Genomic DNA, 144,179 nt, shown 5'->3' on the forward strand with positions numbered 1-144,179 from the left:
TACTTTGTCACAATAATAATTTGCATGAGTTATGTTACGGGTCTCATTACCATCCCCCCTAGACTGTCGGGCCAAAAGGGATTCGTAACACTCAGCGATCACTGCCTCATTGCCTGCATCCGTAATGGGCCTGTGATCAAACGACCACCCCTCATCACTGTCAAACGCTCCCTAAAACACTTCTGCGAACAGGCCTTTCTAATCAACCTGGCCGGGGTATCCTGGACTGACATTGACCTCATCCCGTCAGTAGGGGATGCCTGGTTATTCTATAAAAGTGCCTTCCTCACCATCTTCAATAAGCATGCTCCATTCAAAAAATGTTGAACTAGGAATAGATATAGTCCTTGGTTCACGCCAGACCTGTCTGCCTTTGACCAGCACAAATATACACAGGCAGTTAGGAAAGCTAAGGCTAGCTTTTTCAAACAGAAATTTGCATCCTGTAGCACAAACTCCAAAAGTTCTGGGACACTGTAAAGTCCATGGAGAATAAGAGCACCTCCTCCCAGCTGCCCACTGCTCTGAGGCTAGGAAACACTGTTACCACCGATAAATCCAATATAATTGAGAATTTCAAGAAGCATTTCTCTATGGCTGGCCATGCTTTCCACCTGGCTACCCCTGCACGGCACCCTCCACAGCAACCCGCCCAAGCCCCCACCATTTCTCCTTCACCCAAATCTAGATAGCTGATGTTCTGAAAGAGCTGCAAAATCTGAACCCCTACAAATCAGCCGGGCTAGACAATCTGGACCCTCTCTTTCTAAAATTATCTGCCAAAAATGTTGCAACCCCTATTACTAGCCTGTTCAACCTCTCTTTCATATCGTCTGAGATTCCCAAAGATTGGAAAGCTACCGCGGTCATCCCCCTCTTCAAAAGGGGTGACACTCTAGACCCAAACTGCTATACCCGACCTATATCTATCCTACCCTATCTTTCTAAGGTCTTTGAAAGCCAAGTTAGGAAACAGATTACCGACCATTTCGAATCCCACCGTACCTTCTCCGCTATGTAATCTGGTTTCAGAGCTGTTCATGGGTGCACCTCAGCCACGCTCAAGCCGTCACCGGACATTACTGTGCAGCCGTATTCATCAACCTGGCTAAGGTTTTTGACTCTGTCAATCACTACATTCTTATTGGCAGACTCGACAGCCTTGGTTTCTCAAATGATTGCCTCACCTGGTTTACCAACTACTTCTCTGAAAGAGTTCAGTGTGTCGAAACGGAGGGCCTGTTGTTTGGACCTCTGGCAGTCTCTATGGGGGTGCCACAGGGTTCAATTCTCGGGCCGACTCTTTTCTCTGTATACATCAATGATGTCGCTCTTGCTGCTGGTGATTCTCTGATCCACCTCTACGCAGACGACACCATTCTGTATACTTCTGGCCCCTCTTTGGACACTGTTTTAACTAACCTCCAGACGAGCTTCAATGCCATACAACTCTCCATCCGTTGCCTCCAACTGCATGCTATTCAATCGGTCACTGCCCGCACCTGCCCGCCCGTCCAGCATCACTACTCTGGACGGCTCTGACTTAAAGTACGTGGACAACTACAAATACCTAAGTGTCTGGTTAGACTGTAAACTCTCCTTCCAGACTCACATTAAGCATCTCCAATCCTAAATGAAATCTAGAATCGGCTTCCTGTATCGCAACAAAACATCCTTCCCTCATGCTGCCAAACATACCCTCGAAAACTGACCATCCTACCGATCCTCGACTTCGGCGATGTCATCTATAAAATAGCCTCCAACACTCTACTCAACAAATTGGATGTAGTCTATCACAGTGCCATCCATTTAGCAACCAAAGCCCCATATACTACCCACCACTGCGACTTGCACGCTCTCGTTGGCTGGCCCTCGCTTCATACTCATCGCCAAACCCACTGGCTCCAGGTCATCTACAAGTCTCTGCTAGGTAAAGCATTTACATTACATTTACATTACATTTAAGTCATTTAGCAGACGCTCTTATCCAGAGCGACTTACAAATTGGTGCTTTCACCTTATGACATCCAGTGGAACAGCCACTTTACAATAGTGCATCTAGGTCTTTTAAGGGGGGGGAGAAGGATTACTTTATCCTATCCTAGGTATTCCTTAAAGAGGTGGGGTTTCAGGTGTCTCCGGAAGGTGGTGATTGACTCCGCTGTCCTGGCGTCGTGAGGGAGTTTGTTCCACCATTGGGGGCCAGAGCAGCGAACAGTTTTGACTGGGCTGAGCGGGAACTGTACTTCCTCAGTGGTAGGGAGGCGAGCAGGCCAGAGGTGGATGAACGCAGTGCCCTTGTTTGGGTGTAGGGCCTGATCAGAGCCTGGAGGTAGTGAGGTGCCGTTCCCCTCACAGCTCCGTAGGCAAGCACCATGGTCTTGTAGCGGATGCGAGCTTCAACTGGAAGCCAGTGGAGAGAGCAGAGGAGCGGGGTGACGTGAGAGAACTTGGGAAGGTTGAACACCAGACGGGCTGCGGCGTTCTGGATGAGTTGTAGGGGTTTAATGGCACAGGCAGGGAGCCCAGCCAACAGCGAGTTGCAGTAATCCAGACGGGAGATGACAAGTGCCTGGATTAGGACCTGCGCCGCTTCCTGTGTGAGGCAGGGTCATACTCTGCGGATGTTGTAGAGCATGAACCTACAGGAACGGGCCACCGCCTTGATGTTATTTGAGAACGACAGGGTGTTGTCCAGGATCACGCCAAGGTTCTTAGCGCTCTGGGACGAGGACACAATGGAGTTGTCAACCGTGATGGCGAGATCATGGAACGGGCAGTCCTTCCCCGGGAGGAAGAGCAGCTCCGTCTTGCCGAGGTTCAGCTTGAGGTGATGATCCGTCATCCACACTGATATGTCTGCCAGACATGCAGAGATGCGATTCGCCACCTGGTCGTCAGAAGGGGGAAAGGAGAAGATTAATTGTGTGTCGTCTGCATAGCAATGATAGGAGAGACCATGTGAGGTTATGACAGAGCCAAGTGACTTGGTGTATAGCGAGAATAGGAGAGGGCCTAGAACAGAGCCCTGGGGGACACCAGTGGTGAGAGCACGTGGTGAGGAGACGGATTCTCGCCACGCCACCTGGTAGGAGCGACCTGTCAGGTAGGACGCAATCCAAGCGTGGGCCGCGCCGGAGATGCCCAACTCGGAGAGGGTGGAGAGGAGGATCTGATGGTTCACAGTATCGAAGGCAGCCAATAGGTCTAGAAGGATGAGAGCAGAGGAGAGAGAGTTAGCTTTAGCAGTGCGGAGCGCCTCCGTGATACAGAGAAGAGCAGTCTCAGTTGAATGACTAGTCTTGAAACCTGACTGATTTGGATCAAGAAGGTCATTCTGAGAGAGATAGCGGGAGAGCTGGCCAAGGACGGCACGTTCAAGAGTTTTGGAGAGAAAAGAAAGAAGGGATACTGGTCTGTAGTTGTTGACATCGGAGGGATCGAGTGTAGGTTTTTTCAGAAGGGGTGCAACTCTCGCTCTCTTGAAGACGGGAGGGACGTAGCCAGCGGTCAGGGATGAGTTGATGAGCGAGGTGAGGTAAGGGAGAAGGTCACCGGAGATGGTCTGGAGAAGAGAGGAGGGGATAGGGTCAAGCGGGCAGGTTGTTGGGCGGCCGGCCGTCACAAGACGCGAGATGTCATCTGGAGAGAGAGGGGAGAAAGAGGTCAGAGCACAGGGTAGGGCAGTGTGAGCAGAACCAGCGGTGTCGTTTGACTTAGCAAACGAGGATCGGATGTCGTCGACCTTCTTTTCAAAATGGTTGACGAAGTCATCTGCAGAGAGGGAGGAGGGGGGGGGGGAGGAGGATTCAAGAGGGAGGAGAAGGTGGCAAAGAGCTTCCTAGGGTTAGAGGCAGATGCTTGGAATTTAGAGTGGTAGAAAGTGGCTTTAGCAGCAGAGACAGAGGAGGAAAATGTAGAGAGGAGGGAGTGAAAGGATGCCAGGTCTGCAGGGAGGCGAGTTTTCCTCCATTTCCGCTCGGCTGCCCGGAGCCCTGTTCTGTGAGCTCGCAATGAGTCGTCGAGCCACGGAGCGGGAGGGGAGGACCGAGCCGGCCTGGAGGATAGGGGACATAGAGAGTCAAAGGATGCAGAAAGGGAGGAGAGGAGGGTTGAGGAGGCAGAATCAGGAGATAGGTTGGAGAAGGTTTGAGCAGAGGGAAGAGATGATAGGATGGAAGAGGAGAGAGTAGCGGGGGAGAGAGAGCGAAGGTTGGGACGGCGCGATACCATCCGAGTAGGGGCAGTGTGGGAAGTGTTGGATGAGAGCGAGAGGGAAAAGGATACAAGGTAGTGGTCGGAGACTTGGGGGGAGTTGCAATGAGGTTAGTGGAGGAACAGCATCTAGTAAAGATGAGGTCGAGCGTATTGCCTGCCTTGTGAGTAGGGGGGGAAGGTGAGAGGGTGAGGTCAAAAGAGGAGAGGAGTGGAAAGAAGGAGGCAGAGAGGAATGAGTCAAAGGTAGACGTGGGGAGGTTAAAGTCGCCCAGAACTGTGAGAGGTGAGCCGTCTTCAGGAAAGGAGCTTATCAAGGCATCAAGCTCATTGATGAACTCTCCGAGGGAACCTGGAGGGCGATAAATGATAAGGATGTTAAGCTTGAAAGGGCTGGTAACTGTGACAGCATGGAATTCAAAGGAGGCGATAGACAGATGGGTAAGGGGAGAAAGAGAGAATGACCACTTGGGAGAGATGAGGATCCCGGTGCCACCACCCCGCTGACCAGAAGCTCTCGGGGTGTGCGAGAGCACGTGGGCGGACGAAGAGAGAGCAGTAGGAGTAGCGGTGTTGTCTGTGGTGATCCATGTTTCCGTCAGAGCCAAGAAGTCGAGGGACTGGAGGGAGACATAGGCTGAGATGAACTCTGCCTTGTTGGCCGCAGATCGGCAGTTCCAGAGGCTACCGGAGACCTGGAACTCCACGTGGGTCGTGCGCGCTGGGACCACCAGATTAGGGTGGCTGCGGCCATGCGGTGTGGAGCGTTTGTATGGTCTGTGCAGAGAGGAGAGAACAGGGATAGACAGACACATAGTTGACAGGCTAGAGAAGAGGCTACGCTAATGCAGAGGAGATTGGAATGACAAGTGGACTACACGTCTCGAATGTTCAGAAAGTTAAGCTTACGTAGCAAGAATCTAATTGACTAAAATGATTAAAATGATAGAGTACTGCTGGGGTAGGCTAGCTGCGTTGTTGACACTACCCTAATCAAGTCGTACCGTTGAGTGTGAAGTTTCTACAATGCTGCTTATCGGGAGCTAGCTGGCTAGCTAGCAGTGTTGGTTACGTTACGTTGCGTTAGGAGAACGACAATAGCTGGCTAGCTAACCTAGAAAATCGCTCTAGACTACACAATTATCTTTGAAACAAAGACGGCTATGTAGCTAGCTATGTAGCTAGCTACGATCAAACAAATCACACCGTTGGGACTGTAATGAAATGAAGTGAAAAAGTGATACTACCTGTGGAGCGACGCGGAATGCGACCGGAATGCGAAAGTTCTATTCAGTAGACGTTGGCTGGCTATTGGCTAGCTAGGAGTGTCTCCTACGTTAAGGACGACAAAATAGCTGGCTAGCTAACCTCGGTGAATTAAGATAATCACTCTAAGACTACACACTCTAAACTACACAATTATCTTGGATACGAAGACAGCAAAGACAACTATGTAGCTATCTAATACTACACTAATCAAGTCGTTCGGTTGATTGTGATAGTTACTACAGTGCTACGGTAGCCGGTGAACGTATGCTAGCTGGCTAGCTGCTAGGCAGATAGGAGGGCGACGAAATACGATAATAACGCAATTATCACTCTAAGACTCCACACTCTAAGCTACACAATTATATTGGATACGAAGACAGCAAAGACAACTATGTAGCTAGCTATGTAGCTAGCTAACACTACACTAATCAAGTCGTTCAGTTGAGTGTGATAGTTACTACAGTGCTACGGTAGCCGGTGAACGTATGCTAGCTGGCTAGCTGCTAGGCAGATAGGAGGGCGACGAAATACGATAATAACGCAATTATCACTCTAAGACTCCACACTCTAAGCTACACAATTATCTTGGATACGAAGACAGCAAAGACAACTATGTGGCTAGCTATGTAGCTAGCTAACACTACACTAATCAAGACGTTCAGTTGAGTGTGATAGTACTACAGTGCTACGGTAGACGGTGAACGTGTTGGACAGATAGGAGACGACGAAATACGATAATTACGCAATTATCTTTGATACAACGACGACTATGTAGCTAGCTAAGAGGAAATTGCTAAGATTAGACAAATCAGACCGTTGTACTATAATGAAATGTAATGAAATGTAATGAAAAAGTTATACAACCTGCAGACCGAAGCGCGGATGCGACCAGATCGCTCCAAAGCCCCGCCTTATCTCAGCTCACTGGTCACCATAGCAGCACCCAACCGTAGCACTCGCTCCAGCAGGTATATCTCACTGGTCACCCCCAAAGCCAATTCTTCCTTTAACCGCCTCTCCTTCCAGTTCTTTGCTGCCAATGACTGGAACGAACTTCAAAAATCACTGAAGCTGGAGACTCATATCTCCCTCACTAACTTTAAGCACCAGCTGTCAGAGCAGCTCACAGATCACTGCACCTGTACATAGCCCATCTGTAAATAGCCCATCTACAGTGGGCAAAAAAGTATTTAGTCAGCCACCAATTGTGCATGTTCTCCTGCTTAAAAAGATGAGAGAGGCCTGTAATTTTCATCATAGGTACACTTCAACTATGACAGACAAAATTAGAAAAAAATCCAGAAAATCACATTGTAGGATTTTTAATGAATTTATTTGCAAATTATGGTGGAAAATAAGTATTTGGTCAATAACAAAAGTTTTATCTCAATACTTTGTTATATACCCTTTGTTGAGCCACCAGCTGTATGTTATTCATGTCGTCGTGTCTCATTTGTAGGACATACATGATCGCAGTTTGTCTATTTTATTATCCAATGATTGTACGTTGGCTAATAGGACCAATGGTAAAGGCAGATTACCCACTCGTCGTCGGATCCTTACAAGGCTCCCCGACATATGTCCCCGATTTCTCCATCTCTTTCTCCTGCGAATGACGGGGATGATGGCCTTGTTGGGTGTCTGAAGTAAAAAATCTTCTTCCAGTACGAGGTGAGTAATCGCTGTCCTGACGGTGGCAGAAACATTATGTACAAAATAAGTTGCAAATAATGCGAAAAACACACACAATAGCACAATTGTTTCGGGGACCGTAAAACGGCAGCCATCTCCTCTGGCGCCATTATATGTCTCAGACCAAAGGACAGATTTCCACTGGTCTATTGTCCACTGCTCGTGTTTCTTAGCCCAAGCAAGTCTCTTCTTTTTGGTATCCTTTAGTCGTGATTTCTTCGCAGCAATTCGACCATGTCTGATTCACATAGTCTCCTCTGAACAGTTGATGTTGAGATGTGTCTGTTGCTTGAACTCTTATCCTCTGCAGCAGAGGTAACTCTGGGTCTTCCTTTCCGGTGGCGGTACTCATGAGAGTCAATTTCATCACAATTCTTGATGGTTTTTGCGACTTGAAATGTTCCACAATGACTGACCTTCATGTCTTTAATTAATGATGCACTGTCATTACTCTTTGCTTATTTGAGCTGTTCCTGCCATAATTATGGACTATCTTCTGTATACCACCCATACCTTGTCACAACACAACTGATTGGCTCAAATGCATTTAAGAAGGAAAGGAATTCCACAAATGAACTTGTAACAAGGCACACCTGTTAAATGTGACTACATCATGAAGTTGGTTGAGAGAATGCCAAGAGTGTGCAAAGCTGTCATCAAGGCAAAGCGTGGCTACACTGAAGAATCTCAAATATGAAATGTATTTTCAATTGTTTAACACTTTTTTGTTACTACATGATTCCATATGTGTTATTTCATAGTTTTGATGTATTCACTATTATTCTACAATGCAGAAAATAGTAAATAAAATGGAGGAAAAAATGAGTAGGTGTCCAAACTTTTGACCGGTGCTGTACATGGGAGCACACTGACCATGTGTCTACATTCATGTAAGTGAAAGTAACCTGAACAATAACAAGGTTCTTATACTTTGAATGTTTTGTTTAGAAACTATAAAGAACGCAGTAGTAATTAACATGGTAACGGGGGAACAGATCTTTGCATTACAATACAGTGCCCAAGCACTGTAGGTACACGGAAACTATGGTGAATCTATTAATGGGTTCTACCATGTTCCAACCTTGTCGTTGCCGTCTTATGCCCTGTTGCTTCCTGTTACTTTGGAGTCGTGACCCTGTTATTTCAGCTAAAGTGCTAACCATAAATCTACCCTCTTAATATTGACATTTTCTTTGAAGTGCATAAAATGTGCATATTAAACACGCCACTATGATATGGGAACTCACATTGTTAGTCAAAAGAGCGTTGAGCATTTGACAAGTCTATTTTTGGTGCATTTGACACAAAATTGTTTTTTTATTAGTCCATTACTTAATAGACCTGAAACATGGCATCTAAATGTTGGCTTTTTCTGTTCTTTATGGCGCGTATGCTGAAGCACTGCTGACCCCTCCAGGAGAGGCCCAGGGGTGAGCAGAAGCGCCTCCCAGCTGTGAGCCCTCAGGCTGGGCAGCTGAGGGAATGACAAGCCCCCTGCTCATGGAGCTGACTCCCTTTCCCATTCCTCTTGCTCAGCTTTCACTCCAAAAAACATGAGTAAAGGTAGTATCTGTGAGAGGTGAGCTAACTATACATGTGATTGTCTGTGTGTTTGTCTTTGTGGGTGTGCATTAGATGGAGGCAGCATTAGCAATGAAGCAAGCATGAATATAGATTGATTGAATGCAGCAGGTTGACTTGGATGTTTGCCTTTCACCCACTATAGGGGGTGTAAGACTGAGTACACACATAACTCATGATTAGAAGAGAGGAAATGTTCTGTTTTATATTACATTAGCCCTATTTCACTTGAGGAAATACAGTGCATTCGGAAAGTATTCAGCCTCCGTGACTTTTTCCACATTTTGTTTCAGTACAGCCTTTTTCTAAAATTGATTGAATAATTTTTCCCTCATCAATCTACACACAAAGACCCATAAAGACAAAGCAAAAACTGTTTAAAAAAAAACATTTTTGCAAATTCATTCACCCAAAAAAATGCAAATACCACATTTACAGACCCTTTACTCAGAACTTTGTTGAAGCACATTTAACAGCAATTACAGCCTTGAGTCTTCTTGGGTATGACGCTACAAGCTTGGCACATCTGTATTTGGGGAGTTTCTCCCATTCTTCTCTGCAGATGCTTTCAAGCTCTGTCAGGTTGGATGGGGAGCATCGCTGCACAGTTATTTTCAGGTCTCTACAGGGATGTTCGATCGGGCTCAAGTCCGGGCTCTGGCTGGGCCACTCAAGGATAGAGGTTTGTCCCAAAACCACTCCTGCGTTGTCTTGGCTGTGTGCTTAGGGTCATTGTCCTGTTGGAAGGAGAACATTCCCTCCAGTCTGAAATCCGGAGCGCTCTGGAGCAGGTTTTCTCTGTACTTTGCGCCGTTCATCTTTCCCTCGATCTTGATTAGTCTCCCAGTCCCTGCCACTGAAAAACATCCCCACAACATGATGCTGCCACCACCATGCTTCACTGTAGGGATGGTACCAGGTTTCCTCCAAAAGTGAGGCTTGGCATTCAGGCCTAAGAGTTCAATATTGGTTTCATCAGACCAGAGAGTCTTGTTTCGAATATGTTCTGAGTCCTCTAGGTGCCTTTTGTCAAACTCCAAGCGGGCTGTCATGTGCCTTTTACTAAGGAGGGTCTTCCGTCTGGCCACTCTACCATAAAGGCCATGATTGGTTGGGTGCTGCAGAAATGGTTGTTCTCCCATCTCCACAGAGGAACTCTGGAGCTCTTTCAGAGTGACCGTCAGGTTCTTGATTACCTCCCTGACCAAGTCCCTTCTCCCCAGATTGCTCAGTTTAGGAAGAGTCTTGGTGGTTCCAAACTTCTTCAATTTAAGAAAGATGTCCACTGTGTTCTTGGAGCCCTTCAATGCTGCAGAAATATGTTGGTACCTTTCCCCAGATCTGTGACTCGACACAATCCTGTCTCGTGGCTCTACGGACAATTCCTTCGACCTCGTTACTTTTTGTTCTGACATGCACTGTCAACTGTGGGACCTTATATAGACAGGTGTGTGTCTATTTGGCTAAGGTGTATGTGAACTTCTGACTTCAACTGTATAATCCAACTGAAATGGTTTCTTACCAATGTGGAGGTACACTCTTAGCCACTCCACTCTCACTCATCAAAGTCAACTTATCTCACAAGAAGCAAACGGAAGACTCTAAGTTCAGTCTTTATTTTTTGGATTGCCCAACAATGTTTGACATTATGTATTTTTATGCACAGACAAAACAGATGACTAGAAAGTACCCAGGCAATTTATTTCCATTCTTCGCTCATCCAATCTGTAATTAGCTGATAAGGGGGATTTTGGCACAAACATGGAAGGTTCCATTGAATTTCCCATGTTGGAATCTAAATTAAACATGCCTTGCTATGAACAGCACATTGGAAATGTATGAGTTTGTTGCCTTAATTTTAATAATCTTCAATGGCAGATTATGTTAATGTGTGTTTTTACTGGAGGGCATTGTGACTAATACTTGTGCAGGGGAATTGAGAAATGATAGGACACCAACTGATGCACAAATTGAGAGGGCATGCCCAGATTTCCATTAAAACCACACCATAGCTCTGTCAGTTGGTGCTTTTAGTTCATGGGTGAGAGGGCCACATTTCACATATTTGTCCACTTTGGGGTGGCAAAGTCTATTTTCATGTCTGTGGTGTATATTTTGGTATGATAACCACATATCGGAGGTAGCTAAATGTGGTTATCACTGTCATTAAGGTTATGAACCCTATGTGGTTAGTTGGGCCAACAGGATTGAGGATATGAAATGTAATGTTGTATTAGGGCTTCTTCTTTGTGGAGAAGAAGGACAAAACCCTGCACGTGTGTATCGACTACCAGGGCCTGAATGAAATCACGGATAAAAACCGTTACCCGCTTCCACTCATCGCCTCGGCTTTCGAACAGCTCCAGGGGGCTACCATCGGAAAACTGCATTTAATACAGCTAGCGGGCACTATGAATACCTGGTGATAACATTTGGACTGACCAACTGTGTTGCTGTGTTCCAGGCCCTGGTTAACAATGTTCTTTGTGACATGTTGAACCGGTTCATGTTCATCTACCTTGATGACATCCTCATTGTTTTCCTCACTGCGCAAGAACATCCTCCAGCGTCTTCTAGAGAACCAGCTGTTCGTCAAAGCAGAGAAATGTGAAATCCATCGCTCCACCATCTCCTTCCTTGGATACATCATAGCTGCAAGCAACATAAAGATGGATCCTGGAAAGGTGAGAGCGGTGGTGGATTGGCCACAACCCACCTCCAGAGTGCAGCTGCAGCGCTTCCTGGGATTTGCCGATTTCTACCGCAGGTTCATCCGGGGTTACAGCATCCTGCCTTCTCCCCTTTCACCTCTCCCAAGGTCCCATTCACGTGGTCTCCACGTGGTCCGGATCTGTTTCACCTATCTTGTGATTGTCTCCACCCCCCTCCAGGTGTCACCCATTTTCATAAAGTAGTGAGTTACAGTAATCTAGTTGGGAAGAGATACACTAATTAATGAGGGTTTTAGAGCCAGGTCGGGAGAGGGAGGACCTGACTGGAGAGGTGGAAGAATGAAGGTTTGACAGTGGTGGTTGAAAGAGAGGGTGGAATCCAGAATGACACCAAGTTGCATGCGTGGTGGGAGGGAGAGACAATGGTATCTTCGATGTTGAGGGTGAGTTTGAGTGTGGATTTGTTGACTTGTCTGCAGAAAGAAATGAACAGAGATGAGATGCAATACATACAATGTACATGTAAAAACACAGGTATTAAAACAAAGATTTCTGAAAATCAACCTGCAATAGAGCATGCTGGGAAATATGATGATAGATGTGGTTTTGAGCAAACATGAATTTGTAATTTTACTCAACAAGCTTGTTCAAATTCAGCTCACTTCGAGCAGAGTTTGCTGAGTAAACAAACTTGAACACATTAGCTCAAATTCTTGTCCTTTTGAAGTCCACTCATAATAACGTTGATTAAGCAATTGTGTGTGTGTGTATATATATATATATATGTGTATATGTTTGTGTGTGTCTGTGTGAGTAAGATGGAGAATGACAGCAAGAGATGGTGAGAGCATTAGTACATGGGACTCAACACACACACACAAACACTGTCCTACAATCTTTGAGCGCAGTCTGCATATTAAATGGCACTTCCATTGAGAAAATAAGCCTTTACATGGGGAAATATGATTAGCCAATATGAATACAGATAGGCCAAATTAAGATGATTTACGCCACAACTTGACATGTTGAAGATGGAGGACAGAAGATATTCTATCCTGCTGCATTAATATCATATTGATATAAGCATGACATTTTCCAGTCTTTGATTGCTCTTTTACTGACTGCAGAGATTCACATGATGTCCCTAATGCCTGATCCCCTGTATCTGCCACATGTGCTGATGTACTATATATGGAATTAGCCTGTACATCAGAAGGCATCATGTACACACCAGCTCCAACTCATGGAGTCTCTCTCTGCAGTTGATTCCAGTCATTTCCAGCAGAAGCCTTATTTAAATATAGCCTGACGAATCACACAAAATTCTTCCGGTGCTCTGTCGTTCGCTACATACTTTAGTCTGAGACTGCCAACATTGAAGTTGTTTGTGGTGAAGGTGTTCTACAAAACAAAGTCACCAATGATTGGATCTTCTCTAACCAATCAGAGTGTCAAAGCCAATGACAGATTTTCAAAATGGCGCTTTATCCACGTGTGTTCTGCCTCTGGCCCAACCCATTGCTTTCTGGACCAGTCAGACGGCCCGAATTCCCCGCATTCGGTAAAGGGTTGGGGAGGTACTTAGATCCAGACTCAATGCAGATAAGAAACTAACGTCCGTGGGCGTGGCGTAGTGTTTGGCCTTAGCAGGGAATCTGGGTATCCAGGGAAATTTAAATGAGCCGTGCAACAATACACTTTCCAGCTGCAACATCAAGAGTGGCATATTGTGGATCTTCTAAAATAGCTTCCCAAAAGACAGGAAAAGCATTTGCACAGAGAAATAAAGCCTATGCACCTACGCCGCTGCTTTTGCTTTGAAAATTCCACTGCTAAGAGTGATCAATATTTCAGTTAACTAGAAAAAATCCAGAGAGGGGAAACTTTTGCACACAAGAATCAGCAACAAAGAGGTCCATGAAAAAAAGTTTCCTATAAGAATCATTACAATAAGGTGTTATACAGTGCATTCAGAAAGAATTCAGACCTCTTGACTTTTCCCCCATTTTATTACTTTACAGCCTTATTCTAAAATGGATTAAATATTTTAAAAATCCATCATCAATCTACACACAATACCTCATAATGACAAGGCGAAAAAACAGAAATACCTTGTTTACAGTGGCTTGTGAATGTATTCACCCCCTTGGAATTTTTCCTATTTTGTTGCCTTACAACCTGGAATTAAAATAGATTTTTTGTGGGTTTGCATCATTTGATTTACACAACATGCCTACCACTTTGAAGATGCAAAATATTTTTTACTGTGAAACAAACAAGAAATAAGACAAAAAAAACGAAAAACTTGAGCGTGCATAACTATTCACCCTGGGTTTTGACTAGGCCATTCCAAGACATTTAAATGTTTCCTCATAAACCACTCAAGTGTTGTTGTGTAGGATCAGTGTCCTGCTGGAAGGTGAACCTCTGTCCCAGTCTCAAATCTCTGGAAGACTGAAATTTCCCTGTATTTAGCGCCATCCATCATTCCTTCATTCCGTCCCTACCGATGAAAAACATCCCCACAGCATGATGCTGCAATCACCATGCATCACTGTGGGGATGGTGTTCTCGAGATGATGAGAGGTGTTGGATTTGCGCCAGACATAGCGTTTTCCTTGATGGCCAAAAAGCTCAATCTGACCAGAGTACCTTCTTCCATATGTTTGGGGAGTCTTCCACATGCTTTTTGGCGAACACATTAAGCAATGGCTTTTTTTCTGGACAATCTTCTGTAAAGTGTACGGCTTAAGTGGTCCTATGGACAAATTCTCCAATCTCAGCTGTGGAGCTTTGCAGCTCCTTCAAGGTTAACTTTGGTCTCTTTGTTGCCTCTCTGATGAATGCCCTCCTTGCCTGGTCTGTGAGTTTTGGTTGGCTGCCCTCTCTTGGCAGGTTTGCTGTGGTGCCATATTCTTTCCATGTTAAAATAATGGATTTAATGGTGCTCCATGGGATGTTCAAAGTTTCTGATATTTTTATATAACCCAACCCTGACTTGTACTTCTCCACAACTTTGTCCCTGACTTGTTTGGAGAGCTCCTTGGTCTTCATCGTGCCGCTTGCTTGGTGGTGCCCCTTGCTTAGTGGTGATGCAGACTCTGGGGCCTTTCAGAATAGGTGTATCTACACTGAGATCATGTGACAGATCATGTGACACTTAGATTGCACACAGGTGGACTTTATTTAACTAATTTTGTGAACTCCGAAGATAATTGTTTGCACCAGATCTTATTTAGGGGCTTCATAACAAAGGGGGTGAATACATATGCACGCACCACTTTCTTGTTTTTTAAAAATGTTTTAAAATAAGTACTTTTTTTTTTTACATTTCACTTCACCAATTTGGACTATTTTGTGTATGTCCATTACATGAAATCCAAATAAATATCATTTTAAATTTCAGGTTGTAATGCAGCAAAATGTGAAAAACGCCAAAGGGGATGAATACTTTTGCAAGGCACTATAGGCCCTCAAAGAATTATGATATATGTAACATATTGTCATAAATAATTTAATTTGAATGATAACATTCACTTAGACACTCACTTGGTGAAGACTACAGGACTGAATACAACAACCATGAATCTGTCGCTAACAAATACAGTCATGGGTGGTAACTACAATTAACTACAAACTTGAAAGGCAAGGCACTGGGAAATATACAAATAAGGGAAAAATCAATTCTCAAGTTGAAATGTATGGTCACTCAAACTAAAATTCAATGCTGAGTGAACTTACAATTCCGCTTCAGACTGTATGTTAGTTCAGCTACAGTATATGCCTAAATGTTGAGCAAACTCACAAACCAATTGCAGCTGGTTGCTTTACAATTGTATGTTGAATTATTTATTTATTTATTACTGTGCACACACACACACACACACACACAAAATTGAAATGTACTTTTACCTGGAACCCCCCTGAAGATCTTGGTTCAAAGGGATGAGTTCAGTGGGTCATTGTCACAGAACAGGGCCGAAATGAGTCACACAATCATGCTACTGAGAGAACGTGGTGCTATCTCTCCTGCACAGCATCTCATGCTCAACGGCAAGGATAGACGCATCGGGATAAACAACAACAAGGAGACAGACAGAAACACATGACATGAGGTTCAGACAGAAAAAATGGATTTTGGTCAAAGTTTCCAAAAGCCACGACTGGCAAGAGAAGGACCAATGAATAATGGCTTTATTTACCTCATGTTAATCACATTCTATTTCACCTTGAGTTAAAAACAGTGGGAGCAGATCAATCAAAAATATCTTTAAGTGAGGACTTCTCATTGTCAGCTTTCGGTATATGTCTGTAACAGAAGTGCAGATGCTACTTACAGTATTCAGACACAAACACAGATGAGACACACTCACAAATACACAAGCAGAACACCTCTGTTGTTGAAAAATCAAAAGCGTGTGTAGTTCACTTGTGGAATTTTGAGGATGAATTGAGGACGAATATTTTAGTCTGTCAGCGGATTAGGGCCATACCTTTCCACTCTGCCTGTTAAGTCATACAGAGTCACAGGCATCCTGCATGGCTGCAACAAGATTATGGCTTTGGGAGGGAGAAATCATGCTTGTATGAAATTATCCGAAGACAAAAAATCCCAGGATACCCCAATATCTAACAGGTACTGTACACATATACACTGAACAACAATATCAACGCAACATGTTAAATGTTGGTCCCATGTTTCCTGAGCTGAAGTAAAAGATCCCAGATATTTTCCATATTCCCAAAAAGCTTATTCCTCACACATTTGTTGACATTCCTGTTAGTGAGCATTTCTCCTTTGGAAAGATAATACATCCATCTGATAGGTGGGGCATATCAATAATCTGATTAAACAGCATGAACCTTACACAGGTGCAGCTTATGCTGGGGACAATAAAAAAAATACCACTCTAAAATGTGTAGTTTTGTCACACAATACAATGCCACAGATGTCTCAAGTTTTGAGGGAGCGTGCAATTGGCATGCTGACTGCAGGAATGTGCACCAGAGCTCTGGTCTGGTGCCATAAGCCGCCTCCAACATCATTTTAGAGAATTTGGCAGTGTAACCAAGCCAGCCCAAGACCTCCATATCTGGATTGTTTAACCTGCAGGATCATCTGAGACCAGCCACTTGGACAGCTGATGAAACTGTGGGTTTTGCACAGCTGAATCATTTCTGCACAAACAGTCAGAAACCGTCTCAGGGAAGCTCATCTGCGTGCTCATCGTCCTCACCATGGTATTGACCTTACTGCAGTTCGGTGTTGTATCTGGCTTCAGTAGGCAAATGCTCACCTTTGATGGCCACTGGCACGCTGGAGAAGTGTGGTCTTCAGGGATGAATCCCGGTTTCATCTGTTCCCGGGCAGGTGGCAGACCGTGTGTATGGTGTCATGTGAGCGAGCGGTTTGCTGATGAAAACGTTGTGAACAGAATGCGGTGGGGTTATGATATGGGCAAGTATAAGCTATGGACAAAGAACACAATTGCATTTTTTTATGGCAATTTGAATGTACAAAGATACCTTGACGAAATCCTGAGGTCTGTGCATTATCATGTTTCAGCTAATGCACAGCCCCATGTCGCAAGGATCTGTACCTAATTCCTGGAAGCTGAAAATGTCAGTTCTTTCTTGGCCTGCATACTCACCATTCATGTCACCTATTGAGCGTGTTTGGAATGCTCTGGATTGACATATACGACAGCGTATTTCAGTTCCTGCCAATATCAACATTCCACAGGCCAAAATCAACAGCCTGATCAACTTTATGCGAAGGAGATGTGTTGCACTGCATGAGGCAAATGGTGGTCACACCAGATACTGACTAGGTTTCCCCTATCTTTTTTTTAAAGGTATCTGTGACCAACAGATGTGTATCTGTATTCCCAGTCATGTGAAATCCATAGATTTGGGCCTAATTAATTCATTTCAATTAACTGATTTCCTTATATGAACTGTAAAATCTTTTAAATTGTTTCATGTTGCGTTTATATTTTTGTTCAGTGTATATACACATCAGGACATAGTGAATTCCTACACATTGTAAATATGAAAATAGAATACAGTATTTCAGAATGTGACCCACCGCTTGCAGGTCAGTATCAGACTGGAAAGAATTTACATTCGCGATCTCCCCTATCTGCAAGCATGACCAATGGCATAACACCTTATTGACATCTGACTTGAACCAACCAATTAGAATATATAAACGTCAAATACATATTTATGCAGTGTCAAGTGGAAACATAACCAACCCTGTTACACTGGCAGGGAGAGATTTTAATGTCAAATATTTATATTTTATAAATGTTTATAAAATATTTTTTTTGGGGGGGGGGGACTAAGCCAAAAGCAACCCTGAAAGTACGTTGTAGAACTTATGTAACCACATGAATGTGATGAAACAGGTCACAAACAGGCAGGAGAGTTAGGGAAGCTGCTGATGCTTCGTGAGCACACTGATTGACCGTGGTCTCCTCTAATGGGCTGGAGCACCACTGTGAGCAGCCAGGGTTCCATGTTTATTTACGTCACCTACTGGAGTAATCAATGTTTTCCTGTTAGAGATTATAAGAAAATGTGTATCCTGAAAGCTCTGCAGTGATGACCTACACAGTGTTTTAATGAGCAGCGTACCATAATCCCTGCAGTAGTGAAACTCATTAACTGGTGTAATAAAACAGATCAACCTTTGTATACTCTTTAGTGCATGATGTACATTATTATACATTATGTATTTATCTGGATCTAGATTCAAAGAATAGTAATGACCTGTTCAGGTTTCAGGGGGAGCAACCCAATTTGAGTGTCATAAGATCTTAATAAGTAACCACATACATCAGTTCCAGTATTCCGAAAAATGTTTTGTCAGATACTGTATTTGAGTGGTGAGCAAGAGGAAAATCAGAACCACCCCCGGGTTAGGACTGGGGGTCATTTATTTTGGTTGGGGTATGATCCAAAATGATATGAGCCCTAGGTTAGAGCTGGGGTGATCATGGATGTGCAGGAATCCTAATACTGATGACAACCATGGCAGGGTGATTGAAGGAGAAGGAACTCAGGGAGAACAGGAGAACAGGTCCAACTCCAGTGCCTTTGTCATATTGGATGTCTTCTCCCCTTCTCTCTGAGGTCTTCCTTGGCTGACCGCCCCTCTACACAGACTGCACCTCTGTCTGCCATATGTAGAGGCAAGCTAAGTTAGCTCAACAGACTGATTCTTGGCAGCGAAAGGAAGTTTGCGTTCCAGATTTGTGTAAACATTGCAATTAGTTACCTTCTGAGTTCCACTCCACTGAACAAGTGACTACAGGCAAATTTTCTAAGCAGATGAAAGTGTCAGATATGCATTTCCACCCTCTTATTTGGAGCATGTTTTATGATGTGTTTTGATTGAGGAGTCCAGGAGCAGATGTGGAGGAGGCTATTTTATTTAGGTTATATGTGTTTTCAATCACTTTTCACTCTGTTCATTATCCATATGAGTTGACCCAATGACACAATGTAAAAATTCTTACAGTAATAAGCTAAATCTGACAATACGTATTCCAATCATGCTCATAAAAGACAGTATTTTGTGACAACATGAAAAGTGAATGCACATTGAATTATCAATATTCAATAAAGAGCACAAATAATGTTTATAACAGCAGAGCCTCCACCTTTATTAAATAATTCCTTCCCAAAATATTAATGCTGTGCCATGAACAATTAGATTGGATGGCTGGCACAGAGCATCGTTTAAATATTAATTGAAGGATGTATTTTAATGTTTGATGGTGCTTAAGTGAGACAAAGTGTGCAGGACACCCTTGCTGACAGTACGCACTGCACTGACTACACTTCCTGCTCTGCTCTCTCCACAAGAAACTCCAATATACAGGTATAGTAAGTGAGTAAAGTAAAGTGAGTAAGTAAGTAAGCTTTACTTAGTAAAGTTAGTCATTTCAAGCCAGAACAGCCCAATATATAGATATAGCCAAACATTATAGTTATATAATCATATAACATCATATTTAAAAGTTAACATGATGATGGTAATGATGATACATTTAACATTTTTAAATGATGGTGTATTGGGCATGCTCCCTGTTTAAGGACAAATGTAACAATATATTATGTTATGAAAATGTATTATGTTATGTGGTTTCATGCATAACACTGTAAACACTTGGGTTTATGGAACCTGAAAAAGTATGTTTTGTTTTTATGTTTAAATATACATGTGAATATGGTGTAATCCAACTCTTTACAGTACAGTTTTCTCTTGTAAGAGAAACTCTAAGAAATTATATTCACCAGTTTGCAGTTCTAAAATGTCTAAATACAGTAGTTTCGAGCTATAAACGTCCATGTTTCAGTTTCTTCAGCACTTTGTAACAATTTGCCTGCAAGTTGATATGAGTCACATTTCTATTTCCCCATAACTTTCTTGTTGATTTGTATTTTCTGCTGCAAGCTCAGCTTTCTAGCTTCCCCAATATAACAACATAAAAAAAACATGGATAAAGCATTGACTTCATCTCCAACTTTCAGCAGGAAACCTCCAACACGTTAATTGTCATATTACAAATTATTAATCACATTATCTGATGAGTTATTCATCAGCTTGCAACCACAGCAGAAACCTGGAATGGAACACTGTGAGTGATGTAAGGTTGACTTTAGGTGTGTTCGCTTCTCTGCTTTCCCTCCGCCTCCTATTACAGGTATCTGACAGATGGGTGGGAAACGGCAGGCGAATAAGCAAAACAAAGTTGTTATCCTCAAATGACTGTATCTAGTCATGGCCTACTTTGTAAACTATTTTGCTCTATCTTTTGTTTTGCTTTTGTACACTCCGTTTTTATACACTGTTTTTGATTTATTTATTGAGTATGCAGTTTTGTAACTGATATTAATCAGTTAAATATATCTGGAAGATTGTTATTTTATCTGGCTTCTATAAGGAACAACACTGTTACTGTTCTGTGCTGGCACTTGAATGAATCATCCGCAAAAAGGCCCTTTAGTTAGATGAGTGATTTACTGATGGAGCAGGAGAAAACAAGAAAATGAGTGTTGCAGAGGATTGTCTGAGAATATCCAACTGTTCTGAACCACTCCTCTCTCTACTTTCAGGTTCCCCCTCTTTCCATGCCACAACTTAGCTGGAACCCCTACTAACCATTCCCTAGCTACATATTTTAGCCTCACTTTATTCTCAGCAAAATGGCTGATGGGGGAGGAACATCAGAGTCAGTACTACAGCTATGGGTTATAATAGACAAAGGAAGCACTTAAAAAGCTACCATTACAGAGGCTGTACTAAATATTCCTATTGGGTGTCTGGTAACACACAAACACACCACATACAAACACACTCAAAAAAGTTTTCCATCTCAAATCAATTCAAATCAAATTGTATTTGTCACATACACGTGTTTAGCAGATGTTATTGTGGGTGTAGAGAAATGCTTATGTTTCTAGCTCTAACAGTGTAGTAATATCTAACAGTAATATCTAACAAGTTCACAACAATACACACAAATATAAAGTAAAGGAAGGGAATTAAGCGTATATAAATATTTGGTCCAGCAATGTCAAAGTGTAAGATACAGCAGAATAGGTTAGAATACAGTATATACATACAGTGGGGCAAAAAAGTATTTAGTCAGCCACCAATTGTGCAAGTTCTCCCACTTAAAAAGATGAGAGAGGCCTGTAATTTTCATCATAGGTACACTTCAACTATAACAGACAAAATGAGAAAAAAAAATCCAGAAAATCACATTGTAGGATTTTTAATATAGTCAATGAACAGCATTCCTACATAGGTATTCCTAGATGGGGTAGGGCAGTGTGCAGTGTGATGGCGATTGCATTGTCTGTGGATCAATTGGGGCGGTAAGCAAATTTAATTGGGTCTAGGGTGTCAGGTAAGGTAGATGTGATATGACTAGTGTCTCAAATTACTTCATGATGACAGAAGTGAGTGCTATGGGGTGATAGTCATTTAGTTCAGTTACCTTTGCTTTCTTGGGTACAGGAACAATGGTGGACATGTTGAAGCATGTGGGGACAGTAGATTGGGATAGGAAGAAATTGAACATGTCTGTAAACACTCCAGCCAGCGCATGCTCTGAGGACGCGGCTAGGGATGCCATCTGCTCCTGTTCTTCTGTGATCCATCACTTAAAACAGCATCTATAGAATTACAGTCATTTATTTTTTTGACAGCCGATATCTTAATTCCAGCATAAAACTACTGACTTCATTACCGTATTAATTAGGTTTCCATGATGTGTGATGAGCTCTGGGGTGCCTCAGTTCTGGCTGCCAGATTCTCTTAGTGCCATATGTTGCCTGTTGTCAAGCATCTCAGAGACAATAGAAAGCTGAAAGAACCCTCTCAAAAAAGTTTTACTATGTGCTGCCTGTTGTGTTTGCAAAGCTGCACGTTCTCGTTTCATTGTATGGGCTTCATTAGCAAGTCCTCACAGCAGGTGTCTGTCACGTCTTTATCTCATTTTTATCCTTCTCCGCCTCCTCTATCTCTACGCGTGTCAGTTTTTCTGTTTCACAAAGCCCAGGGTGCACAATGTTTATGCTCCAGCGCTGCACAGTCTATTTGTGGTGCTATAAAGTTGAAAGTCATTACAACTCCTCCCCAGAAGCAATAAAATGGCTTCAAAGAGTTCCACAGTTGTCATGACAACCAAAATAAAATCAATTATATATGATTTAAGGAGATAAGGCTGATTAGACGGAATTTCAAAGTAGCCCATGGAGTCACCCACATCTTAGTTTAGAACTCCTCCCCCAAAAATGTTTTACCTGCAAATCAGCAGACTTTTACTTAATCAGGTTCCCTTGAACAATGAATCAGTCTTCCTTCTCATGGGCATAGAATCAAAATATAGATTAACAAAGAGGCCAATAGTGGTTTTCCTGGCATGTCGGTTTGAGCTTAAAGTTTGTCTGTGCATGGCACTTTATTTAACTAGGCAAGTTAGTAAAAAAAAATCTAATTTACAATGACGGCCTACCCTGGACAAACCCTAATGACACTGGGCCAATTGCGCACTGCCCTATGGGACTCCCAATCACAGGCGGTTGTGATACAGCCTGGAATCAAACGAGGGTCTGTGGCGACGCCTCTAGCACTGAGATGCAGTGCCTTAGACCGCAGCGCCACTCTGGAGCCCCGGAAAACATGACATCTATTGAGTAACTTTAATTACTTAGTGTTCACATTACTGCAATATAATTACTGACTCATATTGCCATCACAATCACTTTCATTGTATGAGGCCTTAACTTTTAATAGCAACTTGAACATTTGCAGTTCCTACAGGAATATTCAAGAAAAAAATTCAGAACGTGTTTCACCTGAGAACCTGAGGTCCCCACTCATAGACTGACTCAGTCAAAATTCTCTCATTGTCACTTAGGCAGCCTGCTTTCCCACTATGGGTTGTGGGTAATTGTTTTCCGTTTCAGTGTTTGCACCATACCGGACTGTTTCGGTTTTCATTTATTCTCTTGTTCTTTTGTATTTAGTGTTCAGTTAATTCAAGGAAATATGAACACGTACTACGCTGCTCTTTGGTCTAATCCTTCTTCCTCAGACGAACATCGTTACACTCATGAGGTGACTTGCTGTGCTCATCCACTTCCTCTCTGCCATGACGGTGACAAAGCCATCCCAGTCTTCTTCAATCAGCGGAGTAATTTGACATCTCTACACTTCATGCTAAGGACACTATCTTCCCCTCTGGCTCTCCAGTAATAACATTTGAGACACAGAGGATGGAGGTCAGAATGTTCTGAGAAGTGTTAGTAGTTCAAGGGAAATGAGAGAAATGAGCTCTCGACAGATCCTCTCTCACGTTGGGCCCCTAAAGGTCTCCGATGAGGGGTAGCATTTGCAGTGTCTTTGATGGTGTTTCTCTGACCTTTAGTGTTAACCTGCTTTAAAGTCTGACTGATCTGATACAATGTGGATAAGCAATGCCCAAAGAGGAGGCATACTGTTATCAAGCACTCTGTGAATGCTGGTTACTATTGCCACTCAGAACTATGTACGTTCTGAGAGTATAGAGCAGTGGTTCCCAACCAGGGGTACTAGGGCCCCTGGGGGGTATTTGGCCTATCCACAGGGGGTGCTTGAGAAGACTCATGAGGCCATACGCCTGCTGATAAAGTGCCCTTGCAACAGGGAATAGAGCTATAACCATGTGTAGCTTATGTCTCTTTATACCAGGCCTTAGAGGACATTAACAGACATACCTGTCAATCCACTGCTTGTGCAACATGTGAGTAAGTATTAGGGAGATCCAGACATGATACAGTGAAATTCACAGGCCAAATTTTCAAAGGGCAACACGCTCCATGATCTCTGTTTCCTGCAGTTATGTCAAATGTCTCTATTTTCAGAGGTAGCATTGGAAATGAATTCACCGTACTTCCATTGTTGGGTAACGCTTACAGTATGTTGAGTAACACATGTCAGGTAACACTTGTTTACAGATATCCAGGTCTTCAGAGTATGCAGAGTTTCCTGGGTTAAGGTATATCAACACTCTTCATGCACTGGGAGAGTGCTGACTTGATAGTTGAGTTTCTTTTGATTCACACAGTGTTTTTTTCTGATTGATTTAATCAAAACTCCCATTCTAGCAGCACACTCAGTACAAAAGCCACAGTTAGATCTATCACCTGTTATTCGATATAGTGTGTATAGAAATGGCTTATAAAGGCTTCGACTTAAAAATCAAAGATGCACAATCAAAGGCTCGCTCTCTTCTTCCCACATCAAAGACTTTGAACAGGAAAAGCTGATGTATCCAGTCCTTCACAGACAGATTTGACAGTATGATTCTTACCCCTCATCATCCCATCTTGTGAAAAAAATCCTGTGCGCCTCATTTCGAGACAAACACTTGCTTCTCCTCTCGCCTCCAGCAATAACAAGATATGACAGTTGAGATGCAGAAGCAAAATTAATATGAAAGGCAGGAGGCTTTTTTTTGCACCACAGACTACTTTGTGTAATAATGACGGTAATAGCCCTTCTCCTTCCTCTACGTGGGTGAACGCACTGAGACCACCTGTCTCACTGTCTGCTTTTCAAAGGTGAAAGGCTTTTAAAGCTGCAAATGTTACCTCTGAGCACCAGTGAATTAGCCATGCTCTATCAACTTTCTCGCAAGCCAGGGAAAAGAGTCAGGACCTGGAGAGAAGCTAAAATAGCCAGTGTTTTGATTGCGCTGTGAACAAAAATGCACAATCAATGCGACACATAGTTGAAGAATAATGGATGTCAGCTGGTCGAATGGTTTCGTTCCATTATTCATCTGTTTAATATTTCATCCATTGGCCTCTTTACATAAATGGGTGCCATGTTGAAACGTGTCGTGCCTCAGGACTTGACCAATTACTACACACAATGTACAAGATGGGCCTGCCTGTCTGGGGCTGTTTGTCCTGGCGATCGATGTCTCAGATTCAACCAGTCTTTGAGACTTTTAGTGGTCAACTGGTGTGATCAATGCACACACTATATAATTGACAAATTGCAGCCTTCAGTGATTCATGTGGTAATGTAAATCCCAAAGAGATATGTGCTTTTGTGGATCTGATTATTTATTGTTGACACAGACAAAGAGGTCAGTGGGACTTACCTAGAGACAATTCAAATCCTAGATGGTTCATTCAGCAACAGACACTAACATATGATGCATCGCCGTCCCATGATCTTTAACATAGTGGGTGAAATGGTGAGGCTTATCTCCTTGCACTTTAAAAGCCAGTTTTGAGGGCTGATGTTAAAATCTCTTTCACAAACATACCAGTCCTATTTCCTATGTTATTTACCAAATGGACAATTACTTTGTTTATTTGACTTGCTTAGTATACTGTAGGGGGCATGTCAGTGATAAATACATGGTTCAAAAAGTTTAGTGCCACACAAGGCTGTGAGACAAGCTGTCTTTTCCCCCTTTTCTGTCACTAGGGTCTCTTTCCCCAAAAAGGGCAGTACACACTCTGTAGTCACCTTACATATAGTCACACAAGGATTACATACCCTCAGGCCAAAGTAAATTATTAAACTTAGAGCATTAATGTATTATTTAGGAATACTCAATTATATATTTGTTTTGTGTTTCAACCGACTCTCAACAACAACAGTAACTAACTCCCATAAGGCATATTCCTGGCACTTGCTTCACAGGCAAAATTACCATGGGAGAGCTGGGTGAATTCCACAACGTAGAGGCCTTTTGATGCCACCCTGGTGTTACTGCTATGTGTACATTTAATATTTAAACAGCAAAAGCCATAATTGTAAACTAACAAGACACTGTTTAGTAAAATGGCATTCCAAAGCAAAGTTGTTCTTTCCCTATGTAATCTAATGATCTCCCGAGTTGGTAGTGCTCGTGCACACCTCTCTTTTAATTACTTTTAACAACACACTGTAATAGCTCAGCATTCTATCTGTTGCTTGGATATGAAAGAGAGCGTTCGTATCCAAGTGAATAATGCAGATCTTGAACATTATAGCCTTGTAGGAGTGTTTGTGACATCAGTCATTGTAGTTTCAATTGAACAAATCAAGTGTCCATTGAACACATCAATTGTAAAACATCCATTATATTATTTGGGGATTAAAAAATATATATTTTCAACTAAGAACATAAAGTGATAATCACTTGTGCGTGTGTTGCTGACGACTGGCATCAAACCCTTTACCGTCTGCACAACTCTAGATGACAGTATAGCCCAGTGAGCGAAAGCCAAGACATTGGCTCTTGGAGCTAACACAAGTCTTCAGGTCTGAGTTAAGGTTGTACTCTTCATGAAGGAGTGGTTCAGTGAACCATCTCTGATACATATGAAGTGACAGTGGTACCTTGCATTCCTCCTCTTACTCATCTCATTAGTCATTCTATATTGTCCAGTACCGTGGTGACATTCCTGTTGAGGTGACATCCACACTCACCCTCAACTGTCTCCAAACACATTCACAAGTCAAACCATATTCCTTCTTACCACATAGTGTTTGTGTTCTAACCAATACACTGAAATGTTCATATTTCAGAAATATTCATCTTCTTGTACGCATTGTGAATTTAACAATGGCTGATCCTCTGCTTGTGAAATTCTGTGATTCATTGTGGCGGTGAAAATGCCATCTTTACTCTGCACTACTATATTGCTGTATTTACGATATCTACATTTTCATCTAGAATCCAAGGTGAGGAAATGTGTTTGGATGACACTGCATCTTGCATAATGTGTTATGAATACCACAAAACAACATGCCATGGATGTAAGCGCAATGAATGGGCTTTACTCCCGCCCCCTGCTGCAAACTGTGCCCACAGCACATAGCAGAACTGATTTAAACAGCGTTTAATTTCTCAGGTTTGTAATGCATTGTCATTCTGCATTTTATGGATGCTGTGTATGCACAATGCATTCATAATTTATTAATTTCCTGGTTTCCCACTGTAGTTTGTGGAAAATAGAGAAGTACATTAACATGAATCGTTCATGTGCTCTTTGCTGTGAGTTTGCAATGTATAGAATTGCGCAGTAAATGCTCATGACAACAAATGTTGTTTTAAAATGTTGCTTTACTGCTAGCATGGAAACATTGTAAACTCTGGGATGTGGATACAGATATGTAAGAGATGAACAACTCTTTTTTTTAATCAGAGGCCTCTCACAAATCCAGTGTGAATGAGGGAGAGACTTCACTTGGACTAGACTATTTTATTTAACCGTTGAAGCAAGTAATGTCTTTGTCTTTGTATTTGCCATTCCTTTCAAACATTCCATATAGCCTGTGCTGATTGCCACGCACACCCCAATTGCTAATCAGTGGTGGGAAAGGTACCCAATTGTTATGCTTGAGTAAAAGTAAAGATACCCGAATAGAAAATGACTTGAGTAAAAGTGAGTCACCCAATAAAATACTACTTTAGTAAAAGTTTTGGTTTTTAAATATACTTCATTATCAAAAAATAAATGTAATTGTTCAAATATATGTAAGTATCAAAAGTAAAAGCAAAAGTTTAAATCATCTAAAATTCCCTATATTATCATTTTATTGTTTATATTTTTCCAACACTTACAAACGAAGCATGTGTGTTTAGTGAGTCTGCCAGATCAGAGGCAGTAGGGATGACCAGGGATGTTCTCTTGACAAGCGTATAATTGATAATTTTCCTGTCCTGCTAAGCATTCAAAATGTAAGGAATACTTTTGGATGTCAAGGAAAATGTATGGAGTAAAGAGTACATTATTTTCTTTAGGAATCTAGTGAAGTAAAACAAAAACAAAAATCTAAATAGTTAAGTACAGATACCCCAGAAAACTACTAAAGTAATACTATAAAATATTTTTTACTTAAGTACTTTACACCACTGCGGATAATTGTCTTGTCAATTGTTACTGTGTTCTCCTTGGTTGTTCAGACTGACACAGGTGCACATGCTTTTACCTAGTAAAGGAACATGCATTTTTAACCTGTTTCAGACGTGTTTGGAGAGTTGTCCTGCCAAGGGGATGTTTTACTACCTATGGTTTTACTTTTGCTCTGCAGTTTTAAGTAATGTTGAACCTCTTTGTATCGCTGTATTGTCCGGTGTCGCTTAGTTGGTATAGTATGCTACTTGCAACGTCAGCGGTATGGGTTTGATTTAGTTGGTAGAGCATAGTGCTTTCAATGCCAGGGTTGTGGGTTCGATTCCCACTGGAGGAAAGTATGAACATATATGCACTCATTACTGTAAATTGCTCGGGATAAGAGCGTCTAAATTATTAAAAATATATATTGTTTTAAGCCTTTCAAGTGTTCGAATAAACAGGATCAATTGTTTCTTCCGTTTGCAAAAACCTACAGTATGGCGCCAAATCTGCCGATCTAAACAGAAAAATAAATATTATGCTGTCCAAAAAGAGCAAACACTCTAAAAATGTATTCTCTGTCAGTGTCTCTCCCACGATCCAAAGTCATAAGCCTCCAGACAAGAGAACAATCGTGGGTTCAAACAAGCCTGTAATGAGGTTATTATCAGGGCAATCACGCAGCATTCTACGGCGCCCATTATTTTCCGATATCCTTGAATAGTGCGCGCAGAGTTGATCTCGGTTGCCAGTGAAGACAATCCGACGTCTTGTTTTCTTAGAATTTAAACACTTTGTCCTATATGCTATTATGTGACAGAGCAGGTGATTGGGCTATACATTTTATAGCCTGCAATAACCTAATAAAGTGTCAATATTTTTTACTATACTTGTGTACATAAATATAATTATTAACTAATCAATTTAGGCTACACTTTATTACCAAAAATAGACAGGTAAAGAGCTGCATGCACAATCATTATTCCATAAACGTCTTGGCAACTCCGCTACTTTAACAGCTACAAAAGTGGTACAGTCTGGGCAAGGGATTTGGGCATTCCCAGTGCTGTGCCAATTCATTTACGCGTCATTTTCCGTGTGTGAATACTGTGCTAGAATGATAAAACCATCGTTCCCTCCCATTTCATACTGATATAATAATTGAAACTCCGCAGACTATATCTAATGTAGGTAGGGCTCTCAGTCGGTTCGTTTATTGGCATGGTTATTCTTCTTAGGTCTGCGTGCACAGCAGAGTCAGCGAAAGAGAGTACCACCATAGGGAGAGAGCGGTTCTGAAGCTGCTATGAGACCAGGCTGCAATACAGTTCTGCAAATTCAGTTCGTCTATTACAACTATGGATGCATTGTGAGTCAGTGAACTGACAGAGCCTTGTGAGAAACAGAAGCAGACCTTTTGGAATTTGTTTCTTTGTTCGTCGCCAATGCAAAAGGAAATATGCAGCGAAGCTTTACCTTGGTCTTTGTCAGTTTTTGTGTTGGGTTTTGCTATGGGTCAAGTTTCCCAAGTAATATCAATATAGGTGAGTATTATCAACACGGAATGCTTACTATATCACTACTGCATCCTGTTAGTTTGATATCTAAATGCTGCGTATTTCCAAAGTTGCATGACAGTCTCCATACGTCAAATTTTGTAATACATTCAAATATTCGTTGTATGATGACAGTTGATGTGAACCTATTTTCAACATTGTCTTCAATGATTGTCTTTGTCTTGCTAACAGGGGGATTGTTCCCAAAGGGCTCCCATGAAAATGAGGTTTTTCATTTTGCACTCTCCCATCACCAGGATATTCCCAGACTGGTACCACAGGTGGACATGGTCGACACCGCAAGTAGCTTTGCTATGACATATGCATGTAAGTTTAGCCTTTATCCATCGAATGAAGAGTACATGTAATTGCAGTGTTCCCATTTTGATGACAGTGTTCAAGGTGTTCAAATGCTATCTGGATTGCATTAACATCTGTTGCTTTAATAAATGTCAAAGATCATGTCATTCACCCCTTCTACATTCTGACATTTTGATTTTGGAGGTAGGAAATGATCCTACCTAGGCACATATACCTCCATAAATCTGCAGTTTTCTGATAGATTAAAACAGTTTAATGCACCATTATGTTGGCATCATGCAACTACTTTTTTGTCTTTCATTTTGTCTAAGGAAGCTGCCCAACAGTTGGAGAATAATGGGCATTAAGGGCGCCAGAAACTACTAAGAGATGTTCTTTTATTAATCATTTCAGTCATGAAAGGTGTCATCCAACTGGGGGAGTTGAGCTGTATCAGGGGGAAATGATGTGCAAAAGCACTATCAGGGAACCATCATTTACAAACACATGAGAAGCAAATGATCTGAAAAATGACACAACCTACTCAATTGAGTAGCCTATAATAAAAACATTTCAGGCTGTCTTCCTAAGTTTCCTCAAAGCTTCCAAGAATGTTAACCTCAGCCCTGTCTACATAAAAGGCATTCGACTACTAGACAGTGGCTTTTGTGTCCAGGGCTACTTGTTATAAGAGATCAGTGATTCAGTATTGTTCCTATCAATGCCTCCTGATTCTAGACATTAGTGTGAGCTGTTCAGGACATCAGGATTTGCTTTCGGAAAGGAGAAGCTGTGTTTTTATCAGTTGATTGAAATGGTCAATGTCTATCTAGATTATGTACTGTACATGTTAATAAACTGCGCTATATAGGTTACGTGTATGTATTGTACATTTTAATAGACTGGACTATCTTGAGTCTGTACTTTACATTTAAATAGACTGGACTATCTAGATTCTGTATTGTGCGTTTTAAAAAGACGTAGACTATGTAGGTTATGCACTGTAAATGACCTATTTCTTCGGATAGCACAATTGATCGTAGTCATGATCAACATCATACTGATACTAGGCTGTATAAGACAGGAGACAACCTATTGATGGATTTCACGGTCGCGCCACTCTATTGTGATGGACGTTCTCAGCCCGACTGACTCCCATTCTGACTGTGCTGCCCCAGGCATTCTCAATGGGGGCCAATGATGATTTTGTCTTAAGTACACTATAGTGTCTTGGGAATACAAGGATATTTTTAAAGAAAGCAAACCATTAGTAGGAAACCCTTTTGTCATCATTTATGATACTGTCAGATTTACTTTAGACAGATGACTATGTGGCCATGATCTCGCAACCATCATCATAAAAAACATAATTTAATTGCTCAGGGTGAGCGAGACGAATGACAAGACATGGAGAGTCATAATAACAGTTACAATAATAACTGTATAGTAGAATAATAATAACATCCAATTATTCTATTAGAACCATTAACTAGGCTACCAATAACTCAGAGAAACCACTTGATGCCTACCATGGTGAAGGATTCATGCAGAATGCATTGAGGTTATTCAGGCTAATGTGACTGCATGCATCACAAACACGTTCACACACATCTACAGCCAGGGTCTCAGGAAGTGCAGACACAGCTGCCTGCTTTTCCGAGGCAGCACAGTATCACTCACCTTGTAGAGAGCTTGGACACACATGGTAAATGGAGTTAGTGGACTCTTGACAGTCTCTTGTGCCACACATGACCTAAGGTGTCCCACATAGCTACATATCTTAAAGGGATATTTCAGGATTTTGGCAATTCCCCAGAGTCGGATGAACTTGTGGATAAAAATGTTATGTCTCTGCGTGCAGTTTGAAGGAAGTTGCTAACAAACGTTAGCGCAATTGCTAACTAGCTTCACCACAATACCTGGGACTCTTATGTTAACTGCTAGCATGCTGTCATTGCGCTAACGCTAGTTAGCACTGGCACACAAAACTAGATCTACCTTCCTACTGGATGTAGAGTCATCAAAATGGTATCCATGGGTTCATCTGATTCTGGGGAAGTAGAATTTACCAATATCTAATTAGAAATGCGCATATTTGCAGCATGTTGTTTTTCTTCTTCTGGAAACATGAATGAAGTCGGCCTAAATATTTTGGTTATATTTTGTTAATACACTCCAGGACATGTCCAGAGAAGATTGTGGATAAATACTTTTCATCTTTTTATCTGTAAAATACTAAAGACATAAAATGTACGTAAGACATAACATTTATGGTGCATTTTTTTGGTGCATTTTTCCAAAGAATTTTTTTTTTCAACATATTTAACAATTCCCTCTGGGCAGGTCTGGATAATATAGCTAAGCATGACCACACAAAATGTGAAATGTGGTGAATGCAGATTCTTCTGAAGCTGAGAAAAATGAATTGCCGTGTGTGAAGAGTCTATCTTTTGGAAAATTGCAGTTAAAGACAAGTACACTGAAATAAGACTACCAAATGCCAAACACCGATTTAGATCAAATTTTGTAACATTCTGTATGAAATGGGCTTTTAAATTATGTGTAATTCAATGTAGAGAGCTTTGAAATTATTGATCTATGTACATTTTAAAGTGGTTAAAATAAGAAATGTGACATTTTTATGTTTCTTTTTTGAAAATACTAATATGAACGGACCAAAATACCAACAAATCTCAAAATTGATAGTTCGACCTATAAGGTATTCAAACATTTCTATAAGTACTAGATATTTACTCTCTGACCACCTAAAGCTAACCACCACAAGTGTATAGGTTGAAGCCATAATGTCATGCCCTGTATCCTGACATCAGGCCTATAGAGGGCAATGTCGGGGCATAGACAAAATAGTGGTGATGGTTACAGTGTATTCTAGTTCAGTAAAACCAAGTGATGTCTATTCAAAAGACTGGTTTTCCAGTGAAAAGGTTGAGAAAACCAATTTCAATGACTAGATATACTAGTTCACTAATCAATCGAGTCTAGAATTGTCATTGATTTTGGAGGCACAAACAGATAAAGATGGACAAAGTTGAATGGAATAGGATTTACCATTCATCCCAAACCGCTATCTGTATGATCTATCAGTGCTGGAGTATTTTTTTGTTGAATTATACATTGTACTAGAAGCTAATCCTCATTGAGTGAAGAAGTTTCCTAAGTAGTCCATGGGTCAGACTAGAAGTTTGCCCACTTTGGGGTGGCAAAGATCTGATGGTATTAAATTGTTCCCCACAAGCCCCTGATCAAATTGATATATGATAACCTCTCTAAAAATGTAGCTATCTGTTTTTCATATTTATATATGTCTTGTTGTGTGGGAGTCTATGCAATTGAATGTTCACAGGCAGATTTTTGATAAAGGATTGTTGAGACAAGTTGGAACGTTCACATGCTCATTGAAAATGAGTTTCTCAAAAAACAATGCCTGAACATTCTATTGGATCTATTGGATCTCATCTTAAGACCAGGTACCACAGGCTAAAATTACATTTTGAGATTTGGGTATTTGGTGTATTAAAATGAGTTTTTTCAAAAAGTCATATCATACTACCGTCATCAAATTGTGATGAATTGTAATTACTTTTAAAAGGCCATTTCATATCAAATGTTACAAACTGGAATATATGAAGCTAGCTAAGCCCCTGGAAATGTCAACATGTTTTCCAACTTGGTCAGTAAACATTACAAAATCATCATAAAACTCATAAAACATTTAGTTAACAATGGTATCTATCTTACTATTTGAAGACTTACATTGTACTTTTGCACATTACAAAGCTTTAACAACATGACAAATTAAGCGACAGAAACATGATGTTTTTTTTCCATTTTGTCTGCACAGCCACAGAAGGAAAGTGTGCGAGGTCTTTGAAATGTCACTTCCTGGTGACCTCTCGTTTCTACAAAAATCGTCCATAAAACTAATGAAACATTTAGTTAAAACCTGTTGGTACTAGGGGGCAGTATTTTCATTTTTGGGGAAAAAACGTTCCCGTTTTAAACGGGATATTTTGTCAGGACAAGATGCTAGAATATGCATATAATTGACAGAAAACACTCTAACGTTTCCAAAACTGTAAAGATATTGTCTGAGTATAACAGAACTGATGTTGCAGGCGAAAGCCTGAGAAAAATCCAATCCAGAAGTGCCCCAGGTTTTGAAAGCGCTACGTTCCAATGAGTCCCTATTCAGCTGTGAATGTGCCATCAACGAGCTTACACATTCTACGTATTCCCCAAGGTGTCTCCAGCATTGTGACATAGTTTTACGCATTTCTGTTGAAGAATAGCCGTAGGCATTGCGTAAATGGTCACATGGAGGCTCCGAGAGAGATTCTCGTGTAAAATACAGAGGTAGCCATTACTCCAATCGGTCCTACTGAAAAACGAATTGTCCCGACGTATATATTATCGAATAGATATTAGAAAAACACCTTGAGGGTTGATTATAAACAACGTTTGCCATGTTTCTGTCGATATTATGGAGCTAATTTGGAATATTTTTCGGCGTTGTGGTGACCGCAATTTCCGGGCGATTTCTCAGCCAAACCTGAAGAACAAACGGAGCTATTTCGCCTACAAAAATAATATTTTGGGAAAAAATGAACTTTGGCTATCTACCTGGGAGTTCCGTGAGTGAAAACATCCGAAGTTCATCAAAGGTAAATTATTTAATTTGATTGCTTTTCTGATTTTCGTGACAAGGTTGCCTGCTGCTAGCAAGGCATAATGCTATGCTAGTCTATGATAAACTTACACAAACGCTTGTCTAGCGTTGGCTGTAAAGCATATTTAGAAAATCTGAGATGACAGGGTGATTAACAAAAAGCTAAGCTGTGTTCCAATATATTTCACTTGTGATTTTCATGAATAGGAAGATTTATGTCCATTGCGTTATGCTAATTAGTGTCAGGCGATGATTACGCTCCCGGACCCGGGTTTGAGAGTCACAAGAAGTTGTTTTGGTTCACTATTCCATGACTGAAAGTGTACGTACCATGGCTTGCAAAAGTATTCACCCCTTAGCATTTTTCCTATTTTGTTGCCTTACAACCTGGAATTAAAATGTGTTTTTTTTGGGGGGGGGGGGAGGGGGGTTGTATCATTTCATTTACACAACATTCCTACCACTTTGAAGATGTAAAATATTGTTTATTGTGAAACAAACAAGAAATAAGACAAAAAAAAATGAAACATGACTATTCACCCGCCCAAAGTCAATACTTTGTAGAGCCACCTTTTGCAGCTGCAAGTCTCTTGGGGTATGTCTCTATAAGCTTGGCACTTCTAGCCACTGGGAGTTTTGCCCATTCTTCAAGGCAAAACTGCTTTAACTCCTTTAAGGTGGATGGGTTCCGCTTATGTACAGAAATCACAGATTCCTCAGATTCTCAATAAGATTGAGGTCTGGGCTTTGCCTAGGCCATTCCAAGACATGTAAATGTTTCCCCTTAAACCACCAGAGTGTTGCTTTAGCATTACACTTAAGGTCATTGTCCTGCTGAAAGGTGAAGCTCTGTCCCAGTCTGAAATCTCTGGAAGACTGAAACAGGTTTCCCTCAAGAATCTCCTTGTATTTAGCTCCATCCATCATTCCTTCAATTCTGACCAGTTTCCCAGTCCCTGCCGATGAAAAACATCCCCACAGCTTGATGCTGCCACCACCATGCTTCACTGTAGGGATGTTGTTCTTGGGGTGATACGAGGTGTTGGGGTGGCGCCAGACATAGCGTTTTCGCAATTTTAGTCTCGTCTGACCAGAGTACCTTCTTCCATGTGTTTGGGGAGTCTTCCACATGCCTTTTGGCGAACACCAAACATGTTTACTTATTTCTTTCTGGCCACTTTTCTGTAAAGCCCACCTCTGTGGAGTGTACGGCTTAAAGTGGTCCTATGGACTAGTAACCGAAAGGTCGCAAGTTCGAATCCCCGAGCTGACAAGGTACAAATCTGTCGTTCTGCCCCTGAACAGGCAGTTAACCCACTGTTCCTAAGCCGTCATTGAAAATAAGAATTTGTTCTTAACTGACTTTCCTAGTAAAATAAAAAATAAATAAAATAAATATTCAAATCTCCACTGTGGAGCTTTGCAGCTTCTTCAGGGATATGTTTGGTCTCTTTGTTGCCTCTCTGATTAATGCCCTCCTTGCCTGGTCCGTGAGATTTGGTGGGCGGCCCTCTCTTGGCAGGTTTGTTGTGGTGCGATATTCTTTCCATTTTTTAATAATGGATTTAATGGTGCTCCGTGGGATGTTCAAAGTTTCTGATATTTTTTTAAAACCCAACCCTGATCTGTACTTCTCCACAACCTTGGCCTGACCTGTTTGGAGAGCCCCTTGGTCTACATAGTGCCACTTGCTTGGTGGTGCTCCTTGGTTAGTGGTGTTGCAGACTCTGGGGCCTTTCAGAACAGGTGTATATATACTGAGATCATGTGACAGATCATGTGACACTTAGATTGCACACAGGTGGACTTTATTTAACGAATTATGTGACTGCCGAAGGTAATTGGTTGCACCAGATCTTACTTAGGAGCTTAATAGCAAAGGGGGTGAATACATATGCACGCACCACTTTTTTTTAGAGTTTTTTGAAACAAGTAATTTTTAAAATTTCACTTCACCAATTTGGACTATTTATGTATGTCCATTACATGAAATCCAAGTAAAATTATGTTTACATTACAGGTTTTAATGCAACAAAATATGAAAAACACCAAGGGGGTGAATACTTTTGCAAGGCACAGGGTGGCTACTTTGAAGAATCTCACATATAAAATATATTTTGATTTGTTTAACACTTTTTCTGGTTACTACATGATTCCATATGTGTTATTTAAAAGTGTTGATGTCTTCACTATTATTCTATAGTATAGAAAATAGTAAAAATAAAGAAAAACCATTAAATGAGTAGGTGTGTCCAAACTTTTGACTGGTACTGTACATGGTTTAGTGCTACCACTATGTTGAAGCCAATAGTTTTGGCTATAGGGAAAACTGAGCTGTAACCTACAGTATGTGTGTGTGGTGGAAGTCGTGAACAGCACATTTACAGTACACACCCATTTCCCCTCATGATAGTGGTGAAAAGTCATAGCTGGAAAGACAATCATGTTAAAGGTCCATGTGTAATACAGAACTAATCCTGTGTGATTACTTTGATATAGCAAGAAATTGTAACCTAATTGACGTTGGTGTCTCCAAGGAGCTTGTGCCTGTTATGTGAATTGTTTAGCAGGCCCCTGCCTCAATGAACCCATTTAACCTTTTCATGCGCGAGTTCCAAACATCTCTAATGGTCGCCCCAGCGTGAGTTTTTTTTATGCACGTGATGTCAGAATGCACTCACTGTTCCAAAATGTGATTGTTATGCAACAAGACAGTTAACCCACACTGCCCTCAAACCAAGGTACGCTGCCTGCTAGTTATCTATAGGCTGTTTCAACTTGTCAATTTCAAATTATTTTCTAACAGATTAGATTTTCTTACAACAGTTTGAATTGAGGTGTGTTCTGCCTCATTACTTCACCTGTGTAGCCCAATTCACTGTTGCGGACAATTTGTTTGAGGCGGATAAACTTCTCTCTTTGACAAGAGCCCAAGCGTTTCCCCAATTAAGTATGAAGTATGAAGACAGTGCGCATCTAGTCAGCACCCCCTGGCACATTGTCTGGCTGGTGGCCGCATTGCTGTCATTGTTTCCCTTACAAATAACATGTGCATTCCTATCAAAGTAAGTCCCTTATTTTCTGTATATCGTGTTGTCCTTTCTACAATTGCATACCATATGTATGTATGTATGGAGAATAATGTAGTGTTTTATTCAAAAATGTTCAAGTACTGGTGACAAATCATGCATTCCGATTCTTGCATAGATTGTAATAGACACGTGTGTAAAATACTTTGAAGGATGGACTGATTATGAGCTTATGCTAAGCTATTGTCCAGCTATGTGTGGTGCCATGTTTGTTGACATCATACAATGCATTCTGGTTGTCACTTTAGGGTCTGTCAGACCAAAGATGTTAGAAAAAAAACAAGGTGAAGGGATAGTTCACTTGACTAAAATATGGTGCTGTCAAGACAACTGGGAACTCGCAAAAATTGTGAGGTCAAATCATGACGTCAGTGATCTTCAGGTCGGAAAGCCAGAGCTCTAGAAAAAGACCCAAGTTCCGAAGTTGGAATTCCGGGTTGGAAGAACGGTTTCCAAGTCGGCGCTATTTCCTCCCCCAGAGTTCCCTGTTCTCTTGAATGCACTGAAGTCGGCAATTTCCGAGTTCCCAGTTGTTTTAAACACGCCATCAGATTGTAACTGGTAACTCAGGGTTGCCAGCTCAGACCCCCCTTTCCAGGGGTTTTAATTTTATTTAGTGTATAAACTTCCTGTGTTTGAAACCCCATTTATCGATAAATCCCCCAACATAGTAATATTTCCTGCATAATTTCCCCCCATGATACCCTTCTCCATTTCAACCCTTCTCCATTTCTACCCCCCATAGACTTGAAAACCCAACAAATCCCCCTAAAATGGTTTCATGCCCGGTTTTCGCACCACAGTTAGTATCAGGAATCAAGGTAAGACCCAAGTGCAGACTGTGTGAAGTAACAATGTTTATTGTAACCACTGGAGCAGGCAAGCGACAGGTCAAGGCAGGCAGGGGGTCAATAATCCAGAGCAGAGGCCAAGGTACAGGACAGCAGGCAGGCTCAGAGACAGGCAGTGGTCAGACAGCAGAGGTAAAAAAACAGGTATAAATGCACAGGGGATAATGGGCGACACCTGGAGGGGGGTGGAGACAAGCGAAACCAGGTACTGGAATCCCCTGCCCCGGGGTCAAACCTTGAGGAGGCATCTCACCATGTAAGCTGGTCAGGCATCGATGATACGAGGGAGAAGAGTGGGCCTGGAAACAGGAGACAAGGGGCAGTTAGACACGGTGAAGAGAACCGGGGCAAATTTCCAAGCCCCAAGAAGACATCCCAAGGCAGGGAGAGCTGACTTCAGGCAATGAGTGTGGCAGGACGGGCTCCGGCCCACGATGGCACCAGTAGCCCAGTCAATGGAGAGATTGTATTGCTGGAGCCAAGAGATTCCCAATACCACAGGATCCTGCGGAGACTCAACCAGCAGGAATTGGATCGTCTCACTGTGGTTCCCCAACACTTGTAGGTTGACAGGGGTCGTCTGGTGGGTGACCCGGCCTATAGAGCGCCCGTCTAGCTCTCTAACACCCAGGGGGATGGAGAGGGGTTGATTGGGGATGCCCAGCTTGGATGCCAGGGTAACATCCATGAGACTCATATTGGCCTCCCGAGTCGATGAGTACCTGAAGAGACTTGGACTGGTCGCCCCACAGCAGGTTGGCATGGAGAGGGCGATTAAAGGGAGAAGAACAATTCTCTTTTAAGACCCACCGGAGTACTCACACCAACAAATGAGCTGAAAGGACAGGTAGACACAAAATGACCAACAGTACCGCAATACAGACAGCTCTGGGTGCTCAGTCTGCATACGCAGTCTGCTGGAGGCAGCCTAGCCCTGCATCAGCTCGGGAAGAGGCAACTCGGCAGTCTTCGGAGGCTCTTGGATTTCCTCGGGTAACCTCGGATTCTCTTGGGGTCTTCTGTAGTTCATCAGATTTAAGGTGGGATCCTTGAGTAAGCGATTGGGACCGCAATCAGACCTCTTCTCCCTCCTACGTTCACATAACCGTCCATTGATTTGGATGGTTAAGGTGATGAGTGAGTCGAGACCCGTCAGTAGTTTCCGGGCTGCAAGCTCCTCCTTTACCCCCGCCAATAACCCGTGCAGGAACGTGACGAACAGCGCTTCCGGGTTCCAAGTACCCTCTGCTAACAGCGTGAGGAACTCCACCACAATGTGGCAGACTGAGGGAGTCCTGCCGAAGCAACCTCCGTGCAGCCTCTTTCCTGGACACCGGAGCCTCAAAAACCTCCAGACTGAGGCAGATTGTTGCTCCCACACAGCAGCGGCCCAGGCGAGTGCCATCCCGGACATCAGCGTAATAATGTACACCATCTTTGAGCGGTCCGAGGGGAACGAAGGCAGCTGCAGCTCGAAAACGAGAGAGCACTGGGAGAGAAAGGCTCAGCAGGTTCTAGAATCTCCGTCGTTGTGCTCCGGGAGAGATAAGTGGGGTTCCTGGGAAACTGGTGTCGTGACGTTGAATTAGTTAATGTTACGACTGTTGTTCATCGAATGATTAAAGTTTCTAATTGCGTGATTAACTGAATAAAGCAATTATTAACTCATTAACCTGGGGCACCATGGGAAAACTAGTTTTTATTGAGTTTCTATTTCCCAAATTAACTCAAAGAATATCAGAATATCGATTTTACCACAGTCGCTAATTAACCAATATCGTTCTGAACGTCGTATAGCCTGTGAATCTGCACGGACCCGGGTTTCACCAATGAGTTCGTACCACACCAATCTTAGTTGAATATTTATTTACTAAAAAGCTAAAATGATGATAAAAGATACACATAGACAAAACACATTATAGGCTATTGATTAGAACTTAATATAACGGGCCAACACACTATGGCGCGTGTTACCCACAATGGGGATTTCAAAAGAGAGAGAAAAAAGAAAGTACACAAGAGAAATATACATTTGGGTGAATTTGTCAGCTATGCTATTCTAACCCTAGCCTTGCCCCAAACTGCCGCTCTTATGGGTCCAAATTTAATGATGTAATTACGTGGGGATGATCTCCGAGGATTCTCTGCGTGGACCGTCCAGGCTGCTCGATGACGCACTACTCCTCTCTGACCGTCCTCCCGATGTCAGTGTCCTTTTGGCTTAGGAGTCTGTTCCCTCACCCTTTGCTCTGGAAGGGGTCTTCTGAGGACAGACAGCTCTGTAGCTCAGAGCTCACAGCATAGGAATGAAACCCTTTAGATACCACGATTCGATGGGAGATGGAGGCTAGGTGGTTCGACTTGAATTCACCCGCTTAGACACAGCTACTCATCCGTAGCTTGGGTAGAAAATAATATCTTTGTCTTCAAACTTGCGTTGCGTTCTGGGTTTGTTGACTTTTTAGACCTTGCTGCAGCTAGGGTCACGTAGTGTTCCCTAAAATTCTATACTCACAGGTTTTATACGCTTGGGTCAGAAGTGGGCGTAACCGCCTTTAGGGCAATTCTCTGGGCGTACCAAGTTAATGAGGCATGGTCTAGATTTTATTAAAATGCAATTTTAGACAACTAACTTAACATTTCATCTTCCCCAAAACATTCTCTTTGATTTGGATATTTTCCATACAACGTACAATGTATTTTTTATTTTATTTATTTTATTTCACCTTTATTTAACCAGGTAGGCTAGTTGAGAACAAGTTCTCATTTTCAACTGCGACCTGGAAAAGATAAAGCATAGCAGTGTGAACAGACAACACAGAGTTACACATGGAGTAAACAATTAACAAGTCAATAACACAGCAGAAAAAAAGAGAGTCTATATACATTGTGTGCAAAAGGCATGAGGAGGTATGCGAATAATTACAATTTAGCAGATTAACACAGGAGTGATAAATGATCAGATGGTCATGTACAGGTAGAGATATTGGTGTGCAAAAGAGCAGAAAAGTAAATAAATAAAAACAGTATGGGGATGAGGTAGGTAAAAATGGGTGGGCTATTTACCGATAGACTATGTACAGCTGCAGCGATCGGTTAGCTGCTCAGATAGCAGATGTTTGAAGTTGGTGAGGGAGATAAAAGTCTCCAACTTCAGCGATTTTTGTAATTCGTTCCAGTCACAGGCAGCAGAGAACTGGAACGAAAGGCGGCCAAATTAGGTGTTGGCTTTAGGGATGATCAGTGAGATACACCTGCTGGAGCGCGTGCTACGGGTGGGTGTTGCCATCGTGACCAGTGAACTGAGATAAGGCGGAGCTTTACCTAGCATGGACTTGTAGATGACCTGGAGCCAGTGGGTCTGGCGACGAATATGTAGCGAGGGCCAGCCGACTAGAGCATACAGGTCGCAGTGGTGGGTGGTATAAGGTGCTTTAGTAACAAAACAGATGGCACTGTGATAAACTGCATCCAGTTTGCTGAGTAGAGTGTTGGAAGCTATTTTGTAGATGACATCGCTGAAATCGAGGATCGGTAGGATAGTCAGTTTTACTAGGGTAAGTTTGGCGGCGTGAGTGAAGGAGGCTTTGTTGCGGAATAGAAAGCTGACTCTAGATTTGATTTTCGATTGGAGATGTTTGATATGAGTCTGGAAGGAGAGTTTACAGTCTAGCCAGACACCTAGGTACTTATAGATGTCCACATATTCAAGGTCGGAACCATCCAGTGTGGTGAGCTAGTCAGGCGTGCGGGTGCAGGCAGCGAGCGGTTGAAAAGCATGCATTTGGTTTTACTAGCGTTTAAAAGCAGTTGGAGGCCACGGAAGGAGTGTTGTATGGCATTGAAGCTCGTTTGGAGGTTAGATAGCACAGTGTCCAAGGACGGGCCGGAAGTATATAGAATGGTGTCGTCTGCGTAGAGGTGGATCAGGGAATCGCCCGCAGCAAGAGCAACATCATTGATATATACAGAGAAAAGAGTCGGCCCGAGAATTGAACCCTGTGGCACCCCCATAGAGACTGCCATAGGACCGGACAGCATGCCCTCCGATTTGACACACTGAACTCTGTCTGCAAAGTAATTGGTGAACCAGGCACGGCAGTCATCAGAAAAACCGAGGCTACTGAGTCTGCCGATAAGAATATGGTGATTGACAGAGTCGAAAGCCTTGGCAAGGTCGATGAAGACGGCTGCACAGTACTGTCTTTTATCGATGGCGGTTATGATATCGTTTAGTACCTTGAGCGTGGCTGAGGTGCACCCGTGACCGGCTCGGAAACCAGATTGCACAGCGGAGAAGGTACGGTGGGATTCGAGATGGTCAGTGACCTGTTTGTTGACTTGGCTTTCGAAGACCTTAGATAGGCAGGGCAGGATGGATATAGGTCTGTAACAGTTTGGGTCCAGGGTGTCTCCCCCTTTGAAGAGGGGGATGACTGCGGCAGCTTTCCAATCCTTGGGGATCTCAGACGATATGAAAGAGAGGTTGAACAGGCTGGTAATAGGGGTTGCGACAATGGCGGCGGATAGCTTCAGAAATAGAGGGTCCAGATTGTCAAGCCCAGCTGATTTGTACGGGTCCAGGTTTTGCAGCTCTTTCAGAACATCTGCTATCTGGATTTGGGTAAAGGAGAACCTGGTGAGGCTTGGGCGAGTAGCTGCGGGGGGGGAGCTGTTGGCCGAGGTTGGAGTAGCCAGGCGGAAGGCATGGCCAGCCGTTGAGAAATGCTTGTTGAAGTTTTCGATAATCATGGATTTATCGGTGGTGACCGTGTTACCTAGCCTCAGTGCAGTGGGCAGCTGGGAGGAGGTGCTCTTGTTCTCCATGGACTTCACAGTGTCCCAGAACTTTTTGGAGTTGGAGCTACAGGATGCAAATTTCTGCCTGAAGAAGCTGGCCTTAGCTTTCCTGACTGACTGCGTGTATTGGTTCCTGACTTCCCTGAACAGTTGCATATCGCGGGGACTATTCGATGCTATTGCAGTCCGCCACAGGATGTTTTTGTGCTGGTCGAGGGCAGTCAGGTGTGGAGTGAACCAAGGGCTATACCTGTTCTTAGGTCTGCATTTTTTGAACGGAGCATGCTTATCTAAAATGGTGAGGAAGTTACTTTTAAAGAATGACCAGGCATCCTCAACTGACGGGATGAGGTCAATGTCCTTCCAGGAAACCCGGGCCAGGTCGATTAGAAAGGCCTGCTAACAGAAGTGTTTTAAGGAGCGTTTGACAGTGATGAGGGGTGGTCGTTTGACTGCGGCTCCGTAGCGGATACAGGCAATGAGGCAGTGATCGCTGAGATCCTGGTTGAAGACAGCAGAGGTTTATTTGGAGGGCCAGTTGGTCAGGATGACGTCTATGAGGGTGCCCTTGTTTACAGATTTAGGGTTGTACCTGGTGGGTTCCTTGATGATTTGTGTGAGATTGAGGGCATCTAGCTTAGATTGTAGGACTGTCGGGGTGTTAAGCATATCCCAGTTTAGGTCACCTAACAGAACAAACTCTGACGCTAGATGGGGGGCGATCAATTCACAAATGGTGTCCAGGGCACAGCTGGGAGCTGAGGGGGGTCGGTAGCAGGCGGCAACAGTGAGAGACTTATTTCTGGAGAGAGTAATTTTTTTAATTAGTAGTTCGAACTGTTTGGGTATGGACCTGGAAAGTATGACATTACTTTGCAGGCTATCTCTGCAGTAGACTTTGCAGTAGATTTTTGTTGGCCTTCCTGAGCCAGGATTCAGACACGGCAATGACATCAGGGTTAGCAGAGTGTGATAAAGCAGTGAGTAAAACACACTTAGGGAGGAGGCTTCTGATGTTGACATGCATGAAACCAAGGCTTTTTTGATCACAGAAGTCAATAAATGAGGGTGCCTGGGGACATGCAGGGCCTGGGTTTACCTCCACATCACCCGCGGAACAGAGAAGGAGTAGTATGAGGGTGCGGCTAAAGGCTATCAAAACTGGTCGCCTAGAGCGTTGGGGACAGAGAATAAAAGGAGCAGATTTCTGGGCATGGTAGAATATATTCAGGGCATAATGCGCAGACAGGGGTATGGTGGGGTGCGGGTACAGCAGAGGTAAGCCCAGGCACTGGGTGATGATGAGAGAGGTTGTATCTCTGGACATGCTGGTTGTAATGGGTGAGGTCACCGCATGTGTGGGAGGTGGGACAAAGGAGGTATCAGGGGTATGAAGAGTGGAACTAGGGGCTCCATTGTAAACTAAAACAATGATAACTAACCTGAACAACAGTATTCAAGGCATATTGACATTTGAGAGAGACATACAGCGAGGTATACAGTAATCACAGGTGTTGAATTGGGAGAGCTAGCTAAAACAGTAGGTGAGACAACAACAGCTAATCAGCTATCACAACAACAGCAGGTAAAATGGCGTTGACTAGGCAGGGAGGGTCGGATTAACTACACACAGAGCCTGAGTGTGGCTGGGGCCGACAGATAAAACATAAACAAGCAGAATGGAGTACCGTGATTAATGGACAGTCCAGCATGCATCAGCTATGTAGCCAAGTGATCAGTGTCCAGGGGGCAGCGGTGTATGGGGCAGGGAAGCTAGACTGGCGAGTATTATCCAGGTAAAAAAAAACTGGCTGGCTGTGCAGAAGGTAAGAGCCGCTAGCAGTGGCTAACAATGACTAAATAGCTTGTAGCTAGTTAGCTGGTTAGCTTCTGGAGGTTCTTGAATGTGTTCTAAAAATAAAAATAATAGCGATTCCGTATCACATTGGGTGAGGCAGGTCACCGGAAGGTATAATCGAATTAAAAATCGAAAAGAGATTGAAACTAAATATGGGTCCAGTGAGTGGTTGGGCTGGCTGGGGACGCGGCGATTCAGACAGTTAGCAGGCCTGTGCTAACAAGCTAAGTTAGTAGGCCGGGGCTAAACAAGCTAGCAGTTATCGGACCGGGGCTAAACAAGCTAGCAGTTAGCAGGCCGAATTAGCAAGCAAGCAGATAGCAAGGGCTAGAAAGTTAGCCTTTAGGGGACGTCGCGATGGGGTGAGTCTGTTTATGCCTCTTCATGCAGTGACATCGATAGACCGGGTCATGGGTCCGGATATTGTAGCCCAGGAGTATGCTTCGGTGGTAGCACAGGAGCTCTGGCTGGGCTAGCTTCAAGCTAAGTGGATGGAAACGCTAGCCAGGAGTAATCATCCGGGGTTGCGGTTACTAAGTTAGCTAGTTGTGAAGATCCAGCTGAAAATGTTCCGTTTGCGGTGGGAATCCGTCGATAAAAATAATAGGTCTGTTATGCTCTGGTTAGAGTCGCGTTGTTCGAACTGGCGAGAGCTTTCCGAGCTAAAGGTTAGCTGATGACCGGTTAGCTGATGACCGCTAGCAATGGTTTGCTGACTGATAGCTGGTAGTTAGCTGGCTAGCTTCAGTTGAGGGGTTCCGGATCCGAAGTAAATATAAATACTTTAGAAAAAAAAGCAGATCCACGCTTCATTGGGTGAGGCGGGTTGTAGGAGAGTATTTAGATGTTGAGGTTTAGCAAAATGTTTTAAAAGATATGCGAAGAAAAATATGTAAAAAAACGATATATACAAGGGACACGACACGACAAGACGTCTGACTGCTACGCCATCTTGGATCAGAGATATAGAGGTATAAACATCAAACATCTACTAGGAAAACTCTTCACGTTACAATGTTTTCATAATAACATAATCTATTAACCTTTAATAACAAAACAAAAATGACATACATTTTCATATTCCATCTATCTTAATGACCACCATTGTGGCTGACGGAAACCATTGTTCCAAAGTCCCTTTATTTCATGTTTAATGTTCTGAGGCTGGTTCTCCATAGTAACAGGACAAAGGAATTTGTCTGTGGCCTGAGATTTACCAGGGGCGTGAGGGGTCATAAAACCCCCCACATCTTCAGACCCCTAGATCTCTCCTCCTCTGTTGGGGTTGAGAGATAATCTGTAGGGTTGTGGTCTCCTGTAACCTGACCTGGTCAGGACAGTCATTACACTGGGGTGACGGCACAGCTACCAGCTGGGTTACTGAGGGGCTGGAAGGTTACCGTTGTGTTAGGCTGCCTAGTAGGCAACCCACGGAATTGCTCCCGCAATGCGTCCAAAGCTTCACGGCCTGGAACCCTTCAGACCGTGATGCATCTCCTCGGATCTACCAATGAGGGCTCCTTGGTAGGAGATGGCATTGCAGAGATGGTCCAAGTCTGCTGGATCAGTCATGGCTAGTTTGTACTATCAGGAATCAAGGTAAGACCCAAGTGCAGACTGTGCAGTAACAACGTTTATTGTAACCACCGGGGCAGGCAAACTATAGGTCAAGGCAGGCAGGGGTCAATAATCCAGAGCAGAGGCCAAGGTATAGGAAAGCAGGCAGGTTCAGGTCAGGCAGAGGTCGGTAATCCAGAGGCGGAGCAAAAGTACATGACTGCAGGCAGGCTCAGAGACAGGCAGTGGTAATGGCGGGCGGGTACAAAGTCAGCACAGGCAAAGGTTAAAGAAAAAAAACCCAGAGGACTCAAAAGAAGAGAGACTTGGGACAACCAGGAGCTGAGACAAACCGCTGGTAGACTTGAACAATCAAGATGCAACAGAAACACAGGTATAAATAAACAGGGGATAATGGGGGAGATGGGCGACACCTGGAGGGGGGTGGAGACAAGCACAAGGACAGGTGAAACAGATCAGGGCATGACAGTTAGACTAAGCAGTAGGCTTGTATTTGGGGTGATGATCTGTGAGGTGATAACATTTTATTTGCTTTGTGATTTGTTAAAAATGGTTAACTACTTGTCAGGTCATGTGCTCCGGTTCTTGTCACAAGTACGTCGAAGATTTGTAATATGCTGGAAAGGGGCCAAACTCAGTTCATATTTTTCAGGCAATGGGCGCAGCCATATTGACTTTGACTTAGTTTATTTGCCTCTTATAGTGAATGGCATTCTGGGATTAGGGCATTTTCTTGTCAAATATAAACAAACATGGCTGCCATCATAAAGAATGTAGCTGCTGTTAGCTTAGCTGACACATATCTCTTTTCTAAACAATATTACATTTCTCCCTTGTGGTCACCAGAGATGTGATACGTTGTAAACAAGTCTAGCTGTCAGGTCGCTAAATTATGTTTCATTTTTTTTTGTCAGCGCAACCTGTTATTTAGACTTGTTTATGGAATACGTTTGGCTGTGGATGTGTTCCATGTGATGTTTGGATGATGAAGTTTGCATTTAGCCTTTACATTGAAAGATCAAACTGAGGACTAAAGTTGTGAAGACCTTTATTTCTCATCAGTAGAAAACATTGTTTAGATGCTTTTCAGACAAGAATGCTGTTTACGCATGTTTGTTGCGTCATGTGTTCTGTTGCTACTGTTCCAATCACGTATTTGCGATGGTACGCCGCAGGGACCACTCAACAATGATCACAAATATCTGATCGTATGCGTCAAAGGGTTAATCTATTATTCATTACATCATAACTAAACAGATTATTTTCTGCAGTTAAGAATTGTGAATATGTGGCTATTAACTCTGGGGTAATGCAGAAGGGGAAATAATTTTAAGTAGGAGGGGATTGAAAGTATTTAGCAGCTGTAGGACAAATGCTCTCCTGTGGTTAGGCTCTGTAATGCTTAGATTACAATATCAAGGGGAGTAGCAGGTATCCAGATGATAGCCATACTCCGTAACCTGTGGCAAGACATTGCTTGTTTGTAGAAAATGACAATGTGATCTGATACAAATGGGGCGCAGGAGCAGCATGCTTGATCAGGAGCCTGTGGGGTTGTGCCGCGGAGGAGGGCAGTGGCCATTAGGCATGGCATGGCCCTCAGTGTGGGCAGTTGGACAGAAGAGTATGTGGGAATCAAAGGCGAAGTGTCTCACCCCCCCCCCCCCTTAAAAGACCTAGATGCACTATTGTAAAGTGGCTGTTCCACTGGATGTTATAAGGTGAAAGCACCAATTTGTAAGTCGCTCTGGATAAGAGCGTCTGCTAAATGACTTAAATGTGAATGTTAAATGTTGTTGTCCTCTCCAGTGCGCATGGGCAATTTCATGGCAACGGAATTACGCTGAGACTCGGATTTTCACTTTAAAATGTATACCAAACAAAAAAACTTTGATTCAAAACGTTAACAAACCATGCACTTTATGCACAAGGACTACTTTGAACTATTTCCACAGACAATTTTACAAAAACACATTTACATTAAGAACTGTCCAGATACAAACTGAGGGAGATTTGACCATAATTCTGTTACCAAACTTTAGTTGTGCACATTTTTTCCAGTAAATGTTTTTTTAGATTTGTATTTACTGTGTAAATTGTTCAAAATAGTCATTGTCCAAAGAGTCTCAGTGTAATTCCATTACAGGCAAAGTTATTGTGCCACCTTAAGCCCCTGGTCTGCTCCCATTGTTTGGGTATTCTATGCTTGTCAGTCTCAGACTACTGTCTCTCTATTGTGTGGCACACATCCATCAATGTGAGTGCATTGTTTGCCTCCTGCCTAAAGGTGTGGCTAGAATATGGAGGAATGAGTGACGTGACTATCTAATGTATTGTCTGATGCAGCCTCATCAATTTACATTGATTCTGAACAAAGTCACCATATTTCAAAAGAAAATGCAAAGCAATTGATCTTGGTAACTCTTGAGGCCTAAGGGAATTAATGTACAATATGTCTGGATAAAACAATTGGCATGTTGTCAAATTTTGAATGTGTGTGTGTGTTTTGTCACATGAATAGAACATCTGAACTAACAAGTGCAATCCTGTACACAATCAGTCCTTCTCAGTTTGACCATGACATGGGGCCTTGTATTTTTCTAAGTCAAGGTGTTTCCAATAGATGTGTAGGACTATGCATTTCAGCAGTAAGAGAGAGGCACAAATAAATTCAGGTCCCCACTGTTCAGTCCTGTCAGGACACCCACACTAGTAGCACGTCATCCTTGTGTCAGGCTGTCCGGTGTGTTCGTTTCATCCGTCAGAGAGTGCTTTTGGTCATCCTCCCAACACGTCAGCTCCTTCAGGGTGGTGACATGCATGCAGCCAGGCCAGACACCCCAGTCATGTCACTCAACCACAGCCCCACAGCAGCCTACATGGTGATAGCAGTGTTTATGTTAAACACACACAGAGAGCAGAAAGCCTCTCCCCCTTCTTCCCTGCAGTCTTTTCAACAAGAAGTCCTTCCTGGCTCTCGTTCTCCACACACTACCGCTGAAGGTTCTGAATCATGCAGCCAACACCTACATTTTTTGAGGCATTGTCTTTGAAGCAAGGACGAGCTGCAGGCCCTGTAGCAACTATTAGCAGGGTTCTGGGATCTTTAAAAATAAAGCGCTGTCACACTTGGGCATTGTCTTTTAGCTCGCTGTTGTGGAATAGGTTGGTTTTAGGGGGTTTCTATGTTGATTGTATGTGACATATCTCATTAGCTTGATAGAATTTGCCGACAGGAACAGACCCAAGGTCAGAGAGGACAGCTGGTCTCCTTGTGCAGGGTTGTTCAGATATACTGTCTGTTTTTTTCTGTCCACTCATATATGAGCTTTAAGTATTTGGTTGTATGGCCATATTTCAGACCGATTTTATGAAATGGCTTAGAACCCCTACACGACTTGGTCCGCATTAAGTGACATTATGTCTGTATCCTTCTTACACTGGGTGAATTAGTGTCACAGCAGTTGGGAGTGCCACTAGGGTGCATCACACAATTGACAGAGCTCATGTAGCTATATAGTCTGGTGCAGTCTGGCTCTACTGATAGTGGCTATGGCAGATATATTTTGGGAATCATAAAGCACCAAATCTCACTCAATAAACTCTGTAACAAGTGAACCTTTTTTGCACCAAAGCCAGCAGAACATGAGGGCAGATTGAAAGCCTTACAATTCACATTAAGAGCCTGAGTCTAGGCCTAAGAAGTGGATTGTATTGCGCTCTGGCTCTGATTCATGATGAGGCCTGGCTCCAGTTCCAGCATGATGCTCGTAAAAGTCAATATGTGTTATCACTGTTTGTCAACACAAAGTGCCTCAGCAATGATACGGCTGTGTAAGACAGTCCCAACTGGACGGCCAGTCTTTATTTGATCCTCTCTGTAGCAAGAGAGCAGGCTGCCAGAACAGAGAGCCCCAGCTGCCATCAGCTGATCTTCACTGGGGAGCCAGAGGATCAGAGAGGATCATTCACTTCTGGAGCGTTCTGCATTTCCCCAAAAACAACCCAGGAGAAACACCTGTTTTTCTCACTGCTTAATGCAGGCTGTGACATGAACTACCTCAATTGAGAACAGTCCAAGGTCATGCTCATGAATAGGAATGTGTTGTATAGTTTGTATGAAATACAATGCAGGGTAAATTATGACGAGATTAAAAGGTACATGGGGAAATGTACTGTGGTAAAAGGAGATAACAGAACTGTGGAGTCTTGTATTGCCTTTGTATCTCCTAAAGAGAAAGATGTGTATCTTGAAAGTAATAAAATATCCTTTGTCAGCTTCTGGTATCTTTGGCATTGGAGGAAAATATGGCCCTGGCTTTTACAAGGACAAATTCATCAGAAGTTGTGATTTAAATAGAAACAACATAACGTACACAGTAAAGCTAATCAAATCAGCACAATATAATCAGACAAACTAGCATAATTCATCATAAAAATAATAATTCATTCAAATCAGCATTACAAAAGTCATTCCAATTCTGATTCTTTTTTGGGCCAGTCTCCCCTAAAGGGGCAATCTGAATTTGAGACAATGACAATGCGTTCTCGTCGCCACTATTTCGGTAATAAGCTGAGGGATGGGGTTGGATGCATTGACCATTCACGATATAAAAATGATTGATAAAAAAAATACATGTTTTGAGGCTATACAGTGTTTGTTTACATTTACTTTGTTTACAAACATTGAAAGTAAAACAAGCTTATATTTTGTGTTCTGATGGGCTACGACAGTTTAACTTAACAGTTTAGCTCATGAGGCATTTGTAACTTATATTCTTCAAAAATCTATGGGTACCTACCAATAATTTAAGTCCATAAATTGATGTAGCAACTGCAGTTTGCCCATTTAAAAAGGTACTGTTTGGTTAGCATTGGTTTTCTTTCTCCAATGAACAGCCATGTCTACTTGAATGAAGGAAGCTGAGTTGCTAGCAGATGATATACATACATGAAAATGCTCTATATAGGCCATGTGTATACAGCACCGTTGCGGCAGTCCTTTATCATGTCGTTTTATGCCACCAGCTCTAGTCTTTTTAGATGGCTTTTGGCTCCAGGCTAACTCCCTACATGAGACTCATAATGAATAACAAGCAAACAATTGAAAGTGAAACCTGCAGAGAGATGCAACAATGAGTGACAGTGCAGAAATGATTGCGCTACACTATGGAAAGAAATTAAATATATACACAGACATGAATAAGATAAAAGGAACACCAGCTTAGAGAATCAATGCAAAGACAGCTGTCACAAACATCCCATCCCACACGCATTCTGTCTGTTCTTTAAAAGGTTCCCAGAATGTTTCATTAGGTTGTGGGAACAGTCTGGTGAGAACATTATGGGTTTCCAAAACACCACACCTGTTCAGTTGTGCTGACATTCAGTTTTTGTATCAGGGTGAACAAAACATTCCTTTTGATGTTGCTAGAATGTTTACAGAAAAGCCATTGAGTTCTTTAAAATGTTCCCAGAACATTGAATTAGGTTGTGGGAACAGTTTGGGTACATTACAAGAGAGGTTCCCAAAACACAAGATATGCTCAGTTGTGTTGAGGTTAGGTTGGGTTGCACAGGACATTCCTATAGTGTTGTAAGAATGTTGACAAAAACACCTGGTCTAAGTTATTTAAAGGTTCCCAGAATATTGTATTAAGTTATAGGAGTTGTCTGGGATGTTGCAAGAATATTCTTGTGATATACACAGTTTCCACCGAACATTCCCACAATATTGCACCATTTCCAAATACAGTAATTCTGTTTTTTATGACATTCATAACATATTTGTTTTAAGTTTAAAGTGGAGCTGACAGCATTTTAGCAACAAATATTATAAAAAGTATGTTCATATACACCCCTAGGAAGAATGACACTTCCAAAACAATGTTAACTTAGGACATTCCTATACAAATCTAAATACAAAAATGTATGTAACAACTGCAGATTGCCCCTTTAAAAATGTACTCTTTGGTTAGTATTGTTTTCTTTCTCCACTGAACAGCCATGTCTACTTGAATGAAGGCAGCTGAGTCGCTAGCAGATGATGTGCGTACATCAAAGCATTCTATACAGAACATGTGCTGAGTGGCGCAGCAGTCTAAGGCACTGCATCTCAGTGCAAGAGGTGTCACTACAGTCACTGGTTTGAATCCAAGCTGTATCACATCCGGCCATGATTGGGAGTCCCATAGGACGGCGCACAATTGGCCCAGCGTCGTCCGGGGTCGGCTGTCATTGTTAATAAGAATTTGTTCTTAACTCACTTGCTTAGTTAAATTAAAGGTTAAAATATAAATAAAATGTAGACATGGTCATTATCACGTTTTCATAAACTCTAAGAAATGTTTGGGAATTACGTATACTAACGCATGTGTGAAAATGTTATAGCAATATAGAGTGGGAAAGCGGCCGTGTATTTGGACAATTAATAGACGCTGCAGTAATTAAAAACGAATAAAAACATCAGTCTTGTCCAGGACCGGAGTGTACGCAGACCGGTGAAACATAGCCAAATCAAATCAAATTAAATGTATTTATATAGCCCTTCGTACATCAGCTGATATCTCAAAGTGCTGTACAGAAACCCAGCCTAAAACCCCAAAACAGCAAGCAATGCAGGTGTAGAAGCACGGTGGCTAGGAAAAACTCCCTAGAAAGGCCAAAACCTAGGAAGAAACCTAGAGAGGAACCAGGCTATGTGAGGTGGCCAGTCCTCTTCTGGCTGTGCCGGGTGGAGATTATAACAGAACATGGCCAAGATGTTCAAATGTTCATAAATGACCAGCATGGTCCAATAATAATAAGGCAGAACAGTTTAAACTGGAGCAGCAGCATGGCCGGGTGGACTGGGGACAGCAAGGAGTCATCATGTCAGGTAGTCCTGAGGCATGGTCCTAGGGCTCAGGTCCTCCGAGAGAGAGAAAGAAAGAGAGAAAGAGAGAATTAGAGAGAGCACTCTTAAATTCACACAGGACACCGAATAGGACAGGAGAAGTACTCCAGATATAACAAACTGACCCTAGCCCCCCGACACAAACTACTGCAGCATAAATACTGGAGGCTGAGACAGGAGGGGTCAGGAGACACTGTGGCCCCATCCGAGGACACCCCCGGACAGGGCCAAACAGGAAGGATATAACCCCACCCACTTTGCCAAAGCACAGCCCCCACACCACTAGAGGGATATCTTCAACCACCAACTTACCATCCTGAGACAAGGCCGAGTATAGCCCACAAAGATCTCCGCCACGGCACAACCCAAGGGGGGGCACCCACTCAAGTGACGCACCCCTCCTAGGGACGGTATGAAAGAGCCCCAGTAAGCCAGTGACTCAGCCCCTGTAACAGGGTTAGAGGCAGAGAATCCCAGTGGAAAGAGGGGAACCGGCCAGGCAGAGACAGCAAGGGCGGTTCGTTGCTCCAGAGCCTTTCCGTTCACCTTCCCACTCCTGGGCCAGACTACACTCAATCATATGACCCACTGAAGAGATGAGTCTTCAGTAAAGACTTAAAGGTTGAGACCGAGTTTGCGTCTCTTACATGGGTAGGCAGACCATTCCATAAAAATGGAGCTCTATAGGAGAAAGCCCTGCCTCCAGCTGTTTGCTTAGAAATTCTAGGGACAATTAGGAGGCCTGCGTCTTGTGACCGTAGGGTACGTGTAGGTATGTATGGCAGGACCAAATCAGAGAGATGGGTAGGAGAAAGCCCATGTAATGCTTTGTAGGTTAGCAGTAAAACCTTGAAATCAGCCCTTGCCTTGACAGGAAGCCAGTGTAGGGAGGCTAGCACTGGAGTAATATGATCAAATTTTTTGGTTCTAGTCAGGATTCTAGCAGCCGTATTTAGCACTAACTGAAGTTTATTTAGTGCTTTATCCGGGTAGCCGCAAAGTAGAGCATTGCAGTAGTCTAACCTAGAAGTGACAAATGCATGGATACATTTTTCTGCATCATTTTTGGACAGAAAGTGTCTGATTTTTGCAATGTTATGTAGATGGAAAAAAGCTGTCCTTGAAATGGTCTTGATATGTTCTTCAAAAGAGAGATCAGGGTCCAGAGTAACGCCAAGGTCCTTCACAGTTTTATTTGAGACAACTGTACAACCATTAAGATTAATTGTCAGATTCAACAGAAGATCTCTTTGTTTCTTGGGACCTAGAACAAGCATCTCTGTTTTGTCCGAGTTTAAAAGTAGAACGTTTGCAGCCATCCACTTCCTTATGTCTGAAACACATGCTTCTAGCGAGGGCAATTTTGGGGCTTCACCATGTTTCATTGAAATGCACAGCTGTGTGTCATCCGCATAGCAGTGAAAGTTAACATTATGTTTTCGAATGACATCCCCAAGAGGTAAAATATATAGTGAAAATAATAGTCCTAAAACGGAACCTTGAGGAACACCGAAATTTACAGTTGATTTGTCACAGGACAAACCATTCACAGAGACAAACTGATATCTTTCCGACAGATAAGATCTAAACCAGGCCAGAACTTGTCCGTGTAGACCAATTTGGGTTTCCAATCTCTCCAAAAGAATGTGGTGATCGATGGTTTCAAAATCAGCACTAAGGTCTAGGAGCACGAGGACAGATGCAGAGCCTTGGTCTGATGCCATTAAAAGGTCATTTACCACCTTCACAAGTGCAGTCTCAGTGCTATGATGGGGTCTAAAACCAGACTGAAGCATTTTGTATACATTGTTTGTCTTCAGGAAGGCAGGTACTGCACGGTACTGTCTTTCCAAGCTAGTCGGAAGACTTCCAGTTTGGTGTGGCGCCATTTCCATTCCAATTTTCTGGAAGCTTGCTTCAGAGTTCGGGTATTTTCTGTGTACCAGGGAGCTAGTTTCTTATGAGAAATGTTTTTAGTTTTTAGGGGTGCAACTGCATCTAGGGTATTGCGCAAGGTTAAATTGAGTTCCTCAGTTAGGTGGTTAACTGATTTTTGTCCTATGGCGTCCTTGGGTAGACAGAGGGAATCTGGAAGGACATCAAGGAATCTTTGTGTTGTCTGTGAATTTATAGCACGACTTTTGATGTTCCTTGGTTGGGGTCTGAGCAGATTATTTGTTGCAATTGCAAACGTAATAAAATGGTGGTCCGATAGTCCAGGATTATGAAGAAAAACATTAAGATCCACAACATTTATTCCATGGGACAAAACTAGGTCCAGAGCTACTGTAGGCCTTTATGCAAACAAGCCATTGCCACACAGGCCTGCCATCATTCACTTTGAACTGGACTGTGTGTTTACAGGCAGTTGCAACAGTGCGACTTTAAAAAGTTTGGACACACCTACTCATTCAAGGGTTTTTCTTTATTTGTACTATTTTCTACATTGTAGAATACTAATGATGAAATAACACATATGGAATCATGTAGTAACCAAAAGAAAGTGTTGAAACTAATCAAAATATAATGTATATATTTCAGATTCTTCAAAGTAGCCACCCTTTACCTTGATGACAGCTTTGTACACTCTTAGGCTCCGTGTTTTTATTATTATACATAAATAGAAACTCTAGCCTATTAGCCACATTATGACTGACTTGTGATCACTGCCCTTGTTAGTTTGATTGTATTAACATTCCTAGCCTTAGTTACATTTGTCCCTTTTTTGTCCAGAATATGGAGTCATTGAAACTGAAACAGTGCATCCCAAATGGAGGCGGCAAACAATGTAGCCTGCCAGAGGCCAAGAAATGTATTGATGAATTATATTAATCATGCATGGAACTGCCTCCATCTATGTTGAGTCAAATATACTGCATATATTTTTAACATTTCTTATAAAGTTGGTTTTGTAGTAAAAACTGGGAATTTGATATTTTTGACTGATAATATGATTGTCTGTTTCAAATCTGCAAAGTAGTTAAAACGCTGTCAATTCCACTTGAATTTTAAAAACTTTAGGTTCACCTGTTACTTTGTGTGCTAAACGTGAAATGTTTTTTTGCAACGGGAAGTAATAGTTGTACATTTCGATTGGGAAATGCTTAATGGTTGTGTTTTTGTTTGGGACCTACTGGCTTATTATGTCCGAGTTCATTGACTACTTATCCTTTAACATAATGCTGTGTGTGACCGCTGTCTTCCCATCTGCCCTATGCAGTGGTGTAGTGGAGCCTAGAGAAGTGGATATACTGTACTCTAATTTTGCCAAGAAGTTCCCAAATGGCCCGCCCAGCGAAGGAAAGGCACCGTGTGTGAAAAATGTTTTACGAAGTTTTCCTATAGATTTTTGAGATTTTCAATCTCAAAAATCATACTTTTTTTAATAGACAAAAAATACAAAAATGTGATGGTCTAAGTCCACAACAATGCTTAAACCACATCAATCTGATTGGGTGGGCCTGTCAGGGCCTGGCTCCCCAGTGGGTGGGTCTCTGTCAACCCAGGCCCATACATGTCTACACCCCTGATTCATTGTGCATCACAAATAGCCTACTAACCACCACTTCAGAATACACTTTTTCAATGACTGGCTTGCATACCCATTGTTGCCTTTACATGCATGCGTAGCGTCCGCCTGGATGTTGATTTTGTCCATCCACACCAGACACGATCAGGACATACAGGATGAAATATCAAAATGAACTCTGAATCAACTATATTAATTTGGGGACAGGTCAAAAATAATTAAACATTCATGGCAATTTAGCTAGCTAATTTTCTGTTTGCTAGCTAATTTTTCCTGAAATACAAACATTGGGTTGTTATTTTACCTGAAATGCTCTCTCTCTGAAATGGTCCTCTGACAATTAATCCACAGATAGAAGGGTAAACCGAGTTCATTTCTAGTAATCTCTTCTTCTTCTTTTTCTTCTTCAAATGGCAGTTGACAACCAACTTTAAGGTGCATTACCACCACCAACTACACTGTAACGTGGACCTCAGTTCATCTTTCAATCACCCACGTGAGAATATGTTCCTGAAAACCAATGAGGAGATGGGAGAGGCGGGACTTGCAGCACGTCAAGAGTCACAAATAGAACCAAGTTTTATTTTTGTGCCTGGCTACGCAGACGTTCGTTGACACGCGCAAGCAGTTTGGATGCAATGATTGAATAACATTATTGTGTACATTTATTTTGCAACGCTCACTCACGTAATGCGAACAGTGTGGTCAGCATTTACTTGAAGTTGAAACCTCTTTCCTACCTGGGTATATGGGTATACGGCATATATCTGATTATAAACTGGGTGGTTAGAGCCCTGAATACTGATTGGCTGACAGCAGTGGTATATCAGAACGTATACCATAGGTATGATAAAACATTTATTTTTACTGCTCTAATTAGTTTAGTAACCAATTCATAATAACAATAAGGCACTTCGGGGGGTTGTCGTATAAGGCTAATATACCACGGCTAAACGCTCTATGCGTCGTGCCTAAGAACAGCCCTTAGCTGTGGTATATTGGCATATACCACACACCCTCGTGCTTTATTGCTTAAGTGTAGCCTCCTCTCCACCACTGGCCCTTTGTGTTTTACAAAAAGTGCACTCTCATACATGAGTTCGCTGGTATTACAGTTGCTGTCCTTTCAGAATCTGTTACACACTGAAGGCCTATAGGTTCACCACTGCGCAAACATGTCTATAATAGATATAAAGGCTGTTAAGATATATAAAAAAAGAAAGTATATATTTGGCCTGGTCTCCGCTCGTATCGGGAGGAAATTACAAGTCCTCACTGTCCGAGACCGAGTACAAATGTATCCACCGAGACATTCAATATGAGGCCTAGAGACAGAGACGAGTACTAAAACACTGGTACAAGGAGAGCTAACATTAATATGCATGTCAATCTGTCCTGGCTCAAAGTAGAGGAGAGATTAACTTCATCACTTCTTGTATTTGTGAGAAGTTTTGACATGTTGAATGCACTGAGCTGTCTGTAAAAACTACTAGCATAGAGCTCAGACACCCCTGTATACCCCACAAGACATGCCACCAGAGGTCCCTTCACTGTCCCCAAGTCCAGAACAGACTATGGGAGGTGCACAGTACTACATAGAGCCATGACTACATGGAACTCTATTCCACATCAGGTACTGTAACTCTTGCAAGCAGAAAAATGAGATTGAAAAACCAGATACAAAATACACCTTATGGAACAGCAGGGACTGTGAGGAGACACACACATACACATGATAACATATGCACTATACACACACACTACACATGGATGTTGTGTTGTATATATGATGTAGTAGAGTAGTGTAGATAACAAATACAAATGCAAATACCCCCAAGCCATAAGATTGCTAAAATAGTCCGGGTAGCTATTTGGTTAACTATCTGCTTTGACCCTTGACCTAACCCTTTTTGACTCGATGCACCAACACTGACACTCCAACACATACACACCTACTGTCTAGTATCTATCCTGTCGCCTATTCACTTCTCTCCTATGTACACATTTACATGTTGTAGTTAAACCTTATTTTACCAGGTAAGTTGACTGAGAACACATTCTCATTTACGGCAACAACCTGGGGAATAGTTACAGTGGAGAGGAATGAGCCAATTTGGAAGCTGGGGATGATTAGGTGGAAATGATGGTATGAGAGCCAGATTGGGAATTTAGCCAGGACACCGGGGTTAACACCCCTACTCTTACGATAAGTGCCATGGCATTTTTAGTGACCACAGAGTCAGGACACCCATTTAATTTCCTATCCAAAAGACAGCACTCTATACAGGATAATGTCCCCAATCACTGCCCAGGGGAATTGAGATATATATGTGTTTAGACCAGAGGAAAGAGTGCCTCGTACAGGCTCTCCAACACCACTTCCAGCAGCATCTGGTCTCCCATCCAGGACTAACCTTGCTTATCTCCAGAGGTAAGCAGGCAGTGGGATGCAGGGTGTTATGCTGCTGTAACCCTGCACACAAACTCGGTACTGGAACAAACAACAAAAATCTCTGAAACTGGAAACACTTATCTCCCTCACTAGCTTTAAGCACCAACTGTCAGAGCAGCTCACAGATTACTGCACCTGTACATAGCCCACCTATAATTTAGCCCAAACAACTACCTCTTTCCCTACTGTATTTAATTATTTATTTTGCTCCTTTGCACCCCATTATTTTTATTTCTACTTTGCACATTCTTCCACTGCAAATCTACCATTCCAGTGTTTTACTTGCTATATTGTATTTACTTTGCCACCATGGCCTTTTTTTTTTTTGCCTTTACCTCCCTTATCTCACCTCGTTTGCTCACATCGTATATAGACTTGTTTATACTGTATGTTTGTTTTACTCCATGTGTAACTCTGTGTCGTTGTATGTGTCGAACTGCTTTGCTTTATCTTGGCCAGGTCGCAATTGTAAATGAGAACTTGTTCTCAACTTGCCTACCTGGTTAAATAAAAGGTGAAATAAAAAAAAATATATATATAAAAAAAACTGGTACCCCATGTATTTAGCCAAGCTATCATTGCTCATTGTGTATTTATTCCTCGTGTTACTGTTTTTCTGTTATTATTGAATTGTTTTATTGTATTCTGCATTGTTGGGAAGGACCCATAAGTAAGCATTTCACTGTTAGTTTACACCTGTTGTTTACGAAGCATGTGACAAACATTTGACTGAAAATAAGATCCAAAAGACTCTACATGAGAAAGTATATCAATAACATCCATATTTATGGTCTTGCAAACAGAAGTCATCATATTGTCAACGCTATGTTAGAGCAAGTCATATAGCAAGCTATAGTTTGCTAACTAAACTAGCTAGCTTATTGTCTTTGAGAAGGCCTGTTACTTATCCACTGCTAGCTAGGAGTACAATTAATGTTCAACTTTTTATTTTTTTTATTTTTTTTATTTCACCTTTATTTAACAAGGTAGGCCAGTTGAGAGCAAGTTCTCATTTACAACAACAACCTGGCCAAGATAAAGCAAAGCAGTGCGACTCAAACAACAGTTACACATGGGATAAACAATCATACAGTCAATAACATAATAGAAACATCTGTATACAGTGGGTGCAAATTAACTAAGGAAGTAAGGCGACGAAGTAATTACAATATAGCAAATTACACTGGAGTGATAGATGTGCAAGTAGAAATACTGGCGTGCAAAAGAGCAGAAAAACAAAACCAAATATTGGGATGAGGTAGATAGTTGGTTGGTTGGATGGGCTATTTACAGATGGGCTGTGTACAGCTGCAGCAAATCGGTAAGCTGCTCTGCCAGCTGACGCTTAAAGTTAGTGAGGGAGATGTTTGGCTGCATGAGTGAAGGGGGCTTTGTTGCGAAATAGGAAGCCGATTCTAGATTTATCTTCGGATTGGAGATGCTTAATAAGGAGAGTTTACAGTCTAGCCAGACACCTGGGTATTTATAGTTGTCCACATATTCTAAGTCGGAACCGTCCATAGTAGTGATGCTAGTTGGGCGGGCAGCGATCGGTTGAAGAGCATGCATCTTGTTTTACTAGCATTTAAGAGCAGTTGGAGGCCACGGAAGGAGTGTTGTATGGCGTTGAAGCTTGTTTGGAGGTTTGTTAAAACAGTGTCCAAAGAAGGGCCAGATGTATACAGAATGGTGTCCTCTGCATAGAGTTGGATCAAAGAATCACCCGCAGGAAGAGCGACATCATTGATATACAGAGAAAAGAGTCAGCCCGAGAATTGAACCCTGTGGCACCTCCATAGAGAATGCCAGAGGTCCGGATAGCAGGCCCTACGATTTAACACACTGAACTCTATCTGAGAAGTAGTTAGTGAATCAGGCGAGGCAGTCATTAGAGAAACCAAGGCTGTTGAGTCTGCTGATAAGAATACGGTGATTGACAGAGTTGAAAGCCTTGGCCAGGTCGATGTAGGCGACTGCACAGTATTGTCTTTTATCAATAGCAAGGACTCGTTTGATATCAAATGATGCAATTATGCAAATTATGCAACAGGTTCTTGGTTCTGATCAAGAACCTGATGGTCACTCTGACAGAGCTCCTCTGTGGAGAACCTTCCATAAGGACGCCCATCGCTACAGCACTCCACCAATCAGGCCTTTATGGTATAGTGGCCAGACAGAAGACACTCATCAGTAAAAGGCACATGACAGCCCTCTTGGAGTTTGCCAAAAGGCACCTAAGGAACTCTCAGACCATGAGAAACAAGATTATCTTGCCTGATGAAACCAATATTGAACTCTTTGGCCTGAATGCCAAGTGTCATGTCTGGAGGAAACCTGGCAAAATCCCTACAGTGAAGCATGGTGGTGGCAGCATCATGCTGTGGGGATGTTTTTCATCTTGAGGGACAGGGAGACTAGTCAGGATCGTGGGAAAGATGAACAGAGATCCTTGTTGAAAACCTTCCCCAGAGCGCCCAGGACCTCAGACTGGGGGCGAAGGTTCACCTTCCAACAGGACAATATCCCTAAGCAAACAGACAAGACAATGCAGGAGAGGTTTCGGGACAAGCCTCTGAATGTCCTTAAGTGGCCCAGTCAGAGCCCGGACTTGAACCCGATCGAACATCTCTGGAGAGACCTGAAAAAATAGCTGTGCAGCGACGCTCCCCATCCAACCCAACAGAGCTTGAGGATCTGCAGAGAAGAATGGGAGAAACTCCCCAAATACAAGTGTACCAAACTTGTAGCATCATACCCAAGATGACTTGAGTAATATGTACTGAGCAAAGGGTCTGAATACTTATGTAAATGTTATATTTCAGTTTTTATTTTTAATACATATGCCCAAATTTCTAAAAAACAGTTTTTGCTTTGTTATTATGGGGTAGCTAGATTGCGGAGGGAAACAACAATATAATCAATTTTAGAATAAGGCTGTAAAGTAATTGTGGAAAAAGTCAACGGGTCTGAATACATTCCAAATGCGCTGTATATTTATTATGTGTATGTGATGTGAACTTCCATGAGGGCGACCAATGACGACACTCGATCTGCCACATTTTCTTGTCTACCAAACATAGCTAGCTGGTAAATCAAGCTCTTGGCGAACTTCAGTCGGGAGTAGAGAAAATATGTCTTCACTCCTGAGAAAAGCCTTCAATGCTGTTATTTTCTTTTCTTTCAATTAAGTTATGCCCTCCAGTTCTGATATAACTGCTGCTATACCAGCATCAACACCAACCTCCTCAAAAGCAGACAGTTTTGTTATGATTTGACTTCTGCAAACCACAGATGATCAGAGGATGCCGATTGGTCTGGCCATACAGTGGATGGAAGGGAGGGGCTCAAATAGTTTGAATCTGGTCGTGGCCAGACTATATTTGTAGCAAAACAGAATGTAAGCCTGTGAGATCAGGATGATCTATGAGTTCGCGCTCGCCCAGTGCTGGGCGATCTTTTTTACATTTGTAAATGTATATATGGACGTTCTACGACCTTTTCAAATCAATGTCTATTTCTAATGACCAGCTTGGATATTAGTTAGTGCACATAAAGATTCATCTCTATATTCTGACAGTAACTATAGTCTAATTGTCAACCCAAAATGAATGATAATCACTGGATTAAAGTTGCCCATTAAAATATCTTGAATCATGCATTCCTGCTTGGAGCTGTTAGAGGAAACTATGTATTTATTGAATACCCCAGTAGGCTATGTATCATACTTCTTGATAAAGCACTATGAATGACTTCACAAGATGATTACTCATGATTTTGGGTCCGACAAAATCATGGGCTGGTCCCACAAACTGTAAAAGTTAATGGCACCAGTGATACCAGGGGAAAATGTTAGTCGGGAGCCCTGTAATATTAATTAAAACTTATGGTAGGAAAACACATGACAGGCACTAATTTGCAATTGATCTTAATTAAGTCATTAGCTTGGCTTTAATAACATAAAGGCATTAAGACAGACAGAGAACAAGAAGAAGCACATAATGACAGCAGAGAAGATGCTGAGACGGATAGACAGCACAACAGGGAGGCAAACAAAATGGCTAGAGCAGAGGCGCAGGTATAGTATTGAGCTGTATCTCCAGTGGTGTTTTAACACATCGTATTTGTTTTAAACATGAGCTGGTTAAAATGTTTCAGTCATGTTTCAGTCACTTTTGTGTTTTGGAACTCTAGTCATATCCCCACAATGTTCCCAAACCCCAAGGAAACATTCTGAGAACCTTTACATATCAGACAAAATGTGTTCTGAGAATGTTCTTGTAACATCAGGTGAATGTTTTTTGCAGCCTAAAAGAAAGATTGTATAATCATTCACACAACAGGACAGTTTTGGGGTTTTGGGAACATATCTTTTGTGATGTCCCCACAATGTACCCAACCCGACTGTTCCCACAACCTAATGAAACATTCTGTGAAAGAACAGACAAAATGTGTTCTGGCAAATGTTTCATACAAACATGGTTTAATCAACAGAACAACTGGACAGTTTTTGTGTTACGAAAACATTTGCCACAACCTTGACGAATGTTCTGGGAACTTTCCAAATCAAATTTTGGTTTGCTGGGAAAACATTACAGGTACATTGTGTTATCACCTGGAAACCTAATGAGAACATTTTGGGAATGTTCTATGGTGGTTGGTACAGATGTTGTGCACAACATTTTAGTGAATGCTAGGAGAACATTCCAAGGATATTTCATTTAAAATAATTAAATAACATTTTTATTTATCAAAAGCATTATCATCCCAATAGATAAAACCCTAAATAGAATTTAATGGGAATCTTAGCTAATGTTCTGGAAATGTTCCCTGTTTGCTGGGATAATACTATGTTGCATTCCTGATATGATGTTCTCATACAAGTGGGACTGTTTCCTCGACAGAGGAGAGAAACATTTTATGTTTTATAGTAATTTCCTCCAAGTCTACAAATTTCGCCATGAATAGTAAAGAAAATGTTTGCTTTAAAGCAAGTTTGCTGCAATTCAAAAAAATTGCCATTGGGCAGAGAGAAGATTTAGAAATTTCATAAGTAATTTAATGCAATTCTACTGATCCATAGGGTGGAGAGAAATGTTTGCAGTTTTTAACATGATATCCGAGAGTGGGGGCCACCCGGGTCGGTAATTCAACCATGATCACTACACGCTTAGAAAGCTGGCTAGACTAATTAACCAATCACATTTATTTATTTTTTGCTGACACGGGCTAATTGAGTGACTATCAGTGACTGACATACGAGAAAAATTGCTGATGCACAAACAAATTTCGAATTTGCACTTTGTGTATACAGTAAGTTGAGACCTCGACTGAGTTCCTTTAAAGAAAATGTATCCCCGGGCCTACTTAAGGCGGTCCCGTCTCTGTTCTAGGGGAGTTAACATGTATGCCTTCACCCATTCTAATGTCTCACCGATTTCCTGTCTGTTCAGTCTTTTGTATGAATAAACATAGCAATCAGATGTGATCACCTTTCCCATTCTTTCTTTTCTCCTCTCCACAGTTTGTTCACAGTTTTCCAAAGGAGTCTACGCCATCATCGGACTGTATGACAGGAAGACCATGAACATGCTCATGTCATTCTGTGGGGCTCTCCACGTCTGCTTTGTGACACCCAGTTTCCCCATAGAAACCAACAACCAGTTTGTGATCCAGCTGAGACCGGAACTCCAGGAGCCCCTCATTGCCCTGATCCAACACTACAAATGGACCAAGTTCGTTTACATGTACAGCTCACATTCAGGTACTGCTCATCATTCGGTCATTTTTGTTTTGTGGAACCTCTTGAGAAAGTCAAACTGTACACTAGGCAAAAAGAGATGCATACTTTCACAATATACAGATAAAGCAGTTGATCAATGTTAAGCTCAAGCGTCTCTGCAATTGCTATTATTCTGGATACGTTATATTATTGAAGTATTTGTGGATATATTGTTGATATTTGCTAGGTGTATTCTCTCTCAGTTCAGAGTGGCATTAATTGAAATGGTTTGGAATATTGTACAGTCAGACTCGTCCAATTAAAGTTTGCTGTACTGTTTCCCCTCTGACTACTGAGTGTTGCCATGCTGTATATGGTATGTGATATTGTTTTACAACATCTGTGGATGTATTTGTGTTTGTTAAATGCGTTGTTTGGTATTCTGCCAGAAGCTCCTCTAGATGTGTAAGCTGTACTCTGTAAACTGTACGTCCTCAATGCACATTTTGTGCTTGGATGGGCATATTTAACTGCGATGGTCTCCTATGGGAACTGAGCCCCTGGTGCGTGTTCCTCTTCAATTTGCAGCCACTCAACTGTAACCTTCACTCAACTTCAGTGCCATCAGAAACAGATGCAGCTAGTAGGAGATGTGAACTGCTTAATGATGCAGAGTCTGGTTGATGCAGTGGATGTGCCCAGGACATGTAGACCTAAGTGTCTGAACCGTAGATGAACAAATATAATTACATAATGTGTACTTGCTTGCTTGTTTTTTAACATGTACAGTCTGTGATCTGCACATAAGTGGTTCTTTGACAATGGATCGTTTTTTGTTGTTGTATATTTCCGGTGAGATCCATGCAGCGGGACAAATGCTCCATCGATTTGTTTATCTAGCCGTAGCGCTTTAGTCTTGGACAAGGAACTCGAGGTTGTCGACTTCTTCATGACACATCCGAGTGACACACCCCCCTCACCGCCATTGATTCAAGCCCTGTTGCCTGGATACTGCACTGCACAGTCAGTGGTTATTTAAGCCTTTTAGGGAACTTCACTCCAATGTTTATGTCTGTGACTATGTGTCTGTGTAATGTGTGTGTGTGTGTGTGCGCTGAGGCCTACATTACATATGTACTCTTCAGGATATAACCAGAGATGAATCACTCCTACATTACTCTAACACTAAAGCCAGAGCTCAGGCCTCGAGAAGCCACACTGCCCTGCTCCGTAGTGTGACGCCTCAAGGCTAGACTCCAGAGAACAGTTTTGTAACCATACGGCAAGACATGATTCCCCGTAGTCTGGTGGGTAGGACCATTGGGCCAGTAACTGAAAGGTTGCTGGATAAAATCCCTGAGCTGACAAGGTAAAAATCTGTAGTTCAGCCCCTGAGCAAGGCAGTTAAACCCCAACAACTGCTCTCCGCATGCAGATGATGTAAGTGTAAGGCAGCTCTGATTCAGAGGGGTTAAATGTGGAAGATGCATTCCGTTGTACAACTGACTAGGTATCCCACTTTCCCTTAAGTGTTACATTACGGTATGATTGCTAGGGCTGGAACGATAGCAGTTTCACAATATTTTTTTCCCCCATGACTAAACTTCAAACATGAAGCAGACCTAACCTCTTTGGTCCTTTAAAAACCTTCTGAATGTAAAATATTGTGTGTTATAGATTGGAAAATAAATACATGTGACTCTGGATGACAACAACGTCCTGATGTTTGTTTACAACATTAGGGCTGCATTTCTAAATAAGTTAAATTCCTTGCCTAGATACTAACTAGTATCACGATACTGGTATCGTCGTGGCCCTAATGATTGCCCTCACAGACTACAAGAGGACTGTAAAAGGTTTAACTTGTTTTTTACTTTTTGTGTTGTATGGTATCTTTTGTTTTCCGCGACTCTTTATAATTGTAATCCAGTTTTCTGGCTCCTCCTTGCTAGTTTACACATATGTTTGCAATAGTGAAAAGGAAGACAACGCTATTGTTTCGCAACAAAGGCTCAGCCTCTTAACATAGACAGGGTCTATATTATAAAGACCAAAATCCGCACTGTATATCGGGGTTAAAAAATCTACACTACACAAATAGAGACAGTGCAGAAATTGAATTTGGGTTTGTGCGACATTTTAGAGGAGCTGTGATGGGCAGGTCAGTGAAAGCAGCAGAGAAAGGGACCGATAGGAGCCCAGGCTGCTTTCTTTGCCAATCCCAACACTGATCTCTACCGTTTCACTGCTGCAGTGGTGTGACGCGTTGCTAGCGCTAGACAGATAGAGGGAGCACAGCGTTTGTCTCCCTAGTTTATCTGCAGGTTAGTGCTGCTCAGTGGACGATAAAGCTGGTTTGCTCTCCGGTGTGAGTCAATTTCACAGCTGCTGAGACGAGCTCTATGTGCCTGTACAGAGACGACAGGAAGTGTATTGCAAGGCGAGCAGAGGCAGTTTAAAAATATGATTCGACATAGTGTTTTAATTCACATTAATTGCATGTAAACCTCACTGTTACTTCTGACAACCTACTTTTGTCATCTGTTGCGTAATCCATGTCGCAACTAAAATGAGAAAAACGTCACTTTCTGTTTCTGTATATGACAGAAAATAACAGACTTAGATAACCATTCAATCTCTCTCAGAGCATGAAATATTTTGTTTTTACTGCTAGTGAATGCAAAGGCTAAATTATTATACATAGCACACATCACTAGGAGATTTTCCTTGTCAGGTCACATGGTCAGGAAAAGTCTTAGCCCTGTGATTCACGAATGCATGATGTAATTGCTCTATCTGCATACAAATTAAAAGCTGTGACTAATTGTATGAGTGCATTACTACATCGACTGCAGTGATAGCTTGATATAGAAAGGCAGCAGCTTGCTGTGGTTCCAAATGTATGATCTCCATTTGGGTGTACTTGGGTATTTTTGGTAAATGATATGCATTGTTAATGTTTATGCAAATCATATGCGGTGTAGAAAGAGATCTATATTTAATTTTTTCTCTACTCAGACCTACATGTCATCTTATGCTCTTCCTTCTGAACAAAGCTGTTCTTTTAGAGAGAATTCTGAGGACTTTGGTACTGAGGTCGCCCACTGGTTGATTCAGACAACATATACTACTATAAACAGAGGGCCAGAGAAAAACAACAACAATCTCTCCCACATCACAACTAAAGAAATCATCTCCCACTTTGTTCATGCCAAGGAGGATTTGTTGGGCTACCTTAATCAACATCATCTGCACCCAGGGAGCAATTGTTAGGGGTTAACTGCCTTGCTCAAGACAGTTATGTTTTGAGGGAATACGGAATGGAGGATCGCACAGAACTTTTGGAAGAGTTAGAGAAGGAAAGTGAACGTGAAGAGATTGAGGACAAATGAATTGTGGGGGCGGTACAGTGATGACTGCTGAGAAGGAGCTGAGTGTAGAGGGAAGCGGTGTGGTGAGGAAGGTTGGTGCCAAGTGCAAAAAGAGGCATACAGGTTCTAGTTTCTCAGAGATGGAACCTGCCGAAAGTATGGATGTAGTACGTGCGGTGAGGACCGCCGAGGTCGGGCCTCGTCCCGAGGATGAAAAGGATAATTCTGGCTCAGTGGGAGTGAGATTTGTAGCGAGAATCGATCCTTGCATTTTGGCTGATCCATATGTGGTGTAAGGAACTTTTGAGTTGGTGAGAGTAACTCGGAGTGGAATAGTGATGATTTATTGTGTTTCTTCAGTCCAGAGGGAGAGGGTGCTACGGATCACGTGATTAGGGACAAGAAATGTGACTTTCTTTGCTCTCCGGAGCAGGGCGCCTTTGAAAGAAGTGATAACAGAGGTGGCATTGAGTGTTGAGGAGGAATAGAAATGTAATATTGCCGGTGTCTGTGATGCCCGCCATTTGGTGCGATGCAGACCCCCGGTGGAGAGCGTGGGGAAACAAAGAAGGGATTGTCTGTCCTGCTGTGTTTTGATGTAGAGTCTTTGCCTGACAAGGACAAGTTAGGAAGTGTAAGTTATCCCTTGAGAGCTTTTGTTTTGAAATACTACAATGTTTAAGGTGTCATGTTTATGTGCATGTTGCAGCAGTGTGTAGAAGAGAGATTCCTAGATATGAAAAGTGTGCAGGAGGGCATGAGATGAAGGAATGTGTGGTATCGGTGAAGAAAGTTGTGAGGGTGCCAATGGGGCTGGAGACCCGAGGTGTCCAATGAGAGAAAGGCAGGTTGAGGTTGCCAGGGTTAGAGTAGTAGAGAAAGTGTTGTATGCCGAAGCAGTGAAGAGTGTGGTAGAGGAAGATGGTTGCAAGGTGAAGGATACTGAAAGGATTCCTGTGAGTAGACAGAGAGCGATGGGAAGAGTATGTGCTTCAGTAAGGTGGGCTCTTTAGCATTCATAGCCATGCTTGTCAATTGTACTGCATAAATGGATCAGAAGTCACAGAAAATAGAGGTTGTGGTGGCACCAGCTGAGAAGTACTTAGGATTACGAGGATTTACTACAAAACAGTTGCAGGGGGTGTTGAGTGGTAAAAGGAAATGGGCATACCTAGTCAGTTGTACAACTGAATGCATTCAACTGAAATGTGTCTTCCGCATTTAACCAAACCCCTCGGAATCGACATCGGCACCCGGGTTAACGGCCTTTCTCAGGGGCAGAAAGACAGAGTTCGGGAGTGTTCTGTCCTCTCAGAACGTTGGTCTGGAGGAGGATTAGATAGGGTTAAATAGTGGAATGGGGTGGTGTTTTTTTGTTGTTGAGAGGGCTAATAATTTTATATTACCATAAGAAGAATTTAATGTAGGTAGGTCAAACACCAGTACAGTAGGTGGAGGTGAAGGCACCTAAAAGTTGAATGCGATACTCCAACCAAATCCTAAATGTGGCGGCTTGCCTTTTTACAATGCCTGGAATTGCCTCTATACTATAACACATGAAAATGCTAAGTAGCCTACTAACCTGATGAATTATAAAGTAATTTATCAGGTTGGTCATTTTCAGGTCAGAGCTGAAGGTGGTGTGTTTAAATTGCATCTGATACTTTTGTTTTAGCTCTATTGTTAATTGTTGCCTTAACAAGATTGCCTAGCAGTGGTACTTTGTAGGAGGCTGTCTGTTTTGATCAAAAATGTCATTTGAAGACAGTCACTCTGGCCCTGAGATAAAGGTGAATGGGGGCCTCTTTGAAGAGTATTTGGAAATTCAGGTATTTGGAAATTGCTTCCAAGGATGAACCAGACTTTTCTGAGGTCTTGGCGGATTTCTTTTGATTTTCCCATGATGTCAAGCAAACAGGCACTGAGTTTGAAGGTAGGCCTTGAAGTACATCCACAGGTACACCTCCAATTGAATCAAATCATTTCAATTAGCCTCTCTGAAGCTTCTAAAGCAATGACATAATTTTCTGAAATTTTCCAAGCTGTTTAAAGGCACAGTCAACTTAGTGTATGTAAACTTCTATCCCACTGGAATTGTAATACAGTGAATTATAAGTGAAATAATCAGTCTGTTAACAATTTTTGGAAAAATTACTTGTATCATGCACTAAGTAGATGTCCTAACCGACTTGCCAAATCTATAGTTTGTTAACAAGGAATTTGTGGAGTGGTTGAAAAACGAGTTTTAATGACTCCAACCTCAGTGTATGTAAACTTCCGACTTCAACTGTACATATAGTGCTTTCATTTCTAAGTGGTAAAAAATATGTATGAAAATAACATCAAATAAAAGGTGACATTCTGCAGTGTCACCTCTATATGACACATTTTATCAAGACAAATGCCGGAATATAGAGCCAAATTAAACATTTTAGCTTCACTGTCCAAGTACATTAAATGTGTAGGGGAGTGTACGATATGTCAGAAACAATGTCTCAGAACAGAAGATCCTTATTTTCATGCTAATACTTCTGCTTCAAAACGGATTTACATAAACAGAAGGGCACACGAGAAAGAAAACCCAAGCCTCACTTCCTCCACCACATCATTAAACATACGGGTGAACATAAATCGGAGAGAATTTATATGGGGGGAATATTGATGTGCTGGTGTTATTGATACAGGGAAGGAAAGGCATTGATACAGGGAAGGAAAGGCATTGATACAGGGAAGGAAAGGCATTGATACAGGGAAGGAAAGGCATTGATACAGGGAAGGAAAGGCATTGATACAGGGAAGGAAAGGCATTAATTCAGGGAAGGAAATGCATTGATACAGGGAAGGAAAGGCATTAATTCAAATGGTTCAGCTGCAGTCGCACGTCACCCATCTAAGTTCCAAGCCGTGTTCCTCAAGGAGAGAAGAGACGTGAATGGGGGAAGGAAGGGGAGAGGGGGGCCACTGAAGTAGTTCCCTCCACTTTTTACTATGATCACCCCCAACTGCATAATGTCTTCAGATTAACTGTCTTCAAACATACTTCCTCCTTGTCTTCCTCATTGCAAAATACTCTAGCCTTTCCATTTCCAGTATTAAACGGGGGGGGGGCATTTGAAATGCTAAATTTGTCCCTTTTTAAACTTTGGGCCTTTGGGAAAGCAGATACGAAGCAGCACATATCATTTGGCGAAGGAGAATAAATAGGCATGCAGACAGCAGCATGGTGCCTCAGCTTGGCTGTCAAATTTAGGTGTGGTGACAGTGATTTCAGGTGACTGGTGTGAAAACAACCTGCGCAGCTCTGCCTCGCACACAGTCTGCTGTTTAGCTCGGTGATATCCTCTGTTCCCTCTATGCAGTGGCACTGTGCTAAACAAACCACTTCTGATCAAAAAGCATTAGGAATTTATTTATAATACCCTTTTATTTACCAAGGTGGATTTAAAGGCAAGAGTACACATAGTATGTACAGTGCCTTCAGAAAGTATTTACACCCCTTGACTTACACATTTTGTTACAGCCAGGATTCCAAATGGATTCAATAGTTTTTTTTCTCTCACACATCTACACACACACACAATATCCCATAAAGTGAAAACAACATGTTTTTTAATGTTTTTTGTAAATGTATTGAAAAATAAACATGTTAGAAACACATTTGGCAGTGATTACAGCTGCAAGTCTTTCCGGGTAATTCTGTAAGAACTTTGCACACCGGGAGTGTACAAAATTCTTCAAGCTCTGTCAAGTTGATTGTTGATTATTGCGCGACAGCCACGTCTTGCCATAGACTTTCAAGCCAATTCAAGTCAAAACTGTAACTAGGCCACTTAGGAACATTCAATGACATCTTGGTCATCAGCTGCAATGTACATTTGGCCCTGTGTTATGGGTTATTGTCCTGCTGAAAGGTGAATTTGGCTCCCAGTGTCTGTTGGAAAGCAAACTGAACCAGGTTTTCCTGTGGGATTTTGCCTGTGCTTAGCTCTAGTTTTAATGTCACATGCACATGTACAGAGAAATGCCTTTGTTGCAAGCTCTAAATCCAACAATGCAGTAACAATAACAATGTAAAACTAAAAATAACAAGTTAAAACCAAAACACAGGAAAAATAAGAATAAGAACATGATAAAGTAAGCAAGTATACTATACAGGGTCAGTACCAGTACCATATTTAAAATGTGAAGGGATACTGGATCGACATACATACATACATACATACATACATACATACATACATACATACATACATACATACATACATACATACATACATACTTTTGGGGTCACTTAGAAATGTCCTTGTTTTTGAAAGAAAAGCAACAACAACAAAACATCTTAATTAAAATACATCAAATGAGTCAGAAATACATTGTCTACACTGTTAATGTTGTAAATGACTATTTTAGTTGGAAACGTCTGACTTTTAATGGAATATCTACATAGCCATTCAAAGGCCCATTATCAGCAACCACCTCCTGTGTTCTCCTGTGTTCTCCTGTGTTCCCGTGTTCCAATGGCACGTTGTGTTAGCTAACCCAAGTTTATTATTTTAAAGGGCTAATTGATCATTATAAATCACTTTTGTTATTATGTTAGCACAGCTGAAAACTGTTGTCCTGATTAAAGAAGCAATAAAACTGGCCTTTTTTTTAGACTGTACGCCTATGTAGCTATTCATAATATCTTTTGAAAAGCAGTTTCCAGCCACAATAGTAATTTACAACATTAACAATGTCTACACTGTATTTTTAATGAACTTGATGTTATTTTAATGTGCTTTTCTTTCAAAAACAAGGACATTTCTAAGTGACCCCAAGCTTTCGAACGGTGGTAGTATACAGTTAAAGTTGGAAGTTTACATACACTTGGAGACATTAAAACTCGTTTTTCATCATCTCCACAAATGTCTTGTTAACAAACTATAGTTTTGGTAAATCGATTAGGAGATCTACTTTGTGCATGATTACAAGTAATTTTTCCAACAATTGTTTACAGAGATTATTTCACTTAAAATTCACTGTATCACAATTCCAGTGGGTCAGAAGCTTACATACACTAAGTTGACTGTGCCTTTAAACAGCTTGGAAAATTCCAGAAAACGATGTCATGGCTTTAGAAGCTAATTGACATAATTTGATTCAATTGGAGGTGTACCTGTGGATGTATTTCAAGGCCTATCTTCAAACTCAGTGCCTTTTTGCTTGACATCATGGGAAAATCAAAAGAAATCAGCCAAGACCTCAGAAAAGAATTGTAGACCTCCACAAGTCTGGTTCATCCTTTGGAGCAATTTCCAAACTCCTGAAGATACCACGTTCATCTGTACAAACAATAGTACGCAACTATAAACACCATGGGACCACGCAGCCGTCATACCGCTCAGGAAGGAGACGTGTTCTGTCTCCTAGAGATGAACGTACTGTGGTGCGAAAAGTGCAAATCAATCCCAGAACAACAGCAAAGGACCTTTTGAAGATGCTGGAGGAAACAGGTGCAAAAGTATCTATGTCCACAGTAAAACGAGTTCTATATTGACATAACCTGAAAGTCCGCTCAGCAAGGAAGAAGCCACTGCGCCAATACCGCCATTAAAAAAGCCAGACTACCGTTTGCAACTGCACATGGGGACAATGATCGTACATTTGGAGAAATATCCTCTGGTCTGATGAAACAAAAATATAACTGTTTGGCCATAATGACCATCATTATGTATGGAGGAAAAAGGGGGAGGCTTGCAAGCCGAAGAACACCATCCTAACCGTGAGGCACGGGGGTGGCAACATCATGTTGTGGGGGTGCTTTGCTGCAGGAGGGACTGGTGCACTTCACAAAATAGATGGCATCATGAGGCAGGACAATTATGTGGATATATTGAAGCAACATCTCAAGACATCAGTCAGGAAGTTAAAGCTTTGTTGCAAATGGTTCTTCCAAATGGACAATGACCCCAAGCATACTTCCAAAGTTGTGGCAAAATGGCTTAAGGACAACAAAGTCAAGGTATTGGAGTGGCCATCTCAAAACCCTGACCTCAATCCCATAGACCATTTGTGGGCAGAACTGAAAAAGCATGTGCGAACAAGGAGGCATACAAACCTGACTCTGTTACACCAGCTCTGTCAGGAGGAATGGGCCAAAGTTCACCCAACTAATTGTGGGAAGCTTGTGGAAGGCTTCCCGTAACGTTTGACCCAAGTTAAACAATTTAAAGGCAATGCTACCGAATACTAATTGAGTGTATGTAAACTTCTGACCCACTGGGAATGTGATGAAAGAAATTAAAGCTGAAATAAGTCACTCTACTATTATTCTGACATTTCACATTCTTAACATAAAGTGGTGATCCTAACTGATCTCGAAGACATGGCATTTTTACTAGGATTAAATGTCAGGAATTGTGAAAAACTGAGTTTAAATGTATTTGGCTAAGGTGTCTAGGCATCAGGATATATGATAAACAGTAGCAGCAGCGTATATGATGATTGTATGGGAGTGGATCTGTGTAGAGTCACAAAAAAAAAATCAAAATCAAATTGATTTATATAGTCCTTTGTACATCAGCTGATATCTCAAAGTGCTGTACAGAACCCCAGCCTAAAACCCCAAACAGCAACTAATGCAGGTGTAGAAGCACGGTGGCTAGGAAAAACTCCCTAGAAAGGCCAAAACCTAGAGAGGAACCAGGCTATGAGTGGTGGCCAGTCCTCTTCTGGCTGTGCAGTGTGGAGATTATAACAGAACATGGCCAAGATGTTCAAATGTTCATAAATGACCAGCATGGTCAAATAATAATAATCACAATAGTTGTCGAGGGTGCAGCAAGTCAGCACCTCAGGAATAAATGTCAGTTGGCTTTTCATAGCCGATCTCTACCACTCCTGCTGTCTCTAGAGAGTTGAAAACAACTATACATGCATGTGCATGTTATGTGTGTGAGAGCAAATGATGGAGTGAGTGTTTGTATGTGTGTTGGAGCATCAATGTGATTAGTGTGTAGGGCCCTGTGAATAGACAGTGAAAAAAATAGGAATAAAATAGAAAATGTCAACTCAGCTGTTAGCTATTTAGCAGTCATATGGTATGGGGATCATAACCTGTTCAGGAGCCTGTTGATGTCAGACTTGATGCATGCTTGTCGTGCGGAAGCAGAGAGAACAGTCTATGGCTTGGGTGGTTGAAGTTGTCAACAATTTTCCAGGCCTTCCTTTCACACTGCCTGATATAGAGGTTCTGGTTGGCAGGAAGCTCGGTGCCAGTGACGTAATGGGCTGTCCGCACCACCTTCTGTAGCGCCATGCAATTGAGGGCGGTGCTATTTTCATACCAAGCAGTGATGCAGCCAGCTAAGATGCTCTCAATGGTGCAACTGTATATATTTTTTAGGGTCTGACGGCCCATGCCAAACCTTTTCAACGCGCCTTTTTCACGACTGCGCGTATGTGTGCGGACCATTTTAAGTTCTTAGTGATTTCGACATGAGGAACTTGAAGCCCCGTCAATGTGGATGAGGGCGTGCTCATGCCCAAATTTGCTGTAGTTCTTCCAGCCCCACACTGCCAGGTCACTGACCACCTCCCTGTAGGCTCTCATCGTCGCCAGTCATCAGGCCTACCAAGTTGTGTCATCAGCAAACTTGTGATGGTGGGTCAACATGGTGTACAGGATGGGACTAAGCATACACCCCTGTAGGGTCCCCGTGTTGAGGGTCAGCTTAGCGAGGCGTTGTTGCCTACCCTCTCCACCTGGGGTCGGCCCATCAGGAAGTCCAAGATCCAGTTTGCAGATGGAGGTGTTCAGTCTCACTCCATCAGCTTCCTAAGCTTGGTGACGAACTTGGAGGGGACAATGGTGTTGAACAGTGAGCTGTAAACAATGAACAGCAGTTTTCACACATTCCTCTTATCTAGGTTGGGTGAGGACAGTGTGGGGTGCAATTGAGATTGCGTTGTCTATGGCGTAATGCAAATTGGAGTGGATCTAGTTGATGTGTCTCATAACCAGCCTTGCCAAAGCACTTCATGATTACAGATATGAGTGCTAAAGCCGGTACTCATTGTGGCATGAAGCCTTTGAGTTCTTGGGAACAGGAAGGATGATGTCCATCTTAAAACATGTGGGGATTACAGACTGGGACAAGGAGAGGTTGAAAATGACCTTGAGTATATCGGTTAGCTGTTCTGCGAATGCTCTGAGAATGCACCCTGAAATACCATCGGGCCCCGCGGCCTTGTGGGTATTGACCTGATTAAAGACTTTACTCAAGTTGGCCCGGAGAGCGAGATCACCCAATCTTCTGGGTTGGTGGCCCCCCTCACTTTATTGTCCCCCCAAAAAACTCCCTTGTTATTGCCGATGACAAGCATACCCATAACATGATGCATCTACCACCATGCTTGAAAATATGGAGAGCAGTCCTCAGTGATGTGTTGGATTTGCCCGAAACATAATGCGTTGTATTCAGGACATAAAGTACATTTATTTGACACATTTTTAGCAGTTTTACTTTAGTGCCTTGCAAATAGGATGCATGTTTTGGAATATTTGGGTTCTGTGCAGGCTTCCTTTTCACTCTGTCATTTAGGTTAGTAATTGTGGAGCAACTACAATGTTGTTCCATCCTCAGTTTTCTCCTATCACACCTATTCAACTCTGTATTTGTTTTAAAGTCACCATTGCAATTCCTCTTCGGCAACTGAGTTAGGAAGGACGCCTGTATCTTTGTAGTGACTGGGTGTATTGAGACACCATCCAAAGTGTAATTAATATGCTCAAGGGGATATTCATTGTTTGTTTTTTATCCATCTACCAGTAGGTGCCCTTCTTTGAGAGGCATTGGAAAACCTCCCTGGTCTTTGTGGTTGAATCTGTGTTTGAAATTCACTGCTTGACTGAAGGACATTACAGATGATTGTATGTGTGAGGTACATCGATGAAGTAGTCATTCTAAAATCATGTTCAATACTATCATTGTCCACAGAGTGAGTCCATGCAACTTATTATAGGACTTGTTAAGCACATTTTTACTCCTGAACTTATTTAGGCTTGCCATAACAAATGGGTTGAATACTTATTGACTCTGCTTTTCATTTGTAATACATTTTTGAAAAATATATTTCCACTTTGACATTTTGGGGTATTGTGTGTAGGCCAGTTACACAAAATCTTAAAGTAATACTTTTTAAATTCATGCTGTAAAAGTCAAAGGCTGTGAGTACTTTATGAAGGCACTCTACTATAGAAGCTGATTAGAGAAAATCAACTCTGTTAATTCACAACGTTGTTGTGACTTGCTCCATACAGTAGGTGAAGTCAAGTAAGCAGGTGTAAATGCAATTTAAGTGGCTACAAAGGATGAAAAGAAATATATATAGACCTAAGTTTGGTTTAATTACTCAAATATGCCCAGACTAATTAGTATTTACCTTTGGTGTGTGTCTTGTCATTTAGGCCTGACAGTACTCCAGAAGATTCTGGACACTGCAGCAGAGAAGACATGGCAGGTGACATCAGTGAACCTGGATAGTGGTATGGATCAGACGGCCTTCTTGAAGGTGGTTCAGGACCTAGAGAAGAAGAAGGAGTACAACATCATCCTGGACTGTGAGCTGGAGAGACTCAACATGATCCTCAACCTGGTAAATAACATTGGATTGACAGACTGTCCAGTAATGAAAAGGGAGATAGATGTAAACTAGACACATTACTTCAATGGTGGAATGGGTTCACTCCAACAAGAGGACCACTCAGCTAGAGTGACAAAATAACCCTTTCTCCTCTTAAGTGTCATATCTACTCCTGCTCCTCCCCTCCGGCGTGTGACGGTGCCGGAATACTAACCACCGGTCCTGGGAATCATCATTGCGTACACCTGGCACTCATCATTATGACTCACACCTGGACCTCATTACCTCCCCTTTATAGGTCCCTTTTGTTCATTCCTCAGTTGGTACTGCACCTGTGTTCATGTTACCTCGCTTCTGGCACGCTGTCTTGTTTCACGTTTGTTGTGTTCATTAAAGGTTTGACCTGTGTCTTTCCTCATGGTGTCATTGTTACCAACAAAAAAAATGGAAGCAGCAGGATAATTGGATATCTCTCAGACGGTACAGGGTTACTTTCTGCTTCAGCACCATGACCAGCTAGCACAATTGGGGATGCCCATGGATGAGGTCCTTCGCAGTTTGTAGGATCTCAAACATTTCCAGGAGAATACTCTAGAACCAGCCTACCCAGTGAGCCAGCCCAACAGCCCATTCAGCAAACTGCTCAGGGCAGCGATGCCCATTTATCCCTCCCAGAGAAATATGACAGTACCCAATCCAAATACTGTGGCTTCTTACTTCAGTGCACACTTTATTTTACACACCAGATGGAAACCCCTACCACCGAGAGGTGGGCCCTGGATGGTGAGTACACGCTCACCTTCCAGCGCCTCGCATGCTATTTAGAAGAGGTTTGCGTGACGAGGTCCAGACGGAATTGGCCTGCCGGGACGACAACCTTACCCTGGACGTGCTCATAACCTTTTCTGGGAGTGTCAGCATTCTCATCGCTTCTTTCCCTCCTTCAGCGAACACTCGGAATCAGAGCCTGAACCCATGGAGGTAGGGGTCACACACCTCCCTGCGGCGGAGCGCTGCAGACTGATACAACTGGAGCTCTGTATGTACTGTGGTCAAGGAGGGCACAGACTCCAGCGGTGTCCGGCACATCCAAATCCTGGATCTACTAGAATAGCGGGATGGTCACGTGATCTGCCATCCCCTGGGCCAGGAGCTAATATTCCATCTTCATCACTTCCTGCTAGGCTATTTTTTTGGTGTCCATCTCGTTGGTTGACTTTTTATTTTAATTTTATTTCACCTTTATTTAACCAGGTAGGCTAGTTGAGAACAAGTTCTCACTTACAACTGCGACCTGGCTAAGATAAAGCAAAGCAGTGTGACACAGACAACAACACAGAGTTACACATGAAGTAAAAAATAAACAAGCTAATAACACAATAAACTGTCCCTCATGTCCTGTGTCAACAGTTTTAGTGGATTCTGGTGCCACAGGGAATTGTCTGGATCAGACCCTTGCCGCCTCTCTCAATATTACTTCATACACGCCCTCCTCTCCTTTTCCGGTGCAAGGCCCTGATTGTCGGCTATTAGGATCCGGAACCATTACACACATCACTCAACCGCTTACCCTCAGTGTGGAGTCCAATCATCAGGAGAATATCCCCTTCATCACCAGTTCACAAGATCATCCTCGGCCTCCCTTGACTTCAACGCCATAAGCACACCATTTCATGGTCGAGGATGAGAATCACAGACTGGTCACCTGAATGTCAGAGGACCTGTTTCCCTGTTCCCTGTGGTTCCATGTCGGTTGAGAGCCTTTTGGTTGCCTTTCAGCCCAACATCCCGGAGGTATACCAGGATCTGAGGGAGGTATTCTCCAAGACCCGGGCCACCTATCTCCCCCATTGCCCCTGGGACTGTGCCATCAACCTGCTTGCTGATGCAACACCTCCATGCAGATGCATCTGCCTTCTGTCTGTGGCTGAGACCCAGGCCATGGAGGATTACATTCAGGAGGCGCTCCAACAGTGGTTCATCAGCACCTCTACATCTCCTGCGTCAGCTGGGTTCTTCTTCGTGGCCAAGAAGGGCGGAGGATTACACTGGTTACAGAGGACTCGAAGAAGTATTGGTGCCGTCTGCCGTCGAGCAGCTCCACGGGGCCCGCTTCTTCACCAAATTGGACCTGCGGAGTGCCTACAATCTCATCCGCATCCGGGAGGAGGATGAGTGGAAGACTGCATTCAGCACAATGTCTGTTCACTACGAGTACTTGGTGATGCCCTTTGGCTTAGCCAATGCTCCGTCAGCGTTCCTGGCATTCGTCAACGAGGTGTTCAGGGACATGCTCAGACGCCAGGTGATCGTATACATTGATGACATCTTCATCTACTTGGTTAATCTGGAGGATCACATCACACATGTTCGAGCAGTCCTGGAACGCCTCCTAGCCCATCAACTGTTCGTCAAGGCTGAGAAGTGTCAATTCCATCAGAGGGCGGTCTCCTTCTTGGGTTACCAAATCAGCCAGCAGGGAGTGAAGATGGATGACAAGAAAGTAGATGCAGTCAGGTCATGGCCAGTCCCAACCACACTTAAAGGGTTACAACGGTTTTAGAAGTTTGACAACTTCCACCGTCGATCATCAGGAATTTCAGCTCTCTCCTTAAGGGAGGGTCCAGCAGCCGATGAGGCCTTTTGTCTTCTCAAGGGACGTTTCACCACCACCCCAGTGCTGAAACTTCCAGCTCCCACTATATCCTTTGTGTTGGAGGTGGACACTTCCGAGGTAGGCGTGGGGCAGTTTTGTCTCAATGACAGGGGAACCATTCATCATTATCACCGACCATTGGAACCTGGAGTACATATGAACACCGAGGAGACTGAATCCGCGCCAAGCCAGGTGGGCCCTTTTTCTTCACCAGGTTTAACTTCACACTAATCTGTCGCCCAGGCTCAAAGAACACCAAGGCCGATTCCTTGTCCCACCTCTACGATTCAGGAGAGGGCCCTGTCCTGAGTGAGCCTATAATCCTATCCTCCCGAGTAGTAGCTCCTGTGGTCTTGGACTTAGTAGCTCCTGTGGTCTGGGACATATATGTGGAGAGCCGGCAGGGAGCCCGCAACCCTGAACTGTCCTGCCGGGAACACCTACGTTCCTACAAGGATAAGGGATCGGCTGCTGACCTGGGCACACCCCACTGTCATTGCTGGACATCCAGGTATTTCTCGCACCATCCACTCCATCACTGAGAAGTACTGGTGGCCCACCTTGGCACAGGATGTCACTTGTTCCGTATGTGCCCAAATCATGTCTCCCTGGAATGCTCCAGCAGGAAAGTTCCTACTGCTTCCCGTGCCTCAGCAACCCTGGTCTCATCTATCCATTGACTTTGTAACCGATCTCCCCTCTGACGGTTTCACCACCATTCTAGTGGTGGTGGATAGATTGCGAAGTCAGGTCTCCCCACTGCTCTCCAGGTTGCTGAGGCATTCTTCCAGCAGGTCTTCCGGCATTATGCCCTTCCGGAGGACATCGTCTCCGACCGTGGCCCCCAATTCACATCACGAGTATGGAGGGCCTTCATGGAGAAGCTCGGGGTTAGGTTATAGCTGCCCAGTCACTACCGTATCTCACACTCGTTTCATGTCTCCCTTCTCAGGCCGGTGGTTCCTGGTCCCCTAGCAGCTGCTGTCCCCCAAATTACGAGGACTCGATGTATTTTGAAAGATGAGACATTAAAGATTATAAATTCTGCTTTAATGTCACAAACAAGCCAAACATCAGTGAGTCAAAGTGCACTTCACATTTCCATAAAACTGATGTGATATACACGGTTTGATGTACAGTTACAAGAATGCCTATGTTTGTATTTTTAAGAAATTTTGAGATGGACCGCACATAATGACAACCCGCTTCTCTGAATTGCCTTGTGAAAGCCTAACACTAAGATTGTATTTTATAATTGAACTAGTCATGTTGGCAATAGAACACGCTTCCAAATGATTCCCCCTGACCCAGATTGAGATTTATAATGAGCTGTTTTTGGATTGTGTAAACTACAGTAATTGTGTAAAGGCGGGGATGCAGGCCAAAACTAGGTGGGCTTGTTTTAGTTCCTCAACGACAAAGCTAGGAGAGCTCAAAAAGCACCTTGTGGTTGAAGACTCTTTGAGTCACCAAAGTGCATTGAAATGACTTAGGAACTGTGCACACTTTGGACAGTTCCTACCCCAAAATTTTCCAAGAATATTGTTACTGAGTGTATTTTCAGATTTAGTTATCAACAAATGCAGCAGAAAGTACAGTAAATATCAAATGCACATAAAATCAAGTAATGTTTGTATTCCCTCTTGTGTCAAGTGAACTGTTGTGTCCTGACGTTTAGTCTAATGTTCCCATAATCTCAACTGTTCTGTATTTAAAATTGGAACCTTGGTTATGCATTTCCATATTTCTTCTACACGAAACACTTCATTTCAGCCCTATCCATATAGTCCAATTCCCCTGAGTGTAAAGGGGTTAAACGGGTTCAGTTTGAACATGTAATGTTGATGGTGTCTCTGTGCTATACTTTGCCAGTCTCTGGACAGGGGATAGTGGAGAGAGGTCTGTAGTGAAGAGAAAGATATATGTATGATTTTAGATCATAACATCAGTCAGTTCTCCGGGAACAACAACAGTTCCCTGGTAAAAGTTATTTACTGTACTGGAAATGTCATCCCCAGAGTGAGTATATTTAAAAATATATACAGTATATATATTTTTTTAAATCTTTCGAAACCATCAAAAATCTTTTTATAAATGTTGTGTATCTTGTTTGAGAGAGAGAACAGCTATTTTGAATATGTAAGATCTCTTTAGTACTGTCTTTTTCCAATGGACAGAAGCTGTATGCTGATGTTAGAATTTGATCAACATATTGAGCAGAACAGGCCCTGTACTCATACATGTTCCTCTGTGTCCACTTTGCCAACAGGTCACAAAATTCTGATCCTTTGCCAATTATTGGAAAATACCAATTAGTAGAAAAAGATACGAGATGGGCTGCCTGTGTAAACGCAGCCATGGTGTCTGAATAGCAGAGAGCTAGTGAAATTAGTATGTTCACAAACATGTAGGTTTCAGATGAGCATTTGGAAATCAGTGGTCAGGCTCAATTAACCCTGACGGCTGCTTCATTTTGTGTCCCCCAGCCAGAGGCTGTCCCGGGCCTGTCAATCACAGGTGTACTAGTGATTTTGATGCAGATTGTGCACATGTATTCATTAAAGATCTAATTGGGCTTCCCACAATGACATATGCCAGATCCTTCCCAGCCCTCCACAGTGAGTTGTTCCAGCTGCCCATTTTCTACTGAGCCCTGATATTTTACTCAGACATCCAGGCAGAGATGGGTGATGAACAATGAATTCCTCAAATATGGGACCAATTAGCTCCTATTTTGGAATGATCACGATTAATGGGACGCTTCAATCCACATCTGTAATGAAATAGCTTCATCTTCATTAGACGTGATGCAAAATGCTTGATCCAAATTACATCATTTTCATTTCTATTATCCTTTCCAGATCGCTGCTCAGAAGAAAAACCTAAAAAAGTATCACTACATATTGGCAAACCTGGTAAGTCTGGCCCTCTCTGAAACGATGGAAGCTTTAATGCAATATGCAAGATCCATTGCATAATACAATTTCATAATTTATTTTCAATCTATTTCAAATGTCATCGTAGATATTAGTGAAACTCCCAGTAAGGAAACACTACTGTGAAAGTTGGATGAATTTGTTTTGTTCACAACACTACAGATGCCACAGTGAGAAGTAAAATAATAACTCCATCCCCACTGATGGATCAAAAACTTTGAAGCACAACTGTAGCTTAAATTTATGCAGCATTGATAGAAACTGATTGTTTAGATGAATCGATGGTGGCGTTGTTCCATGTATTGGTGCCTCTTCATCTTCTCTGAAACTGACTGACTGTAGCTCTTCTGCTTGTCTATGCAGAACACAATGTAGACAGATGGCTGATTACCCGCTGAGCAAGGGAATGATCCTCCTGCAAGGAATTGCAAGGCTCTGAGCTTTTTATGTGTAGGAAAATGTGTGTGTGTGCGTGCGTGCGTGTGCGTGTGTGTGTGTGTGTGTGTGTGTGTGTGTGTGTGTGTGTGTGTGTGTTTCCTTTGCATAACTAAACAGAAGTTATTCCTCCATTATTAATGGAATCAATTAATTGCTTGATGTTTATATTCATTGGCCACCATCACTTTATTATTGTTAGTAGGCGAAAATGATAAGCACTGTGATGGTAAATCAAATTCAGCAGGGACCTTATGAGCTTATAGTAGATACAATAAATATGAGGCAGAAGGGACTCTGTTAGAATGCTTCTGCATTTACACTTACTGTATCCAGGTGTACTGTAAGCATAGACGTTTCCATAGAATTAGAACTGTAGTGTCTAGTGAGTTATTTTATTGCTATGGTTGACTCTCACGTTAGCATAGCTTCATACAGAGATCTGAAGTTAACTGTCACCCTAGAGGCAACAAGCTAGCATCTTGCTTTAGTGGTATGTTGCGTTAACTTTTAGGTGTGTTATACGGAGTACTTCTTTAGGAGAGGATGCAGTACGTTTGGCTTGAGGTTTGCATGTCAAGAGCATGGTTTAAAAGTGCACTCTAGAGGGCTCAACTCAGAGATCTGGAAACATTTGTGGTAGACCTCATAATTGGACTGTGAAACAGAGAGAGAAAAAAAAGTGACTTCACAGGCAGGATTGTTAAATTCATAATTGGATTGTGCTATAGGAAAAAGAAACACCCCAAAACTGCAATTGTACAAGTAGGATTTCTTAGCTTATAATTGGGCCCAGTAAACGGGGGAGCTGTCAACTCTAGAATAATGATGATCACAAAGGCAGCAAGATGCAACACTCTGTGTGAATAGGATCCCTGCGGTTCATTACCATGGGAGCTATTTTCTGGAGGGGGGCACACACACACACACACACAAACATAAATTCACAAACACATTCACACTACCTCTCTTTATTGATTAAGCATGGCCTATGTAACAAGACTTGATCTTAGTTATCAACCGGTGAAGATCCCCTATACTTCCAGCGTTCTTCTGATTAATTGTAGCCTCGGGGTAAGAATGAAATATGTGAATATGGGACTTTTTATCATTCAAAGAAAGCATTAAAATAGTGTCTGCTGAAGCCTGTTTCCAAGGCAAGCTGCAGTATGACTCCAGATGGGCGGTTTAATGTAGTTTGATGCTCTTAGACTCAGGAGCAGGTAATTAAATGCAAATACGGCGAGGGGAGTCTCTCCCACATGGTTGCCCACCATATCCCTACGTCAATCAAAGAAAGCACTAGGAACAATTCAATTTTGAAGTACCAATTTGAAGTCCTCAATTTTCTTGATGTGTGTCTGTTGTATGTTTTAGTATGCACACTTACCCGCGTGCTTGAAGACTGTGAGAGTGCCGTCCTGTGTTTGACTTGAAACAACTGTGTTATTCTATCTTTGCATGAATATAAGTAGTCATATTTGTAAATCAATATAACAAAAGTGGGCAGATGAAGTTGAAAAGACAGCTGCGGAGATTGCTCGTCGAACTGTAGAAAAGTGTTTTTTTTGTCCTGCGCTTCATAGATTTGTAATGATTGCGTGGACTTTTAATCTCTGGCTTCTCAAGTGGGGTTGAACAGCTGAATAGCAGCTCTGAGAAATCAAAACTTTCAATACCAGCACTCTGAAAAGAGACTGTCATACAATTATCTGCACCATCATTACGGCTGGGATATTTTTGGCTCTGTTTTGTTTACTTAGCTCAAGTTTGCTTCGGTTTCTTTCCTAGGGCTTTTTGGACATGAACTTCACCGAGTTCCAGAAGAGTGGTGCCAATATCACCGGGTTCCAGCTAATGAACTACTCTGACGAAAATGTCAGCAAGGCCATAGAGGAGTGGGTAGACTTTGACAGCAAAGACCTCAAACTACCCAAAGGAAGACTGAAGGTATGATCGAACTGTCTCATTGTTCAGAGATCTCCCTATTCAAGTGTTCAAGGTTACAATAAACACATATGTGTTGCCTCCTCGGATTTGCCCTCTCAGTACACAGGAGCCCTCACATACGACGGAGTGAGCGTCATGGCAACTGCGTTTCAGAACCTTCGGAAGCAGCGTATTGACATTTCCCGGCGAGGTAATGCTGGCGAGTGTCTGGCCAACCCACCAGCTCCCTGGGGCCAGGGTATCGACATCCAGAGAGCCCTACAGCAGGTAGGCAGTTAGCATCACACACTCCACAGCCACAGCTGGATGACAATGACTTGGATTCAAACTCAATACTAGCCGCACATGTAATGAATCATGTATGACTATGAGAAATACTGTACAATACAATAAAATACAAGTAAATCAAATACAATACCACCTTAATGAAGTACTATTGCGTTAAACCCCCCAGTTTCAGGCCCACCAACATTTTGAGAAACAGCAATTGCAAGCCTATGAGCAATATGTAATTCTTAGATAGTTATCTTGTGACCTGGAGACTTATATTATGTTAGACATCATGCAATGTCAACCCAACCAACTGGTAATATTATAATCCTGAGATAGCAATCTTGTGTTCTTGAGATAAGAAAAATGATGTCATGCTATTTTTGCTTGTAGCTATGATGATGTATACAGTATTGTGTGAAATGTAGCAGATGTTGATTTCTTTGTGTACTGTACTTAAAAAGCCTTGAGCGTTATTCAGATTCCGAGAGTTAGCAGTTCTTCATACCAATCCTGGTCTATATCTGGTTTGTCCCACAGGTTCGGATTGAGGGATTGACTGGACATGTCCAGTTTAACGAGAAAGGCCATCGGACCAACTTCACGGTCAGCATAATGGAGCTGAGCCCAAGTGGACCACTGAAGGTGAATCGGGACTTGTCTATAATCTCTACAATTATCAATCAACCTCTTTATCATCCTCAGGGGAAATCTATTGTGTACAGTTAGACAGTATACTGTATGATATTTGACCTAAACACAGTAGACACAGTAGAATGAATCCATCCAATTTGATTTAAATGTTTGATTTAATGATTGATTTAATGTTAATGACAAATGATTTTTCAATAGAAATGGACTGGTCATTTACTAACAATATGCCCAGCATCAAGAACAGTTGGAGCCAAGCAAAACATAACAGTAAAATTAACTAAATGGCATTGTCTATAATGAGTGTCTCCAATGTTCACGTCATGTCAGAATGTGACATACTGTATTTGCTTTCATAGCGTAGTTGTTTTATTTTCATATTATGTTATTCATATGCAAATCATTTCTTTACATTGAATCAGAAAATGAGTTACCCTAGTTCTTTGAGTTTATAATATACCCATTTATATTTCACATGACAACCAGAGGCACATTAGCTATAGAACTTAGTGATCTTGCATATGTGGAGCAAATTCCTCTTATCATTTAGTATGCAGGGAGTTTGTGCATTAAGATGGCTGTATATTTCTCTTTAATGTTATCACCAAGACAGTCTTACAACCTGAGAGTAGGACAGGCTGGCCAAGAAGTACAGTAGGAGGCGTTGGTTATCACGGAGTATGGCTTAAGGACTAGCTAGGGCAGTGGTTCTTAACCTGGGTTCGATCGAACCCTAGGGGTTCGGTGAGTCAGTCTCAGGGGTTCGGCGGAGGTCAAGACACACATCCGATTCATATGATTCGTGATGACACGCTCCGCTTGGCCATCATTGGCTGCAGGTGATCACGCTACATCGCTTGGCCTATCTGTGCTGCAGGGAATTTGGTACGCTCAGTAGTCGACTTGTGACTGTCGTGATGGTACGTCTTGTGATTTCTTTCTTAATATTTTAATCCCTTCATACTTACTATGTCGTGTCAACAAATGGTAACGTACCCTGTTATTGCTAAGAAAGCTCTGGAGATTTTCATACCGTTTGTTACAACATATCTTTGCGAGCAATCCTTTTCGAGGATGCTGGACATAAAAACGAAGAAAAGGAACAGACTTTGTTGCGAAAATGACATGAGAGTGGCACTTGCCAAGGTGAAGCCGCGCATTTCTGAATAGTCTCTGAAAGGCAACAGCAGAAGTCACACCGATTTGCAGTAAATATTCATTATTATGTTTTTGTGTGAAAATCATGTTTTGATGATTTTGTTCTTTGAACACTGTGATGTTGATGCACGGTTTATTTTGTGCACCAGCCAAATATATACCTATGTTTGGAATTTGAAAAAATTATTTTATTTTTCCAATTAAGAAGGGTTCGGTGAATGCGCATATGAAACTGGTGGGGTTCAGTACCTCCAACAAGGTTAAGAACCACTGAGCTAGGGGATTAACCATATGAGTTAAGGGATGTGCTTTATCCCCACAATACACTACAGTATATTCATACGAATTACACCATAAATAGAAATGTAGGATTTCCTCTGCTATGTGTGTTGACATACTGTACCTCTTCCGACTGCAGGTGGGCTACTGGAATGAGAATGAGAACTATGTGAACACAGCCGTATACACCCCGGTGGTTGAAGAATTCTTCGGACTGCAAAACAGGACATACGTTGTGACCACTATCCTTGTGAGTCTCACTAGCTTCACTGAAAGGCTCTGTGTTTGTATGGTGATAATGTTCCATGGACCAAAAGACGACAGTTGTTTCAAACTGCGTTTGGGTACGGAAACACAGAACAGTAGAGTCGCTTTTATCAACCCATGTGGCAGTATGGCAGTGCAGTATGATGTTACAGAGTCCTGAGAACTGTCGGTATTGTTTGGCCCTAGTGATATCTGCACAGCTTAAGGTAGCTGCAGCAAAAGAACGGATACACAAATTCTCTCATGTCGTCATATGACAATGTCCTGGCAGCAGAAGCCGTGGTATTAGTGTGTCTTTGAGGGCTGTCCCAGAAGCGACTCTCCTGCCTGGCTATGAAGTCCGAGCGGTCAGAGTTGGCAAGCCTGCTGATTATGCTCTTTCCCTTTCTGCATGGTGACTGCATTCAGCTTCTCCATTGTAGCTCTGCCATATCAACACATCAGAGAGGTTCAGGTCACCTCTGATCAGTCCCGTCGGCTGTGCTGAATAACACTGCCAGTCGAACGAACTGGCATGAGAATGACGGCCAGGTGTAAAGGCTATACTGAAAAATAGGGATTTTTTTGGTTAGATTCACAAAGGGATAGAAATGATTGGCAACTATCCCAGAGAAATTGGAGAGTGTATTTATTTAAACTTTTCATATCCTAATTGCAGGGTTTCTATTTTGTACAGCACATTCATCCATGTAAGCAATCCCTGTTGAAATGGTCTATCAATTCCAGTGGGTCAAGTTATCTACATGAGGTAGGAAGGGATCAGGGAGGGAGAGCCCTTACCTGTTTCAAAATGCTTCAGGCCTAATCTAAATTCTTAATTCTGTCCTGTTGACACCACCATCTCGACCACACTATGGTCTATTTCCAGATTGTACGCTATGCTGTGTCCACCTGTAGCCTTGCCATGAGGGCTGTTTTCACAGCAACTCTGTTCTGCTTTATCTGGAGGGCAGAGCTCCACACAGCCCCTTTACAGTCACCCCGGCCTGGCCAGCCAGAAATAGCAGGAGTGCTGCCCGCCCATCATATCTGAGTCAACCCACACTAAGGAGAAGGTGCGAGAGGGTGGCCATGAATAATGCCATTTGAAGGTCCCTTCCTGTAGGCTACACAAAGAAATGTACATACATTGGTGTGAAGCCCCATGGTCAGGGATGTAGTGCTGCTGTAGCACGCCTGGTAAAAATATTTCAGTACATTTTATTCTGATTTAATTACCACAGAAATTCCATGAAAACGATAGAACGAGTAACTACATAAATATGTAGGCTATTGCAGCCTATAGGTAGGTAAATGATGGTTTCCTCCCTGTCTTCTCTCTCTCTCTCTGGCAGTGGCGTGAATTATGAATAACTGTAGTCGTGTGTGTGTGTGTGCGGAGGCCCGTCAGGCAGACGCTTGACCACTTTGAGCGGGCCGAATCCAACATAGCAAGATAGATAGAATACTCTACCAGGGGTTTCTAAAACGGCTGTCCTCAAAACAGTTTGTTACGGACTTGGGGCTAACGTATGACGCACTTGAACTCGCCCTACTGTCCGAGAGCTTAGCTTACAGAAAAGTACTACCTCTGTTGCGTATTCAGACAAACTGATCCACCGCATGAACCTCATCATCACACCAACGAGATCAAGGATCCAAATTTACAGCGTGTCTGCCTTGACGTTCATAAAGCTCAATGGGACTCCTCTTGCGCAGTGGAGCCCAGAACGATATGCGAGCACTTGGTTACGGTACTGTTCTTTCACCACCATGATTCAAAGCGTGTTCAAATCGCTTAAAATAACCCTCATCAAGATCTGTTGCCTATTAGTTCGACTCATCACTTAATAATAATAATATTACAAATAGAAACTTCTCACTTCTCACAATGATGCTCGATTAGTAAAGGTACACCAAAGCTAAATCAATGTCTTGCAAGATCACATAATGAATCATTAATATTTTACATAACAGAACCAAATATACACTGAACAAAATATAAAGTCTTGGTCCCATGATTCATGAGCTAAAATGTCAAATCACAGACATTTTCCATACTCAATAACGTTTTTCTCTCATGCTGTGCACAAATTTGTTACCATCCCTGTTTGTGAGCATTTCTCCATTGCCAAGATAATCCATCCACCTGACAGGTGTGGCATATCAAGAAGCTGATTAAATAGCATGATCATTACACAGGTGCACCTTGTGCTTGGTACAATAAAAGGCTGATCTCAAATGTGCAGTTTTGTCACACAACACAACGCCACAGATGTCTCAAGTTTTGAGGGGGAGTGAAATTGGCATGCTGACTGCAGGAATGTCCACCAGAGCTGTTGCCAGAGAATTTAATGTTAATTTCTCTACCATAAGCTGCCTCCAATGTAATTTTAGAGAATTTGGCAGTACGTCCAACAGGCCTCACAGCTGCAGACCACGTGTCTGGCGTCGTGTGGGCAAGCGGTTTGCTGATGTCAACGTTGTGAACAGAGTGCCCCATGGTGGCGGTGGGGTTATGGTATGGGCAGGCATAAGCTACGGACCACAAACTCAATTGCATTTTATCGATGTCATGCCATTCATCCACGCCATCATCTCATGTTTTAGCATGATAATGCACAGCCCCATGTCACAAGGATCTGTACACAATTCCTGGAAGCTGAAATCATCCCAGTTCTCTAAGACATGTCACCCATTTATGCATGTTTGGGATGCTCTGGATTGACATGTACGACAGTGTGTTCCAGTTCCCGTCAATATCCAGCAACTTCACACAGCCAAAGAGGAGTGGGACAATTCCACAGGCCACAATCAACAGCCTGATCAACTGTATGCGAAGGAGATGTGTCACGAATGCATGGGGCAAGAAAATGGAGGTCACACCAGATAGACTGGTTTTCTGACCCACACCCCTACCTTTTTTTAAGGTGTCTGTGACCAACAGATGCATATCTGTATTCCGATTAGGCCCTAATTGACAGATTGTTGCATGTTGCGTTTATATTTTGGTTTGGTATAATAGCATATACTGTAGCATAGTATGCCTATAATATGTTACACCAAATACACCTTATCTGAAGCTGAATAGACCAAAAAGAAATCAACTGCAAGCGCCACCGGGCAGGATAAATGCTTTGATTTAAACAAACATAGTTTGTTAACATCATTTGCTTTCATTTGCTCATGAAACAGTCGTTCAAGAAGATCTAAATGCATATTCCCATGAAAGTGATTGAGATCAAATGATTGGCATGCAGTTTGGATATTTCACTGGTAAAACGTGAAGAATAATCATTCACGATTGACAGTGATAATGGCCTATTTTGAAATCAGGTAGGCCTATGCCTAACTTGTTGTTTAAGGATATTAAAAATATCATATTTTCTTCATGCTTTCTGTGGTCATAGGCAGATGTTGCAATTGGAGGATGCATTTTATGCATGGGCCTATTCTACAATGATATTCAATAGGCTACATTTGTCAGTACTTTGATTGAGAAATTCTGACATCATAAAAAAAATTGCACTATACCAATGCCCAATGTTTGCATAGAAGGTGATATAGTATACCGTATCGTGTACATTATCCCAAAGAAAGGTAGACATGGAAATCTTTATAATAAATGCCCCTGAAAGAGTCATGGTGAATGCATGCAGTATGTGATGAAAATGTGTAAAAGAACCAGGCATCAATGTTGTCCTTCATGTTTCCAAGGAATCTCCATATGTGATGCTAAAGAAGAACCACGAGCAGCTGGTGGGGAACGATAAGTATGAGGGCTATTGTGTGGAGCTGGCCGCCGAGATCGCCAAGCATGTGGGCTACACCTATAAGCTAGAGGTCGTAAGCGATGGCAAGTACGGAGCCAGAGACGCTGAGTCCAAGATGTGGAACGGGATGGTGGGCGAGCTGGTTTATGGGGTTAGTAACCATCTCATGAACATACCAGGCACCTCACTACGCTCTAAGAGGACAAATGTGTTTATCATACACTCTCTGACAACACAGCAGTCCATGGAATTCATCCAATGGCAAGGACAATAATAGCTTTTTAAGTTGACACAGCCTGACTCATTCTTAATGTAACCGCTCATTCGGTTTATAAAGTTGGCAGTAACTACAATAGAATGCTGCAAAGGCGGTACGATGTTTGCAACAGTACACACGATTGTACCATCCCTATTCCCAAACTTGTTATAGTCCTGTACCCCTTCAAACATTCAACCTCCAGCTGTGTACCCCCTCTAGCACCAGGGTCAGCACACTCTCAAATGTTGTTTTTTGCCATCATTATAAGCCTGCCACACACACAGAACTGCTTGTTGCAATTTCAATGAGGCTCTCTTGTTCAGATATCGGTAAGTGGACTAGAGGCAGGGCATGAAAGGAATAAAGAATCCAGTTGTTTGTGTCATCCGTTTCGGGAAAGTACCTGAGTAATTGAGCACCCAACTCGCTCAGGTGCTTCGCTATAACACATTTGACATTGTCCGTAAGCTTGAGTTCATTTTCACACAAAAAATCATACAATGATGAAAAGAACTGTGTGTTGTCCTTGTTAATGCAGACAGAGAAGAGCCCCAACTTCTTAATCATAGCCTCAATTTTGTCCCGCACATTGAAAATAGATACAGAGAGTCCCTGTAATCCAAGATTCAGATCATTCAGGCGAGAAAAAACATCACCCAGTTGGCCAGTTGTGAGAAACTCATCATCGTGCAAGCGGTCTGACAAGTGAAAATTATGGTCAGTAAAGAAAACTTTAAGCTCGTCTCTCAATTTAAAAAAAAAGTGTCAATACTTTGCCCCTTGATAACCAGCGCACTTCTGTATGTTATAAAAGCGTTACATGGTCACTGCCCATATCATTGCATAATGCAGAAAATACACGAGAGTTCAGGGGCCTTGCTTTAACAAAGTTAACCATTTTCACTGTAGTGTCCAAAACATCTTTCAAGCTGCCAGGCATTCCCTTGGCAGCAAGAGCCTCTTCGTGGATGCTGCAGTGTACCCAAGTGGCGTCGGGAACAACTACTTGCATGCGCGTTACCAGTCCACTATGTCTCCCTGTCATGGCTTTTGCGCCATCAGTACAGATACCAACATGAGCCACAGCTACGTTTGGCTACATACGGACTGTTAGTGGAATTCCCGCGAGAGAGTAACGTTTAATGTGATTGATGTTCATTATTTGACTAAGCTACCTGTATTTGACATTGTGTTGTTATTTCGCTGAAAACTAGATGGTTTAATTCGATTTTTGGCAGTGAAACAAGGCTACTCAGGTGAGGGGAAAAAAACTCATACAAATGTATAGCCCCGTTAGAAAATATAAATGGACTGTTTGAAAATGTGAAGAAAAAATGTGAATCACATTTTTATTTGGCGTACCTCCAACGGCATTGCGTGTACCACACTTTATATAATGTTTACATACCTTACATTACTCATCTCATATGTATATACTGTACTCTATACCATCTACTGCATCTTACCTATGCCGTTCCACCATCACTCTGTCACGACTTCCGCCGGAGTCGGTCCCTCTTCTTGTTCGAGCGGCGTTCGGCGGTCAACGTCACTGGCCTTCTAGCCATCGCCGATACACTTTTCATTTTCCATTTGTTTTGCCTTTGTTTTCTACACACCTGGTTTCAATTCTCCATTACATGTTCATTATTTAACCCTCTGGTTTCCGCCACGTTTGTGTGCGTGTTTGTTTTATTGTTCAGGCTGTTACTGACGGCTGGTATTTTGTTGCTGGGTGTTGTTATTACGCCCGTTTATTTCCTGGTAGCGGTATTTTTCCCGCACCATAGTATTGTGTTTATACTGGTGTTATCTTGTATTAAATACCTTGTCCACGCATCTCAGCTCTCTTGCGCCTGACTCCTTTCACCAGTTACCGACAGCCTTGATACACTCATTCATATATTTTTATGAACATATTCTTATTCATTCCTTTACACTTGTGTGTATAAGGTAGTTGTTGTGAAATTGTTAGGTTAGATTACTTGTTAGATATTACTGCATGGTTGGAACTAGAAGAACAAGCATTTCGCTACACCTGGATTAACATCTGCTAACCATGTGTATGTGACAAATACAATTTGATTTGATTTGGGCATACCTCAGTTTGGGAATACCTGCATCACAACCTTCACTATAGCTCTTCCCCAGTGATATGCTTCAATATTCAACCAGACACTACTTTAAACCTATTTTTAACCTAACAAATGTCTACAAAAGACAATGATCTCATTAGTGGATGTTTGTCACATACTAAATACACAAAACAAATTCAATGTGGCTTTTCGTATAAATACTGTTCTGTTCTCTGGAACACGTACAGATCTACATTGTACGTTATGTTGCTGCTGTAGCCAAAGGACATTCTGTGCTGTAGTTTATTTATTTCCAATACTATGTAGGGTTAACATTAAAATCTTTGAGAAGAATAACAATGTGTCGGAGAAGTGTGTCACAGCTTGGCTTCAGCCAGGACACAATGTGTCCCTATGAGCTTAAGATATGTTCTGACAAAGGTATACTATACCTCTCACTTTACATGTCCAGCAGCTCTCTCAATGTCAAAACATAACTACACAATGCAGATGGGCCCAGACAGGCTGTCAATGTTGAAGTGGTAAGGTACCAAGGTTACCCCCCCAAAAAGTTGAGTAACAGGCAACAGAATGAGCACAATACAGTAGCTGGATGTCTATTCCCTGGAAGTCTGTTATTGAAAATGTCCCTTACCAAACTGTCACTTCCCATATCTTCAATGTTTCATGGGATTCATGTCAAACCCTATTTCTCTGCCCTCAGGAACTTGAGATGAAAGATACGCTCTAACAGTTTGGTCTAGGGTAATGTAGAATATGTTCTGTCCATACAATGACAGAGGTGCTGGGTGGACTCAACCAAATCAAGTCTCGCTTGGAAGGGTTTTGTTTTTTCTCTCAGAGTAGTAAGCCTAATATTTCTTGAAAGCGATTCATTATTATTCAGCTTGAAAAGACTGAGTGTTTATGTAAGCTGGAGCTCTCTAGAGAGAGTTATCTCAGAAAGTCCTCTCTTATGAAAAGAGAGTTTACTATTACTGTTGTGTATGCTAATCACTGCCCATGGGAATAGTTATTTACATTCCTTCACCTCACCTTAGGAAATAATTTTGTCATCTCCACTTGAAGACTTTATGGGTGCAAGGACGAGTACAGAGATGGGATTTCTGAGTGTAGGGATACTGTTGGTGAATTGATTTGAATTGATGGATACAGAGATAAACACGTAATTATCTCCTTGCCTCCTAGAAAGCGGATGTGGCAGTAGCCCCGTTGACCATCACCCTGGTAAGAGAGGAGGTGATCGACTTCTCCAAGCCCTTCATGTCCCTGGGCATCTCCATCATGATCAAGAAGCCTACCAAGTCCAAACCTGGAGTCTTTTCCTTCCTGGATCCTCTGGCCTACGAGATCTGGATGTGCATTGTGTTTGCTTACATCGGCGTGAGCGTGGTTCTCTTCCTGGTCAGTCGCTTCAGCCCGTACGAGTGGCAGGGGGACGACTCCGATGGGGAGGAGGGTCAAGAGCAGCAGCAGAGACAGCAGCACAACCAGCCATCGTCCTCCAGTCCCAGGAGAGAGCCAGGTCAGTCCCAGTCCCAACAGGGCCAAAACCAGGGCCAAGGACAGGGACAGGGCCAGGGGCAGAACGAGGGGCACACCAATGAGTTTGGGATATTCAACAGCTTGTGGTTCTCTCTGGGCGCCTTCATGCAGCAGGGCTGTGACATCTCGCCAAGGTAGGTGATCTGTTTTCTACCCCTGCTGTTAACTGTAGTGTTTCTATTAACAACGTTAACGTTCTTCCTCATTCATCAGTATTACTATGTGTCATCATCAGCAGACATAATCTTGAATTGTGTTTTGTTTTATTTATTGTTGTACTTGAGTAATACAGTATTTGTTAACGGTGAGATCCTCCATACAATGTCTTACAACAAAATAAATTATTATGATTAATACCAAGGTAATGAAAATACAATTAACTCAAGTAATGCGTGAAAACATTTGAACTGATAAAGGCAGGTGACCATTGTCGATCTACTGCAACTGCACTCTGCTAAAGATAAATCCTCCAGTGTGATGAATGCATTGTCCCCCCCATACCCCCTTCCACATGGTGATGAACTAGGTCAAGAACAAAAGTAGTTACAATAATTACCCCACAGTGAAGACAGCGGAGATGAGTCATCAGCAGACAGGATACAGAGGCATCCTGCAGAACAGAACAGAAGCAGAGCAGAGTGACAGACTGACTGGCAGACACTATGGCTGGACAGGGCCTTGAGGAGGTTTTGTTCTATTGACAACCCACGGCAGTAGTAATGAGGTCCAGGCCAGACCCAGGCCAGGGGTACCCTAGCCCAGGTCAAGCCCCAGGGCCCAGTCCATAGAGTCCAGTGCACAGAGTCCAGTCCGGGCCAGGAGGCTGCTTTTGGAGGGGCTTGTTGTGCTCTTAGCAGGGCAGACAGGGACATCAACAGACACTTCTCAGAGAGGAGATCCAAAGGTTTCCTTAAGATAGTGTTATTTTTGGGGACACAAAAGAGTGTTTCTTTTTCATGCTGATTCTCTGTAAGTAGATATGTCAATTTGAAAAGAAGAATTGGAGTAACTTGATAGATTGGGTTATGGTGCTTACCTGATGCATTCCTTTCCAGTGAGTTAACAATGAAGCAACCCTTTTTTGACATTGTGCCACCTGTGTATCTCACAGAAAGGAAATGACAGACACATATTGGATTGCAATTGCTTTGTGTCTCCTTACGTACTGCTCTCTTGGCATAGGGCAGGAGTTCCATTCTCATTATCACAATTCCCTGCCCTGCGCCTTTGTTTTCAACTGACCATACTGTCCTGCGTCCCTGCCTGCAGGTAAAGACACTCTGATCCTCACCTGGCATCCTTTGTTCTTTCATATTCCACTGTCACCTCAACTCAGTTAACAGTTGTGTATTATACGTTTATCCACTCATAAAGTCATATGGGGATTCTTTACAAGATCAATAGTGCAGGTCGGTTTGGTGAAGTTCCTGCTGATGGCTCACTGCCTCCCCCTCCTCTGGGCGCTTGGCTTGTGCTAACTGCTGGCTCCTCAGCCACCATCTGACATTTAGGTAGGACATGTGTATCCTTTTACTTTGGGGGAACTAATGGGCTCAAATTAGATTACAGTTGCAGAAAGCTGCCTGTGACAGATGTTGTTTTCCCTGTCATAGATGCGTCCGTTTAGCTCTGCCAGAATGGTTAAGCTTCAGGAGAAGAACCTCCCAAGCACTCCGTCTTAGTTTGTACTGTACATGTTTATTTTCCTCTCCCCTATTCCTCTGTCCCTTTATACTCTCCGACCAGGCATGGTGGTGTACTGCAGATGGGTGATTGCTCTAAATCAAATCTTTACAAATGCATTGATCTTCTCTTATCTGCTATTTTGCCCAACATTTAAGTGCCTTCTCCTCAGTTGACTTGCTTGGGAGCGCTCTCCCGCTCTCTCTCCCTCTTTCTCTGTCTGTCTCTCAGGTTTCATAGTCTAAGCCTCTGGGCAGACGGGTGATTTGACTTTGTCTCCTAGGCTGTCAGAGGAGAGGAGGTCTGCCTGACACAGTGGTGATTCACCTCCCTGCTACCTCAGGGGGTCAGACAGTGATGAAAGAATTCAGTGGGATGAGGAGCTCTTTACCCATGGGGCCAGAGCACAGATAAGCTACATTCATGTCTCTCACACATAGTGGGTCTCTTAATCAGTAACACATCACAATGGAGGTACTACTTATATAAGAACACATCTCCCATTAGTTTGAAGACTCTTATGCTTCGCTCTTTCTCATTCTGAGATTGTTTACGGCAAGCATCTGTACTGAGTATACCAAACATTAGGAACACCTTCCTAGTATTGAGTTGCACCCCCCACACTCCCATTGCCCTAAGAACAGCCTCAGTTTGTTGGGGCATGTACTCTACAAGATGTTGAAGGAATTCCACAGGGATGTTGGCCCACAGTTGTGTCCAGTTGGCTGGATGTCCTTTGGGTGGTGGACAATTTTTGATACACATGGGAAACCTTTGAGCGTGAAAAACCCAGCAGCATTGCAGTTCTTGATACAAACCTGCGTGTCTGACACCTACTACCATACCCTGTTCAAAGGTATTTCAATTTTTGGGCTTGCCCTCTGAATGGCACACAAACAATCCATGTGTTAATTGTCTCAAGGCTTTAACCTATCTCCTCCTCTTCATTTACACTGATTGAAGTGAATTTAACAGGTGACATCAATAAGGGATCATAGCTTTCACCTGAATTGACCTGGTCAGTCTGTCATGGAAAACGCAGGTGTTCTAAGTGTTTTGTATACACATGTAGGTTCTTCAGTATTGCATACATTTCACGGTGTGCAATGTGAGGCTGGGCGAGTATGTACACTACAGTGATGGTACTGTATCTCTGATGGGGTCTAATTTGCTGCTGAGATGTGGGGGATTGTGAAAGGTCACCTGAAGGTCAGTATAAATAGAAAGGTCAACTAGCTACCCATGCTGGGGAGTTCAGTGAGAAGGCCTGCAGTGCAACAACTCAAATGTTATATATAGACAACAGCTCTGAGGGAGCAGTTTAAAGACTGGTCGGCCAGCTGCGTTTGGCAGGATGTTATTTGTCAGAGAATGCGGTAACTAGCAGACCTGCCATGTTGTGCATAATGATGATAATCTCCAAACAGCCAGATCGAAACGTGACTTTGAAGAACAACATCTTTACAAGAGCAATGGGAGATGGAAGGAGCAGCTTTGTGGGCAAACCCCAGCTATTTATTCATGGTAAAAATGTGTTTGTTCTCTGTAAATGTCAGCACTGCCACTTGGAGAGGGCTCGTCACATTGCAACCCACAGGAGCCGCTTAACGCCTAGTTTAACTTCTGAGGTAAATGTCTGTGTGTGACGTCTTAATGCATGCTGATTACAGATTACTGATTCGTTTAACAGACATAAAGCTGCATTAATCCATCCATCATTAATTAATTAATTCAGTATGTACACTGAGTATATAAAACATTAACAACACCTGCTCTTTCCATGACATACTGACCAGGTGAATCCAGGTGAAAACTATGATCCCTTATTGATGTCACTTGTTTTAATCCACTTCAATCAGTGTAGATGAATGGGAGGACATAGGTTAAAATCTTCTACCCATCGTGTCCGATTTCAAAAAGGCTTTACAGCGAAAGCACACCATATGATTATGTTAGGTCAGAGCCTAGTCACAAAAAAACATACAGCCATTTTCCAGACAAAGAGAGGAGTCACACAAAGCATAAATAGAGATAAAATGTATCACTAACCTTTGACACTCATAGGACTCATAGGACTTCATGTTACACAATACATGTATGTTTTGTTCAATAAAGTTCATATTTATATCCAAAAGTCTCAGTTTACATTGGCGCGTCATGTTCAGTAATGTTGTGCCTCGAAAACATCCGGCGAATTTGCAGAGCCACATCAATTTACAGAAATACTTATCATAAACTTTGATAAAAGATACAAGTGTTATGCACAGAATTAAAGATATACTTCTCCTTAACCTGTTGCTTCTACTCGGGACGCTTGCGTCCCAACTAGAGCTCTGGAAATGCAAATGCGCTACGCTAAATGCTAATAGTATTAGTTCAAACTCAAAAGTTCATTAAAATACACATGCAGGGTATCGAATTAAAGCTACACTCGTTGTGAATCCAGGCAACAAGTCAGATTTTTAAAATGCTTTTCGGCGAAAGCATGAGAAGCTATTATCTGATAGCATGTAACACCCAAAAAGACCCACAGGGGACGTAAACAAAATAATTAGCATTTCGGCGTTACACAAACCGCACAATAAAATAGAAAACATTCATTACCTTTCACCATCTTCTTTGTTGGCACTCCTAGATGTCCCATAAACACTATTTGGGTCTTTATTTCGATTAAATCGGTCCATATAAAGCCTAGATATCGTTATATTTAGACTGTGTGATAAACGAAAAAAACATCGTTTCAAAAGCGTAACGTCGTTTTTAAAATTCAAAAGGTCGACGATAAACTTTCACAAAACACTTGAAATACGTTTGTAATGCAACTTTAGGTATTAGTAAACGTTAATAAGCGATAAAATTCATCAGGAGGCGATGTAAAGATCATTAGCTGTCCGTCTGGAAAAATGTCCGGCTAGAAACTCAACGAAAATATCCGGTCCTAGACCATAGGAGATACGGTGCCCTGCATGTGTTTGACCAAGAAAAAACTTGAAGGGAAATGACAAGACTCTAGACACCGTGTGGAAGCTGTAGGTACTGCAACCTCAGTCAATTAATTGTGGTTCACCTTTATCAATGGGTTCAAGTAGCGCATGGATATATTTTCCCATTTTCAGTGATCAGTTTTTCCTGTGCTTTTCGATGTAAATGCCGTTCTGGTAAAGCCACAGCAGTGATTTAACCAGTTTTATAAACGTCTGAGTGTTTTCTATCCACACAGACTAAGCAAATGCATATACTATATTCCTGGCATGAGTAGCAGGGCGCTGAAATGTTGCGCGATTTTTAACAGAATGTTCAAAAAAGTAGCGGGTCGACTTAAGAGGTTAACCTCTAGTGACACCCCATCCCGTGAACGGGACCGTTGTCATCATCTGACACTAATTAGCATAACGCAACGGACATACATATTACTAGAAAATATTCCTATTCATGAAAATCACAAATGAAATATATTGAGACACATCTTAGCCTTTTGTTAATCACCCTGTCATCTCAGATTTTCAAAATATGTTTATCGATAGCCTAGCATAGCATTTTGTCCAGCTAGCAGCAGGTAACTTGGTCACGGAAATCAGAAAAACAATCAAATTAAATCGTTTACCTTTGATGAGCTTCGGATGTTTTCACTCACGAGACTCCCAGTTAGATAGCAAATGTTCCTTTTTTCCAAAAATATAATTTTTGTAGGCGAAATAGCTCCGTTTGTTCTTCACGTTTGGCTGAGAAATCTCCCGGAAATTGCAGTCACGAAAACGGCAAAAAATATTCCAAATTAGCTCCATAATATCGACAGAAACATGGCAAAGTTGTTTATAATCAATCCTCAAGGTGTTTTTCAAATATCTATTCAATAATATATCCATCGGGACAATTAGTTTTTCAGTAGGACCGATTGGAGTAATGGCTACCTCTGTATTTTACGCGAGAATCTCTCTGGGAGCATCAGGTGACCACTTGCGCAATGTAGCCGCCTACGGGTATTCTTCAACATAAATGCGTAAAACTACGTCACAATGCTGTAGACACCTTCGAGAATACGGAGAAAGAGTAATCTGGTTGATAGCCCATTCACTGCTCAATAGGGACACATTGGATCGCAGTGCTTTCAAAACATGAGGCACTTCCAGATTGGATTTTTCTCAGGCTTTCGCCTGCAACGTCAGTTCTGTTATACTCACAGACAATATTTTTACAGTTTTGGAAACTTTAGAGTGTTTTCTATCCTAAGCTGTCAATTATATGCATATTCTAGCATCTTGTCCTGACAAAATATCCCGTTTACTACGGGAACTTCATTTTTCCAAAAATGAAAAGGTTAATGCAACCGCTGTGTCAGATTTCAAAAAAGCTTTACGAAAAAATCACACCATGCAATAATCTGAGTACGGTGCTCAGACACAAGAACAAGCCATGACAAACATTTATTGTGGAACTGGGATTCCTGGGAGTGCATTCTGATGAAGATCATCAAAGGTAAGTGAGTATTTATTATGCTATTTCTGACTACTGTTGACTCCACAACATGCCCGCCATGTTTACTCTGGGCACGCTTTTCATCCGAATGTGAAAATGTTGCCCCCTATCCCAAACAGGTTTTATAGAAGGATTTTCACAACTTGAGACAATTGATACATGGATTGTCTATGTATGCCATTTAGAGGGTGAATTGGCAAGACAAAATATTTAAGCGCCTTTGAACAGGGTATGGTAGTAGTTGCCAGGCGCACCAATTTGTGTCAAGAACTGCAACGCTGCTGGCTTTTTCATGCTCAACAGTTTCTCTTGTGTATCAAGAATGGTCCACCACCCAAAGGACATCCAGCCAACTTGACACAACTGTGGGAAGCGTTGGAGTCAACATGAGCCAGCATCCCTCTAGAATGCTTTCTACACTTTGTAGAATCCATACACCAAGGAATTGAGGCTATTCCGAGGACAAAAGGGTGAGGTGCAACTCAATATTAGGAAGGTATTCCTTATGTTTGGTATACTCAATGTATACATGACAGCTAGATTTAGAGCAAACACTAACCTTTCTGTTCTCCCCTGTGTAAAGCTGATGGGATTCTCTCCCATTCAATGAGGCAATCTAATAGTTTGAGTTTTACTGAGGGATTGACTGAGGCAGTGAAGAAGTGACCGTGTTGATTATGAACACCTTCGCCAGCCCTCGCCCCTCTCACTCTGTCTCATACACTCCTCTTCTATTGCTGGAGGAATGTGTGCTGCACCTCTAACATTACTGTAACGTTTCACACCATATTAATGTAATTTACTGGACAAGTATTGCATACTTACCTATGTCATAAGAGGCTTCTGTAGATAGATGAGTTGTGAAAGGGTTAAGATGGGTTTTAATATAATTAAATATAATCTGGCTTCTTCTGACAGCACATATTTTGCCACTAGCCAGGGTGATATCAATTTACTGAAATAAACGTGTATGTGTGTGCACACCAGTAGCGGTCGGTGCCATTTAAGATGAGAGGACACTTTTTTTCTTTCTTTTTTCAATGAGCATGGCCTCATTTCTTTTACAACATATTGGATGACTGTCATTCATATTCCATTCACCCAGTTCAATGTAACAGTGATAGGTTTAAGCTACAACATGATACTCAAGATTTTCCTATACACATCATGAGGTTGCTACAACCTAGCCTGTGAATGAAAGTTTATAACGTAGGTCAATAAGTTTTTTGGAGGTGACACTTGGACAGTCACACATTCAATACCACCTTGCACACTCTTGCCAGCATCTAGCTGATTTAGGGTGTAATTATTAGTCCAGCAGTTGCAAATGAGAATGTTCTATTAGACAAATTCAGTTATGTTTATCCCCGTTTTGTTCCATTTGCTTCCGTTTAATAAGCGTTTTTTTCCCAACAGAATCGGCAGAATGAATACACCCCTGATCACTTGTAAAAACAGTTCACTTCCATAGCAGCCACGTTGTATTCCTTCTCGCATCTACACGCTCTCCTCCTCTCACCTTTTCCCTTGGCTTGTGGACTTAAATGCACAACACATCAGTTGTATGTGACCAGGCGACAAAACCTTTCCAAGCCAAACCATATCATAACTTCTACACAGAGCCTACGTCGTTGTCACCTTATTAGAGAAAGTAATGTCATAGACAACATAGCTAATGGAACTGAAGCATTAGTACACCCACTACAATCATGCAGTAATGTTATATTGTAAATAAATATAAATGAAATTCACTGAAGAGGATGGTCCTCCCATTCCTTCTTCTGAGGAGCCTCCGCTGGTGTACACAGTGGAGAAGGATCACTGTGTAATCATTGGCTAGTCCCCCTGTCCTCCTGTCTGTGTCTGCAGTGAGCCATGGTCTTGAAAGGGTCAGATCTCCAGGCCCCAGGCAGATGTGATCAGCGTGACCAGATGCCCAGACGCTCCTCTTCCTCCCCCAGGCACAGCCTGTCATTTCAGCTCTGCTGTTACACACACACCCCAACACCCAGCCATCCCAAAGCTCCAAACTTTTACACACTCACACATTCTCCTCCTTTTACAGTACACACTGTTTCTCCGACCCACACACGCACACAGTCATGCACGTACACACACGTACACACACACACACACACACACACACACACACACACACACACACACACACACACACACACAAACCCAACCCTGCGTGCCTCACAGCCCTTTCACAGTGCAGAGGTGACCCAGTCACCCTGAGTGTTATGACATGCTCAACATTGTTTAACAAAACAATAGTTCTGTCAAAAACGGAGATGACCGTCACATCTGAGCTGTGTTCTGCTATCATTGCACTGTCCTGTTCAGATAATACAGACCTCTGGAGACTCGTTACCTGCTCAGACTTGGCTGAAAGACCTACTGACATAACACTGCCTCCCTCTGATGAGCTCAAATGTTTGGAGAGGACAGTTCACCGTGACGGAGAACTTAGTGTGTGTGTGTGTGTGTGTGTGTGTGTGTATGCGTGTGGGCATGTGTTTGCTGTAGCACACACGTGGGAAATTATGTAATTTTCATTTTACTGTTGCCATTGGCAATTTTGTCTATCGTTATTGTACCTCATTACCTCTTATATTGAATTGATGGCAGTGTTATAGCTATCCACATTAATATCAACCCTGCTGACCCGTTAGTTGCATTTTCATGAAAATGTAAGTAAACAAATGTCAAGAGTTCCCCGCTGCTAACATGCTGGAAGTGTAACTGGACGACCATGCTGAGGTTTTTCCCATCTTGTGGCTGGACCTGGAGCATTCCCCTGTGTCCAGTTTGTGTACCTGTTAGCTGTCATGAATTGAAGTTGAAAAGAAGAAATGGCTTATTAGTGTGCCTGCTGAAGGCAAGAACACTCTAGATTTCTTACATACTTACGTTATTATTATTATTATTATTCCGCTCTATCTAGCGCTTAAACTGCTTATGTTATTAACACCGAATCAACGTTAGAATGTGCTGACAGACCTCTTCAGGTTCCTTAAGAACGTCTTTTTGAAACCTCTTATACTTTTTGTACTACAGCCATATTTGCATAAAACTCAATGCAAGTCAACAGCTATAGACTTGAATGGTGAAACATTTGAAAATGGATACGCATCTCCTCTTTCACCGTTTAAACCAACGATAAGATGCTGAGAACGACCCTGCTTAGATTTCATATCAAAGGCTTTTTGATACAATTGATACTTTTTGCTATGTATTTAAAACGTACAATATTTACATTAGAGTAAATGGTGACAATAAGAGGTAGATTTTCACAGTGTCACTACTTTCTAACCGTTCAAGATAGAAACTCTAAATGAACTTCATTATTTAATTTCTCTGTCTTAAATTTCTCTGTCTTAAATTAGCTACCAATGCATTTCAATTGCAAAAAGGGGCGAGACTTGAATGATAAAAATAAATACAAATTCTAGACCCATCTCCTCTTTCACCGTTTAAGCAATCAACACCAAACCATCGTTGAGATATCCAGACTGACCCAACTTATATTGTTTGCATTCAGATTTTTTATACTATACATTTTTTTTCAACAATAACAATTACAAATATGATTTGCATAAAATAACATGGGTTTGAATAAGAACCATAGGAATACAGTGGTAGCTATTCCAAATGGTCCTGCTCCTTGGCCAATTACAAGACCAACTTTCAAATCTTTAAGAACTACAAAGCAATTTAAGTTGCGTAAATTAGCATATAACTTAATGGGTTCAATGCCAACTATAAAAACACAGTGGTAAACATGTTAAATGCGACTGCTCTTTAACAATATAATCTACAAACATTTAAACAACGTTAACATCTATATTTGCATAAATTAGCATAAAATAACCCACCAACTCTTGAATCGTTTAAGAGAGAGACACCAAAACAACTTTCACATGTTCAAGCTATCATATCCTATGAATAATTCAATCAATTAATCAATCTATCAATTCTCCCATCTACCTACTTTTTCAACTATAACAAGTCACTACCATTACTACATTTACATTTAAGTCATTTAGCTGAAGTTACGTCCAGTACTATAAGTTATTTCACATCCACAAGCTAGCAAACACACATTTTCTTCTGGAAATGTACTTCTCTAGTTGTTTTTGCTTTCCTTTGTTGGTATTATCAGTGGCATTCTCACATGCCACCCCCCCACCCCTATTCCTGGGCTCCCTCTGTTGTTGCTGTTTTTAAATTCTCTTTTAGTGTGTGAGCTGCATTGTGCAGCAGGTATTCGGGGCAATAAAACAAGCTTTTGTTCAGCAAATCTTCCAGAGAAACGGTTGCAGTGAAATCTGGATTTGGAAACAGGTCTGTGGGTGAGGATGTTCTTCTCCCCGAATATGCAGGGTGAATCCAAATACTGGAGTCAGCTTATCCTCTGCTTTGATTAAGACAACAGAGAACAACACTTTGCTATTTTTATTTTCACACAATTACTCTGCTTTGGTTAGCTGCCTTGCTGCTTCCAAGAGAGAAGTGTCATCTTTGAGAAATCTGCATTTACCCTCAGTGCTCCTCTAAGGCTGAACGCCATTTGCTACAGATCTATCAGCTTTCCCCATCTTCCCCTCGGCCCACACAACTTTCATGTTTGTTTACGCCTGATCTGCCTGAATTTGAGAAGATTGTTTCATACAATGCATAATAATTGGATGGGTGCAGCCTACAAAAGACAATCCAGCAATACATGTTTCTGTTTACATAAATGTGATCACTGTTTCGCAGCGACGCTGTGATCTTTGGGGCAGACATGCTGCAGCATCTCTCTGTCCCTGCTGTGGTTTCGAACACATTTGTAGCAGAACGTAAGAAGGCTCTCAGATTTAGACCTAGGATGGGTTCAGGGTCCTCATTTATCAAAGGTTTGCGTGCGCCAGTTTTCCCGCAAAGGTTGGTGTTGATCCCTTTTTGAACTTGAAGAGAAAGTATGCGTATCTACATGCAAATCTCAAACCATGCGCACGCACAATTTATAGCGGTTGATAAACTGTATTGCAAGCAAATATAGTCATTTTGGGGAAAATAGCGTTGTTTGATGCACAGGAATTATAATAATGGTAGTCTAATAAAAACATAAATGTAGGCCTAATGATAAAACAGATACATTTGCCATTGGAGGAGATCAAATAGCAGCATCCCACCTAATATATTTAATTTTTATTATATAGGCCTAAATCAATCATATTACAGGGCATGTTTCTCCTTTTCTGACAAGACTGGTTTATTCCCGCTACACAACAAATATTAGGCTACCATTTATCCATCGCTCATTTGATAGTCGACCACGCTCAAAAGTAAATAGACCAATAGCCTATTTAAAATATTTGACAGTATCGGTAGGCTACAGCCTTTCTGTGTGTAAGCAGTGCAACATCATAGCCTGTTTAATCTCAGAGCCTATACGGAGGCAGGAGATAGAAACACAATCATTCGTCTTTTGCATAGACGTGGGGGCTGTAGGCAGCATTTACATGAAAATTGTTTGAATATACAATCGATCTTGCAGATTGTGCGGCCAGTGTTTGGCACTTATAAGCGGGTTGCTTTTTCAGTTTGAAAGTCACTGCAAAAGATTAGCCATTGTGCTTTCTTTTAGAAACTGACATGGCCCAGTCCCAACATTTCCAAATCATACAGCAAATGAGGGTTTTTGTTACCATAAAAGTTGAATGGGAGTGTTAGGTGCCTCCTAAGAAGAGGTAGGTGCAGAAGTCAGGAGAGCAAGGAAATTCCAGTTTGCACAGTCGTTTATTATAAGTCCCAACCCACCAAAGAAATCTCTACTCCTAAATAAAGTACCAACGGTACAACGACAGTGAGGAAAAAACCCTGTGGCGCAAACACGCCCCCCCCCCTCTATTTTAAGAGCATATCTTTTGCTCATATTGTGTATGTTAGAAATCTCACTATACCTGTGGCATTGTGAGAAACTATGATTATCCAATTGATTGAGTGGTTATCCGTAGTGTCAACAGAACGCAATGCAGTGTCATTGTGTGCCAAGAAACGATTCGTTTTACTCTTGAAAAATGGATTTGTCACTCACCTCACGCAACACTTTCCCTTTTCATTTGCTTCTATCGTAGATTGGCAATGTTTTGATAATTAAAGATACCTCTCTCTTCTCTCTAGGTCCCTCTCTGGTCGCATCGTGGGGGGCGTGTGGTGGTTCTTCACCCTCATCATCATCTCCTCCTACACGGCCAACCTGGCTGCTTTCCTCACAGTGGAGAGGATGGTGTCACCCATAGAGAGTGCTGAGGACCTGGCCAAGCAGACAGAGATCGCCTATGGTACCCTAGACGGAGGCTCCACCAAAGAGTTCTTCAGGGTGAGCTGCTGCTCTAATCAAGTCAACTCTAATTGTATTTGTCACATGCACTGAATGCAACAGGTGTAGACTTTACCGTGAAATGCTTACTTACTAGTCCTTAACAGTTCAAGAAATAGTTAAGAAAACATTAATTGTTCAGCAGTCTTATGGCTTGGGGGTAGAAGCTGTTTAGGAGCCTTTTGGACATAGACTTGGCGCTCCGGTACCGTTTGCCGTGCGGTAGCAGAGAGAACAGTCTATGACTTGGGTGACTGGAGTCATTGACACATTTTTAGGCCTCTAGATGTTATCACTGAAAACGAATAGTCATTTAAAAAATATATATATTTAACCTTTATTTAACTAGGCAAGTCAGTTAAGAACAAATTCTTATTTACAATGACGGTCTACCACGGCTAAACCCTCCCCTTACCCGGATGACGCTGAGCCAATTGTGCGCTACCCTATGGGACTCCCGATCACACCCAGGATCGAAACAGGGTCTGTAGTGACGCCTTAGACCGCTGCGCCACTCTGGAGGAAGTCATGATGTGGCTATATAGTATCTGATGTGACGGTTCCATTCTCAAAGAGCACATCTGTAGCCTTTGTAGTTCACTCAAGTCATTCATGTTTTTGCACCCCAGAGATCGAAGATCGCCGTGTTTGAGAAGATGTGGTCCTACATGAAGTCTGCCGACCCGTCAGTGTTTGTGAAGACCACAGACGAGGGCGTGGTGCGGGTCAGGAAGTCCAAAGGGAGGTATGCTTACCTGCTGGAGTCCACCATGAACGAGTACATCGAGCAGAGGAAACCATGTGACACTATGAAGGTGGGCGGGAACCTGGACTCTAAAGGATACGGCATTGCCACGCCCAAGGGATCAGCACTAAGGTAATTACAGGATGGTCACATCACCATGACGATCGACCACATGTTGTGTTTTACATGTGAATGCCAAAGACACAATGAGGTGAGTGAGCTTACATAAATTATCAATTATTTTTCAGATGTAATTCTAATGTAGATAATAATGAGTGAAGAGATAATTGCTTCAATACATTTAGTTAAATGTTATATTAATTTCACAATTCATGGGTAAATTATGCACATTTTGTCTGTTTCAGTAATAATGCATAATACTTACATAATAGTTAATGTAGTGGTATAGTGAGATCTCATTCAGCCATAGATAACTATACTGTACTTATGGTTTGTAACCACTCTCACCAGAATTCTAGAATGCTTGTGTCCCCACTGTCTCAACTCAGTTAATAAAGTATCATCAACACCTACTTATGTTGGAAGCATGACTGTTCAGTCCTTTTACTTATTCATACAATATCATGTTACAATGTCTTTCTTCTTTAAATAACTAGGCAAACGGGACGAAAACCTTTATGACAATATAAATTCAGTCTTGACATATAGTACATGAAAGCCAATTAAAAGGAACTTTAAACGAAGCCCTGATGTTACTACCTGCAGCTTTTTATCCTCGAGCTCTGTGGTGCTGTTACACGGATGAATTTGGAAACACAGTAGACAATGGAGACACTACAAGAGAGGAGTACTTTGGTAGTAAATATCAAATCAGAATTTTTGCAAGAAACACCCCGAGAAATAGAATCGTACATTTTAGTTGTTACCTTTCCTGTACCATCTCTCATGATTTAATTACCATTTTATTTTTAGTACCAAAAACAAATTATTACCCAGTATTTGCCTAGTTATTTCAGGGCAAAGGCACTGTAACCCAGTTTTATTTATGTCAAATTTAGGAAGTCATGAGTTTCACCACTTTCCATGCATCTGTGTTCAATCCGATTTTATTTTCCTCATATTAATGTCTTCCATGAACCAATCGCAAAGCCCATAGGCTTTGGCAACCACACCTAGCAGCCTTTTTGATTGATCACTCATATCATTTACCTAGTTTATAGTCTACCATTTCCACATTAGCTGCATCACATATGTTTGATACACATATCATATCTTTATCAATGTGACTGAAGAGAGAGGTGTTTCACAAAGGCTTTCATAGTTACACTCACTGGTGTGATGGCTGGTACAGACTGGGCTGGACTGCCTCATACATGCTCTGAGATTAACTGTCTGGTATCACACTGTGGCTGGGAATTCAAATTCGCTATCAAATTCTGAGCCAATTATGTGAATGGATCTTTATTTGGAGTTACGTACTGTATATGGGATTGATGTTTTCCTATTCTATATTCTTGAAGTTGTAAAAATCTTGCTCTTGAGAACGAACCATCTAAAACTAGCTCTAACCAATCAATGATCACCATGCCACAGTGTACTATATTTGCACTTTAATGATTGTCTGTGTATGTTGGAAGTAGAAAATGCTGTTGAAATAACTACTGTAGGAACTGTAACAACTGTGCCACATCAGATGCACAGTAATCTATATGAGCTTTGTTTTTGATCATTTGGAAAATCTCTTCACCATGAGATCTAAATACGACCAATGTTGCTCTGTCAGATTCGGACAACACCCTTATCCACCATCATGAAGTTGTAAACTGTAATCAGTTCTCCATAATATCCATGAAACACAACTGGACCGAGAGTCATTCACTGCTATGCTTCTGATGTGGCCCACCATTCCATCTCACCCTTGCCTAATCTTGCCTTACCTGTTGAAAACGTAATGTTCTCCCTTCCTGTTTTTCCCCACATCAACGTCACTCACATCCCTTTACTTTGTCAGCTGCATCACAAGAAAACCGATGCTCTCAAAGATAAATGCTACTAATCCTAATACAGGATGTGGATTTCTTTTTCTCATCCAAAAGGCAGACTGACCTCTTTCTTTCCAATTCTCTCTGGATAAGAAAGAATTCAGGGGTTTTACTGAGAAAGACTCTAGCTTGCTGAGGTTCATGCTGCTATATGTTTCCATTAGTCTTCTTTTCAGCAGCACCTTCTGCCATGTTAGTAATGAGAGGGTTGTCCACAGTGGATCAGCAATAGCAAAGGGTGAAGGCTTTGGATGGTGCTCCTTGACCACAACAATAACACAACGAATGAATGATGACTGACGGAAACTGAATATTGCAAAGTGAATCAGCAAGTTGGCTATTTACGTCTTTTCCTTATCCAGGGAACTACTTATTTCAGGAAATGTTCATAGAACGATATAATCACACACCAAAATCTAAGACATCACTGACATGTATAGCTCTCCGACCTACAATCCTTGTCTTGCTTGGTAAAATCTGTCATGGTTTAGCCATATTATATCATTTTTACATACTAGAAACAAATGTTTTTCTTAATTGTACAGTGTCAGCCACATTATTAGTTACTTATTTTTTGTATACATTCCTCATTGTTCTGACGACAATACCTACTTTTTCGTATTTAGACCTTATTTCTGAACCACCTCTGCCACACACCACATATCACATCTCCATAAATGCTGACCAGTATTATTCTATTATCATTTCAAGAAACCCAGTAAACTTGGCAGTGTTAAAACTGAACGAGCAGGGCCTGTTGGACAAATTGAAAAACAAATGGTGGTACGACAAGGGCGAATGCGGCAGCGGGGGAGGTGATTCCAAGGTCAGCCCCAGTATGAGAAACCTAGCGGGTAACCACGACGATGGGGGTAACCGGCAATGTACCTTGAAAAACACACTGGCTGCAATACCACAAATCCCCCCGTCGTCCTTGGTGACGTTAGTTTGTGTAACCGTAGAACTATACTGTATTATAAATTCTTCAAAAATGTGCCGCTTTACTTTCAAAGTAGTTGTATTAGCAATCCCCGAAAGAACACAGTTTTGAGTATGTTTTCTCAACTACTGTCTTTATAGAGCAACAATAATTGACAGGTTTGCATATCTGAGTGTTTACATTTTGCCGGTTACCCAAAGTGATATAGTAATACACATCTTGCAGTAGGGAGAAAGGACACAAAGCTAGATGGAGTATTAATGCATATCACTTTGGCAGTGACAGTTTCAAGTTGTGATTGTGTTTTTTTTGTTTATCTATCTAGATATCTATACATAATAATGGGTGTATGTTTACTATGTGCTGAATAACATAAGATAACATGGGTAATGTTATTTATGTTATTTCCCTGGTTGAAGAATCCCCGTAAACCTAGCGGTGTTGAAACTCAATGAGCAAGCCGTCTTAGACAAACTAAAGAACAAATGGTGGTACGATAAGGGAGAGTGTGGAAGCAAGGACTCCGGAAGAAAGGTCAGTCCATGTGTTGGTCCTATACTTAACACCAAGATTGAGCATTAGCACTTCTGTAAGGTCCCTCGTCCCCCTCCCTAGCACTCAGCACTTTTTCTCTTTGTCTCCAATCTGCCATTTACCCAAACTGGTGTCCTTATAACTGCGATTCATGTCAGCTGTGGAACTCAGACACCTTAGTGATTAGTGTTAATTGCTGTGTCCTCACGTCCTATGGATAAGTCAACGGGCCCGTAATTAGATCTTGGCAAATGCTTGTTTCATCTAACCAAAACGTATACCTAGTGTTGGCTTCTCTTCTCCAAAATCCGGGTAGCTAATGCTGATGCAGCCAATTGTGATGATAACAACAGAAGTTGTATAGTATATGAAAAACATGGCTAAAAACCATAAAGTTACTGTCAGCTCCAATACCATCTTCTCCAATGTCTGGGATATTCTTGAGTCACCAACGGACAAAGTATTCACAGTTTGCTGACTGAATTGAATTTTGATTGATTTGTGATCTTAACTTTCAAAATCGAATAAAGAGACACGAGTGTAAATGACGGTGCGGAGAGAAAGCCCTTGATACGAGACCAACTCCATATCTCGATCTTCTCTCCCAGAATCGGCCCCTCTAGTGCTGTTTTCCTCGTCTCTGTCTTTTATTTAGACAGTGTGCATGCTATTGTATAAGACCCAAGGCACGGCCTGTTGGCCACCAAACCCAGACCATGCATGTCATGGATGTGCACAACCCTCTTGTGGTGTCATGACTACTATGGTTTGTCGGAACCAATTGCCCTCCCTTATTTGGTGCATTTATTTGAAAATGTAATGATATTTTATAGAGATACCCCTACCTATGAAGTAAACCTAAAACAATGTTGACCTTTTTTCCTCTTGCATGGTTCCACTCTATTTAGAATGCACAACACCAACTACATATAATTCTGGGACTTCCTGGTTTAAGTAAAGGATAAATAAATAAGCGAGGAGATGTAGAATGGAATTCATGGTTTTTAATGCATATGTGATTTTGACTGAGTGGAAATGATGTCATGTGAAAGATACAGTATACCATAAATGCACATGAATTCGCTACTTTCTGAGGATATGTTCACCCCAAGCTTGTTAGATATGCATGACTCTGCATGTTTCCGTCAGTCTTAGACACATACTGTATCAAGTTTGTTGTTGATAGGAGTCACTTAAATTAGAAAGACATGCCAGCACCTTTATAGGTGATAAACAATAGCCTGTTGATTAATCATGAAGGCACGCTTAATGGTATGCGCCGTATAAGGTCACTATGACAGTGTAGTAGCCTTAGAGAGCAGTTGTATGTTTATCCTACCTTTTATACTTGTGTATTATGATGTGCTGTGGTGTGTCTCTTGGGCGTGATTTGATGCAGCTCACCCTGTGTCTCTGTGTCTGTAGGACAAGACCAGTGCTCTGAGCCTCAGCAATGTGGCTGGGGTGTTCTACATCTTGATTGGTGGGCTGGGGCTGGCTATGCTCGTGGCCTTAGTCGAGTTCTGTTACAAGTCCAGGATTGAGTCCAGGAGGATGAAGGTAAGTGCAGGACTACAGGCAGCGCTTGCCATAACCTTTATGCAATGACAAAGGCTCTGTAATGTAATAAGAGCCAATATTCATGACTCTACTTTGGCACCCATTATTGTCTACTTATGCCGCCCCCTATGGCTCATACAGAGATACTGTACATCCCAGTCAACTACAGAACTGAAGACTAACGCACTTTGTGGGGCACAGAGCTGCTTTAATGAAGGGTTCTGTGCAGTCTTACAGCTACTAGAAGACTATGATTTGAGTAATTGTGCTGAAGAGTTTGTGTGTAGGTGGAGAATATGTCACACCACCTCTTAGTTGTACAGTACTTATTCTCCCCTTGTGGTGTATTTGTATCTTCTGGAAATAGAGACGCCTGTGTTAATGTTTGTGGTCTCCATCTCTGGTGACCCTTGAAAACAATCACATTTTAAACTGGCAGATGCAATTGATCATGCTAGAGTAGAAGTTCCTATTTAGATCAAAGATGTGGGTATCTTTTCATCTTATCAGAGTTAGTTCAGACTTGTATATAACTTTCATTTGCCACTTCTCATTAACCTCAGGATCTTAATGCTTAATATTAGAATGTATAATAAAAACAACAACATTGTATTCATTTAGCAGAGCCTCTTATCCAGAGCTACTTACAGCCAGTGCAGGGTTTCCCAAACAACGTTTCGGTTTTGAATGTATTTATATATAAAAAAAACGAACATCCAATTACATCAGTTGAGAATAATTGAAACTAGGGACTTTTTTGTTGTTGTTGCATATGAGCAGCAGAAGTGATTTAATGACGGGATTATATTTGAATGTATATATGATTCCATGCCTGCTTTACAGTACACGTTCAACTCTCCAGCATGAACAGCCGTTCTGTTGAAAATGTTTCCTTGTCATGTCGTGTAGACAGCAGAATCACATAACTGCTGTGTTTAAAGTATCACAGCCACAAATCGCTGCTGCGAATATACCAATTAGTCTGCATCATCCGAAGAGCATAATCCTCGGAATCCATTGAAGTGTGCTGGATTTAAATCATTTATACACAGAGGATGTAGCAGCCCACATCTAGATCATTAGCTCCAGTTTCAAGCCTACAGGGTTTCATTATGTTAAACTAATGCAAAAGAGAGTAGGCTGGGAGCTAGCGCCGCGCGGTTCTGCTTGCATTATTGTTATGGGTTCGGCCTCATATTTTGCATGCTACAATTATTGCACATGGCTCTCCACTGTGTGAAATAAACAGAGAGAAATAAGCAGAGAGAATGAGTTCATGCTCTCATCTTTCACAAGAGTTTACGAGGGAATAAAAGCAACTGAATGACTCAGAGTACAGAAGTCAGGATTGTCTGTTTGCAAATCCCTGCTTTATACAAAGTCCCTGAATCGATGATGATGACTTAGTGGCTGTTTCAAGTAATTTTGTATTGTTTTTACGCATAACCGAAGGATTGAACTCAGAAAAGGAAAATGAACCCAGTAGAGTTCAGTAGATTAACTCAGTAGAGTTCAATAGTTCAACAGATTACCTTAGTGGAGTTCAGTAGAGTTCATGCGTAACTATCATGTGTTTCTCTGTGTTGTTGTTATGTAACACAGTAGTGTAATGAAACTCTCCCATGCAGCAAATCATTGATGCGGCCATGCTGAGCTCCACCCTGAGCAGAATGACCAGGACAGGGAGCGGGGGAGAGAACGGACGGCTGGTCGCCCATGACTTCCCCAAAGCTGCACAGACTCTCCCCTGCATGAGCCAGGCGGGCATGGGCCTGAGCACCACGGGCATGTGATCGGGCAGCCTTTCCCCAAACCCCACAAAAATGAGGAAAGGAAAAAGAGAAGGTGGGAAAGTGTTGCACTGCGGCATTTCGCTCAACCGCCACTGAACTACTGCCAAGAGGATTCACTGACTGCTCACGCTGGACTCCTGAAGATAGAAAATACGAACAAAATGACTTGTCTAAAGAGATTTATCCGGATCTCTTCTGCTGCAATAAAGAGGCTGTCTTGGACTTTGATCGAGGGCATAATTTCGGGGTGTATCTAAAAAGAGAAGCTCTTCCCCCAACCCAAGAATAGTGACACTTATTGCACTATGCCAATTCAGTTTGTCTTGTTTATTTTGATATGTCAATAACAGTCATGTACAGCTATGTCGTCTGCCTTATACTGAACAGTGGTTTTGTTCCTTGAGACACAAAGATCCAAGCATTTCCAAATCCAAACATTTGGCTCACATCCACTTAGTACACCATCTATAGATGCATACAGTATACTGAATAAAAGTATTGTTGTATGTTTGCACTGGAAGGACACATCACAGGACTGGATGATTTTGTTTTGTCATTCTGTTAATGTCACTCCATTGAAATGGAATGCCTCCTACTTACAGATGTCCTCTCTAATATGCTCAACACCTGACATGGAGAAAAATGTGACATTTTGAAATGACTATTTAGAGCTAAATTTTTGTGCAGACATGACATATTTCCCAACCATTTTCTCTGTTGTTCATAAATGTTTTAAACCACCAGTATGTAGGCAATCTATTAACCTGTCATTTGATACCACAGTGATATCCTTTAAGTGCAGTGACGTGACAAATCCAACTAGATTTCAAACTAAGGTGAAAGGATTAAACGGAGTACAGATAGAAGAGATTATAATTTCTACCTGCTATTTCATGATGCATTTTGCCATTAATACTTCAGGGTTGAAGTATAAGCCATTGACAAAGAGATGGAAATGTTCCACTACCAATTAGCTGGTAAGTAGATGGCAGTACAACATCTAGTGGTTTAACATCTTTGACATTAATGAGATGATTAATAGAGTGGCTTTAGAACTGCAAATGAGGGGATGTGAGAGGATGGCAGAATTAGCCCACAAATTAAGGTGTGCCTTTTTATTTAACTCTACAAATCCACTAACGTTTCATTCTTTTAAACCTACTAAATGAATTTGTGGATGGTGATTTTGAAATAAGGCATATGATTGAAGACAGTTTCCCACAGCTAATCCATAGTACATCTAAGGTGAGTACCAGTACATGAATGGATTTGTGATAAACATTCCCTTTTAAGAACACTCTTAAAATGGACTCAAAATACACACTGTATATTATACATGGTATTCTACTGTTAAGGGAAAGCATCTCATAGTCCACTGAGCAGCCATCCATCGTATCTGTTACTATCCATCACCTAATATTTTACTGTATGACTTGAGAGTAATTGTATTCTATACCATTTTCTCCCTATTTGTCATCATCTTTGGCATAGCACAATAAAAGGGAGTGTCACATAACTGAAAATGTTTTTGTACCTTAATCAATTTGTTTAAAAAAAATTATAATAATATCCACATTTGTATGATATGAACTATATGTGCAGACACCCTGATGATATTGAAATGGTGTTTCATTCAGTTGACTATTGGTTCAGACAGTTTTGTTTTAATCTATTTTCAGTCCAATTCATTTTGTGCATTTATAGTGAGATTTCAATGTATGTTGTTCTTTAAATACTATTTTTGGTCTGCCACTACTTTGTTTAATTTACTTCTAAAAATGCAAGAAACAGCTACCTTATGTCTTTGTGTTCACATTTGTCTCAAGAGATAGCTTTTAGAAAAGACTAATCCAAGATGTGACTTGGATTTCAATAGGTGGGGAAATCAAACTTTGTTTAGTAACAGTGCTCTCAATAAAATAACTTTTGTAACCACATGACTGGGATTGTCTGGATTCTCTTTTCCTTTACTCAGCGCTCTATGGAGGATGGATGATGAGGCTAAGAGTGAAAATGGTCTGGGGAGAGAGAAAGAAACTCTCCCCTTGGGTGCATCTCTATAGTCTATAGTGTCATTAAATCAGTGAACTGAAGATGGGTAATTGTTTTAAGAGTGCCTTTTAGAATCCTCACAAAAGGCCTGATGAAGTATCTGAAACTGGAGGTATCAAGTGGATCCCACCTCATTACTTATGTAGGGGTAAAACCTTTCTCCTATTTACCCTCCCCTGATTTTCCTACAGGTGAGTACCAGTACATGAATGTGTGTTTGGTGTTGAGTACATAGATCAGTGTCTCAATGGTCTTCTTTTCACATGGCTTGCTGTGCTGGGAGACTCTTCCTGTTGGCCCAAAGTGGGGTATTGATCATAATAAATGCCACATTTGTTCTCACTTTAATTTCCCCCACGGAGATGACCTTTCCAGGCAAGGCGCTGTCGGAGAAACCCCAGCCCATTTTCACTCGATATCAAACACAGGAAACATCCTGAGGCATTTTTTTGTGGTTTTAAAAGAAATACAAAAAGGTTCAGACTTGATCCAATTTCAGGGCTAGCTGAAACCTACTGGGCCTCAAATGGCAGTGTTTTAGATTGTATCTGTCTGTTTCCCTCTGTTCCTTTCTCTTCCTTTCTTTCTGTTATTTTCTCTGAGTGAAAGAGTTTTTACTCTTCAAAGAGACAAAATGTCCAATGCATCAAACATATAGGGCGGGGTTCCTCAACTGGCTACTGATCATTTATTTGTTATTGTTGTACATAATGGACTGTAAAAACACCAGCATATCCAAGTGATTATAATTTTGGAAATCTGTTCCAAAGTATCCCCACACGTAACAGAGAGATATACACTGAGTATGACACTGACACTGACCAGGTGAATCCAGGTGAAAGCTATGATCCCTTATTGATGTCACTTGTTAAATCTCTTTGTCAGTGTAGATGTTAAAGAAGGATTTTAAAACTTGGAGACAACTGAGACATGGATTGTGTATGTGTGCCATTCAGAGGGTGAATTGGCAAGACAAAATATTTAAGCGCCTTTGAACAGGGTATGGTAGTAGTTGCCTGGCGCATCAGTTTGAGTCAGGAACTGCAACGCTGCTGGGTTTTTCACGCTCAACAGTTTCCTGTGTGTATAAAGAATGGTCCACCACCCAAAGGACGTCCAGTGAACTTGACAAAAACCGTGGGAAGCATTGGAGTCAACATGAGCCAGCATACCTGGGTAAAGCTTTCAACACCTTGAAGATTCCATGCCCTGACGAATTGAGGCTGTTCTGAGGGCAAAAAAGGGGGCTTGTTTGGGCTTCTTGCTGTGAATTTGCAATCTACAAATGATCCGCCCAAGCTGAATCTAGTTGATTATCCCTGGTCCAGGACCTTTTGTTCTTTCTGTTGTGAACTGGAGGCACCAGACAGCATAACACAACACTAATGACTGCACTTGCATCAGGAGGGGAGACACACGCTAAAAAAGAGCTGGCAATTAGTTGAGAAGCCCATAATTGTGAGTTAATGGGTCATTACGTTATATTGTTCCCTCATTAAAACTTTCTAGGGAAGTCTTGTAGTGTCACAGGGCTAAGTCACTAGTTCAATCTGATCTTGGTACTTGTTAAATATTTGAATGAAATGTTCTGCTGATTTAGATTGTATTATTAGTATTATTAGCTTGTTCTCTATATAGAGACAGTCTGATGATGTTGCTCCACTAGTTGGTTCATAAGTGAATCATCAACATTGATCCAGTATCTAACCTGATCAAATGCAACCTCTGTTTTATATATTGCAGTTTCCTGCATGTCAATGTTCCATAGGCCTACATACAGTACCAGTACAATTCGTACAGTATCTGCACATGCCAAGAATGGTTTAGTAGATCTACCCCACACTGTAAAAAAATGTTATTCAGATGAATATCTAATTCAATGAGCTTACTATATCTCTGCACACAGATAACAGACACATCATCTGCACAGCATTGCAGCACTACAGGATGAAATGGATTCTAAAATAACTTTATCACAATGTCTGAGAGCGAAATATAGAAATGGAAGATTTTCAAGTAAAACCATATTGACCCTCCCATATTGACCCTTCCAGCAGCTGTCCACTGATAAGGCACTCCAGCATCCCGAGTGGGCTCCTGAGTGGCGCAGCGGTCTAAGGCACTGCACCTCAGTGCAAGAGGCATCACAACAGTCCCTGGTTTGAATCCAGGCTGTATGTCACGCCCTGGTCTAAGTATTTTGTGTTTTCTTCATGTATTGGGTCAGGCCAGGGTGTGGCATAGAGTTTTTGTATTGTGGTGTGTTTTGTCTTGGGATTTTGGAATGTGTGTATAGTGGGATTGTAGCTTAGTGGGGTGTTCTAGGAGAGTCTATGGCTGTCTGAAGTGGTTCTCAATCAGAGGCAGGTGTTTACCGTTGTCTCTGATTGGGAACCATATTTAGGCAGCCATATTCTTTGGTTGTATTGTGGGTGATTGTCCTGTGTGTCTTGATGTCCTGGTTAGAGGTTAGTAGACACTTGTATAGGCTGTTTTCGGTTTTCGTTTTGTAGTGTTAGTGTTTTGTTGTGTGTTACGTTTGTTTATTAAAGATGAATCACAATAGACACGCTGCAGTTTGGTCCGACTCTCCTTCACCATTAGAAAGCCGTTACAGAATCACCCACCACAGGACCAAGCAGCGTGTCAACAGGCAGGAGCCACAGGAGAAGCAACAGAGGCAGCAGCAGCAGGAGCAGTAGCAGCTACAGTGGGAGAGATTGCACTACCTGGAGAAATGGACATGGGAGGAGGTACTGGACGGAAAAGGACCCTGGGATCAGCCTGGAGATTATTGTCGCCCCAAAGCCGAGCTGGAGGCAGCAAAAGCAGAGAGGCGGCATTATGAGGAGCTAGCACGGCAGAGCGGATGGAAGCCTGAGAGTCAGCCCCAAAAATTTATTGGGGGGGGGCTCACAGGGAGTATGGCTACGCTAGGTAGGAGACCTACGCTAACTTCCTGTGGTTACCGGGGGGCTAGAGAGACCGGGCAGGCACCTTGTTATGCAGTGGTGCGCACGGTGTCCCCAGTGCGGGTGCATAGCCCGGTGCGGTATATTCCAGCTCCTCGTATCGGCCGGGCTAGAGTGGGCATCGAGCCAGGTAAGGTTGGGCAGGCTCGGTGCTCAAGAGCTCCAGTGCGCCTGCACGGTCCGGTCTATCCAGTACCACCTCCACACCCCAGCCCTCCGGTAGCAGCTCCCCGCACCAGGCTTCCTGTGCGTGTCCTCGGTTCATTACCACCAGTGCCAGCACCACGCATCAGGCCTACAGTGTGTCCCGCCTGTCCAGCGCTGCCGGAGCGTCCCGCCTGTCCGGCGCCGCTGCCGGAGCCTCTCGCCTGTCCGGCGCCGCTGCCGGAGCCTCCCGCCTGTCCGGCGCCGCTGCCGGAGCCTCTCGCCTGTCCGGTGCCGCTGCGTCCCGCCTGTTCGGCGCCGCTGCCGGAGCGTCCCGCCTGTCCGGCACCGCTGCCGGAGCCTCCCGCCTGTCCGGCGCCGCTGCGTCCCGCCTGTTTGGCGCCGCTGCCGGAGCCTCCCGCCTGTCCGGCGCCGGAGCCTCCCGCCTGTCCGGCGCCGGAGCCTCCCGCCTGTCCGGCGCCGCTGCCGGAGCGTCCCGCCTGTCCGGCGCCGCTGCCGGAGCCTCCCGCCTGTCCGGCGCCGCTGCCGGAGCTTCCCGCCTGTCCGGCGCTGTCAGAGCTACCGCCCCTCATGCCAGAGGCGCCAGAGCCCCTCATTCCAGAGGCACCAGTACTCCTCTGTTCAGCGCAGCCAGAGCTGTCAGCCTGCATGAAGCATCCAGATCTGTCAGTCTGCCCAGCGCCGTCTGAGCTACCCGTCTGCCCAGCGCCGTCTGAGCTACCCGTCTGCCCAGCGCCGTCTGAGCTACCCGTCTGCCCAGCGCCGTCTGAGCTACCCGTCTGCCCAGCGCCGTCTGAGCTACCCGTCTGCCCAGCGCCGTCTGAGCCACCCGTCTGCCCAGCGCCGCCAGTGCCGCCAGTCTGCCCAGCGCCCCCAGTCTGCCCAGCGCCGCCAGTGCCGCCAGTCTGCCCAGCGCCGCCTGAGCTACCAGTCTGCCCAGCACCGCCAGTCTGCCCAGCGCCGCCAGTCTGCCCAGCGCCGCCAGTCTGCCCAGCGCCGCCAGTCTGCCCAGCGCCGCCAGTCTGCCCAGCGCCGCCAGTCTGCCCAGCGTCGCCAGTCTGCCCAGCGCCGCCAGTCTGCCCAGCGCCGTCTGAGCCACCCGTCTGCCCAGCGCCGCCAGTGCCGCCAGTCTGCCCAGCGCCGCCTGAGCCACCAGTCTGCCCAGCGCCGCCAGTCTGCCCAGTGCCACCAGTGCCGCCAGTCTGCCAGGATCAGTTAGATCCGCCATTCAGCCAGGATCCGCCAGTGTGCCAGGATCCGCCAGTCAGCAAGGATCTGCCAGGATCCGCCAGAAGTGCCAGTCAGCCAGGATCTGCCAGATCCGCTAGTCAGCCAGGATCTGCCAGTCAGCCAGGATCTGCCAGATCCGCCAGTCAGCCAGGATCTGCCAGATCCGCTAGTCAGCCAGGATCCGCCAGTCGGCCAGGATCTGCCAGAACCGCTAGTCAGCCAGGATCCGCCAGTCAGCCAGGATCTGCCAGATCCGCTTGTCAGCCAGGATCTGCCAGATCCGCCAGTCAGCCAGGATCCGCCAGTCAGCCAGGATCTGCCAGATCCGCCAGTCAGCCAGGATCTGCCAGATCCGCTAGTCAGCCAGGATCCGCCAGTCAGCCAGGATCCGCCAGTCAGCCAGGATCCGCCAGAGCCGCTAGTCAGCCAGGATCCGCCAGTCAGCCAGGATCTGTCGGAACCGCCAGCCAGGATCTGGTAGATCCATCAACCTGCCTGAGCTTCCTCTCACTCCCGAGCTGCCTCTCACTCCCGAGCTGCCTCTCACTCCCGAGCTGCCTCTCACTCCCGAGCTGCCTCTCACTCCCGAGCTGCCTCTCACTCCCGAGCTGCCTCTCACTCCCGAGCTTCCCCTCACTCCCGAGCTTCCCCTCAGTCCCGAGCTTCCCCTCAGTCCCGAGCTTCCCCTCAGTCCCGAGCTGCCCCTCAGTCTCGATCTGCTCCTCAATCCAGTGGGTTTCTGGGTGAGGACTACTAGGCCATGGTCGGCGGCGAGGGTGGACTATCCAGGGACGCGAGGAGAGGGGACTAAGACATTAATTGAGTGGGGTCCACGTCCCGCGCCGGAACCGCCACCATGGACAGACGCCCACCCGGACCCTCCCTATTTGTTTTGAGGTGCGTTCGGGAGTCCGCACCTTAGGGGGGGGGTTCTGTCACGCCCTGGTCTAAGTATTTTGTGTTTTCTTCATGTATTGGGTCAGGCCAGGGTGTGGCATAGAGTTTTTGTATTGTGGTGTGTTTTGTCTTGGGATTTTGGAATGTGTGTATAGTGGGATTGTAGCTTAGTTGGGTGTTCTAGGAGAGTCTATGGCTGTCTGAAGTGGTTCTCAATCAGAGGCAGGTGTTTACCGTTGTCTCTGATTGGGAACCATATTTAGGCAGCCATATTCTTTGGTTGTATTGTGGGTGATTGTCCTGTGTGTCTTGATGTCCTGGTTAGAGGTTAGTAGACACTTGTATAGGCTGTTTTCGTTTTGTAGTATTTTGTTGTGTGTTACGTTTGTTTATTAAAGATGAATCACAATAGACACGCTGCAGTTTGGTCCGACTCTCCTTCACCATTAGAAAGCCGTTACACTGTATCACATCCGACCGTGATTGGGAGTCCCATAGGCGTTGTACAATTTGCCCAGCGTCGTTCAGGTTTGGCCGGGGTAGGCCGTCAATGTAAATAAGAGTTTGTTCTTAACTGACTTGCCTAGTTACATTTTTAAAACTCTATGTAGAAATCAGTACTGTAGATTCACCCAGATTCAAGTCTACCTGTGTGAAGAAGCACCTGTATCAATGGCTATGGAATTAACCACTGAACCAATTTGCATGAAATTGGACATCATCTACACACTTGGTCTAAAATGTCAGACAACATGTCAGAATAGCCTCAGATTGTAAAACAGCATGTTTATTTCCTACATTATGTACAGCAGTGGCCTATTTGTGACACAAGTCACCTCAATACACATTGTAGGGATATGGAGCTGTTTAACCACATACAGGTGAAGTCGGAAGTTTACATAGACGTAGGTTGGAGTTTTTAAAACTTGTTTTCAACCACTCAACCACTCATTAACAAACTATAGATTTGTCAAGTAAGTTAGGACATCTACAGTGTGCATGGCACAAGTAATGTTTTCCAACAATTGCTTACAGACAGATTATTTGATTTATAATTCACTATCACAATTCCAGTGGGTCAGAAGTTTACATACAGGTAAACTAAGTTGACTGTGCCTTTAAACAGCTTGACATGACTTCTGATTGCTAATTGCCAACATTTGAGTCAATTGGAGGTGTACTTGTGGATGTATTCCAAAGCCTACCTTCAAACTCAGTGCCTATTTGCTTGACATCATGGGAAAATCAAAAGAAATCAGCCAAGACCTCAGGAAAAAAAATGTTAGACCTCCACAAGTCCGGTTCATCCTTGGGAGCAATTTACAAATGCCTGAAGGTACCACGTTCATCTGTACAAACGACAGTACACAAGTATAAACACCATGGGACCACGCAACCATCATACCACTCAGGAAGGAGCGAAAAGTGCAAATCAATTCCAGAACAACAGCAAAGATGCTGTGAAGATGCTGGAGGAAACCGGTACAAAAGTTTATGCATCCACAGTAAAATGAGTCATATATCGACATAACCTGAAAGGTAGCTCAGCAAGGAAGAAATCATTGGTCCAAACCGCCATAAAAAAGCCAGACTAATGTTTGCAAATGCACGTGGGACAAAGATCGTACTTTTTGGAGAAGTGTCCTTTGGTCTGATGAAACAAAAATAGAACTGCATGCCCATAATGACCATTGTTATGTTTGGAGGAAAAAGGGGGATGCTTGCAAGCTGAAGAACACCATCCCAACTGTGAATCACGGGGGTGGCAGCATGTTGTGGGGGTGCTTTGCTGCAGGAGGGACTGGTGCACTTCACAAAATATATGGCATCATGAGTGTAGTATCTGGGATCTACATCTGTTTATATTAGTTACTGTGCTGTTACTAAGCAGTAATGCATTACGGCAGTGTTACGTTACTACACCTAATAGGAAATGCACATGCGCACTGGGGTGCCGGGAACTGTAGAGCACGAGGGGTTTTGACTAAACGAAAACTAACTGTACTCCCGTCTCCTGCCTGGTCATATCTCCACAACACAAATATTACAATGAGGAAGGACAATTATGTGAATATATTGAAGCAACATCTCAATAGATCAATCAGGAAGTTAAAGCTTCGTCGCAAATGGGCCTTCCAAATGGACAATGACCCCAAGCATACTTCCAAAGTTGTGGCAAAATGGCTTAAGGACAACAAAGTCAAGGTATTGGAGTGGTAATCACAAAGCCCTGACCTCAATCCTACAGAAGATTTGTGGGTAGAACTGAAAAAGCATGTGCGAGCAAGGAGGCCTACAAACCTGACTCAGTTACACCAGCTCTGTCAGGGGGAATGGGCCAAAATTCACCCAAATTATTGTGGGATGCTTGTGGATGGCTACCTGAAATGTTTGACCCAAGTTAAACAATTTAAAGGCAATGCTACCAAATACTAATTGAGTGTATGCAAACTTCTGACCCACTGGGAATGTGATGAAATAAGTAAAAAATGAAATAAATACTTTTCTCTATTTATTCTGACATTTCACATTCTTAAAATAAAGTGGTGATCCTAACTGATCTAAGACAGGGAATTTTTATTAAGATTAAATGTCAAGAATTGTGAAAAATCGGAGTTGAAATGTATATGGCTGAGGTGAATGTAAACTTCCAACTTCAACTGTCTTTCTTTATATTTTAGCATATGCTCTCATCCAGAGCAACTTACAGGAGCAATTGAGGTTAAGTGCCTTGCTCAAGGGCACATCAACAAATGTTGTGTTTCATCTAGTCGACTGAAGGATTCAAACCAGCGACCTTTTGGTTACTGGCCCAACGCTCTTAACTTCCAGGCTACCTGCTGCCACCTTCATATAGCTGTTACCCACAGGGTTCCATGGTTCCTTGAGTGTGTATAGTCTCTGGGCTCCACCCCGGTCACCCTCTAGCCACACCGGATCCATGGGACGTCTCTATCCTAAACCCGAATCTTAAACCCTACCCTTACCCTAAATTGAACTATAATAACCCTTACCTAACCCTAACCTTAACCTTAACCCTTACATTAACCCTTCAATGGGGTGACGTCCGAGTTGGACATCCCAAGGATCCCACTTTTCTTTCCTGTTTTGAGTTGATATAGCAAGTGAGTGTGTTAGGAAGAGAGGAAGTAATCCAACAATGTGCACAGGGGTACACAGTGTTGGATTAGTTCATGGAGCAAAACATGAATTTAATAATGGAGCGTTTTCTAAATTCAAATGAACCCCTTGCAACTAGACATGGAAGTTTAGAAGTCTTCCAAGTCGGGAATTAAGTATTGCCAAGTAAAGGTTGGTCGAATGTTCTCTCTGCTATGCTTTACCCTACCTACTGTGTACTGGCTGTATGGAAGCATTCACATATCGAATCTGTTTTACCGATCTAAAATAGATAGTTTATTTGCATTTTAATTTGGCTGAGCCTATACATTTGAGTTTTTTTTTTACATTTTTTTATTCTGTTATGCCATCTGATTTATTTGTGAATAAACATAATTCTTTACATGGTGTTTATGCCCTCCCTTGTATTTCTATTAGCAGCGTTGGGTCCAGTGAAAATTTCTACGCCCACTTGGTTGTCTCTTGAAGCTAATGTTGTTGTTTTATTATTTCATGACTGTTTGGTAGTGAGACCATTTATACATTTTTGTTGTTGTTCAGTATCGAATTTTGCTTAGTTGACAGTATTCTCCAAGTTTCAAGCATTAGACGTCTTCTAAAGCAGTTCACATTTTAGCTTTAGAGAGCCAAACGGATCTCCATCATCCACCAAAGAAAACCTTCCTTATCTGCAGTCACACTTACTGCCAACCTCTGAATTTGAATGAACTGGCTTTTTGACATGGACTGACAGGCTATTGAGAGTTATAAATCTTCATACAGGTAGTAAAGTGACTTATTTTCCTTTGTGAGTAAAATAAGTTTGTGCATACAGTACGGGGCTCTTAAATCTAATAATTGTGTCCCACTCTTATCTCTTCCACCCACCTTTGCATCTTAAAAGGTTTGTAGCTGAAATCCCAAACTCACTATGTACAGTGAGCTCGCTGATTCTTGACATCACATAGACGCCATAAGCTCATATGAAAAGGTGCCTTTTCATCAGGAATATTCAGGAATATTTGCAAGTATTTATCAAATAAAAAAGACACCATTCCTGATATACCACGCAATAATGACAGCACTTTATTATCCCTCGCTTGCTCTCTCCATCTCCCTCCTTCACACTTCCAGTTGAATAAGTTCATGAGTGGGGAGCATTATAGGAGCATTGTTACAGCTGATAAGAGAAATTTGGAGCTGAAAGATTTCTGTTGTTGTTGACTTGACTTTTTCATTTTCTCTCGTGTGCCTTATGCAATGCTTGCAGTACGCACTGTATAAACCATAGCATCTTCATCTAAGACCTCTCCAGGATAGATGAGCGCTGGCACTCTGTACATCACGTGATCTAATGTGTTGTCAACCTCTGGCCATCGTTCCATGTGGCGACAACAAATGAACAATAGCTCGTCCCTCCAGAGTGGACTGACCCTTATTGCCTGCCTGGGTTAATGAAGCAGATCTCCCCAGAGCCCAGGGTGGAGAAGAATGAACCCGTCTTGTATCATGTCAACTGTCTGTGTCTGGTCTTAGGCTAGTGAGCTAGGTAGCCTAGGCAGCACAGCAGTATCGTTACACACTCAAGGAGAACTTCATTGTTCAAGGTGTTAACACTCTACCTCTCAATTTCAGTCCCCCAAAAATGTTGCCATGCCAACCTTGCAATTCTACCGACATGACTTGAGTCCTTGAATGAGCCTGGTTGCCGCGATTCAGAAGCGTTTCTGTTTCATTACATCTCTCTTATTGTTACACAATGGTAAACTTCAAATCAAATCAAATCACATTTATTTGTCACATACACATGGTTAGCAGATGTTAATGCGAGTTTAGCGAAATGCTTGTGCCTCTAGTTCCGACAATGCAGTAATAATCAGCGAGTAATCTAACCTAACAATTCCAAAACTATTACCTTATATACACAAGTGTAAAGGGATAAAGAATATGTACATAAATATATATGAATGAGTGATGGTACAGAACGGCATAGGCAAGATGCAGTAGATGGTATCTAGTACAGTATTTACATATGAGATGGGTAATGTAGGGTATGTAAACATAGTGGCATAGTTTAAAGTGGCTAGTGATACATGTATTACATAAAGATGCAGTAGTTGATATAGAGTACAGTATATACATTTTTTTTCACCTTTATTTAACCAGGGAGGCTAGTTGAGAACATTTGCAACTGTGACCTGGCCAAGATAAAGCGTAGCAATTCGACACACAACAACACAGAGTTACACATGGAATAAACAAAACATACAGTCAATAATACAGTAGAACAAAAGAAAACTAAAAGTCTATATACAGTGAGTGCAAATGAGGTAAGTTAAGGAAATAAATAGGCCATGGTGGCGAAGTAATTACAATATAGCAATTAAACACTGGAATGGTAGATCGGCAGAAGATGAATGTGCAGGTAGAGATACTGGGGTGCAAAGGAGCAAAATAAATAATTAAATAAATACCAGTATGGGGATGAGGTAGGTAGATAGATGTGCTGTTTACAGATGGGTTATGTACAGGTGCAGTGACCTGTAAGGTGCTCTGACAGCTGGTGCTTAAAGCTAGTGAGGGAGATGTGAGTCTCCAGATTCAGAGATTTTTGCAATTCGTTCCAGTCATGGGTAGCAGAGAACTGGAAGGAAAGACGACCAAAGGAGGAATTGGCTTTGGGGGTGACAAGTGAGATACACCCGCTGGAGCGCGTGCTACGAGTGGGTGCTGCTATGGTAACCAGTGAGCTGAGATAAGGCGGGGCTTTACCAGCAGAGACTTGTAGATAACCTGTAGCCAGTGGATTTGACGACGAGTATGATGTGAGGGCCAACCTCGAGAGCGTACAGGTCGCAATGGTGGGTAGTGTATGGGGCTTTGGTGACAAAACGGATAGCTGCATCCAGTTTGTTGAGTAGAGTGTTGGAGGCTATTTTATAGATTACATCACTGAAGTCGAGGATCGGTAGGATGGTCAGTATTACGAGGGTATGTTTGGCAGCATGAGTGAAGGATGCTTTGTTGCAATATATTCTAGATTTAATTTGGGATTGGAGATGCTTAATGTGAGTCTGGAAGGAGAGTTTACAGTCTAACCAGACACCCAGGTATTTGTAGTTGTCCACTAAGTCAGAGCCGTCCAGAGTAGTGATGCTGGACGGGCGAGCAGGTGCGGGCAGTGATCGATTGAATAGCATGCATTTAGTTTTACTTGCGTTTAAGAGCAGTTGGAGGCCACGGAAGGAGAGTTGTATGGCATTGAAGCTCGTCTGGAGGTTAGTTAACACAGTGTCCAAGGAAGGGCCAGAAGTATACAGAATGGTGTCGTCTGCGTAGAGGTGGATCAGAGAATCACCAGCAGCAAGAGCATCATTGATGTATACAGAAAAGAGAGTCGGCCCGAGAATTGAACCCTGTGGCACACCCATAGAGACTGTCAGAGGTCCGGACAACAGGCCCTCCGATTTGACACACTGAACTCTATCAGAGAAGTAGTTGGTTGGTAAACCAGGCGAGGCAATCATTTTAGCAACCAAGGCTGTCGAGTCTGCCAATAAGAATACATATACATATACATATGAGATGAGTAATGTAGGGTATGTAAACATTATATTAAGGAGCATTGTTTAAAGTGGCTAGTGATATAATTTACATCAATTTCCATCAATTCCCATTATTAAAGTGGCTGGAGTTGAGTCAGTGTGTTGGCAGCAGCCACTCAATGTTAGTGGTGGGTGTTTAATAGTCTGATGGCCTTGAGATAGAAGCTGTTTTTCAGTCTCTCGGTCCCTGCTTTGATGCACCTGTACAGCCCAATGTGCTGAGAATGTGATATTATGAAATGTGTTCAAACTGAGTGTTAAACTGTATGATATCAAGTGTGCCATAAGGCATGAGATCGAATCCGTGCACAAAGATGATTTGACATTATTTCACAGACACAGAGATTTCTCTAATAGCAGGTAGCCTGAAGTTGGTCCATTGGACAGGTTGTGTTGTCCATAAAGTGTGCATAAAGAAACTCCTTTAAAACTGTTGCCTCTGGTTGGCAGCCTAGACATCCAGATGTTTAACACATGGACACGTGCACTTTGACTTTACCACACATCAAAAAAGATGGAGTCTTTATAATGCCTCTTCCTTATGTACTTAGGATGACAGCTCCACAACGTCTAATGCATCGTCTATGTATTAGGAGAGGCAAATGCCTGATTGAAGTTAATCAGATTATGGTGGCATTGGAGGTCCACTTGCATCTGGAGAGGCTTGAACGTCTATAGGCAACAAATAATTGAGTTGTGAGTGCAGAAGCTTGATGAGCATTTCTAACATATTAGAAATGCTTGTCAAGCTTCTGAAACATCCAGAAAGGATTTATATGACAGGCATTTCAACTATCCTTGCTGCCTATATCATGTAGTAGCAGTGCCTTCAGAAAGTACTCACACCCCCTTTTACTTAAAAAAAAAAAATGTTTTGTTACAGCCTGAATTTAAAATGGATCAAATTGAGATTGTGTCACTGGCCTACACACAATACCTCATAATATCAAAGTGGCATTATGTATTAATTTCAACAAATGTATTGAAAATGAAAAGCTGAAATGGCTTGAGTCAGTAAGTATTGAACCTCTTTGTTATGGCAAGCCTAAATAAATGTAGGAGTAAAAATGTGCTTAACAAGTCACATAATAAGTTGCTTGGACTTTTTAATAAGTACCTCCTCTCTGTACCCCACATATACAATTAACTGTAAGGTCCCTTAATCGAGCAGTGAATTTCAAACACCCAAAGACCCAAAGATCGCTGCAGCTGTACATAGTCCATCTGTAAATAGTCCACCCAATCTACCTACCTCATCCCCATACTGTTTTTATTTTATTTACTTTGCTGGTCTTTTACACATCATCATCTGCTCATTTATCACTCCAGTGTTAATCTGCTAAATTGTAATTAATCGCACGTATGGTCTATTTATTGCCTACCTCCTCATTCCTTTTGCACACACTGTATATAGACTTTATTTTTTCTACTGTGTCATTGACTTGTTTATTGTTTACTCCATGTGTAACTCTGAGTTGTTGTCTGTGTCACACTGCTTTGCTTTATCTTGGCAAGGTCGGAGTTGCTAATGAGAACTTGTTCTCAGCTAGCCTACCTGGTTAAATAAAGGTGAAATAAAAAATAAATAAAAAGATCAGCGGAGATTTCGTTGAAAAACCTTTGGCAGCGATTACAGGCTTGAGTCTTCTTGGGTATGACGCTACAAGCTTGGCACACCTGTATTTGGGGGGTTTCTTCCATTCTTCTCTGCAGATCCTCTCAAGCTCTGTCAGGTTGGATGTGGAGCATTGCTACACAACTATTTTCAGGTCTCTCCAGAGATTGGGTTTAATTCCTTGCTATGGCTGGGCCACTCAAGAACATTCAGAGACTTGTCCCGAAGCCACTCCTGCATTGTCCTGTTGGAAGGTCTTAGGTCCTGGAAGGTCTTTGCCCCAGTATGTGGTCCTGAGCGCTCTGGAGCAGGTTTTCATCAAGGATCCCTCTGTACTTTTCTCCATTCATCTTTCACTCGATCCTGACTAGTCTCCTAGTCCCTGCCGCTGACAAACATCCCCACAGAATGATGCTGCCGCCACCATTTTCACTGTAGGGATGGTGTCGGGTTTCCTCCAGATGTGACACTTGGCATTCAGGTCAAAGAGTTCAATCTTGGTTTCATCAGACCAGAGTATCTTGTTTCTCATGGTCTGAGAGGTCTCTTTATGTGCTTTTTGGCCAACTCCAAGTGGGCTGTCATGTGCCTTTTACTGAGGAGTGGCTTCAGTCTGGCCACTCTACAATAAAGGCCTGATTGGATGGAGTGCTGCAGAGATGGTTATCCTTCTGTAACTTTCTCCTCCACAGAGGAAGTCTGGATCTCTGTTAGAGTGACCATCTGGTTCTTGGTCACCTCCTTGACCAAGGCTCTTCTCCCCAGTTTGCTCAGTTTAGCCGAGCGGCCAGCTCTCAGAAGAGTCTTGGTGGTTACAAACTTCTTCCACTTAAGAATGATGAGGCCATTGTGTTTTTGGGGACCTTCAATGCTGCAGATTTTTTTTGTTACCCTTAACCAGATCCGTGCCTCGACACTATCCTGTCTTTTTTGCTCTGACATGCGCTGTCAACTGTGGGACAAGTGGACTCCAATCAAGTTGTAGAAACAATTAAAGGATGATCAATGGAAAGAGGATGCAACTGAGCTCAATTCGAGTCTCATAGCAAAGGGTCTGAATACTTAAAGTATGTAAATAAGTTATTTCTGTTTTGTCATTTTTATACATTTGCAAACATTTTTAAAAACCTGTTTTCGCTTTGTCATTCTGGGGAATTATGTGTAGATTGACGAGGAATTGTTTTATTTAATCAATTTCAGAATACTCAGATCTCTTGACTTCCACATTTTGTGGAAAAAGTCAAGAGATCTGAGTACTTTCCGAATGCACTGTAGTTACTACACGTAAAGGTTAGCTACATGTAAGCTTTATGAGTAATATTACAAAGATCTCTCCACTTGGTACAATCTAGCCAGGGGTAGACAACTTATAGTGTGGTTAAGTTGATCATTTAGTTTCTGTGCATCCTTCATTTGAGTGGGAGGCAGCTGAAACCCCTAGCGGGACTCAATGGTGAGTGATCGCAGTAATTAACACAACACACAATGAGGGTGAACAAAAGGCATTTTACAAAAAAAGGAAATATGCGCAGACTTATGAAGTCTGCATTTAATCCCTTGCCACTTTCAGTTAATAACATGTTTTTTTTTGTCACTATACACAACTAGAACGATTGAAGGAGGGAAGCACAACATAATATGTTACTGTGACCAAAATGTTGTTTCACGTTGAGTGGCAGCAAGACAAATCCCTGTGAGAAGATTAGGGATTTAAATGACTATCAAAGGCAGAAACCAACTGGTTGATAAACATGAGGAGGAACAGGGTGAGCTCACTGACGCACTGGCTGATGAATGAATGAAACTAATCACTTCATCAACACTACATTATGGTCAATGAAGCAAACAACAGCGATATCTTCCATATTTTCTATTACAGAACAGAATGAGTCCTTCTCCTCCTTAGCCACCGACATAATCAGCCCTTCTTCATAATCTTAATGCCGATGATTGGAGTAGAAAAACACAAGATGATCATCTCTTAGCTATACTGATTGCAAATTGATGGAAAGTTTAGAAAAGTCATATATTTCCATATTGCTTGTGCTTCTGGGACATTATCAGACAAGGATAAACTCTCTTCACAGTCAAAGAGCTGATTAACTAAATCGTGCAGTTAAACTACTTTGTTCAAAGCCACAACCCTGACCTTTGACTGATGCTGACTGGTTCATACTGTCTGTCACTAATGCAGGCTGCTAATGCGTCTATATCAAGATAGTACAATAGTCCCTAATACACCCTAAGTAGACATTTCTCTTAAGAGTCCAAGCTGTTTTTGTATAATATGTACGAACTTAAGATATCTGTTATTCTGCATGCTGGTATTGTGTTCTTGTCGTCTATGGTAGTATGGGTGATAAGTAGCCTAAACCAGAAGAATGGTTAGACTTGTCTATAACTGGGTGCGTATCTCCATCTACTGGACATCTTGTGTATTGCTTGTGACATCATTATGTCTTGGTGCTTTTATTTGAGCTATTAAGTTTGGCTATCAGTCAAGCTTTATTTTCTACTGTATGCTTATTATTAAATGCACAATGTGAAACATGAACCACTAATGTTCTAAAACTCCAAACACAGTCCTTAGATTATCATTTAAAAGTCATATAATTAACGTAAAGAACAGACAGTGACCACGAGCGTTTTAACAAATGACTGGTGGTATTATTTTGAATTACGTTCAGATAATTGGATATGATGAGGATTTTCATAACAGGGAACAGGGATTGAAGTGTGAGGATGGGGGAAACGTGCTCTCCTCTCTACAGTACACCTCGCTGAGACTGGGATAGTAATACACAAGGAACCAGAGCAGGCTTCGTTTACCATATGATAGAATCAATGTCTTAGTAACACTAGGCTACCCATTAACCCTTACATGACCTGTGGCTTTTAGATACTTCAGTGATGGTGTTGTCACACTGAAACCCTCATTTGTGTATTTGCGTCCCAAATGTAAAAATATACTGTAATATTAATGATGCGTTTTTCGTTTTTGGGGCTTTCTTCTTACTGGACAAACTCTAAAAGTACAAATTATCCATAACCGGTAGGTAGATAAGTCAGATTGCAGTCTGACTAGCTCAGTTCAGCACTTCTACTTTTTTTTTCTATAACATGTAAGGAACACAGTATATGATCTATACTTGGCCAGTAGATTTTTCAGTCATGGGTGGCACAATTTGGATTAAGGGGGAGGGAAAGGGGCGAGGCATATGCAAACCTGATATTAGCATATCAATACAGTGTGTGGTATAGTATTCTACAGTATACTACAATATTATATGCTAAAAACTACATGATCGAGGGATACGAGGTAGTATAGTATTCTATAGTAAACTGTAGTATTTTTTAAGTATGGTTGATATTGGGGTGGCAGGGTAGCCTAGTGATTAGAGCGTTGGACTAGTAAGCGGAAGGTTGCAAGTTCAAACCCCCGAGCTGACAAGGTACAAATCTGACGTTCTGCCCCTGAACAGACAGTTAACCCACTGTTCCTAGGCTGTCATTGAAAATAAGAATTTGTTCTTAACTGACTTGCCTAGTTAAATAAAGGTACAAAAATAAATAAATACTATACTCTGTTACCTTTCTGAGGGCTCTATAGCAACCTGTCCCTGGGCTCTGTCTGAGAGAATATGGTCCCGCTCTCAGCTCAGCTGTTAATAACAAACCCACATCATTAGTCTGCTCTGCCCCTGACAAAGCTCAGTGCTGCAGAAACCTGACACTTCCTCCTGGAAAGAAAGCAGGGATTTTTTGTTGTCTCATAGTGGAATATAGTTTGGAGTCCAAAACAAGTACACTGAATAACTTACTGAATATTAATTCAATGTTCAACTGCACTGTTACAGTTGAAGGGGTTCTGTGTTGGCATTCAATCAATAAGGAACATTGTTGGAAAAGAATAATGACTTCACATTACAGTAATTATTTCAATTTTAAATGGTACTGGATCCTGTTTACAAAGAGGAATATTATAGTGTTCATATTGTAGCAAAATTATTAGATCCTAGATACTGCGGATTGAATTATGAGACTCCAGTTCCTAAAACAAACACACACACGCATGTACAGGCACACGCACGTGTGCGCACAGACACAATCACACACAAACACACACACAAGGAAGTGACTCAGACAAAACAATGCCTCTGCAAAAGATATGAAATGTAGCTAAAAATCAAATCCAATTTTATTTGTCACATGCGCTGAATACAACAGTGAAATGCTTTACTTACAAGCCCTTAACCAACAATGCAGTTTTAAGGAAAATACCTACAAAAATAAGAAATAAAGTCACAAATAATTAAAGAGCAGCAGTAAAATAACAATAGAGAGGCTATATACAGGGGTACCGGTACACAGTCAATGTGAGGGGGCACCGGTTAGCGGGGGCACTGGTTAGTCGAGGTAATATATACATGTGCGTAGAGTTATTAAAGTGACTTATGCATAGATAATAACAGAAAGCAGCAGCAGCTTAAAGGGGGGGGGGGGGGGGCAATACAAATAGTCAGAGTAGCCATTTGATTAGATGTTCAGTAGTCTTATGGCTTAGGGGTAGAAGCTGTTTTAGAAGCCTCTTGGACCTAGACTTGGCGTGCAGTAGCAGAGAGAACAGTCTATGGCTACTCAGAGGCTGGAGCCTTTGACAATTTTGCTATGGTAAGTAGTAGTAAGTAGTTGCTAATTAGCTCAAGTTGTCGATGAGATTCGAACACACAACTCTTGTGTTACTAGACATTTGCATTATACAACCACTCATCCTCCCCAACAACTTCCCTCCTATTGTTTCTGTCTGAAGTAACTTACTGTCTTTATCTGTGATTGAAATGCACTGTATGCAAAATCATGTACTGCACACAAAGAAAGTATACTTTTTCGTGTAGCTGTACACATTTTCAAATTGTGTCTATTTCGCAATAATCTGTGATACTGGGTTTGAAATAACCATATCCTTTTAAATACCTTGATGCATCATGAACAGGGGTGCTCAGTCGAGAGAGAAGCCACAACTACAGTCATTTCAATATCAATGCAAACCCCAAAACAGCAGATTGCTGTAAAACAATGACTTACACAGAACAGCTCCTGACAATTAAATTGTTTTTTAGGTAGGTTTTGGCCAGAAATATTCTCAAAACTTTTAAATTTCTGAGTTTTAAGCAACTAATTGACCAAACATTTCATTCAGTTTTTTTCTGTGAGCTCAATACACAGTTTCTCTAGAGATAAATCAGATGAAGCCCGAACTGTGTGATGTAGTAGGGAGTTGTAGTTTCCATCAGGCCGATATTCTCCAGAGTTTAGCGCAGAAAACATCTTAATTAACTACAATGACCACAATCCATTGCCGCTTACAGACACATATGGGGCAGAAGAAAGAAGAACGCGTGGTTGAGAGGCGTAAAGAGCAGTTGCTTCGCGAGGTATCTCTACCTGAAAATACATGATCTTAGTGATTGATAGTTGGTATTTAGCAGCCATAAAAGTATGCCTTATTTATCAAAATCAAATCAAATATTATTTGTCACATGCGCCGAAAACAACATGGGTAGACCTTACCGTGAAATGCTTACTTATAAGCCCTCTTACGGCTCGGTGTCCCGCTAGCGTTCCACTACGACAACATCCGGTGAAATTGCAGAGCACGAAATTCAAAATCGTTATATTAAACATTCATGAAAATACAAGTGTCTTACATCATTTAAAAGCTTAACTTCTTGTTAATCCAAGCGCATTGTCAGATTTAAAAAAGGCTTTACGGCGAAAGCATACCATGCGATTATCTGAGGACAGTGCGCCACATCAAAATACTTTTTCAAACCAGCAGAGGCGTCACAAAATCACAAATAGCGATAAAATAAATCACTTACCTTTGAAGATCTTCCTCTCTTTGCAATCCCAAGGGTCCTAGCTACACAATGAATGGTTGTTTTGTTTCTTCAACTGTAGGTATTACAGACTCGGCCAGGGACAGGTTGAAAATGTCAGTGAAGACACTTGCCAGTTGGTCAGCGCCTGCTCGGTGTACACATCCTGGTAATCTGTCTGGCCCTGCTGCCTTGTGAATATTGACCTGTTTAAAGGTCTTACTCACATCGGCTTAGTGGGTTGGAGTCCTGATCCTTGAAAGCGGCAGCTCTACCCTTTAGCTCAGTGAGGAAGTTGCCTGTAATCCATGGCTTCTGTTTGGGGTATGTACGTACGGTCACTCTGGGGAAAATGTCATCGATGCTTTATTGATGAACCCGGCGACTGATGTGGTATACTCCTCGATGCCATCAGATGAGTCCCGGAACATATTCCAGTCTGTCCTAGCAATTAAGTCCTGTATCTTAGCATCTGCGTCATCTGACCACTTTCGTATTGAGCAAATAAAGGTGGACTATAGTTTTTTTACTCTTACTGCACATGTAACATGGTGGTAGAAATGAGGTAAAACAGATTTAAGTTGATTTACTTTGAAGAACTCCTAAAATAATGTTGTTGTTTTTTGTCAGACAGCATAGGCAGCAGCTCTATAGAGATGAGATGATGACTTGGAATGAAATAATTAAGTCATCAAATAAAAACAAATGTGAATAAATGATGGTTGATAAGTGATAAAGCAGTATCGGACAGTCACTACCATCATGAGACTTGTATTAATTGTTTTATTCTGTGTTGTTACAGCATTGAACCCACACAATGCATAGCGCATTTAATGTTTAAAAAAATGAACAGACCTCAAAAAGCACTAATCACTCAGCACTCGTTCATATATATCAACATAAGGGTACAACATGATAACATTAGGTTTTCATCTAATTGGCAACAGATTTTCATGCGAATATTCTAAAATCTGCATATAAACAATGTGTGCATTTTCCCACCAGAGATACAGTATGTTTCCATCAAATTGACTTGTGGCAGATAAAAGGCTGTGCGTGATGAGGTATTGCACATAAAAATACCTTTAGCCGTTAAATTCACATGTACCGAATAAAAAAAATTCGATGGCATTTTTGACTCTGCTCTCACAAAAAAAATGGTGCATTTCTCCCAAAACATTAGGAACACCTCCTCAGAACAGCCTCAATTCATCGGGGCATAGACTCTACAGGGTGTCGAAAGGGTTCCACATGGATACTGGCCCATGGTGACTCCAATGTTTCCCACAGTTGTGTCAAGTTGGCTGGATGTCCTTTGGGTGGTGGACCATTCTTGATACATACGGGAAACTGTTGAGCATGAAAAACCCAGCAGAGTTGCAGTTCCTGACACACTAAAACCATTTCGCCTGGCACCTACTATCATACCATGTTCAAAGGCACTTAAATATTGTGTGTTGCTAATTCACCCTCTGAATGACACACATTTACCATCCATGTCTCAATTGTTTTAAGGCTTAAAAATCCTTTAACTTGTCTCCTCCACTTTATCTACACTGATTGAAGTGGATTTAACAAGTGACATCAATAAGAGATCATTATTTCACCTGGATTCACCTGGTCAATCTATGTCATGGAAAGAGCAGGTGTTCCTAATGGTTTGTACACTCAGTGTATAGCGACTGTGCACATTTTGGTATTGGCACAGGCTCTCTCGCCAACAGCTCGCAGATGCAGTGCGGGTATAGCCTACATGATGAAATTACTACGGACAAATATAATTTTTATTTGTCAGATGGCAGCCAAGCATAGATGATCAATGTCACCAGAATAAGACCCTCAATATTAATTGGAAAGGAGCATCAAGCTCCTCACCTTACACTTTCACCACTCTGTGATGTTCATTATCATTTATTTACTCTATAGCCTAATAAAATGCATGCTTTCCCGACGAGTCGTAGTGGGAGGACCACACAACATGTCATCACGTGACTCCAAGTACACTTCGATATAATAGTTATTATATCAATATTTGCACATAAAAGCATTTCCACCGACATTTCTCGCATAGTTAATTTTATCGACACAAAAAGATCACATCTTGTCTAGCGTATTTTGTTTTGTCGACATTTGGAAAGTTTACAGACAAATTGTAATGCCCGGGGTGTAGTGGAGGAAGAAGTCACCACACCGGTGAAAACGACATGCCCCAAAACACGGGGAACTAAACAGTCCAGAAAAACACACATACACACACACACACACACACACACACACACACACACACACACACACACACACACACACACACACACACACACACACACACACACACACACACACACACACACACACACACACACACGCACAACCGTGACTTACAGGCGTGCACAATAGTACACAGAAAACAATCCTGCACATCCAGCAGGCAGGCCGGCTGGATAATAAAGCCCAACCAATGAACCTAACTAAACACAGGTGTAACTAATAAACAGACAAGGGGAAAAAAAGGATCAGTGGCAGCTAGTAGGCCGGTGACGACGACCGCCGAGCGGGGAGCTACCTTTGGTAGGAGTCGTGACGTAAATGTTCTGTTTCCATCAGGCCTGTCGTTACATTTTTTATCAGACATGTACTTTGCTCGTTACTCACATAAAAAGGTTGGATGGGTACCTGGTTTGTGACATAGGTATACGGTTTTCCAGTCATGGAAAGTGAAGCACCTGAGAGAATGTAATGATAGCTAGCTGTATGTAGATATAAGCCAGGTAACAGAGAGGTAAGGGTACCTTATAATGACACTCAGAGTGCCAAAAGGAATCACCACAGTAGCTGGGGCAAACATGTATGTTGCAAAGTTGGCCGTTTCGCCGGCACCCACTGGGGAAGCAGAAAATAACAAACATTTATGGTAAGTGTAAAAAAAAAAAATACAACATGTGCACAATCACAAACAATTCACACAAAGACATGGGGGGAACAGAGGGTTAAATATACAACAATTAATGAGGGAAATGAAAGCCAGGTGTGTAGGAAAACAAGACAAAACAAATGGAAAATGAAAGTTGATTGACGATGGCTAGAAGACCGGTGACGCCGAAACCCCGAACGCCGCCCGAACAAGGAGAGGAACCGACTTTGGTGGAAGTCGTGATAGTAACCCAACAGAAATATAGTGAAACTACTCAAAATACAAGTATTCCCACATGACATATAGTTAGTGATGAGTGGAAAATATTTATACAGTTACATATCGCAATATTATTACTTTGACTCCAAGTATGGATTTGTAAAAACAAATCGCTTGGTAGTGTTAGCTAACACTAGTAGCTTGTTGGCTGTACCTGAGCCAAGACAAATGTATTTTCATCCTATAGATTGTTCTCCTTTCTAAATAGTGAGCCAACATGTTTACAGGACTTTTATTTCCATGACTGATCCCCAAAAAATGTATCATGCTCTCTCTTGTCTCTCTGCAGCTGAAATAATGGTGAGCATTATGTTTGGAACATCAAATTGCAATTAAATCGCAGTATCGAATCGCAATACACATAGAACTGTGAGAATCGCAAAACATATCGTATCGGCACCTAAGTATGGTGATAATATTGTATCGTGAGGTCCCTGGCAATTTCCAGCCCTACAGTGCTTCTGGCGAATATTGAGAGTAGATTTTGCTACTTGGCAAAACAAACTTACTGGTTAGAAGGCCACCCCACCATAGCCAGTCCTTTAAATATTCATGACCACCTTCACCTGCACAAACACAGACAAAGCACTCAATAAAATAGAAGACAAACACATAAATAACATCAAGCAATAACAAATGAAGTTGATTGATTTCTTGACGTGAAACATCACTTTAAGTTCCAACCTCCTGTAAAGGCCATAAAGTTGTGTCATGCCCTCAGAAAACCTTGATGCTAGTACAGTTTGTTCAATCAAATGTTATATAACCGAATAAGAGAACCCTTTATAGACAGTGCATTGCTCCGGTCAGGGTTCTTGCCCAGTTTCGAGTGCTACAACAACCGTGCGACACAAACAAGACAGTTACACATGGGATAAACAAACGAACAGTCAATAACACAATAGAAAAATCTAAGATTAGGGAGGTATGGCAATAAATAGGCCATAGTGGCGAAATAATTACAATTCAGCAATTAAACACTGGGGTTATAGATGTGCAAGTAGAGATACTGGGGTGCAAAGGAGCAAAATAGGCTAGACGAAGCAGAGCCTTCTTCTTGCATCACACTTCCTCCAACAAGAAGGCAGACAGCACTGCCAGGGTCAAACAAATCCAGAAGTTATAGCTGCTCCATTTGTTGCCGACAGCTGATATAGCCCTGTCTCAGTGGCATTGTGATTGTCAGTGAACGAGGTGTTAAGTAGGCCTGTCTCCCCATTGACTATACAAACAGCAGTCTATGACAGACACAGCAGCCTTATTATGGAACCTGGAAAAACAAGCAGAGTGCAATAACTTTTAACATGATAGCTTTATAAAAGCTATTATGCTATTATTGTTTATTTACCATGTACTTTTTAAGTAAATACCTGGCGTTTCTGTAAAATAAAGTACACTGCTCAAAAAAAATAAAGGTAACACTAAAATAACACATCCTAGATCTGAATGAATGAAATATTCTTATTAAATACTTTTTTCTTTACATGGAAATCAAATTTATCAACCCATGGAGGTCTGGATTTGGAGTCACACTCAAAATTAAAGTGGAAAACCACACTACAGGCTGATCCAACTTTGATGTAATGTCCTTAAAACAAGTCTAAATGAGGCTCAGTAGTGTGTGTGGCCTCCACGTGCCTGTATGACCTCCCTACAACGCCTGGGCATGCTCCTGATGAGGTGGCGGATGGTCTCCTGAGGGATCTCCTCCCAGACCTGGACTAAAGCATCCGCCAACTCCTGGACAGTCTGTGGTGCAACGTGGCGTTGGTGGATGGAGCGAGACATGATGTCCCAGATGTGCTCAATTGGATTCAGGTCTGGGGAACTGGAGGGCCAGTCCATAGCATCAATGCCTTCCTCTTTCAGGAACTGCTGACACACTCCAGCCACATGAGGTCTAGCATTGTCTTGCATTAGGAGGAACCCAGGGCCAACCACACCAGCATATGGTCTCACAAGGGGTCTGAGGATCTCATCTCGGTACCTAATGGCAGTCAGGCTACCTCTGGCGAGCACATGGCCCCCCAAAGAAATGCCACCCCACACCATGACTGACCCACCGCGAAACCGGTCATGCTGAAGGATGTTGCAGGCAGCAGAACGTTCTCCACGGCGTCTCCAGACTGTCACGTCTGTCACATGTGCTCAATGTAAACCTGCTTTCACCTGTTTCTGAACGTTTGAGCAGACACATGCACAGTTGTGGCCTGCTGGAGGTCATTTTGCAGGGCTCTGGCAGTGCTCCTCCTGCTCCTCCTTGCACAAAGGCGGAGGTAGCGATCCTGTTGCTGGGTTGTTGCCCTCCTACGGCCTCCTCCACGTCTCCTGATGTACTGGCTTGTCTCCTGGTAGCGCCTCCATGCTCTGGACACTACGCTGACAGACACAGCAAACCTTCTTGCCACAGCTCGCATTGATGTTCCATCCTGGATGAGCTGCACTACCTGAGCCACTTGTGTGGGTTGTAGACTCCGTCTCATGCTACCACTAGAGTGAAAGCACCGCCAGCATTCAAATGTGACCAAAACATCAGCCAGGAAGCATAGGAACTGAGAAGTGGTCTGTGGTCACCTCCAGCAGAACCACTCCTTTATTTGGGGTGTCTTGCTAATTGCCTATAATTTGCACCTGTTGGGAGGGGAAAACTGAAAATTAGCAGTTATTGGCAGAGATGTTTGGAACTCTCTTTCTTATTGGTCTATTAACTAATTCAGCACCTGGTGATGTCACAAGGCAGGAGATAACTCCATCCCACCAAAACAGGCAAACATTTTAGGGGGTCTTTTCAAAAAAACTTTTTTTGACTGCACTGGGCCTTTAAAGCTAGAATCCTTAGTTGTCCATCTTTGGACTTATAAATTAATTATATATACCCATTCGTTCAACTGTAATACCCCATCAGAACCCAAAATATAAGCTTGTTTTATTCCAATGTTTGTAAACAA

At 42.4% G+C, this 144,179-nt stretch overlaps 1 protein-coding gene across 3 annotated transcripts; it reads left to right on the top strand.

Moving 5' to 3' along the window:
• The first annotated feature begins 29,010 nt into the window (after positions 1 to 29,010).
• On the top strand, positions 29,011 to 118,443 carry LOC115105406 (glutamate receptor 1-like). 3 transcript variants are annotated; one of them, XM_029627411.2, is made up of 16 exons: positions 29,011 to 29,377; positions 29,582 to 29,716; positions 64,950 to 65,189; positions 77,970 to 78,157; positions 83,663 to 83,716; positions 85,964 to 86,122; positions 86,222 to 86,389; positions 86,933 to 87,037; positions 88,620 to 88,730; positions 92,444 to 92,650; positions 96,043 to 96,533; positions 108,733 to 108,931; positions 109,561 to 109,808; positions 112,391 to 112,505; positions 114,579 to 114,713; positions 116,342 to 118,443. In XM_029627411.2, the coding sequence occupies exons 1-16, from the start codon at positions 29,293 to 29,295 to the stop codon at positions 116,504 to 116,506; spliced, it is 2,805 nt and encodes a 934-aa protein (XP_029483271.1). In that variant the 5' UTR covers positions 29,011 to 29,292; the 3' UTR covers positions 116,507 to 118,443. The 3 variants fall into 3 exon arrangements, with proteins under 3 accessions (XP_029483271.1, XP_029483272.1, XP_064863347.1); XM_029627412.2 differs by lacking the exon at positions 112,391 to 112,505 and adding an exon at positions 113,039 to 113,153; XM_065007275.1 differs by lacking the exons at positions 29,011 to 29,377; positions 112,391 to 112,505 and adding an exon at positions 113,039 to 113,153 and having other exon boundaries at positions 29,588 to 29,716.
• The last annotated feature ends 25,736 nt before the right edge of the window (positions 118,444 to 144,179 follow it).

Source organism: Oncorhynchus nerka, linkage group LG22 (genome assembly GCF_034236695.1).
Source record: "Oncorhynchus nerka isolate Pitt River linkage group LG22, Oner_Uvic_2.0, whole genome shotgun sequence".
Taxonomy (NCBI): domain Eukaryota; kingdom Metazoa; phylum Chordata; class Actinopteri; order Salmoniformes; family Salmonidae; genus Oncorhynchus; species Oncorhynchus nerka.

Excerpts from the sequence above, each read along its gene's own strand:
- LOC115105406 (XM_029627411.2), top strand. The coding sequence starts at position 29,293 with ATGCAGCGAAGCTTTACCTTGGTCTTTGTCAGTTTTTGTGTTGGGTTT. Across the intron at positions 87,038-88,619 it reads GCCCAAGTGGACCACTGAAG|GTGGGCTACTGGAATGAGAA; the intron begins GTGAATCGGGAC and ends TTCCGACTGCAG. Across the intron at positions 112,506-114,578 it reads GCGGGGGAGGTGATTCCAAG|GACAAGACCAGTGCTCTGAG; the intron begins GTCAGCCCCAGT and ends CTGTGTCTGTAG.